The 144,179-nt window shown below is 43.3% G+C and overlaps 2 protein-coding genes and 1 long non-coding RNA gene across 10 annotated transcripts; 1 reads left to right on the top strand and 2 right to left on the bottom strand.

The window, feature by feature from the left end:
- Nucleotides 1-13,020: 13,020 nt before the first annotated feature.
- LOC144683215 (potassium voltage-gated channel subfamily E regulatory beta subunit 5-like) lies at nt 13,021-13,287 on the bottom strand. The gene has a single exon (XM_078546172.1). The coding sequence runs from the start codon at nt 13,285-13,287 to the stop codon at nt 13,021-13,023; it is 267 nt and encodes an 88-aa protein (XP_078402298.1).
- A 13,601-nt stretch (nt 13,288-26,888) lies between these two features.
- On the bottom strand, nt 26,889-117,673 carry acsl4a (acyl-CoA synthetase long chain family member 4a). Of its 8 annotated transcripts, none has more exons than XM_078547525.1 (16): nt 117,563-117,673; nt 66,995-67,061; nt 65,277-65,516; nt 64,044-64,221; nt 58,199-58,308; nt 54,398-54,536; nt 52,240-52,390; nt 50,113-50,236; nt 46,173-46,244; nt 45,695-45,834; nt 40,178-40,350; nt 38,775-38,849; nt 37,624-37,812; nt 34,413-34,527; nt 32,319-32,476; nt 26,889-31,051 (listed from the first exon to the last, which is right to left on the bottom strand). In XM_078547525.1, exons 3-16 carry the CDS (start codon nt 65,502-65,504, stop codon nt 30,894-30,896), a joined length of 2,010 nt encoding a protein of 669 aa, XP_078403651.1. In that variant the 5' UTR covers nt 65,505-65,516; nt 66,995-67,061; nt 117,563-117,673; the 3' UTR covers nt 26,889-30,893. The 8 variants fall into 8 exon arrangements, with proteins under 8 accessions (XP_078403651.1, XP_078403648.1, XP_078403654.1 ...); XM_078547522.1 differs by having other exon boundaries at nt 65,277-65,768; nt 117,563-117,671; XM_078547528.1 differs by having other exon boundaries at nt 65,277-65,513; nt 117,563-117,671.
- A 635-nt stretch (nt 117,674-118,308) lies between these two features.
- On the top strand, nt 118,309-136,272 carry LOC144683934 (uncharacterized). The gene is made up of 3 exons (XR_013577367.1): nt 118,309-118,396; nt 118,855-119,269; nt 136,060-136,272. It is a non-coding gene; the product is annotated as an uncharacterized LOC144683934 (long non-coding RNA).
- The last annotated feature ends 7,907 nt before the right edge of the window (nt 136,273-144,179 follow it).

Raw genomic sequence — 144,179 nt, 5'->3', positions numbered from 1 at the left:
AATAATGGAAAAATTCAAAGCCTACTGCAGCCCTAAGAAAAACATCATGTATGAAAGTTACTGTTTTTTTATGTTCACGCAAGGCAGTGACAACATTAGTCAGTACGTAACTGAGATGAGAAAACGAGCTAAATCATGTGAATTTGGAGAGCTTGAAGAATCACACATCTGAGATAGAATAATTTATGGGATCGTAAATGACACTCTGAGAGAATGGCTTTTGAGCAAAGTTGATCTCATGCTGGAGAAAGTAATAAATACCTGCAGAGTGGCAGAGACAACGAAATGCCGGAGTAAACAGATGACAGAATATGATAAGCCACACATGGTCAAGCAGTTAGATGCAGTCAAACAGAGACAGCCCCAGGAAAGAACAAATAGACAGTCTGAATGTAAAAAGAACAAAACTGCTATTAAAACATTTAAACACAGCTAGTGCAGAACAGAGCATTTACCAAGTAGTTGTCCAGCCTACAGAAAGCATGTAAGAACTGTGATAAACTAAATCACTTCGCTAAGATGTGTAAATCGAAGAAAGTGCACACAATTACAGGTGATGACACACACTGAAACTGAACTTTTTGTTGGTGCAGTAACAACAAATTCCAAAGGAGACAAATGGAAGGTTGATTTAAAAATTGGCAACATGATGGTGAATTTCAAGCTTGACACGGGTGCACAAGCAAATGTCATTCCCATAAGCCTGTATCATAAGATAAGCAAAGAGAAACAGCTAACTAAAACAAACATGAAGCTGTCTACTTATACAAGTGGAAAATTACTGTAGAAGGCGAGTGCACACTTAAAGTGAATTACGAAAAACAGCCTCAAGCACTTCCATTCATAGTGGTGAAAACTAATGCAAAACCCATTCTTGAAATCAAAGTGTATGAAAATCTGAAGCTAATCAATAGAATAACGACTGTCACCACTGATGACATCCTGAGCGAGTATAAAGATGTGTTCCAGGGGATTGGCTACCTAAAAGGAGAACACACCATCAAGATTGATGAAACTGTGACACCCAAAGCACACCCGCCCAGGAAAATACCAGTAATGCTGAGACTGACTGGAAGCAGAGTTGGACAGAATGGAGAAATTTTACATCATCAAGAAAATTGAAGAACCGACAAAGTGGGTTAATCCAATTGCAATTGTGGAAATATCCTAAGAGAATCTGCGAGTCTGTCTGGATCCCAGAGACGTAAACCAGACAGTATAAAGAGAGCATTACCAGCTGGCAACAGTAGAAGTGATCATGTGTAAGCTAGCTGATGCTAATTACTATTCAGTCTTGGATGCGAGTTCAGTCTTCGTGCAGGTCAAGCTGAACGAATGCAGCTCCTACCTCTGTACCTTCAACACACCGTACGGGCGATGCAGGATTCAGGCTTATCTTTTGGTATTAATTCAGCTCCGGAGGTGTTCCGCAGAACAGTGGAGCAGCTGTTTGAAGGGTTTGAGGGCACAGAAACCTCTATTGACGATGTGCTTGTCTGGGGAGCCTCAGAGAAGAACACAACCACAGGCTGTGGCAGGTGCTGGCCAGAGCTAGAGAAAGAAACCTCAAGTTGAAGGAGAAAAAGTGCAAAATAGGTGTTCTTGAAATCAAGTACTTGCCACATGTGCTAAAAATTGAGGGACTGAAGCCAGGCCCGAGTAAAATCAAAGCAGTCGTGAACATGCCACCCCCAAGATGTGAGAAAGGCTTGGAGAGGTTTTTGGAAATGGTGACCTATCTTGGGAAATTCATTCCGAACATGTCAGACCTGACAGCATCTCTCAGAAAACTTCTACAAAATGATGTGGAATGGCACTGGGAACGAAGTCAACAGGAAGCTTTGACCAGTCTGAAGAGAACACTGACCCAGGCGCCAGTGTTAAAGTATTACGATGCCAGTCAGCAATTAAGGTCTCAGTGGATGCTCCAAAGACTGGCCTGGGAGCTGTCCTCTTGCAAAATGACCAGTGGCATATGCTTCAAAGAGAATGACTGAAACACAGCAGCAGTATGCCCAAATAGAGAAAGAAATGCTAGCAATTGTGTCTGGCCTAGAACGCTTCCACCAGTTTGTCTGTGGCAAAGACATGGAGGTAGAGTCTGATCATAAGCCATTGGAAGCTATGCTTAAAAAGCCCTTGGACTGTGCACCACCAAGAATCCAAAGATTACTAATGCATTTGCAGAAGTATCAGGACAGAGTCAAATACAAACCGGGCAAGGAAATGTACATCACAGGCAAACCTACCCATCACGGAGGAAGAGGATAAAGAAACAGAAGCACAGGTTCACATGCTGAGAAAGAACTTACCTGTGGCTGTAACCAAACTGGATGAGATCAGGGAAGTGATCAAGAACGACAGCACCCTGAGAAAACTGCAGCAGATTGTGTGGGCCAGCCAGTTTGCACATCGGAGTGGAGCCCCTTCTGCTGTACTGGAACTTTCGAGAGGAACTTCATGTAGCAGAAGGAATACTTTTCAAGGGAGAAAAGATCATAATTTCTGCAACACTGAGGAAAGAAATGCTGCAGCGCATACATGAAAGTCACTTTGGCATAGAAACATGCAGGAGAAGAGGTCGAGATGTAATGTATTGTCTTAGAATGGGAGCACAAATCAGGGAAGTGGTGAGTGCGTGTGCAGTGTGCCAAAAGTACAGTAAGTCGCAACAAAAAGAACCACTTCAACCACACAGTGTTTCAGAGAGGCCCTGGCAGAAAATTGGAATGGACTTGTTCACATTTGACCACAGTGAGTACCTAATAGCAGTAGATTATTACTCAAGGCTTTTGATGCTGTGCTGCTGAGAAATGATAGTAAGAGCATCACTGTAATAAATCATTTAAAATCAGTCTTTGCTCACCATGGCATACCTGAAGTGCTCATCTCAGATAATGGTCCACAATTCTCAGGCACTGAGTTTCGCAAATTTGCACAGGACTGGGAGTTTTGCCACACTACATCATGTCCCAAATATCCACAATCCAACGGAATTGTGGAACGTGCTGTGCAGACCTTAAAACACCTGTTGAAGAAGACAAAGGTGGATGGAAGAAACCCCTACCTGGGTCTGCTGGATTTCAGGAATACCCCATTAGAGGGCATTGGATCATCTCTAGCACAGCTCCTGGCGGGGAGAAGACTAAGAACTAAGCTTCTAACTGTGCCCCAACTGTTATTTCCACAGCCAGTGAGCTACAGCGTGCAGGACCTGCTCAAACTGAGACAGCAGAAGCAGAAACAGTAAAAAACAAAACGAAAATAAAAATACCTGGAAAAACTCAGCAAGTCTGACAGCATCTACGGAGAGGAACACAGTTAACGTTTCGAGTCCGTATGACTCTTCAACAGAACTAAGGAAAAATAGAAAAGAGGTGAAATATAAGCTGGTTTAAGGGGTGGGGGGGTAGAACTGGATAGAGGGCCAGTGATAGGTCGAGATGGCCAAAAGATGTCATAGACAAAAGGACAAAGAGGTGTTGAAGGTGGTGATATTATCTAAGGAATGTGCTAATCGGTGACATTAAGGGTAGAAAGCAGGATGAGCAAGGTACAGAGAGCCCTAGTGGGGGTGGGATGGTGGGAAGGGATCAAAATAGGCTAAAAGGTAGAGATAAAACAATGGATGGAAATACATTTAAAAATAATGGAAATAGGTGGGAAAAGAAAAATCTATATAAATTATTGGAAAAAAGGGGGAACTCAATATTCAGTCCGGAAGGCTGTAAAATGCCTAGTCGGAAGATGAGGTGCTGTTCCTCCAGTTTGTGTTGAGCTTCACTGGAACAATGCAGCAGGCCAAGGACGGACATGTGGGCATGAGACCAGGGTGGAGTGTTGAAATGGCAAGCGACAGGGAGGTCTGAGTCATGCTTGCGGACAGACCGAAGGTGTTCCGCAAAGCGGTCACCTAGTCTGCGTTTGGTCTCTCCAATGTAGAGGAAACCACATTGGGAGCAGCGAATGCAGTAGACTAAATTGAGGGAAGTGCAAGTGAAGCGCTGCTTCACTTGAAAGGAGTGTTTGGGCCCTTGAACGGTGAGGAGAGGGGAAGTAAAGGGGCAGGTGTTGCACCTTCTGCGGTTGCATGGGAAGGTGCCGTGGGAGGGGGTTGAGGTATAAGGGATGATGGAGGAGTGGACCAGGGTGTCCCGGAGGGAACGATCCCTGCGGAACGCCGCCGGAGGGGTGAAGGGAAGATGTGTTTGGTGGTGGCATCATGCTGGAGTTGGCGGAAATGGCGGAGGATGATCCTTTGAATGTGGAGGCTGGTGGGGTGATAAATGAGGACAAGGGGGACCCTATCATGTTTCTGGGAGGGAGGAGAAGGCGTGAGGGCGGATGCGCGGGAGATGGGCCGGACACGGTTGAGGGCCCTGTCAACCACCGTGGGTGGAAAACCTCGGTTAAGGAAGAAGGAAGACATGTCAGAGGAACTGTTTTTGAAAGTGGCATCATCAGAACAGATGCGACGGAGGCGAAGGAACTGAGAGAATGGGATGGAGTCCTTACAGGAAGCGGGGTGTGAGGAGCTGTAGTCGAGGTAACTGTGGGAGTCGGTAGGCTTGTAATGAATATTGGTGGACAGTCTATCACCAGAAATTGAGACAGAGAAGTCAAGGAAGGGAAGGGAAGTGTCAGAGATGGACCATGTGAAAATGATGGAGGGGTGGAAATTGGAAGTAAAATTAATAAATTTTTCCAGGTCCAGATGAGAGCATGAAGCAGGCAAGAAGGAAAAGGAGGTGGTGTAGCTTTGTTAGTAAAGGAAGAGATCAGTGCTATAGTGAGGAATGATATAGGCACTGGAGAGCAAGACGTAGAGTCAGTCTGTGTAAAAATAAGAAATAGCAAGGGAAAGAAGTCCCTGGTGGGAGTAATGTATAGGTCCCCAAACAGTAGTTCAGCAGTAGGGCATAGTATAAACCAGGAAATACTGGGAGCATGTAAGAAAGGCAAGGCAATAATCATGGGTGATTTTAATATGCATATAGACTGGACTAATCAAATTGGCAAGGGTAGCCTCAAGGGAGAGTTCATAGAGTGTGTTAGAGATTGTTTCTTGGAGCAATATGTTGTGGAACCAGCCAGGGAGCAGGCTATTCTGGATTTGGTTTTGTGTAATGAGATGGGATTAATTATTGATCTCAGAGTAAAGGATCCTCTAGGGAAGCATGCTAGAATTTCAGGTTCAGTTTGAGAGCGAGAAACTTGAGTCCCACACTAGTGTTCTGGAGTTAAACAAAGGTAACTACATAGGCATGAGGGCAGATTTGGCCCTAATAGACTGGGCAGGAAGACTACAAGGTAGGACAGTTGATGAGGGCAGATGTTTAAGGAGATATTCAATTCCTCCCAAGTAAAATATATTCCAAAGAGGAAGAAAGATAGTAAGAGGGGGAAAAAGCATCCATGGCTAAGTAAGGAAGTTAAAGATAACATAAAGGCAAAAACTAAGGCATACCAAATTGCAAAGGTCAGTGTCAGGCTGGAAGTTTGGAAAACTTTTAAAGATCAACAAAGGGTTACTAAAAAATAATAAAAAGTGCAAAGGTAAATTATGAAAGAAAACTAGCGCAAAATGTAAAAACTGATAGCAAAAGCTTCTACAAATATATAAAAGGAAAGAGTAGCTAAAGTGAATGTTGGCCCCTTGGAGGATGAGACTGGGGAGTTAATAGTGGGGAACGCAGAAATGGCAGAGACGCTTAATCAATCTTTTGCCTCAGTTTTCACGGTGGAGGACACTAGTACCACCCCAATAGTAACAGGTAGTGCAGAGGTTATAGAGAAGGAGGAACTTAGAACAATCACCATCACTAGAGAAAAAGTACTGAGCAAACTATTGGGATTAAAGGGTGACAAGTCCCAAGGACCTGATGGTCTACATACCAAGGTCTTAAAGGAGGTGACAGCGGAGATAGTGGATGCATTGGCTATAATATTCCAAAATTCCCTGGATTCTGGAAAGGTTCCAGTGGATTGGAAAAATGCTAATATAACGCCCTTATTCACAAAGGGGGGGAGGCAGAAAGTAGGAAACTATAGACCAGTTAGTTTAATGTCTGTCATTGGGAAATTGTTGGAATCCATTATTAAGGAAGTAGTAATGGGGCATTTGGAAAGTCAAAATGCAATCCATCAGAGTCAGCATGGTTTTATGAAGAGTAAATCGTGTTTGACTAATTTGCTAGAGTTCTTTGAAGATGTGACAAGCAAAATGGATAATGGGGATCCTGTAGATGTAGAAGGCCAGAAGGCCTTTGATAAGGTGCTGCACAAAAGATTAATACACAAGGTAAGATCACACAAAGTTAGGGGTAACATACTAGCTTGGATAGAGGATTTGCTAACCAACAGGAAGCAGAGAGTGGGGATAAATGGGTCTTTTTGTGGATGGCAAGCTGCAACTAGTGGGGTGCCACAGGGTTCTGTCCTTGGGCCCCAACTATTTACAATCTATATTAATGACTTGGATTTAGGATAGAAGGCACTATAGCTAAATTTGCAGATGACACCAAAATAGGTGGGAAAGTAAGTTGCAATGAAGAAATAAGAAATTTTCAAATGGATATGGACAGGTTAGGTGAATGGGCCAAAATTTGGCAGATGGAGTTTAACGTGGATAAATGTGAGGTTATCCATTTTGGTGGGAAGAATAAAAAGGCGACTTATTATTTAAATGGAGAGAAACTTCAGAATGCTTCATTGCAGAGGGATCAGGGTGTCCTCGTGCATGAATTGCTGAAAGCTAGTATGCAGGTACAGCAGGTAATAAGGAAAGCAAATGGAATTTTGGAATTTATTGCTAAAGGAATAGAGTATAAAAATAGGGAAGTGTTGTTGCAACTGTACAAGGCATTGGTGAGACCGCACCTGGAGTACTGTGCACAGTTTTGGTCCCCTTACTTGAGGAAGGATGTAGTTGCATTGGAGACAGTTCAGAGAAGGTTCATTAGATTGATTCCAGAGATGCGGGTCTTGTCTTATGAGGAGAGATTGAGCAGTTTAGGCCTATACTCGCTAGAGTTTAGAAGGATGAGAGGAGATCTAATTGAGGTATATAGGATGCTAAAGCGGATAGACAAAGTAGACGTGGAGCGGATGTTTCCCCTTGTGGGGCATTCTAGAATGAGAGACTAAGGCTTTAAGGCTAAAGGGTGGTAGATTTAAATCAGAGATGAGGAGGAATAACTTTTCTCAAAGGGTCGTGAATCTGTGGAATTCACTACCTCAGAGTGCAGTGGATGCTGGGACACAGAATAAATTTAAGGAGGAGATAGATTTTTAATTAGTAACGGGTTGAAAGATTACGGGGAGAGGGTGGGAAATTGGAGTTGAGGCCGAAATGAGATCAGCCATGATCGTATTGAATGGCAGGGCAGGCTCGAGGGGCTGAATTGCCTACTCCTGCTCCTAGTTCTTAATTGTGGTAGTGCCCTCCAGTATTAAATTCTATACGGTACTCTGTACAAGAGAGTGGAGTCACCTGACCTGTGGGTTGATGGTCAGATAGCACATGTTGGAACCTGTCTTGATAGAATTCAGTTACTGCAGATATGTGTTTATGTTAGGCAAATGTGTTATCAATAAAGTAAAAGCAAAAAACTGCGGATGCTGGAAATCCAAAACAAAAACAAAAATACCTGGAAGAACTCAGCAGGTCTGGCAGCATCTGCGGAGAGGAACACAGTTAACGTTTCGAATCCGAATGACCCTTCAACAAAACTAAGTAAAAATAGAAGAGAGGTGAAATATAAGCTGGTTTAAGGTGGGGGGGGGGGGGGGCGGGGTACAAGTAGAGCTGGATAGAGGGCCAGTGATAGGTGGAGATAACCAAAAGATGTCATAGACAAAAGGACAAAGAGGTGTTGAAGGAGGTGATATTATCTAAAGAATGTGCTAATTAAGGGTAGAAAGCAGGTCAAGCAAGGTACAGATAGCCCTAGTGGGGGTGGGGTGGGGTGAAGGAATCAAAAAAGGCTAAAAGGTAGAGATAAATCAATGGATGGAAATACATTTAAAAATAATGGAAATAGGTGGGAAAAGAAAAATCTATAATATATAAATTATTGGGAAAAAAAGGGGGGATCTGAAAGGGGGTGGGGATGGAGGAGAGAGTTCATGATCTAAAATTGTTGAACTCAATATTCAGTCCGGAAGGCTGTAAAGTGCCTAGTTGGAAGATGAGGTGCTGTTCCTCCAGTTTGCGTTGAGCTTCACTGGAACAATGCAGCAAGCCAAGGATGGACATGTGGGCATGAGAGCAGAGTGGAGTGTTGAAATGGCAAGCGACAGGGAGGTCTGGGTAATGCTTGCAGACAGACCAAAGGTGTTCTGCAAAGTGGTCACCCAGTCTGAGTTTGGTCTCTCCAATGTAGAGGAAACCGCATTGGGAGCAATGAATGCAGTAGATTAAATTGAGGGAAGTGCAAGTAAATTCTGCTTCACTTGAAAGGAGTGTTTGGGCCTTTGGACAGTGAGGAGAGGGGAAGTAAAGGGGCAGGTGTTGCACCTTCTACGGTTGCATGGGAAGGTGCTGTGGGAGGGAGTTGAGGTGTAGGGGGTGATGGAGGAGTGGACCAGGGTGTCCCGGACGGAACGATCCCTGTGGAATGCCACCATGGGGGGTGAAGGGAAGATGTTTTTGGCAAATCCAGCATGATGCCACCACCAAACACATCTTCCCTTCACCTCCCCTGATGGCATTCCGCAGGGATCGTTCCCTCCGGGACACCCTGGTCCACTCCTCCATCACTCCTTCCGGACTGAATATTGAGTTCAACAATTTTAGATCATGAACTCTCTCCTCCATCCCCACCCCCTTTCCGATCCCCCCTTTTTTTTCCAATAATTTATATAGATTTTTCTTTTCCCCCCAATTCCATTATTTTTAAATGTATTTCCATCCATTGTTTTATCTGTACCTTTTTTGATTCCTTCACCCCACCCCACACCCACTAGAGCTATCTGTACCTTGCTTGTCCTGCTTTCTACCCTTAATTAGCACATTCCTTTAGATAATATCACCTCCTTCAACACCTCTTTGTCCTTTTGTCTATGACATCTTTTGGTTATCTCCACCTATCACTGGCCTTCTATCCAGCTCTACTTGTTCCCCCCTCCCCTTAAACCAGCTTATATTTCACCTCTCTTCTATTTTTACTTAGTTTTGTTGAAGGGTCATTCGGACTTGAAACGTTAACTGTTAACTGTGTTCCTCCCCGCAGATGCTGCCAGACCTGCTGAGTTTTTCCAGGTACTTTTGTTGTTGTTGTTGTTGTTTGTGTTATCAATAAAGTTAGCTGAACTACAATGTTGACAGCCTGTGTGCATCATTGAAACAAAAAACAAGACACCTGTATACTAACTTTTTGTGACACCTAGATCCCTCGGCAACTCGGAATTCTGCAGCCATTCTCTATTTAAGTAATACTCTGCTTTTTTATCCTTCCTGCCAAAGTGAACAACTTCATATTTTCCTACATTATACCCCATCTGCCAGACTTTTGCCCACTCACTCAAACTATCTATATCCTTATGTCCTCTTAACAACATTCCTACCTATCTTTGTGTCATCTGCAAATTTAGCTACCATGTCTTCACTCCCCTCATCTAAGTCATTGATATAAATTGTAAGTTGTAAGACTCCAGCATAGATCACTGCGGGACTTCACATCTCATGTCAATCAGAAAAAGACCCATTTATGCATACTCTGTTTTCTACCAGCCAGCCAGCCAATCTTCTATCCATGCTAATATGTTACCCCCTACACCATGAGATTTTATATTCTGCAATAACCTTTGATGTGGCACCTTATCAAATGCCACCTGGAACTCCAAATACAGAACGTCTACAGGCTCCCATTTATCCACAGTGCATGTTACTCCTTCAAAGAACTCCCATAAATTGGTTAAACATGATTTTCCTTTCACAAAACCATGCTGACTTTTCCTGACTCCCTTGAGTTTCTCTAAGTGCCCAGCTATAACCTCCTTAATGATTGATTCTAACACCTTCCCCATGACAGTCGGCATTTGGTTTCCTGTTTTCTGCCTCCCTCCCTTCTTGAGTAGAGGGGTTATTGTTTGTTATTGTTTGAAGGGCAGCTAAGAGAGTGGTACACTGGAAAGAAAGTTGGAACAGCTGGGCTGGTGTTAAATGTTTTTGTTATTGCCTCAGATTCTTCTATGGAACATATCAGTAATTTGGTGACATGAACTCTAATTTTATAATATTAGAAATAAGTAAAATCCATCTAGCCTGACATTTTTAAACTCCTTATAATTATAGAAACAAAACATTATCAATCAACACTATCAATTATCAAAGAAGGAAGAATAGTCTTTTTCCCAACAAAGGAATTTAATTGGTATCACTATGATGATAGTGAAAGCTGAAAGCTCTTAAACCAATATTATTTTATGTCATGGTTACATGCTGGTAATTTATACCAGCTTTATATGTGGTCCTCTTCCAGACACACAGCTGCTGTGTTATTATTATTAACTCTTCGATTCCTTAAGGGAGAATAGTGGAGTTTTATTTCAAATCACAGTTAATTTAGGAGCTTTTAAAAATTCATTCTCAGCATCATTGGAAAGGCTTCCATTTATCGCCCATTCCTAAGTGCCCTGAGAAGGTGGTGGTATGTAGCTGACTAGACCATATCAGAATGAACCACCTTTGATTGGAGTTACACATTGGCTAGACATTCCATAAAAAAATGAACTATTTGGATTTTTAACAACGATCTGATAGTCACTTTCTTTCCCCAAGAGTTTTAAAACTGAATTCAAATTCGCAGACTGCTCATTGGGATTTAAATCCATATTTTCTTGATTACTAGTCCAGTAACATAACCATTACACCATCATACTGCAGCTAGTGTTTGCTAAGCTTCCCAGGAGTTTCACAATTCCCATTTTAGTGTGTTTAGGCAACTTCTAAGTCATACTGCGCTGCTTCTTTTGGTCTGCATGCAAAACCACTTTGCACTAATGAAAAATATAAATGCAGCCCTTAATATTATCTTTATTTTACACAATGTAGCATACAATTATTAGAGGAACAGGACATAATTTTGCATAGCAATCCTATGCATCCTATGAATCCTAACATTCTGGCTGCATGTTGGTAGCTTTCTCCTCCTAGTTATTTCTGTGCAGAGACTTCCCAAATAACGAGTGAAGTTTCACGACAGGTACCAACACCCACACCATAATGGAACATTACCATTAAAAGCACAGTAAAAGCATACTTAGCAGCTTAAGGAATTAACATTTTTCAATACGAGTAATTTTTACAGTTTTAAGTAAAAGAACCGAAGAGGGGATGAGAATTGATTTCCAGCTGCACGTTGTGAAAGATGTTGGGAAATTTGACAACTTTGAAAAGGGAATTGAAAAGGAAAAAAAAAATTGTTAGGCTATGGGGAAAGAGTAGGGAAATTGGACTAATTGTCTCGCTCATTGAAAGGTACCAAGAGCCTCCTTTTGCGCTGCAAGTGTCTATGAATAGATTCTGGACAATGGGCTTTAGCTGAAACTGTGATCTCCATGCACTGCTATTCTTATTTATTCATTCATGGGATATGGACGTTGCTGGCTAGGCCAGCATTTATTGCCCATCCCTAGTTGCCCATGAGAAGGTGGTGGTGAGCTGCCTTCCTGAACGGCTGTGGTCCATGTGGTGTAGGTACACCCACAGTGCTGTTGAGGAGGGAGTTCCTGGATTCTCCGTTTGCTGCTCCTGATCCTAGTCAGGACATGCTGGAGGTCAGAGATTTTCAAATCCCAGAGCTAGAAGCGAGAGTATATGGCAAACTTATCCAGCACACCCACCCCGCCCCCAACCACGGCGTGGCAGGTTCCCCTGCGGTGGGGCCGGTGAACAATTGAAATCTCCGTTTATATCGGCGGGAAATGGAAGATCCCGCTGGCGTGAGGGACCGGAAAACTCTGGCCTATGTCTCTACAGATTTAATTTAAAGCTGAGGGTCAACTCAGATCTCAAAAACCACCAGGTGCCTAAAAGCAGGTCATCTACACTAGGGTGCTGTAAGTGTCACAATTACGGTCCCTAATTGCCCTTGAGAAGGCGGTGGTGAGCTGCCTTCCTGAACCGCTGTCGTCCATGTGGTGTACTGTTTGGCATTATTTAAATGAAAAAGTGCCTGCAAGTGAAAAATAGCCTTCACGATGTGGTTGGAACTCTTCCTCAGAACCGTGAATGCAGAAGCTGATAGGTTTGACTAGCTTTTCCGCTTTCACCATATTTCAGTTTTCCAGCAGTTTTTTTTCATTTACACTTTAGTATTTTTATGGGGGAGGGGGAATTTACAGTACAGGAGAGCTTGATACTAAAAAGGAGCTCTTTGTTTTAAACGCGATTTCTTTTGATAAATGCAATTGTATAACCCACGTTGACAGGCCTGCCATATCACACTTGGACTGAGATCATTCTAAATATGAACCTCTTAGTATGGATCATCTTCAAAATTAAGCGCATTTCAGAAAGGAAGATACCCTTTGTGCATGTACAGTGCAGCAAAGCTGTAAATGTGTTTATAAAGAACTTCCCTTTGCCTGAGGGTGCATATAGGAATTACATATATGTTTAAATTAGGTTGTTGTCTGGCTGATTCTTTTAATTCCTAAATCTCTCTCTCAGCACATTCCTGCTGCCCTGGCTTCACCTGTTGGGGTTACTATGCTGGAAGTCGGGCTATGTGTGGTGGCATTAGACTATTCGATGTAGACAAATCAACTTCAAAGATCTCTGAAACCTGATTTGCTTCTTGCATCTTGTTCTGCGTTTCAAAGGCTTATTGAGCTTTAGACAACCGCTCCCAGGCGCTAAGCTTGACTGGAATTCAGAGCCAACAAACAGTTCCTAATATCTCATGTAGAAGTGCTGCTTTCAATGATCCGCAGAGAAAAGCGGGAGACACAATGTTTTAAAACAATAATCTTCAGAACGATTTTAGTGTCGAGCCTGTCGCTTTCTTGCTCTGGTTAGTTGTGACTCCAGACCACTCCTCGCTGGCCTTGGTCTTCCTCCTGTGCCTTATGAGAGCGGGTGGAAACTAGAATCAATCCTGCCGTTAGAAAGGCGTAAAAAGCCATGACGAGAAGTATGTAGAGATAGGCGTCCTTGCTGGCGTGCCCATTGGGAAGTTTCCTTGGACAGGTGAGGTTTGCCAGATCTATTGATGTTCTGTTCAACTGGATTAAAATCCCTTGTAAGAGAGCCACCAGCTGATTATAATGCGAGCAGTTCATGGCCCTGACACTTTGACACAGCTGAAGATTGGGACGGGGAGAGTTCCAGAGAAGAGGCAGAAAGACTTTATTCTTGTCGGTTCTTTGTTGTTTTTGACACCGTGGCGTTAACAGCGGAGGACTCGCCTCAAACTTACAGGACTGAGACTCCTTAAAACATCCAAAAGCGTTACATCGGGTTTTAAAAAAAAACAATTTAGGTGGAGGCTGCTTCTGATAGACTGTCCTTTTCAGGCTCTGATCAATGTCTGATCCGAGTAACAGCATCACTGCTTTACAGCCGGTAACTAAGAGACTCAAACCACCCCCCTGAGCAACACATCTGTTAGAAAAGCTCAGCAAACGCTGCCAGTCATTTTTTAATTCATTCATGGGATGTGGGCTTCGCAGGCTAGGCCAGCATTTATTGCCCATCCCTAATTGCCCTCAAGAAGGTGGTGGTGAGCTGCCTTCTTGAATCGCTGCAGTCACCTGTGGTGTAGGTACACCCACAGTGCTGTTAGGGAGGGAGTTCCAGGATTTTGACCCAGCGACAGTGAAGGAACGGCGATATATTTCCAAGTCGGATTGGTGAGTGACTTGGAGGGACACTTCCAGGTGGTGGTGTTCCCATCTATCTGCTGCCCTTGTCCTTCTAGATGATAGTGGTCTTGGATTTGGAAGATGCTGTCAAACTAGCCTTGGTGAACTCCTGCAGCGCATCTTGTAGATGGTACACACTGCTGCTAATCTGCATCGGTGGTGGAGGGAGTGAATTTTTGTGGATGTGGTGCCAGTCAAGTGGGCTGCTTTGTTCTGGATGATATCAAGCTTCTTGAGTGTTCTGGGAGCTGTATTCATCCAGGCAAGTGGGGACTATTCCATCACACTCCTGACTTGTGCCTTGTGGATGGTGGACAAGCTTTGGGGAGTCAGGAAGTGAGTTACTCATCGCAAGGTTCCTAGCCTTTGAACTGTTCTTGTAGCCAGAGTATTTATATGGCTAGTCCAGTTCAGTTTCTGGTCAATGGTAATCCCCAGGATATTGATAGTTGGGGATTCAGAGATGGTAATGCCATTGAACATCAAGGGGTGATGGTTGGATTCTCTCTCATTGGAGATGGCCGTTGCCTGACAATTGTGTGGCATGAATGTTACTTGCCACTTGTCACCCCAAGCCTAGATATTGTCCAGGTCTTGCTGCATTTGGACATGGACTGCTTCAGAGTCTGAGGAGTCACAAAAGGTGCTGAACATCGTATGATCATCAGCGAACACCCCCACTTCTGACCTTATGTTGGAAGGAAGGTTATTGATGAAACAGCTGAAGATAGTTGGGCCGAGGACACTACCTTGAGGAATTCCTGTGGTGATGTCCTGGAGCTGAGATGACTGATGTCCAACAACCACAACCATCTTCCTTTGTGCTAGGTATGACTCCAACAAGGACAGTTTTCCCCCTGATTCCCATTGACTCCAGTTTTGCTAGGGCTCCTTGATGCCACACTCTTTCAAATGTGGCCTTGATGTCAAGGGCAGTCACTCTCACCTCACCTCAGCTCTTTTGTCTATGTTTGAATCAAGGCTGTAATGAGGTCAGGAGCTGAATGGCCCTGGCGGAACCCAAACTGGGCATCATTGAACATGTTATTGTTGAGCAAGTGCTGCTTGATAGTACTGTTAATGACCCCTTCCATTACTTTACTGATGATGGAGAGTAAACTGATAGGGCGGTAATTGGCCAGGTTGGATTTGTCCTGCTTTTTGTGTACAGGACATACCTGGGCAATTTTCCACATCATTGGATAAATGCCAGTGTTGTAGCTTTACTGGAACAGCTTGGCTAGGGGCGCGGCAAGTTCTGGAGCACAAGTCTTCAACACTTGCCGGAATACTGTCAGTACCCATAGCCTTGATACCCATTTCTTGATATCATGTGGAGTGAATCAAATTGGCTGAAGACTGGCATCTGTGATGCTGGAGACCTCTGGAGGAGGCTCAGATGGATCATCCACTCGGCATTTCTGGCTGAAGATTGTAGCAAATGCTTCAGCCTTATCTTTTGCACTGATGTGCTGGGCTTCCCCAACATTGAGGATGGGGATATTTGTGGAGCCTCCTCCTCCAGTGAGTTGTTTAATAACCCACCACCGTTCACAACTGAACGTGGCAGGACTGCAGAGTACAGATCTGATCCATTGGTTGTGGGATCACTTAGCCCTATCTATCATTTGCTGCTTATGCTGTTTGGCATGCAAGTAGTTCTGTGCTTTAGCTTCACCAGGTTTACACCTCATTTTTAAGTATACCTGGTGCTGCTCCTGGCATACCCCCCTGTACTCTTCATTGAACCAGGGTTGATCCCCAGGTTTGATGGTAATTGTTGAGTGGGGGATATGCCGGGCCATGAGGTTAGATTGTTTGAGTACAATTCTGCTGCTGCCCACAGTGCCTCATGGATGCCCAGTCTTGAGTTGCTAGATTTGTTTGAAATCTATCCCATTTAGCACTGGGGTAGTGCCACACAATATGATGGAGGGTATCCTTAATGTGAAGGCGAGACTTCGTCTCCACAATGACTGTGCGGTGGTCATTCCTACCCATGGACAGATGAATCTGTGACAGGCAGGTTGGTGAGGATGAGGTCAAGTATGTTTTTCCCTCTTGTTGGTTCCCTCATCACCTGCCGCAGACCCAGTCTAGTAGCAGTTAGGACTTGGCCAGCTCGGTCAGTAGTGGTGCTACCGAGCCTCTCTTGGTAATGTACGTTGAAGTCCCCCACCCAGAGTACATTCTGCACCTTGCCACTCTCAGTGCTTCATCCAAGTGGTGCCCAACATGGAGGAGCACTGATTCATCAGCTGAGGGAGGGCAGTAGGTGGTAATCAGCAGTTGCCCATGTTTGACCTGATGCCATGAGACTTCGAGGATCAATATTGAGGACACCTAGGGCAATTCCCTCCCGACTGTTATCCAGTGGGACAGGACACACCCAGGAATGGTGATGGTGGTGTCTGGGACATTATCTGTAAGGTATGATGCCATGCTTGACTCTCCCAATTTTAGCACTAGCCCCCAGATGTTATTAAGGAGGACTTTGCAGGATCGACAGGGCTGCCGGGTGATCCGTCCAGTTTTATTCTTTTTTGTGACTTTGTAGCAGTTTGTTATAACTGCTAGGCCATTTCAGAGGGGGCATGGGGCACATAAGAGTCAACCACATGGATCTGGAGTCACATGTAGGACCGCGTAAGGACAACAGATTTCCGTCCTTAAAGGGCATTAGTGAACCAGATGGGTTTTTACAAAAATCAACAATGGTTCCACAGTCATCGTTAGACTTTTTAGTCCAGATTTTTATCGAATTCAAATTCTGCGGGAGCAATACCCTGGGTCTCTGGATTACTAGACCAGTGACAATACCAGTACACCATCACCTCTCATGGTAAATTCAAATGCTGTATCACTTGTTTTACTCTTTCCTGGAATGTGGCCATCGCTGGCAAGGCCAGCATTTGTTTCCCATCCCTAATTGCCCTTTTGTACTGGGAGGCTTGCTAGGCTATTACAGAGGGCAGTTAAAAGTCAGCCACATTGCAGTGGGTCTGGAATCACATGTAGGCCACACCAGGTAAGGATGGCAGATTTCCTTCCCTAAGGGACATAGTGAACCAGATGGGTTTTTACAACAATGGATGATAATTGTCATGGTCACCATTTCTGAGACTAGCTTTCAATTCCAGATTTTCGTTTGTTAACTGAACACCAGGCTAGAAAATTAGCCTGGGCCTGCTGGATTACTAGCCCAGTGACACTGACACAGACACAGACACTACCACTACCCCACTACCCCACCACCCCCCACCTAATCTGCAACCTTTTGGAACTAGCCACCAGTCCAAAGTCTGTAGAAAGCTCCACAGTAAAAGTCGAAGATTAGTGAGACCAAGTTCAATAGCATCAGACAACCAGAGTACAGGACAGTGCTGTACGCTAAAGAAAGCGACAACACATGCGCTTTAATCTCCACCGTATACATTGCATTAAATCCATCCTAACATTCATTTCCCTTCCCTACCATTTCAAATGATCCATCAACCAATCTTTAGGGTGAATGAGTGCCAGGTTTCCACAGCCTTTTGTGTGAAAAAGTCTTTCCTGACTTCATTCCAGAATGCCCTAGTGCTAATTTGAAGATGGTGTCCTCTTGATTTGGGTCCCCCCCACATCAGAACATATAAAACATCCCCATTTGATCATCCTTCAACCTTTTAAAATCAAGGCAGTACAAGCCAAGTTTATGAAATGTTTCTCATAATTTAACCCTTTAAGCCCTGGTAGCATTGTGATGAATTTGTGTGACACTCCCTCCAAAGCTAATATAGCTCTCCTAAGGTTCAGTGTTCAGTGTGAACACAATGCTGTATATGGGTTTTGCCCAAAGTTCTGTGCAACTGCAGTATAACTTTGCATTCCAGCCTCCTTGAGATAACAAACATTCAATTGGCCTCTTGTTATATCTTGTGCATTAACTTTTATTAATTTGTGTACATGGACAACCAAACCCCTTTGCTCCTCCACAGTTTTTGACCTCTTACCATTAAGAAAATATTCTGATCTTTCATTCTTGCACCCAAAATGGATGGTCTCACACATTCCCACATTGAACTCCACCTGTCACAGTTTGGCCCACTCAATTTAATGCGCATCATTATAGTTTTCTATTTCTAACTGTACAATTTACTGTGCCTCCTAGCTTTACGTCTTCTGCAAACTTAAATAAACAACTCGCTATTCCTTCATCCAGGTGATATATTTGATAGCTGATAACAGCTAATACTGAAGTATTGTGAGGGATTAGGCAATGCAAGAGTTAAATTACCCTATTTTCTTTTTTGGAGATCCTGTTATGCAAAAATACACTGTTTTTTGGGCTGTCTGCTGACTTCTGAGAGGTGCAGTACCACAATTGGCCTCATTAGTGCAAAGACTAATTGTTTTTGCTGGAAGAGTGGAAAAAATAAGGTGAGACTTAAAGTCATCCTCCAGTTTGTTATCCCCTAATTCGTTCTATGCTACTGGAATGTGAGAACTTTTGAAATTATAATCAAATATAATGCATTTACTATTGTTCTGTATTAATTTAAACTGCAGTCTAGCAAAGAGTAAGTTTTCCAACATGCAGTTTTATTTCTCTTTTTATCAGAATTAGTAAAGAGAATGAATGCTATTTAAGTTAGGATTTCTTTACAGTTAAATCGCTTGTTGCCTTCAAGGTCCTGGGTTGTGTCATCGACCCTGAAACCAGAAAGAAAGCTTGCGCTAAGGCTAAAAGCAGATGAGGGAGGCCCAACGCCTGAGCCTCAACACAACCTGCTGTGCTTACTTGATTGGATGGATTTTTCCACAGCTCCCAGTTTCTGGCTATATCCTGAGGGGTTAGGTCATTTTCAGTGTAGAAGGGGCAAGGCAGGTGCACAAGTGTACGTGAGTAGGTGGTATGAGGGATGGGCCCCATCTTTTAACCAAGGATCAATGCAGTAATGTAATTCTTAATTGTTACTTGTAAACTGCTGCCTAATTACTGTAATATTGGACAGTCTAAAGGGACTTCAAATGTATTACTGCAAGCATCCATACTTGGTGCATATTACATAAGAACATAAGAAATAGGAACAGGAGTAGACCATTCACCCCCTGAAGCCTGCTCCGCTATTCAATAAGATCATGGCTGATCTTCTTGTGTTTCGATTTCCACATTCCCATCTAACCCCGATAACCTTTGATTCCCTTGCCTAACAAGAATCTGTCTCCTCTGCCTTAAAAATATTCAATGGCCCCGCCTCCACCACCTTCTAAAGCATAGATTTCCAAACTTACACAACCCTCTGAGAGAAAAAATTTCTGAAAAAAATTCATCAGTAGAAACCAAGGTATCAATCACTGCTTTGTAAAATAGAACATATTGTGCTAGATTCAAATTCAGTCACATCAATTCTTCATTCAATGAAAATGCCACAATTACATTGTGTTAGCTCGTTGGTACGTGCATTCTGTTTCCCTTTGTTATTTGACCTGGAGATATTTGACCTGCAGATATTCTATGCACTGACTTCTTTCCTTAGATATTTCAAGGCAGTTCCTTAAATTGCCAACTTTGTTCAAAAAAGCTTACCATCCCATCTGTTCACAGTTTCCATTTTCTACTTGGAAATTGGCATCGTACTTGTGTTGGAGATTCTTCTGTAGCCTAACTGGGAAAGGTTTGTTTATTTTCAGCAAAATGTGCCTTTTCATCAGTACTTGTAAACTGTTGCCTTCCATCCCTCCGTCTCTGTAACATCCTTTACCCCTACAACCCTTTGAGGTATCTGTGGTCACCCAATTCTGGCTTTTTGCACATCCCAGATTTTAATCGCTCCACCATTGGCAGCTGTGCCTTCAGCTGCTCAGGCATTAATTTAAGACATTCCCTCTCTAAACTTTGTTCAGTCCTGTGAAGTGCCTTGGGATGATTTATATTAAAATATATATATATAAATGTAAGTTGTTGTTCAATTATTATGGCATTTTCCCAGGAAGTTTATAGTTTCTGTATTTCATTAAATACAGACTCCAACTCTCTAAAGTTTTTAGTAGATTCAGTGTTTTAGCATACAATAGTGAAATACAGGCTGGGGGCTGAAGACATTTACAAGCAAATTTAGTATTGCATTGATAGTGATGTATTTACCGGTAGTATGATCTAAATATTCTAATAGCTTAGATGTATTAAGCATTAGGACACAAAACCACTGTTGATAAATCAATAAAAGAGGCAGCATATTGAGAGGTGGATAATGAACAGGCACCTTATAGGGGTGGCAGAGTGTCACTTCCTTCAAGCTGTTTAACAACCAAACACAATATGCATTCTTTATTCTTTCAGGGGATGTGAGCATCGCTGGCAAGGCCAACATTTGCTGCCCATCCCAAACTGCCCTTGAACTGAGTGGCTTGCTCAGCCATTTCAGAGGACAGTTAAGAGTCAACCACATTGCTGTGGGTCTGGAGTCACATGTAGGCCAGACCGGATAAGGATGGCAGATTTCCTTCCCTAAAGGACATTAGTGAGCCAGATGGGTTTTTATGACAATCGATGATAGTTTCATGATGACCATCACTGAGATTAGTGTTTACTTCCAGATTTTATTTATTTAATTTAAATTCCAGGAGCTGCCATGGCGGGAATTTGAACCTAGCTCCTCAGAGAATTCACCTGGGCCTCTGGATTACTAGTCCAGTGACATTACTGCCACGCCACTGTCTCCTGTACATCAATGTTTTAGTACATGTTGTTCAATGCAACGTCATTTTTTCAATAAATCAACACAAAAGTCGCAGTACAAGTGGGTAGGAACATTCTTGAATTGGTGACGCAATTAATGCAAGATCTTAGATATCTCTGAGTGCTTTGGCTTCATATGAGCTGCAGTATAATGCAACTGGAACTGTTAATAACCTTTCAAAAATTCTGTGGTAGTTTTAAGACTTTATTTTGAACTTTAAAAGTGCTAGCAAAAAGTACCCCCCACCCACCCCACACCCGGCACTAGCAGTCCAGCTACACACAGTCAGCCCACGAGTGATTCTGGAAGGAGGTGTGTGTGTGTGTGGCAGGGCCTTTCGGAGCCTTGTGCAAGCACTCTCCCACACACAAGGATCCTTCCTCCGTCACACTCATCTCAATGTCCCGAGCATTTTCAATGCTGCCTTCTGGGGCTATCTTTCAGTTGTCCATCTGAGCTGCATCTCCGCCCACCCACTGATCGCACTCCCATGCGGCACCTATTCCCGTCCAACATGAGACTCCGCTCGCTTTTATTTTGCAAAATTTTACTGGTGAAGTGTGTCATTAGCTCCCCCATCCGTTCCCCTCCTCCAGTCACCCATGTCCTTTCCCCCATCACTGTTGACCCCCCCCTGGCTTCACCTTCCACCTCCCCAGTGTCACCTGCCAACCCGAACCCTTTTCTTTCCAGGATGTCCAGGTGAATGTGTATGTTCCCTACCTTCCTGAGAATCCCACCACATTGACATCACCGACCTCCTTCCCAACCCCAGGGTCCATGTCTGCCTCTGAGTCCCCAGCAACCACCCTCACTGTCTGTTCTACAGCTAACATCACACCCTCGCCCTCCCACCTTACCGGCTCAATCTGCCCTCATTCTCCCCATTCCATCCTACCACACCCACCCTCATTTTGCTCCCCAGGAGGCCGTTATTGATTCCACAGGCTCCTCCCTTGTACATTCACCTGGACAAACGCGACCCCCCCCACCGTTGCTCCTTCCTCCACTCTTATTCCTTCCTCCCTTGACACCTTCCTCTCCCCATGGACTCCTTTCCCCCCCTCCAAATGCCTCCCGCCCACCCCCCCCCCCCCCACCCCCCCCTTACACCTACCTCCTCAGTTGCCGCATTCTTCCCCATTACATCCTCCTCTGCTGCGCTCCCTCACCCCAACCTCAACCCCCCCCGACACCATCGTTCCCCATCTCCCAACCTCACCTCTGGACACAATCATCCCCCCGCAACCTCACCTCCCCCCACCACCTCACCCTACCCCCGACATGATCGTTCCCCCACCCCGCCCCAGCATACCTACATCTCCCCCGCCCAACCCCCCATCCCGGTACATCTTCCTCTCCCACTCACAACTGGACCTTCATCTCCACCCCCTCAGCGATCATCTGTAGCAGACCATGACCAAGATATTAATGTCCTGAAGCAGATCATCAATGGTGACCTTCCATGAGCTGCTTCATGGTGGAACCATGTCCATCAGAATCCACCCAGCATATGATGCACGTGTTCCTCCAGCATCTTCTGCTCCTTGGGTGTCTGCGATGTGAGCAGGACCCCGACGGTAAGTCCTGACTTGTGCATATCATACTTGTCAAGACGTGTTCTGTGCTGGCTTGTTTACCCGCCGCTGTGGGTGGTAAATGTGACATGGTGGGATGATTCTGGTGAGCAGGGCTTATAATGATATGCAGATATATTAATATGAAGTTCCTGACGGTCAGCGGCGGGAAAGGCAGCCCGCCATTGACAGGCAGAGTGGATGACCCCAAATTAGTTTCACGATGTTGTGAAACCAATTTTTACCCTTCCGCCATATTGTCCACTCATGCCCACCATGACACCCAACAACAATGGGCAGGGAAAATTCCACCCTTAGCGTTTTAAGAAGGCAGGGACAAATAATACAACTCCCCCTCCCAAACAAGAAATGTTCTGATGTGGGTTCTGATGTAACTAATGTAGTGATGCAAGTTTTACAATCATCCTCAGTACTTTAGGGCTAGAGAGGGAAAAATTACAATATCAGCCAGCACATAATATTCCCCAAATGGCTTCCTTCTGCATCATAATGACTGTATGACAATACACATCTGGTTACAAGATCTTTCTTGATTGCAGATGTAGTAAAACTCAATTGCTAAATGAATCCATGTGCTTTTAGGAGGAACAACAGCTGAGAGGTTATGCAGCCAAATCTTCTGTTTGTAAAGTAGGTTCCAAGGCAGCTAAATATGTTCTAGATTAAATACATGAGAGAAGCAGAGATAGAGATCTGTCAATTGGCATCTCAGACATTATAGCAGCTATTCCAATAAAAACTTAATTTGTTTTTCTCCCCACCCTTTTTAATGATTGGACAATATAATTATGAATAAGCCATGTTGGATTGAGAGCAGCACTGGTGAGTCAGGGTCAGCAGAGCTGGGAGTTAGCTGATGACTGAATGGTTCATAATGCAAATACATATCAGGGCTGAACTCATAGGTCAATAGAGTTGGCTGGTATTAAACTTAGCCTACAATTATGTGGAGTATTGGGACAATTGGAGATGCTAATAGTAGGGACATTTAAGGAATTAATCAACTATTTACTCAATTGTCAGTAGCTCAATCAAAATGTATTATAACAACTAAATGCATCTTGAGTTAAAATATCAAGATGACAAAGCAAAATGCCATAGTCTTTTTATTTTAAACTAGAGTAACAGTTTCATATGATTTTATAGAATGATAGGAAAAAAACACCGGGGAGGACTATATTCAACATCTTACTTCTAGGTATAGGAAAGTGCAACCAAATTTTAGACACTTCCACTTCATTAAATCCTAATCATCTGCTATTATTAATGTACAACCTAGCTGACTTATAAAATCATATTCTGATGAATCATTAAAGGCACTACAGTGGTTGAAGTTGGTTGTGTCTGCAAGGTATATATAGGGAGATATATGCAAAAGCACAAACTCTACATTATTAACTTAATAGCAGTCAACATGCATGCAGAAGGGGAAGATCCTGACTGCCTAACTACATGACGAGTAGAAAGCAGATATCCCTTAGAGAAGTTATGCTGGGGCAGTGGGAATGTACCTATTTGAGTCCACCAAAAATTGATGTTGGGATCGCTATGGTTTCTAATTTGTATCAGTGATTTTAATACAAACTGGATGATACCAAACTAAGAGGGGCAGTGGAATCAAAGAAGGCAGTTCATAAATTACAGAAATGACTACACAAAATATCTAAGTGCGCAGAACAATGTTGTATGAAATTTAATGCAGGTTAAGTATAAAAGTACTGCATACAGGCAGAGTAAATGGACAAATTGCATTGAAAGAGCCAATTAGGGACCATAGAGCTATTGTGTGTGGGGGCTGGGAAGATGTGGATACAGTCCTCAATGAATACTTTGCGTTGGTCTTCACAATGGAAAAGTACGATGCAGATATAGACATCAGGGTGGAGGACTGTGAAATATTAGAAGAAATTAACATAGAGAAGAGATTCTAACGGGTTTAGCAGTCTTAAAAGTGGATAAATCTGCAGGTCTGGACAAGATGTATCCCAGACTGTTGAGGGAGGCAAGGGAAGAGATATCAGGGGCCCTGGCAGTAATGTTGAAATCCTCTCTGACCACAGGGGAGGTGCCAGAGTACTGGAGGACTGCTGACGTTGTCCCATTGTTAAAAAAAGGGAGGAAGGGATGGACCAGGAAATTACAGGCCAGCCAGTTTAACCTTGGTGATGGGGAAGTTACTAGAAAGAGTTCTGAGAGACAGATGTATCTGCACTTGGAGAGATACGGATTAATTAGGGATAGTCAGCATGGATTTGTTAAGGGAATGTCGTGTTTGACAAATTTGATTGAATTTTTTGAGGAGGTAACCAGGAGTGTTGATGAGGGTATTGCATTTGATGTGGTCCACATGGACTTTAGCAAGGCTTTCTCATGGCAGACTAGTCAAGAAAGTAAGAGCCCATGGGATCCAAGGCAAAGTGGCACATTGGATCCAAAATTGGCTGAGGCAGGAAGCAGAGGGTGATGGTAGAGGGATGTTTGTGTGACTGGAAGTCTGTTTCCAGTGGGGTTTCACAGGGCTTGGTGCTGGGGCCTTTGCTGTTTGTGATGTACATAAATGATTTGGACTTTAATGTAGTGGGTATGATCAAGAAGTTCACGGATGACACAAAAATGAGTAGGGTGGTAAATAGTGAGGAGGATAGCCATAAATTGCAGTAGGATATCAATGGACTGGTTAGGTGGGCAGAGCTGTGGCAAATGGAATTCAACCCGGCAAAGTGTGAGGTAATGCACTTGGGGAGGGCTAACAAGGCAAGGGATTACACTATGAATGGTAGAACCCTGGAAAGTACTGAAGTTCAGAGGGACATTGGTGTGCATATCCATAAATCCCTGAAGGTAGCAGGGCAGGTAGAGAAGTTGGTTAAGAAGACATATGGGATACTTGTTTTCTATGCCTCACCTAATAAAGGCAAGAGCAGAGAGCTTATGCTGGAACTGTATAAAACGCTGGTTAGGCCACAACTGGAGAGCTGCGTGCAGTTCTGGTCACCACATTATAGGAATGATGTGATTGCACTGGAGAGTGCGCAGAGGAGATTTACCAGGATGCTGCCTGAGCTGAAGGATCTGAACAATGAGGAAAGATTGTATAGACTGGGGTTGTTTTCCTTGGAGCAGTGAAGGTTGAGAGGGAGCCTGATAGAGGTGTATAAGGTTATGAGGGATATAGATAGGGTACATAGGAAGGCACTTTTTCCATTAGTAAAGGGGTCAATAACCAGGGGGCATAGATTTAAGGTAAGAGGAAGAAGGCTAAGAGGGGAGTTGAGGATACATTTTTTCACCTAGAGCGTGGTTGGAGTTTGGAGCTCACTGCCTGAAAGAGTGGTTGAGTCAGGAACTCCCATAACATTTAAGAAGTATTTAGATATTCACTTGTGTTGCCATAGCCTCCAGGGCTATGGGCCAAGCGCTGGAAAATGGGATTAGTGTAGACAGATCTTTGTTGGCCAGCACGGACACGATGGGCTGAAATAGCCTCCTTCTGCACTGTAAACGTCTTTGAGAGTCAATGAGAGTCTATGAGGATTAAGTTCAAAGACACTTGGAAATTCAAAGTAGGCCTGACATTAAAAAGTTCCATCAATGTAGAGCAGAACAATGTAGAATGTTGAAGTACAGAGCGATTAAAACTTTGTTTAATTTCTTTAAATTTATTTTCTCCTTTCCTGAAGATGCTGCTGACTTCTGCTGCTACAGTTCCACAGGTACTAGACATCATTCAGCATCTTGCAGTCTTCATGTATAGGCTTAGACAATGGGTGTTGGCAACCTAGTTCACCACAGCATGGGTAATGGTAGGATGCTGGATTAGAAATCATGAACTTAAATCCCACCATTGCAAATTATGAAAAGGAAGTAAGTCAATCCAAAATTTATAGGCTAGCATTAGAAAAACTGACCACGATGCCTGCTAGAACATAAAAACAGGAACAGATAATTCAGCTATGAGTCTGTTTCATCAATTAAATCATGGCAGATCTGTACCACAACTCCATTGACCTGTCTTTATTCCATATCTCCGAATATCCTTGCCTAAAAACAAAATCCATCAATTGATTTAGCGTCCAAGGGTAAAACTCTAGATTTCCACCAATCTATGATTTCACTCTTAAACAGCCCAGCTCTAATTTTAAGATTATGTCCCTTATTCTGGAGTCACACCTCAGGAAATAGTTTCTCTGTATCTATCCCATATAAGCAACTGGTTTACTCATGTCCTTTAGGCAAGGGGCCAGAGACATACAAATGACTCCAGTCCCCATTGTGTGGTAATACCACCTGAAGTTGTCTAGCAAGTCATTTTACTGTTAAAAGAAAAAGGCACCTTCAAGTGCAACTAGAAATGGACAACAAAGGCTGCCACTCCAGGATTGCTCACAGGAACACTAAGTTCATTCCTACTCTAACCTGCTGTTCTAGCAGCAACCAGAAGCAGGGTCAGTGGGTAATTTACCCCTCCTTCCAAACTTGGTGGCGCTCAAGCCAATTGACTCCAGTTTAGCTAACCCTACAGATTAGACACTGAACCTAGTATCTTCTGGTCGGTAATACTTGTCTTCCCCAATATGGCCAATGTGACAGAACCTCCAATATAAAAGAGCACCCCACGGCGAGTATAGCCACTGAATTCACAAAGAGTACATTCATCAAGAGCCTCGGAATAAAACAAAATACCATCTACCAGTGATTGTGCTGAGAAACTGATTTTATTTATACATATCCATGAGACGGATAAGGTTCACACCCTTAAATTCCACAGGAACATTTTTTTTTACATATTTGGCTGTCATAATGCAGGTTTAAAATAAGGAAAACGGTCACCAGCAGTTGAAATGTTTGAATGATAACTAACCTAGTTTCATTTATACCTGTAACATGTTGCCCTGCAAAGATTCAATAGAAAGACATAAAAAATAAGATATCAGTGTTGAGCAATGTCTTTTAAATCCTGTCTAAAGACAACTGCACTTTACTGGCTGAAATGGTAATGGGAAGCCATTTTAATGGATAGAAAGATTCTGTCATGGTATTGACCTTGATTGAGTTACAGATGGAACAAAGGCTATTTCTGAACCCTTAAGTCTTTGGCAACAGAGCTTAGATATTCTGCCTCTTCCCTTCTATTCCGGCAGACACCAGGGCACCCACAATGAAAAGGGAATAGGTCCCATCTGCAACAATGTGTTTCTGTAACATTTTCATTCCCCAGGTAGATACTTGTGTACCACCCATGACTAAAAATATTCAACCAGTTGCCTTATGCACAGAATTCCTTTGGGAAGGCCTTCCCTGTCTCACAACCACACAGGTAACGTTTGAGAAGTTTATGGGGAGGAAATTGCTTGGGATATTGGAGTGAGTTCAGTGACATAGAAAAGAGAAAAGCTATTTAAATAAATGGTCACTGTAAAAACCCATTTTGCCATAGGAAAGTAAAGGATTGAAATTCTCTCCACATCCCTTTCTCCTCCCCCTCACCCCATCAAAAGCCTCATTTGAGGTGGCAGCGCCCCATAGTTTAAATCACTGTTGCTACATCGGGTATGCACATTCATTGAAAAAATAGATGCCGGTAACACAACAGAAGGTGGCTTTTCACCTCCATCAGATGCTTTAAAAAATGTTTACTGTAAAACACTAGGGTTAAAACCAACCTGGGAGGAAATGAGTCTTCTGGAAACCCAAAGACATTACAGTGACTCCCCAGTAGATGGAGTGCTTGATACCATCAGATGGCTTAATGGATGTGAATCTCCTGTACAAAATGTTTTTTCTGCACATTGTTGGGGTATTTGTGTTCCTTCTTACCCTCCCCTTACTTCCTCAGCTGAAGGCACTGATGCAAGCTGGAGTATGGTGCCATGAGTGCTAGCAATACTCTTAAGCTGACCCAAATGACTATTCTTCATGTGAGCCTTGATGATGGGAGCCAGTAGTTAGTTGAACTGTTGGGAAGGGTATTGCAGCTGAATTAAAATTTGCTCCTGCCCCCGTCCAGAATTCACACCCAGACACTTCCAAGAGGATCACTGGGTAACAGTCAAGAGCAAGAACCCTGGCTGATGATTTTTTGGTCTTTCTTTATCGCTCCATAACCCAAATGTGGTTAATTGTAGAGATTGACCACCACTCTAGTCAACATCAGCACAGTTTAAGGAAAGAAACTTGGGGAGCCCCCGATGAGTGCAGATCAGCACTGCACCAGGCAGCTTGTGTATCCATGAAACCATCAGGATTGCCTGATGTGCCTTATCTACTTAGAATATTGTGAAACCCTGCATCAAGGTACTTAGGTAACATAATGGTCCATTTGGAAGTGTATTGCAGATTATTGTATCCTGCTGCTCCACTGGAAAATTGACCAGTTTAAAACTGGAAACCTCAAAACATTTACTATAACATCACATTAAATTGTATGTTTGCTCCTCCCATTTACACATTAAATATATATAAGACTATTCACAGTTAAGTACAGGAGTTTACAGTCTCACATAAAAGTGATTCTCCACATAAACACTTATGATATAAACTGAATCGATGCTTAGAATGTTGCTCTGAAGAGACAGCTTCTAGAAAGTGGATATAGATATATAAAAACACAGCACTTTGAAATCATACAATTGTTTCTACTAGGCCCTGACCCGTTTCATTCCAAATCTGAAATTAAAAAATTACAGAATTCAAATTTCACTCAACATTTTACATCAGCTAGCTGTTCTCGCTTTCTCAAGGGACACATTCACTAATGCACCAAACTGTAGTAAACTGAGTTAACTAAAAGGCCTTCTCTGGGCACAAAGCCTGGGCAGAGTTTACAAAAGAATCAATTAGGATTCCCGTGGTTAAAATTTGATGAGTCTCTTCACACAAGTGGCTCAATAACCAATTATTAACTGGATGTTAAAAACAGTGCTGTTTTTTAGCACGAGTTCTTCCTGTCACACTCAATGAAATCTCCAATTGGTGAATTAGCTTTCACCTAGGAGGGAAGTAGAAAGGTATATACATGAATGGCGGCCACAAACCAACCCAGTCCAAAACTGAATAGTGCCAGGGTCGTTTCAGGAAAGCTGTGCGAAACAAAAGGCAGCAGATCACACAGATGTAAAACAGACAGCTTTTACATACACTAATGTCAAGACAACTCAGTTAACAGACCATTTTTCCCGTGTGTTTTCTCCCCTCTCATATGCACATCCTTTTTTACAACCAAACATTGGAAAACTAGATGTTTTTCTGTCAGATTTTCATTTTGTAGAATCATTGGGTAGTCACCTGAACCACAACGCTTCTAGTTAATGATATGGTAATAGTGTAAGTTTGTTTGAAGGGACGGAGTAGCAAGATTTTCCATTATAGGCTTCCATGTGGGTAGGAACAGAAAAAGGCTAAATTTACAATAGGGTAGCTGCCAAAACATTTTAGACCCAAGGAAGCCAGCCTGATGGAAGAGTGAAAATTTACTTTGACAACTATACCTCATGGATACTTTTACATATTGTTTACTACATCAAGGTTACTGAAATGGACAATTAAATAGTTTAACTATCTTACAAAGTGGTACTTCCCCTCCTTTCTCCTTAAGGTGCTGCCTTACATCTGGATAAAGCTGCACAGAGCCTCAGTTCTCTCCAGTACGTTTGTCCAAGTGGTCTTTTTAAGTGAGAGCTTACACAAGCTGTTTACATCTGTGTGCGCGCTGTGTTCACATCAATCATTATGGCCAAGTCAGATTCTGTCCTCAATGAATATCCACACAAGTGCATTGTCTACAGGAGTCTCTGCAATGTGGTCAAAAGCAGAAACCACAATTATTGTCCTCCAAAACCCAGAGGTGTTCTCAGGAGATTTGTTGTGCCACAAGTTAAGCTGATACCACAGCTGCTAAGACAATTTGTCAGATGCATCCCTGCAGGAGAAAGGCCAGTGAGCAATTTACTACTGTGGTACTGGCAAACTACCTAGCCACTATTTATTATCGCAGAGACAATTAAAGTTGTCCACTCAAACGTAGTAATTTTCAGCAGGTTCAGGTTTTAAAAAAAAAACCAATATCCATCTGTGGCTGTGACAGTTAAACAACGCTGACTGTGGTGCAAATATAAAAAAATGTTCTCTGCATTTTTAAGAACCAAAATATTTTCAGCAATTTTCTATACAAACATGAAACAATTCTAGTGCAAACATCACATCAAAAACTGGTGCCACCATCTGGGGATTTGAGAGGATCAAGGTGCACTGGCAAGCCTTATTTTCCTTCATTAAATAAAGGATGTAGGAAAGAAAATGGTTGAGTTGAGTTCTTTTTAAAAGCTCATTTACATTAACAAAGTCAGTTCTTGCTCCCCAGAACTTCCTGTATAACCAGCTGGTGGTCCTCACACAAAGAAAAATACAAAAACACCATGGTGAAAAAAAACAGTCCAAAAACCAACATGCAAAAGGACAATGGTCATTAGAAGGCGGCTTGGTGCAACCTTACAAACCTTCAAGAAAATTTCCAATTGCTTGTTTTTTTTTTATGTTCAAGAAATAGTGAATACATTGGAGAATAACCATTAGGTAGAACACTGGCCTTTTGGTTCATTAATTTCTGTTTAAAATGAATCAATCATTCACTGTCCTTTTAATTTAGAGATGCACTACCTCTCTGCAGGCACCAGAAATATATCCATCCAGGGATTTGAAGGGTCTACTTCCCTCCATACATCCTCTCAATATCATTGAGGTAGTGGTTCTTTAGTTCTTTCCTCTTGAGCTTGAAGGCGTCAGTTACCAAACCAGTCTCCGGAGTCCATGGCTCTGGGCTCAAACGAACCTTCACAGGGACTTCAAACTTCTCTAATTTACCTATTGTTAGAGAAAAAAAATCAATGCATATGCAACTTATACTGTTAAACGCCTACATATTTTTAATTACCGCTCCCCATTTGGTTCTCCTGTAAAAGTATCATATCTCGAACTTGCTTTCAGGTACTTTTTATCCTAGAGGATAGGGGCTGTTGGATTGGTCTCTTCTCTTCACTAAACTTCTTTTTTTGAAATGACTCATGAAAATCAGACACTTGGAAATCATGGGCAGAACTTAGCCCTCGTTGGGCGGGAGCGGGCGGGCGGGCCTGGGAGCAGTTGCAAAGCTGACTGCCGCCCACGATTGGGCCCCAACATGGATCTCATGCTGGCTGGCCAATTAACGGCCAGCCAGCGTGAGACGCGCGCTGCAGCGCTCAGCGTTTCCGGGGTGGGGGCAGCAGCAGCGTGCGCGCTGATGTTTGCGCATGCGCGGGGGTGCACGCAGTAAAAGCTCCCCGAGGCACAGAGCTGCCTCAGGGAGCTGAAGATTTTGTCAATGTAAATAAAGAATTTTAGAATAATGAAAACATGCCCCCTCATGTCAATGAGCAGGGACACGTAAAACATGAGTGCAAAAAGTTCTTATAATCACTGGACGAAACCTCATCTGGCCAGTGGATGAAGTTTTGCCAAAACTGCTAAGGGCACTTGGCCTTTTCGCCTGCCCGCCAATCGAACGGTTGGACGGGCAGCAAAAAATTCAAGTCAATTAGTTCCTGAAGGGTCTTAATAAGCCGCTTAATTGCCGGCAGGTGCGCTGGCCGACCGAAATATCACGAGTGCGCGATGATCATCGTGTGTCATTTTTACGCTCGGTCGGGTCAGGCGCGCGCCTGCCTGACGAGCGCAATATTCTGCTCCATGTCTACAAGCTCCTGCCTTTTCTGCTTTACTAGCTTCATGGCAGGACACAAGAACCACAACCTGTTACACCGAGAAGCCACCAAACATTATGTTCTGCACCTTAATTTTGAAACCTTGCACCCCGACAGTTTGAAGAAAATGGCATTCAATTGAAGTCAGAACAGGTTGTTGTTTCCACTGTGCCATATGTATTTTAAAAGAGCAGGAACTGAGGATCAAAAATGTTGGACAAATTTTACTCCTAGTTTTTTTCAATCATCTATATTTCCGCACTAATCATATGTTCCAATTAAAAGCAAATTGAAATACACATGGTATGCTAAACAGTCAAATCTGCTCCATTTCTAAGCCTGAACAGTCAGCTATATTAAGTGGAGGCTGATCGATCAACTCTACTCACTGGAAGCTGATGCTTCTTTGATCTCCCGCAGCACCTCGGCTTCCATCTTGCTATCGTTACAAATTTCCTCCCATGTTCCCTGAACTTGCTTCTGCTCCGCAAGGGCAGTCAGCTTCTTCTGATTGGGTACCACAAAACTAATCACGTAAGATTGTTCACTGTGAAGAAAACAGGTATGTGGGTTTAGGTTCAACCACAAGGCACTAGAGATCAGGACTCGATTCTTAATTTAGTTTCCTTTTACACACACTAAAGACTTTTGTTCCATTAAAGCTTTCTCCTCATCCAGAGACTGGCAAGCTTGAAAAATTTCTACCAATCTTTCGTATAATTGTTTCGTATCTCGTGATCAAATTTGCATGATTATAAAATATTTTTCCCCTTCCCTAACTGATCACTAGGGCTTAAATAAAAACAGAACATTTTGGAAAACCTCAGCCAGTCTAGCAGCATCGGTGGAGAGGGAAACAGAGTTAACATTTCAAGTCAAATATGACACTTCTTCGGATTGGACTCAAAACATTAACTCAGTTTCTCTCTCCACAGACGCCTCTCTAGAATTAATCCACTAGAGAGCAAAACTTCTCTATTTCCTGTGTTCAGCTATAGGTCAATATTTATGTAATGCAAGTGATGAACGGCATCTCTACTGGTACTTACAGCTTCGTGCACCATTACAGGAGTAAGGATGAAACAAATGGATATGTGGGAAACTTTTAACTTCGACACAGAATGCCTTTATATAGCTACAGTTGTACAAAGCGTTCTAAAAAGAACTGTAAGGTGTTATATGGGTTTAATAACCACAACCTTTAAGAAACATCCTAAAATATACAAAAGTCCCAGTTCACATGAGTACTTAGAAGTTCACATAGACTCAGTGGACACAATATTAGCAGAGTTAATGACTTCTTAAAAATTCCTGTTAATGAAAACAAATTCTAAGGACAGACTAGCTGTACCAATATAAAGCTTGCACTTGAGTCACAATGTATAATATACAGGGAATTAATAAGAAAGTGCTATTTGCACAAGCTTGCCATCTTTGCTGGCTCTGGACTGCACCTTCTCACCACATCTCCCTATCCTCTCTTCCTCCAGGAATATTTGTGCCTCTCCTTGTTGTGAGACATGTTTTCATATCCCTCCATGGCCTTGACCAGCTTATTTCTGTAACCTCCTTCAGCCCTTCAACCCTCTTGTGACCTCAGTGTCCTCCAATTCTTATCTCTTGCCCACGTCCTATATCAATCAATCCACCAATGGCAGCTGTGCTTTCAGCTGCGTAGGCCCTAAGCTCTGGAATTCCCTCCATAAACTTCTCTACCTCTGTTAAAGACACTTGTTAAAACCAACCTCTTTGATCAAGGTTTTGATCATCTGTCCTAATAATTTCTTACGAGGCTCTGCATCAGATTTTATTTGACAAAAACACCACAAAGTGCTTCATGATGTTAGAGGTGCTATATAAATGCAAATTGTTGTTCATTAACCTACCCTGCTAACTTACTTGAAATGTTCATTCCTTCATGTTAATGGTATGAGTCAAGTTTCCTATTTACTCCTTCTAAAAAAAAACTTATTTTGATTGTTGCATACTTCAATCAAACTTCTTCACAATTTTGAAAACTTCTTGACCACAAGTCTTACTTCTCTCCCAATCACTTCCGATCAGAAACATCCCAATTTTCTACAATTTAAGATTCTTGAGGCCAGGTGTCACGTGTTCCTGCCCAAATATGCACCCCGTCAAGGACAATATTATTCTTCCTATATTATAATGACCAATACTGCACACAATACTCAAAATCAGATCTAACCACTGCTATACAATTTCATTTGCCTTTTCACTTAACTCCTTCCCTGGTCAATATGGGGTATAACTGTTCCATTTAACACATCCCTCGCTCTCATTAAAATTGTTTTATTATTTATGGCCATGGGTTATATTCACCTTCAGCTGGCCTGCTTTTAAAAAAGAAAAACTAAAATTTACAAAACCCCTTTGGACATCTGCCAAATGGAAAAACATCTACAACTTCATAAATAATTGCAGAATACAATTACCAGATTGGGATAGAAGTTTGGTCCTACCTGTTTGCATACGCACAAATATTATCAATGAGGGAGCAGCTCTTTAAGGCAGACTCAACTTTGCCCAAAGACACGTATTCTCCAGCTTGTAGCTTTACTAAATCTTTCTTGCGATCTATAGAATAGACAATTATATTGTCACACAACAAGTTCAAACTCATGAAAAATTAGACAGAGAATGATGGATAAGTGATTAGTACCGTAGCTCCAAATGCTAAATTTAAAAAGAATACAGTGATAAAGGAGATTTCAAGGCAGAAAGCTTGCCCAGATGTTCAAATGATATCGAACCACAGGAGCCCAACTCAGGTAGTGTATAACTAAACTTCAGGACATTAGAGATTTCAAAAAAAAACGTAGCTCTTGGTAAAGATCCCACTGGCAGTTAAATTCTACTTTTCAAAAGAATGACATAAGAACTATCCTGTTCAAGTGTAAAGCAATTTATAAAATGCACTCTTAATAAAATATGCCAAAATCTAGCAAATATTCCCACTGAAATCGCGATATTCATCCACATTTTTTTATTCTTTCATGGAATGTGGGCGTCACTGGCTAGGCCAGCATTTGCCCTTTGAGAAGGTGGTGGTGAACTGCCAACTTGAACCGCTGCAGTGCAGGATGTTGGTGGAGGATTCAGCAATGGTAATGCCACTGAATGTCACGGGGAGACGGTTGGGTTCTCTCTTGTTGGAGATGGTCATTGCCTGGCACTTGTATGGCACGAAATGTTACTTGCCACTTATCAGACCAAGCCCAAATATTGTCCAGGTCTTGCTGCATATGGGTATGTACTGCTTCGGTATCTGAGGAGTCACAAATGGTGCAATCATCAGTGAATATCCCCACTTCTGACCTTTACGATGGAGGGAAGGTCATTGATGAAACAGTTGAAGATGGTCGGGCCGAGGACACTACCCTGAGGAACTCCTGCAGTGATGCTCTGAGATGAGGCTGAGATGACTGACCTCCAACAACCACAACCATCTTCTTTTGTGCTAGGTATGACTCCAACCAGTGGAGAATTCCCCCCTGACCCTAGTTTTGTTAGGCTTGATGCCACACACTGTCAAATGCTCAGTCATGATCATAATGAATGGCGGAGCAGGCTCTAAGGGCCGAATGGCCTACTCCTGCTCCTATTTTCTATGTTTCTATGTTAACGTCAAGGGCAGTCACCTTCACCTCACCTCTCGTGTTCAGCTCTTCTGTCCATGTTTGAACCAAGGCTGTAATGAGGTCAGGAACTGAGTGGCTCTGGTAGAATTCAAACTGTGTGGCAGTGAGCAGGTTATTGCTGAGTAAGTACCTCTTGATAGCACTTTCGATGATAGCTTCCATTACTGATGATCGAGAGTAGACTGATATGGTGGTAATTGGACAGGTTGAATTTGTCCTGCTTTTTGTGTACAGGATATATCTGGGCAAATTTTCCACACAGCCAGGTAGATACCAGTGTTTTAGCTGTACGAGAACAACTCAGCTAGGGACGTGGCAAGTTCTGGAGCACAAGTCTTGTGCTATTGCCAGAATGTTGTCAGGTCCCATAGCCTTTGCGGTATCCAGTGCCTTCAGCTGCTTCTTGATATCTCGTGGAGTGAATCGAGTTGGCTGAAGACGGGCATCTGTGATGCTGGGGACCTCCAGAGAAGGCTGAGATGGATCATCTACCTGGCACTTCTGGTTGAAGGTAGTTGCAAATGCTTCAGCCTTATCTTTTGCACTGATGTTCTGGGCTTCCCCCATCACTGAGGATAGGGATATTTGTGCAGCCTCCTCCTTCAGTGAGTTATTTAATGGTCCACCACCATTCACGACTGGATGTGACAGGACTGCAGAGATTAGATCTCGGTCCGTTGGTTGTGGGTCACTTAGCTCTGCCTATCGCGTGCTGCTTCCACTATTTAACATGCAAGTAGTCCTGTGTTGTAGCTTCACCAGGTTGACACCTCATTTTTAGGTGTGTCTGGTGCTGCTCCTGGTATGCCCTCCTGCACTCTTCATTGGACCTGGGGTTCAGCCCCTGGCTTGATGGTAATGGTAGAGTGGGGGATATGCCAGGCCATGAGGTTACAGATTGTGTTCGAGTACAGTTCTGGTGCTGCGGATGGCCCACAGCGCTTCATGGGTGCCCAGTTGAGTTACTAGATCTGAGCGAAATCTATCCCATTTAGCATGGTGGTAGTGCCACACAACACAATAGAGGGTATCCTCAATATGAAAATAGAATTTAGTCTCCACAAGGACTGGGCAGTGCTTACTTTTACCAATCCTGTCATGAACAGGTCCATCTGCGACAGGTAAGTTGGTGAGGACAAGGCCCAAATGTTTTTCCCTCTTGTTGGTTCCCTCACCACTTGCACAGTCCCAGTCCAGCAGCTATGTCCTATAGGACTCAGCCAGGTCGGTCAATAGTGGTGCTCTCAGCCACTCTTGGTGATGATGAAGTCCTACCCAGAGTACATTCTATGCCCTTGCCACACTCAGGACTTCTTCTAAATGGTGTTCAACATGGAAGAGCACTGATTCATCAGCTGAGGGCAGGGCAGTAGATGTTAATCAAGGGTTTCCTTGCCCATGTTTGACCTGATGCCATTAGGCTTCATGTGGTCCAGAGTCGATGTTGAGGACTCCCAGGGCAGCTTCCTCCTGACTGTATACCACTGTGCCGCTGCCACCTCTGTTGAGGATGGTGGCACTAGAGATGGTGATGGTGGTGTCTGGGACATTGTCTGTAAGGTATGATTCTGTGAGCATGACTGTCAGGCTGTTGCTTGGCTAGTCTGTGGACAGCTCTCTCAATTTTGGCACAAGCCTCCAGATGTTAGTAAGGAGGACTTTGTAGGGTCAACAGAGCTGGATGTACTGTTGTCGTTTCAGGTACCTAGGTCGATGCCGGGTGGTCTGTCCGGTTTCATTCCTTTTAGACTTTGTGGCAGTTTTGTACAACTGAGTGGCTTGCTAAGCCAAGGCAGAGGGCAGTTAAGAGTCAACCGGTTCCGAAGAAGTGTCATATTGGACTCAAAACGTTAACTTCGTTTCTCTCACCACAGATGCTTCCAGACCTGCCGAGTTCTTCCAGCATTTTCTGTTTTTATTTCAGATTTCCAGCATCCGCAGGATTTTGCTTTCATATCTGTCTTGGATTTCCCTTTTACCAAGCTCAAATCCCGTTCTCCAATTCAGGTTATACCTCCCCATTGTCACTTACCAATTATCTGTAAGCAGCCATCTGGGTGGAATTCACCAACATCTCCCGTGCAAAACCAACGCTGGCCGTTGCCATCCTCAAAAAAATCATTACTGGATTTATTTGTTTTGAAGTACCCCATTGCCACATTTGGTCCACCAATCAGAATTTCTCCTCTTGGGTTGGGCTGGTCACGAGTGGTGTATCCACCTAGAGTTTAACAATAAGGATCAGCAGGTACGAAGACCACAACTCAATTCCTGTTGAACCTTTCAGAAGTTCAATGTTCAATCAACAAAGCGCCCAGATTATTTACGAACTCACGCCCCCGCGCACATGCATACCCCATGCACACATGCACCCTGGGTGCACATGCGCATATACATAATCGACTTGCTCAAGGTTTCTATAAACTGCCAATTAGCATTGCAATGCATTTTGTTATCTGCATGGAAAATGCTCAGCAAACTCGAGTACTAATGAGTGCACTGATCCAGTTTAACCCTGGTCTGTGCCACTTTAGCCTAGTAGTGGTAGGGGACTTTGGATTCAAAGTCCTTGACCATGGCAATGGAAAGCCAGGCAAGGTTCCTACATCTGATCAGTAGCCAGCCACCCTGTCAGAAATACAAGGGATCTTAAATAGGTTGATCATATTCCACTGCAATCCCTTCTCTTTCTTTTCATGCCCCGCTCCTACATGGCTGAATAATTTTAGAACCATACAGTAACAGATGGAGACCATTCAGCCCATCATGCCCACAACAGCTCTTTGAAAGATTAGTGCCACTCCCCGGCTCCTTCCCCATTGTCCTGCTGATACAATCACTTGGGCAAATTCAGAGATTACCACTTCTCGTGGGAACCACACTCTGGACCAGAAGGAACAACATTCAATTTTTTTTAAAAAAAGAACATGATTGACCATGGAGATTAGGCCCAATCTCGTCACAAAGCTCCTGTACTACAGGCCTGTGTCACAAAATCTTTACGTCCTTCCCTCAACAAGTTCTGCATCTAGTGCGGGAAAGTACACAGGCTTGTGGTGTGATGTTGATCAAGGGGTTTCAATTCTTGCCTCTAATGATACAGTGCCAAGACATTTACGCCTATACCAAATGAATTACACAGTCAGCCCAAGGTAAGTCTGTATGTAGATTATGTATAAGCACCTTCTTCCCAGTCTCTCAGTTTGATTTCACAACAGATCAGCGGGGCTCCAACTCTGCCTGTGCTGTAGTCCAATACTAAAATTAGAAAAATACTGTGGTTAGAATTTGGAATCCTTTCAGAAATCTGAGCAATAAATTAAATAAATAGTGCCTTAACTACAGACATTTGCACCCTATTATGGAGCCAGCGGTGCAGATAAAACGTGTGATTTTTATCCATGCTTGTACATCACCAGGCTCCCATGTTAAGACACGTATTACATCCGTCAATGTCAGTATCCTCTTTCCAGTTGAAATATTGGTATTTAACAACAATGTGTTCCTTTCGTTCAAGTAGGTAAGCATTTCTTAACGATATCTCCAGCAGAGCACATAATGCAGCATTAAACAATCATTGCTGATACACGGGATAGGATGATGCTTGTATGTGGTTAACAAGAGCAGCCCTCTCTAATGTAGCAGAGGGATAATGCACTACTGCAATCTAGTTAATTATGACAATTGAGTTTAAACAATACTTCGGTGTAAAAAGACTAAACATTTAAAACAAAACTTCAAAACAGTGTTGCTATAAAGATGCAGAAGATCAGTTTAAAAGCTTCATTTTCATAGGTTCTCCTTGTCCAAACCATTTCCTAGGAGGCAGGCTTGGCAAAGGGAAAAGTTGTTAAACATACTGACACTTCTTGGAAAAGTCATTGGAAAATCCAAAATACTTGGAACAATAAGTGCTAACTGCACAACCATTATTGCTTCCAAGTGTTGGTCATGGTAGAAACTCTGAACACAAACAAAGCTATTCAAAAACCCTGAAATACTATACTTATAGTGGGAGTTGTCGTCAGCAATGGTCAACTTGATTTGAATTGATCAACATCTTAGGCTGCCTTTCTTTCAGATGTTGACTGACCTACTGTGTTTTTCCAGTGTTTTCATATCTTCCCTATTTAAACATTGAAAGCCAGGGGATAGAAACTTATTTTCCATAACATTACGGCATTTTGCTCAGCACATATGCCACCTTATTTATTAAGCAAGAAACATGAGAAACAAAGACCCTTTTCACCGGTGGCTCTCCTACAGAGCTTCGTTAACAGCAATTAGAAGACGATCTCTTCCTTTAAAAAAAATATGCACATACACACAGCTATAAAGTGAAAATGGACTAGAATTTAACACAACTTCAAAAATGTTGGTAATTATTTAAAAAGAAAGAGTTAGGGAAAAAAATCACTCCAATTAATCAGGCTAATCGCTTCGGCCATTTTCCCACAACTCCACTTTATTCCCTGAAGTATATTAAATGTGCCCAATTAGTTTCCCAGATCACTTCTCTTGGCCCCCCCAGAATCAGCTACCACTCCCCAAGGAGCACGATTTTCTTTGATGGTTCAAGCACTCACCTTCGGTGATAGTTCCAGCACCACACGTTTCAGTCAGGCCATAACCTTGACCTACTGGACAGCAGAAACACACATTCATAAACCTTTGTGTTTGAGGAGAAAGAGGAGCCCCGCCAGACAGCATCATTCGAACATTTCCTCCCAACAGAGCTTTCACTTTCTTAAATAATATCCTATTGTGAACACAAAAAACTCCAATAAAATTGGGCACAGAAATGGCATTTAATATGGTGATTCCAGATACCCAATACTATAATATACAACGCACATATCCGCAAGCACGTTTAATTTTCTTCCATAAGGTATATAAAACAACTTATATTTTTTTTTTTAAACAGCACATTTAACATAAAACATCCCAAGATGCATAACAGCAGCATTATAAGACAAAGTGTGACACCGAGCCACTTAAGGAGATATTGGGTCAAATGACCAAAAGGTTGATCTAAGTGGTAGGTTTTAAGGTGTCTCTTAAAGCAGCAAAGAGAGGTAGAGGTGATAGAGGATGGAATTACAGACCTTTGAGCCTAGGCAACTGAAGGTGCAGCTATAAATGGTAGAGCGATTAAAACAGGTGTGCACAAATATCTTGGAGGATTGTGGGGCTGGAGAAGACTGCGGAGCTAGAGAGGGGTGAGGCCATGGAAGGAATCAAAAACAAGGATGAGAATCTTAAAATCAAGATATTGCTTTATCAAGAGTCACTGTGGGTCAGCGAGCACAGGGGTGATAAGGGAACAAAACTTGCTGCAAGTTAAAACACAGGCAAAGTTTTGGATGATCTTAAGTTTAAGGAGCATAGAATGTGGGAGACCAGTCAGGAATGTGTTGGAGTAGCTGAGTCTGCCAAGACAATAGTGAATTCAGGGACATAGAAATAGGCAGTCTTCGTGATGGCACGAATGTGTGATCAGAAGTTCATCTCGCGGTCAGATATAACAACAAAGTTGTTAAAAGACTGGTTCAGTCTCAGTCTGCAGCCAAAGTGGAATTAGCTTGCAGTTAAGGAATAGGGTTTGGAATGGGGACTGAAAACAATGGATTCAATCTTACCAATATTTAATTGGAGGAAATTTCTGCTCATTCAATATTGGACATCAGATAAGCAGTCTGATAATTTAACAACAGTGGAAGAGTCAAGAGAAACGTTGGTGTGGTAGAGCTGGGTGCTCTCTGCATACACGTGAAAATTAATGCTGTGCCTTCAAATGATTTTGCCGGGAGACAGTATGCAGATGAGAAACAGAGGGGACCGAAGATAGAGTCCTTTGGAGACACCAGAGGTAACAGTGCGGGTGCAAGAAAGGAAGCCGTAAAATTATAAAGTTCTATTAAGTACAGTTACCTGAAATACTTCTAGAAAAACAAATTGGTATTTCAGACAAAATAGTGCCTTTGTATTTGGAATAGATAGCTGACAGGTTAAAATGCTCTCCTGGATAGAAACCCATTTGGCACCCTCTGTAAACTTGAGCTCATCCAAAACTGTGCTGCTCATTGTACTAACTTGCGACGAATTGTCATCCTGGTTTTCAAAACCCTCCGTGGCCTTGCTCCTCCCTATCTCTGCAATCTTGCCCAGCCCCATGCACCTCAGGGATATCTGCATTCCTCCAATTCTGGCCTCTGGCACATCCCTGATTTTAAGTGTTCCACCATCGATGGCCATGGCTTCAGATGTCTAGGTCCTAAGCCTTGAAACTGGATATAGAGGGGAGGCAGGAAAATACAGTTGAGGCTACAATCTCGATCAACAAGATCCTATCAAATGGCGAAGCAGGCTCGAGCGGCTGAATGGCCTACTCCTGCTCCTAATTTGTATGTTTGTATGTAACTTGCCTCTCTATCTCTCTTTCCTCCTTCAAGATGCTCCTTAAAATCTTTGGCCAAGCTTTTGGTCATCTGCCCCAATATCTCCTTATTGGGTGTCATCACTCTTCTTACTTGTGCCTTGTAGATGGTGGACAGGTTTTTGGGGAGTCAGGAGGTGAGCTACTTGCTGCAGAATTCCCTGCCTATGACCTGCTCTTGTAGCTACACTAGCTATATTGCTGGTCCAGATCAGTTTCTGGTCACCATTTTTGTAAGTGTAAGTCAACAATAACAGAAATAAATATACAAGATGTGAATGAATGGAGAAGTGAATAACATTTGTAGAACTTGACTAAGAAAATAATTGCTAGATGCTACCATACACAAAAACAACCATGAAATGATATGGCATTCAAATTTATTTCTGATAAAGCAGATTTTTGTCTTTCCTCAGTGGAGGAAAGACAAAAAAAGACAAAAAAATACACTATGGTAGGTTAGCACTCCCAACTTGAAAGGTCCAGGTATGACCTTAACCATGTTGGCCTGGGTGTCTACAACATCGACTCCGGACCCCATGAAGTCTCATGGCATCAGGTCAAACATGGGCAAGGAAGCCTCCTGCTGATTACCATGTACCACCTGCCCTCAGCTGATGAATCAGTGCTCCTCCGTGTTGAACCCCACTTGGAGGAAGCACTGAGGGCGGCAAGGGTGCAGAATGTTCTCTGGGTGGGGACTTCAATGTCCACCATCAAGGGTGGCTCAGTAGTACCACTCCTGACCGAGCTGGCCGAGTCCTAAAGGACATAACTGCTAGACTGGGTCTGCGGCAGTTGGAGGGGGAACTAATAAGAGGGAAAAACATACTTGACCTCATCCTCACCAACCCACCTGCTGCAGATGTATCTGTCCATGACAGTATCAGTAAGAGAGACCACCGCACAATCGTTGTGGAGACGAAGTCCCGTCTTCACATTGAAGATGCCCTCCATCATGTTATGTGGCACTACCATCGTGCTAAATGGGATAGATATCGAACAGATCTAGCAACTCAAGACTGGGCATCCACGAGGCGTTGTGGACCATCAGCAGCAGCAGCAGAACTGTACTCAAACACAACCTGTAGCCTCATGGCCCGGCATAACCCCCCACTCTACCATTACCATCAAGCCAGAGGATCAACCCTGGTTCAATGAAGAGTGCAGGAGGGCATGCCAGGAGCAGGACCAGGCATACCTAAAAATGAGGTGTCAACCTGGTGAAACTCTAACATAAGACTACTTGTGTGCCAAGCAGCGTAAGCAGCAAGTGATGGACAGGGCTAAGTGATCCCTCAACCAATGGATCAGACCTAAGCTCTGCAGTCGTGAATGGTGGTGGACAATTAAACAACTCACTGGAGGAGAAGGCTCCACAAATATCCCCATCCTCAATGATGGGGGAATCGGTACCCAAGTGCAAAATATAAGGCTGAAGCATTTGCTACAATCTTCAGCCAGAAGTGCTGAGTAGATGCTCCATCTTGGACTCCTCTGGAGGCCCCCAGCATCACAAATGCCAGTCTTCAGCCAATTCTATTCACTCCATGTTATATCAAGAAATGGCTAAAGGCATTGAATACTGCAAAGGCTATGGGCCCTGACAATATTCTGGCAATAGTACTGAAGACTTGTGCTCCAGAACATGTCGCACCCCTGGCCAAGCTGTTCCACTACTGCTACAACACTGGCATTTACCCGGCTATGTGGAAAATTGCCCAGGTACGTCCTGTACACAAAAAGCAGGACAAATCCAACCCAGCCAATTACCACCCCATCAGTCTACTCTCCATCGTCAGTAAAGTAATGGAAGCGGTCATCAACAGTGCTGACAAGCAACACTTGCTTAGCAATAACCTGCTTGCTGACGCCCAGTTTGGGTTCCACCAGGGCCACTAAGCCCCTGACCTCATTACAACCTTGGTTCAAACATGGAAAAAAGAGCTGAACTCCCAAGGTTAGGTGAGACTGACTGCCCTTGACATCAAGGCAACATTTGAGAGTGTGGCATCGTGGAGCCCGAGTAAAACTGGAGTCAATGGGAATCAGGGGGAAAACTCTCCGCTGTTTGGAGTCATACCTAGCACAAAGGAGGATGGTTGTGGCTGTTGGAGGTGAATCATCTCAGCTCCAGGACATCACCACAGGAGTTCCTCAAGGTAGTGTCCTAGGCCCAACCATCTTCAGCTGCTTCATCAATGAACTTCCTTCCATCATAAGGTCAGAAGTGGGGATGTTCACTGATGATTGCACAATGTTCAGCACCAATCACGACTCCTCAGATATGGAAACAGTCTATGTCCAAATGCAGTAAGACCTGGACAATATCGAGGCTTGGGCTGACAAGTGGCAAGTAACATTTGCACCACATAAGTTCAGGCAATGACCACCTCCAACAAGAGAGAATCCAACCACACCCCTTGATGTTCAATGGCATTACCACCACTGAATCCCCCAATATGAACATCCTGGGGGGGTTACCATTGACCAGAAACTGAACTGGACTAGCCATATAAATACTCTGGCTACAAGAGCAGGTCAGAGGCTAGGAATCCTACGACGAGTAACTTGCCTCCTGACTCCCCAAAGTCTCTCCACCATCTACAAGGCACAAGTCAGGAATGTGATGGAATACTCCCCCCACTTGCCTGGATGAGTGCAGCTCCCACAACACTCAGGAAGCTTGATACCATCCAGGACAAAGCAGCATGCTTGATTGGCACCATATCCACAAACATTCACTCCCTCCACCACCGACGCACAGTAGCAGCAGTGTGTACCATCTACAAGATGCACTGCAGGAATTCACCAAAGCTCATTAGACAGCACCTTCCAAACACACGACCACTACCATTTGGAAGGACAAGGGCAGCAGATAGATGGGAACACCACCACCTAGAAGTTCCCCTCCAAGTCACTCACCATCCTGACTTGGAAATATATCGTCGCTCCTTCACTGTCGCTGGGTCAAAATTCTGGAACTCCCTTCCTAACAGCACTGTGGGTGTACCCACTCCACATGGACTGCAGCAGTTCAAGAAGGCAGCTCACCACCACCTTCTCAAGGGCAACTAGGGATGGGCAACAAATGCTGGCCTAGCCAGCGATGCCCACATCCCATGAATGAATTAAAAAAAAAGAAAAAAAAATGTTTGAGTAGCATTGGAAGAGGTTTAAAGCAGAACACCTTGTGGTACATGGCATGGGAAACAAGAGGGATATGTAGTTGAACACAAAAATTTGAATTAAATTGAAAGAAAATGCCTCACTCATGGAGAAAATGACAGAGGTAGATTCCATTAGAAATAACCACACTGTAAACCAAAAAGCAGAGTCAGGTGAAAATCAAAACAGAACAATTTACATTTGCAGCTGTCACCATAATAAACTACGTGAAGATACCAAATAAAAATTAGGTGTGAAATAAGTTGGCCCTGTTCAAGGCTAGCACTGCATTACGCAAGCTAAGTCCTGGTCAGCTGTCCAAAGTAACTGCGTTCCTTTTCTAAGAGGATGAAATCAATTTGCATCTCACTACAATGGCATCCAGCTCCACTTTGTTTTAACATCTTTCAAAAGAAGATGCTCTTGTTTTGATGATATTTAACCTACTCAAAGCAATTAGTGGAGATTAAGTTTTAGTGAAATCTCACGGTTTCCTTACATGTTGCAGAGGGGCGCATCGTAACCTCTCTTGATCTGTTCCAATTTGTAATCATAACCTAGTTTGAACAAAGTTCTCTGTATATAGTTCATCTCCTGCACTTTGCTCATGACGTTTTTATAAATTCGGTCCATGATTTCCTATAAGACAAAAGTAGAGAGTTATCAAAGTGGTGAAACATCAAATAGCATAATGGCTTTCTGCTCTCAGACTCAGTCTCTAACTATAAATATTGGATTAATTATTTTCATATTCTGTCAGCAAACTTTGATATTGTTAATACCATCTATTGCATTACAATTTTTGCCAAACTGGTATATTAGAGTCTACTTAAAGCAAATTAAAGGCTTTGAATCCAAGCAATCCGATCCCCTCAAGCCCCGATTATTCTTTGCACAAAAATGCAATGAGTTAATTTTACTAAAAATTACACTCCAAGTTGAAAGGCTTAATATAAAAGCTCAGATTATTCACTCACTGGAACAGCCGCCATCAGTGTTGGCTTCAGGATGGAACAATCACCTTTACTGCCCTTTTTGATCTTAGTTGACTGTGAAACAATAGAAGAAAACAAAAATAAACAATGGTGCACTGATGACACACACACACTTGTTCAATCCTACATCCAGACAATGCACAAACTGAAGCAGTCAGTAAATTAAATCAATGCAGTAACATACAAGTTCAGAAAGAGTGCAGAGCCAAGTGTACAGTAGGCATTGTGTTCAGTGAAAAATAACCTCCCACTTTAAGTCATTTACATTTCGGATAACTGTTTAGGGTATCATGCAATTCCATTTATTATGTGCAAGGAAAGTTGGTCATTGTCTTGACGCTATTAATATTTATAATACTATTGGAAAATATTTTTTCTTTTAAAACAGAGATTTAGTCTGTGGGTGTGTCTTAATTGGATTAAATCCAGCTAGTCTGGGTGCTTTGATGTGTACCAGCTTTGATATGCAAGAGAGATAGCATGCATTTGCATTTTTGAATAGAGCATTCAAGAAGTGGGGTGAAAACTACTACCTAGCCAGCAGATACCAAGCAATATGTTTATATTACTAATAAAATTGGTAATATGAAAGGAGTTTTATTGTGAAAGGTGGAGTTCAAAGAAGCTGGTGATACAATGAGAATTTATATTCAATGAGCGAATGCTATGTATAACTTCAACGGTTTTGTGTGTGCAGGGCAGAGGCAATGTAAGATCAAAAGGCAGCTGTAAGCCTCCAACCGTCTCCACAAAGTGAAAAGAACCTCATTTTGAATTTGTAAGGTGAAAATGCTTTGCCTGGTGTCTGGTTAAGTCTATGGGTTGCTGTTGCCTTAATGGAGATTAGTTTGGGAATTTGCTAAAAGTTATGATAGTAGTAATTTGAAGCCATGTGTATATATTTAACTTGTATAAATTAATAAAATGTGTCATTTAGTTTAAAGTAAAACCTTGAGAACTGGTGGTCCGATTCCTGAATTTAGGGTTGCATCTCAAACACAACACTTAAAATTATAGGTTATGACAGTTGTTCAAAGTTTCCCTCTGGGATTTTTAAATAACTCTGCTGTACCAACTGCATCAGTCATAACAGTCATTCCTTTTATTTTGTTAAGATAGAAATGAATGAAGTGATCTACAGCTTTATAAAACTAACTTCAGCCAGGAACTTAAATGTGATCTTACCAAAAACCCTTCTCCAGACAGGTCATAGAGAAGTCCTTTAGACTAAAAGTTTAATCAGGAGAAAGAAATTAGGGTATGAGAGGAAGCTAGCTAGAAATGTAAAAACAGATAGCAAGAGTTTCCACAAGTATTTAAACAGGAAGAGAGTAGGTACAAATGAGTGTTGGTCCTTTAGAGAATGAGAATGGGGAGTTATAGTAGATATAAGGAAACAGCGCATGAAATGAACAAATATTTTGCTTCTGTCTTCACTGTAGAGGATATAAAAAACATTCCAGTAACGGCTATAGATCAGGGGCAGAATTTTGCCCTTGATGGGCGGGCGGGCCAGACCAACTCGGCGGTGGGCGGGCGGGCAGCCGATCGCCGCCGCCGAAACGGGCCCCGCCACCATTTTACGTGGGCGGGCCAATTAAGGGGAATTCCCCGCCCAGCGTGCCACCCGACAGGAAGCGCTATGCGCTCCCTCTGCAGGCAGGGGGGGAATTCCCCAACTGCGAGAGTGCGCTCTTTCGCGCGCACGCACATCTCCCTGAGGCTAAGTGGCACCTCAGGGAGTTGGCTGAAAGATGGTGAAAGTTCAAAACTAGAAAAATGAAAAAAATCATTAACATGCCCCCCTCATGTGAAAATGTCACACGAGATGGGACATGTTAATGAAGTACACAAACTGTATTAAACTTCTTTTTAATCCGAAATCAAACCTCATCCCGCCACTGGATGAGTTTTGTTAAAAAATCACTTACCCGCCTGCCCGTTGGGCCCGTGCGCCGAGCCAAAGTTTGCACGGGCTCCTCAAAATTGTCGACAATTGGTGACTTAATGGCCTTAACAAGGCCTTTAATTAATGGCGGGCGCACGTCGCACTGCGTAGCGCGCCTGCCGACCTAAACATCGCGATGCCACGTGCTGACGTCGGGACGTTTGCATGACATTTTAAGCGCTGACGTGTGGGCTCCGCCACCCGCACGTCAGCCAGAAAATTCAGGCCCAGGTTGTTGGAGGGGAACTTGGTGAAATTCCAATCACTAGGGAAGTAGTACTGAGCAAACTGATGGAGCTGTGGGCTGACAAGTCTACTGGTCCTGATGGACTTCTTCCTATGGTTTTAAAAGAGGTGCCTAATGAGATAATAGATGCATTGGTGTTAATTTCTATTTCAAAATTCCTATATTCTGGAAAGGCTCCATCAGACTAGAAAGTAGCAAATATAACCCCTCCATTCAAAAAGGAGGGAGGCAGAAAACAAGAAACCGTAGGCCAGTTAGCCTGACGTCTGTCATGGGGAAGATGTTAGAGTTGATCATTAAAGAGGTTATAGCTGGGCACTTAGGAAAATACTAGGTAATCAGAATGAGTCAGCATGGTTTTGTGAAAAGGAAATCATGTTTAACCAATTTATTAGAGGTCTTTGAAGAAGTAACATGTGCTGTGGATAAAGGGGAGCCAGTAGACTGGATTTCCAGAAAGCATTTGACAAGGTGCCACATCAAAGGTTATTGTGGAAAATAAAAGCTCATGATGTAGGGGGTAACATATTAGCCTGGATAGAGGGTTGGCTGGCTGGCAGAAAACAGAACATGCATAAATGGGTCTTTGTCTAATTGGCAAGACGTGACTAGTGGAGTCCCACAGGGATCTGTGCTGGGGCCTCAACTTTTTACAATTTACATCAATGACTTCTGTGAGGGGAGCAAAGGCACAGTAGCTAAATTTGCAGGCAACACAAAATTAGGTAGGAAAGAATGTTGTGAAGACGACATAAGGAGTTTGCAGATGGATATAGGTAAGTTGAGAGAGTGGGCAAAAATCTGGCAGATGGAGTATAATGTGGGAAAATGTGAAGTTGTTCACTTTGGCAGGAAGAATAAAAAAAGCAGAGGGATCTAGATGTTCTCATGCTTGAGTCACAAAAAGTTAGTATGCAGGCACAGCATGTAATAAAGACGACTAATGGAATGCTATCCTTTATTATGAGGAGACTTAAACATAAAAGTAAGGATGTTATGCTTCAGTTATACAGGGCATTTGTGAGACTGCATCTCGAATACTGTGTGCAGTTTTGGTCGCCTTATTTAAGGCAGGGTGTAAATGCATTTGAGGTAGTTCAGAGGAGGTTTACCACACTGATACCTGGAATGAGTGGGTTGTCTTACGAGGAAAGGTTGGACAGACTGGGCTTATTTCTGCTGGAGTTTAGAAGAGTGAGGGGTGACTTGATTGAAGTACATAAGATCCTGAACGGTATTGACAAGGTGGACGTGGAAAGGATGTTTCTGCTTGTGGGCGAGTGCAGAACTAGGGGGCCCTGTCTTAAAATTAGGGATTGCCTTTTTAGGATAGAGATGAAGAGAAATTTTTTTTCTCTCAGAGGATTGTGCAAGTTTGGGACTCTCTGCCTCACCACCACCTTCTCAAGTGCAACTGGGGACAGGCAATAAATGCTGGACCAGCCAGCGAAGCCCACATCCCGTGAACGAATATATTTTTAAAAAAGGCGTGGAATCGGGGGTCACTGAATATTTTTAAGTCAGAGGTAGATAGATTCTTGTTAGGAAAGGGAATCAAAGGTTTTTTTTTTGGGGGTGGTGGGGGTCGCGGTGGTATATGGGAATGTAAAACTTGAAACACAAACAGATCAATCATGATCTTATTGAATGGCAGAGCAGGCTCGAGGGGCTGAATGGCCTACTCCTGTTCCTATTTCATATGTTTGGAAAGTCAAAACATTGCTCACCTGATCAGACAGGGTTTGAGGAGACGAATAACCGATTCGACAGCCATAAGCAACACAGGAAATTTCTGCAGTGAGCTCCAACACATGAGCCAATGGCAGATATCCAATATATGTATCTTTGGGTCTAAAAAAGGATAACATTTGGCATATTTAATAAACTCGACAAAGGATTGTTGCTGAAACATCAATTTGTTCAGCACAAGATATTAGTTTTAATCCTAAACAATTTTGTATTTATACAATGCGAGATTTAAGTAATGACTCATTTTTAAAGTTTGGGATTAAGGTCTCAAAGCTTCGAACTTCCCCATTTTTTTTAAAAAATAGGATGCACCTGAAGAACTCAAGTTTAGAAAGAAAATAATTTATTAAAAGTAACCACAGGTTAGATGTTTCCTACGTATTCTGACAGGAAGTATGAATCCAAGATACAAACATCTCATCCTCGAAACACAAGGTAGAGCTTTAGAACAGAAAAATCTCATGACCAAGTGGACTTCTAACTTTTGAATATGGGGCACATCATGTTCCAGAATTACACAAACAATTTATTGGCGCACAGAGAGCCTTTTATGACCTCAGAGCTTCTAAAAATACTAGCAGCCAATTGAGTACTTCAAGGCCAGAATTTTACATTCGGCTTGCAGGCAGGTGAAAAGGCCAAGCGGGGAAATCTCATCCACGAGCGGGATGAGGTTTCCTAAAGCTAATAAACATTAAATAATAACTTTATTTTGAAATTAAAAACAGGTCCCATCTCATGTGACAGAGTCTCATGAGGGGGACGTGTTTTATTAAATTTTTATTGCCTTTATTAACTTTTTTTTAAAAAGCGGTTCAATCTCCCTGAGGCAGCTCCGTGCCTCAAGGAAATTGAAGTGCTCTTTCGCGCGCATGCGCGAACTGCGTGCCAGACCTGCTCTCCCTCCTCCCCCTGCCCACACAGGTAGTGCTGCCGCCCACAACCCATGCAGGGTGGGCCTTAATTGGCCCACCCGCGTGAAATCGCGGTGCAGAGCCAATCGCAGGTAGTGGTTGCCTTCCCGACCACCCCCGCCTGCTCCCGCCTGCTCCCGCCGAGCCCGCCTGAAGAGGGAAAAATTCTGGCCTAAGTGTTGTCATTATTGTAATGTATACAGCAAGCTCCCACAAACAGCAATGAGATAATGACCACTGGTTTAGGTTGAGGGAAAATATTGCCCAGGGCACCAGGAAGAACAGCCTTGCTCTTCTTCAAAAGTAGTGCCATGGGATCATTCCTGTCCCCCTTACATGGCAGATGAGGCCTCAGTTTAAATTTTCACCCAAAGGACAGCATCACCAACAGTGCAGTGTTCCCTCAATGCCACACTGGAGTGTCAGTCTTGATTTTGTGATCCAAAGTGGAACTTCAACCTTATGACTTAGAGGCAAGAGTGCTACTCGCTGAGCCATGGCTAACAGCATGCACACAGTTACACAATAAGTTCCAGAAATAATCATGGAGTGTGTTTTTATATCTGAATGTTATGGAGTCAAATGAACTAATAGGCGTTTACATTTACTTTAACGCATCATCTAAAGTCTGGGGCTGACCTTCCAGGCAGATTTTTTTTTTTTGAAAAGAGACAAACTCATATGGATTATCTGCAAAAATAATGATAACATTTCTCTAATTTTAAACTATCCAAATGAAAAACAAGAGAGTTTCAATTAGCAGTGGGGCGGTGAGTCAATATTCAACAGCATGCCATCCAGAGCGTGACAGTTGTCCACTCTTGTGATTTCAGCCAAACCAAAGGAAAGGCACAGAATTGAAGCCAAATGCTTCAGCTTTCCATCCACCACCCCACCTCCCTCGACAACCCCCACCCCCCCGACAACCCTACCCCCCCCCCCAAGCCATCCTGTCATTTGGTCACTTCCTCTGAAACAGGAAATTTCAAAACTGCCTGCCCCTTCCAATTGCCTGCCACTGCAGAATAACTCTGAGTTTGTAAGTTTTTTTTTTAAATAAAAAGGGAAAACTTAAACATTGCCCATTTTGACAGTGCCAGTTTACCAGATGAGACTGAATTTTCTTAATTCAACTCTAGGATGTCCGAAAATTCGGTAAAGAAAGTGAAATAGAGAAAGATTACCACTTACCCTAGCCCAGGTATCCTCTGACATTGGCCAGTCATACCCGCTATCAGGTTACTGTGTATCATCATCACTCCCTTTGGATGACCTGTAGAGCCACTTGTATACATCACCACAGCCAAGTCCGATGGAACAGGCCGAGATGGAGTTACATTTGCTGTGCAGGAGAGACCATAGTCAGTGCTATGCAATGGAATTATCATCTCAATATGAAATATCCTCCACATGGTTACATTTCTCAGTTCAAAATGTGCCCGAGTCAGGGGATAGGTGGTTTAATGCCTTGTAACACACAACTATGATCAGGGCCACTAATTGAAATTACATGAAGTATAATGGGGACACTAGAAAAATATTTAGGATAAACTAGAATTTTAACAAGATTTGCCACAGAAACTGTAAAACTGCAACCCTGATTATTCTAGGCTTGCTTAGCCTTATACTGAATTTTGGTTTGAAGTCCAGGATCCAGAGGAAGACGCTGCCGCTCGCAGGTAGGTGCGTATAAGTACTTATGAAGCGGTGGGAGGAAATATGGTTTAAATAATGTTGGGACGGGTGTTTACATTGTGAAAGCAATCAGAGGGGAATGGTGCAGGGAGAGGAATATGGAAGCATTAGAGAGAGGGTATTGGGTTTTTGAAGGATTGTTGAGGTCTGGGGATGGCCATGTTGAGAGTATGAAATGGTGGACAGGTGATGTTCTGATGTGCCAGCACCAAGATAGTGACGGTGAGGTTGTGAGCATGGGGGTGAATTAGCATGGAGCACGGAGCAGAGTTACAGGGTTTTGCCAAGGGAAGCTAGGTTCCCATAGACCCAAGATCTGCAAACTTCACATTCATTTCCGTCCCTCCCCAAAAAGTTAAAAAAAGACTTCCCTAGCACTGAGCTGAAGATGCTCAATTATTTAGATATTACATAGAATTAGAGGGAATTTTACAGCACAGAAACAGGACATTTGGCCCAACTGGTCCATTCGATTCGTCTCCTATTCCTCTTCATCTCACCCTATCAGCAGACCCTCCCACTCCTTCGTCCCTCAAGTGCTTATCTAACTTGCCCTTAATTACACCCATGCTATATGCACCAACCAATCCTCACAGCAGCGAGTTCCACATTCCAAACTCTCTGGTTTCTCCAGAATTCCCCAATTAACTTCTCGGTGACAATCCGATTTAACACTCATTCATATTGAAATATTAAAGAAGTGGCATTTGTCAGAAATAATCTCACTATGACATATCCTCCACATGGTTGCACGACCTTAAAAACTGCTCTTTCCTGACCGCAATGTGACCTTCACCGTGGAGAGACAAACATCAGGGCAGCAGGAAGCTGGCCCCCACAAGCAGCGCACTGCCGGGAGAACCAGTGCAAAGAGCCAGCCTGGAAACTGAGAAATGTAGAAATGACTTTGGTCGGAGGAAAAGGCGAAGAAGAGGAGAGGGGTGAGAAACTATTAGGCAACAAGTCTAACTTCAGTGACTTATTTGAAGTTGGAGCTGGGAAGACTAAGTATAATACATATGCAAGATGATGGAAATAGATTACAGGGTGTAATTGCAATGTTTATGTGAAGTGTATGCTTCATGCAAGATTTAAAAAATAGTGTAAACATATATTTAACGCAAAAATCCTTAGGTAGTTGCTCAACTTGTTGCGCTAAAGATAGGTTTGTTCAGCAAGGCAAGAGCTAAATTACAATCTCAACCCCAATTTGCTCAGATGTAAACATTTTCAGAAGAATCAAAACACTTTCTGAAGTTGCTGGAATAGGGAAACAAATAGATTCTTTCACTCACAATGCCACCACCAACTTGTATTTTACGGAATGTTTGAAAGGGGAAAAGCAAGGTCGGAGACAGGCGAGGCTTTGGGAGGGAATGACAGAGCTCGGGGCCTAGCCTGCTGAAGGCAAAGCTGCCAATGGCAGAGCAATTAAAACTGGAGATGCTCAAGAGGCCAGTATTAGTGGAGACATATCTCAGAGGGCTGTCAGGCTGGAGGATATTTCAGGTAAAGGGAGAAGAGGGGCCACAGGAGGTATCTGAAAACAAAGATGAGGATTTTAAAACCTATAATAGTAGAAAAGAGCAGCAGTAAGTTAGTTGTAAAAATTACTATATGCAGTGATGGCAAGAGAAATTCCTTTTATACATACAGTTCTCAGGTTTGGCTCCAAGTTCTTCCACAGAAGCCATACTGTGGATCTGAAGAACTTCTGAATATCCTGAAGTATTGAAGGCCTTCTTGTCTACATAGATGATATGTTTCAGCTTCTGAACTTTTGGCAGCACTTTCTGTCAAAAAAAAGTGTTCGAAACAGTGAATGCAAGGATTACCAATGCAATGGAAGTGGCCATTTGATCCGTTGTGCTTTGCTGGTTCATTGTTTGAGCAATTCAAAACTAATCTCAATGCCCTTTGCTGTTCTAACATATCCTTGAAGCATCCTCTGCTTCAAATACATACCCAATTTACCCATAAAAAGATGCCTCATCCACTCAATGGCCAGGATTTTCCATGTGTCGGGCAGGCTCGGCGGGAGCAGTCGCGGAGCCGATCGCAATTGGCTCCGCACCGCGATTTCACGAGGGCGGGCAAATTAAGGCCTGCCCTGCATGGATCACAAGCGGTAGCACTGAGCACTATGTGTGTGGGTGGGGCGTGCGAAAGAGCACTTCAATCTCCCGGAGGAGACTGCAGCACTTTTTAAAAAAATTAAATAAATACAATAAAAATTTAACGAAACATGATATGGACATGTTTTTATTTTTATTTTAAAAAGTTTCCATTTAATTTGTAAAAACTTTAGGAAACCCCCATCCTGCTCGTGGATAAGGTTACCTAAAAACCGTAAAGACCCCGCTTGACCTTTTTGCTTGCGCACCAACCATAAGGTAAGGTTGGATGGGCAGCATGAACTCTGGTTAATTACCTGGCCTTAGTAGGCCTATCAATTATTGGCAGGGGCGCAGCTGACTCTGGCACACGCACACCAAACGAAATATCGTGCGACTTTGCGATGACGTCGGGACGCACGCCCGACATCATCACGTGTCATTTAACGTTGCGGCGTGTTGGGCGTGCGCCCGCACACCAAATGGAAAATTCTGCCCAATGTTACAAAGCACTCCATTCTCATAAAGCTCCTTAAGAAATTTCTCTTAACCTCTCTCCTCACTCAGTGTAACGAGTGGTGACCTCACCACCAACTTGCCCACCAGAAAAAACGATCTTACCTTATCTAACCAAATCAAAACCCTTTGTAATTAAAACCAAAACCTGAATTAAAATCTCTTCTCTGCATTAGTATATCTCATCTATACTCATAACTATAGTTTCCCACCCTGGCATTATCCTAATGAATCAATGCTTTAAATTTTGCACACAGTACTCTGTGGCCTAACCAATGCTGCTACTTTATTCTTGTACTTTATGCCAATATATATATAAAATCACATTCATTATGTTTAACTCTACCTGCTCTTACACTTTGAAAAATTATAACTTTGAACACCTAGATCCCTGCTCATCCACACCCTTCTGTCTATTACATGTATGCTTCCATATTCCCAGTTTCTACCCACTACTTCCCAAGATATATCATCTTAAACTTGTCCTCATAATATCTGTTTGCTTACTCTACCAACCTGTCTGCCTTCAAATCTTTTACTGTCTTCCTCACACTTTGGCAAACCACTAATTTCTCTGTAGTAAGCCAACTGCAAGATTCTGCTCCCTATACCAAAGTCCAGGCCCTATTTCCTAGCCTGAGCAAAACCCATTTATCCCAGATCTGTTTATCATCCTTCAACCAATGTTCTATTATGCTGCTGCTGCACTCTGATATCACAAACTTGAGACATCTTAATAACCGCCTCCTGAAAATCTACATACACACCAACTGCATTCTGTAACTAGCCAAGCTTCCACTTCTTTAAAAAAAAAACTAAATTTTTCAAAAACAAAGTGTTTTTAACAAATCTGCATTGGTTGTCCAAGATTAAACTGCAAGTTTCTAAATGTTCACTAATCCCAAACTATAGATTCCAAGGGGAGAATTGCCCCCTCCCCACCATCAGGGGAGTTGTGTGGGGGCAGGCGCAGACCCAATCGGTGCCCCCGATCAGATTCGCACCGCCATTTTTCGTGGGCGGGCTAATTAAGGCCCGCCCAGCGTGACGTGCGTCCGGAAGCACTGAGCGCTGCTTGAGGGCGGGTGGGGTTCCCTGAGTCGGGGCCTGGCACTTTCACGCATGCGCGCGAAAGAGCGCAGAAGTCTCCCTGCGGCACAGAGGCACTTTAAGGTTGGACAGGCAGCTCAGTTTATTAGTTTAATTAGTTTTTAAAATGGTCTTAATAGGCCTTTGACAGTTCGGCGGGCACACAGCCAACTCGGCTGCACGCCCACCAAACTGAAAATCTAAATGACATGCGGTGATGTCGGGACACACGCCTGACATCACCCCGTGTCATTTTACGCCTCGGCGAGCGGGCCCCGCCCCCACTTGATGAGCCAAAAATTCTGGCCTAAGAGTTAATCAACATGTGCTCCTAGGCTCGAAAACAGAAAATGCTGGAAAAAAACTCAGCAGGTCTGGCGGCATCTGTGGAGAGAGAAGCAGAGTTAACGCTTTGAGTCCGTATGACGCTTCTTCAGAGCGCATCCACATTTTTCCAACATCCGCAGTATTTTGTTATCATCTTGTGCTACTAGGCTAACTGGTCTACTGGTTATCCAGGTTATCATCATCTCCTTTCTTAACTAAGGTATTTCACTGATTACTCTCCAGTTCCATGGCTCAATTTGTGTTATTTCAGAAGTATTGAAAAATTCAAGTCCCTGTAATTCCCTTGGATTTCTTTCAACAGACCAGAATGATCAGCATCGGGGCCAGGCCAGTTCCATCTATAGCCCAGCTTACTTCTTTAGAACCAAATTCTTTTCTATAGTTAACAACTAACTGTACCATCTCCACATCTATTACTCCAACGTTACTCACATCCAGCATTATTTGTTAAAAAAAAGTAAAATATTTCTTTTAACGTCTACAATGAGACTCCCTCCTTCATCCCAGACTGATCTTACCCAATCTAACTGTTCTTTTGCTTCTTATATGCTTATGGAAGCTTCTGTCCCCTTTTAAATTGTGATAGTTTTCTTTCAAATTCACTTACAGCCCTTTTAATGGTTTCTCACCTCACTAATACACTTTACATATTCAAGCAAACTTTGTTTGCTCAAATTTTATCAGATGCAAAGTATAGAAGAAAAATGTTGTCAATCTTGGTGTTCTTTTAAATAATTTTTTGATACTTGTACAACAAACCTTGCTTATAAGATTCGTTTTAACACAGAATGTCTTGGTAGAGTCAGTTTGCAAATCGAATTGCACATTACTGACCGGACCATCACATGGCTTCTAACCAAAATATAACTTGTAAGTTATTCTCAGGATGCTCATATGATTACGCCAATGTTGACTCAACTGACAATGGAAATTATTTTGTTTAAATGTATTGATTTCATTAGTCAAATTCTGAATTCAAAGTTAGGATGCTTTAATACCATACTTGTAAATGAACCTGAGAATTGAATGTAGAACAGAGAAACAAAAACATGGAGATTTATATTCACATTAAACACTTTTCTAATTGATGGTCTACTCTAATAACATCCTTCACTTTTGCAGGGTGGGTTTCAGCATGTTCTTCTCATTAACATTCAGGGATGATTACAGGATAAAAGGCTAACTTTTTTTTTAATTAAGAAAGGTTATACGAAGAAAAGCCGCGGGGGGAACATTGTGCAAGAATTTCCAACCCTCCCCACAACCACAAAAACAGATTAAGACTGAGGTGAATGCACGCTGAATCCAAAATCAAAGTCTTCCACGACGCCACAAGTGCAAAAGCCCTCATTAAGGACAATAGGCCGTGCTGAATCCTTAAAGCTCACCTTCAATTTTGTGTCGAGGAGTTCCACACTAGTGATAAGATATGTTATTTCAGATTCGTTCAGTCCGTAAGCTACAGCATCTTCTCCAAGGGTGGAGTAAATTGTTACAACTAAGGGGAAGAAAAAGAAAACAATCAAGCTCCACTTGCATTGAAATGGATACAACATCCTCAGCATGTACAGGGATCAAATTAACATTCAAAAGTTTCACATTACATATAAAAAAAGGCAAAATAGGTCATTTCTCAAAAGTTAGAAACAAAAATCCTGCAGACTTTTTTTTTCAGCTCTTTTTGTCCATTTTGGTGAATTATTTTGAAGGGTCATATGTTCAAGCTACAGCAGGATTTGAGTAGGTGACCTAGACTAATTCTTCAATGCCAAGTTTTGCATTGCATTGTTGGAGTTGCCGTCTTTCAAATGAGACATTGAGCCAAGGGCCTGTCTGCTACTCAGACATTAAAAGATCTAATCTCACTCTCTGAAGAGCAGGTGATGAGTTATCTTCTCAATGGTGTTATAGCCAACACTCATCTTTCAATCAAAATAGATCAGCTGATCATTTACCTAGTCTTCTGTTCATGGGACCGAAATATATGCAAGTTGATGCTACATAAACTTCAAAAGTAATTCATTGTCAAAGTGGTAATAGGATGTGAAAGGTGCTATATATATGCAAGTTCTTTCAGTCAATACTCCCAATTTAGGAGTGCTGGGAGAACGGGGGTGGAGAAGGAGAAATTGGAAGGTAAAATAACTTGCTCAGGAGAATTACCTCGTAAGGAAGAGTGAATGAGCTGAATTCAAAACACAGGCTCAAACTGAAGGGCAACCTGATTTAACTGAGGTCAACTGAGTTCTTTCACAATGATTAATTCCAGCCTGTTCCTTGAGGTAACGGCCAGGATTCATTGTTTATTTCTGGTGACTTAATTAAAATTAACCTAAACAGAAAGGAAAAGATCCTTAAACAGCAATTGCCATTTATTTCATTACAAGTGGCTATAGGACACTTGAAATTTATAATTTTCAAACATTTGCTTTAGCCATTGCTAAATTATTGCACATGACTCAATGCTATTTTTTCCACAGGGACACTATGTCCCCTTAAGCATAAGTAAACAAGAAAAGCATTTAAGAATGCAGAACAGGCAGGATTTTAGGATTAATGGGAACAGTGACAAGGGAACCAATCAGGAAAGGAATCTAGGAATCCTAGAAAATAGATCCCACAAGATATCTGGCAGTGTCTGGCTACTGTCAATGGATTTTTAAAAAAAATATATAAAAAGAGGAGCAGATGATGCATCAGTGAAGTACTTCTGTCCCAATGTAAAATATTAGTTTGGCCACATCTGCAGTAATATATGCAACTCTGGAAGGGCGTGGTCACATTGGAAAAAGAGACAGAAAAGCTACTAAAACGGGCTAGAGAATAAAATATGCCTAGAGCCAAGCTAGACCCTAGCCTCATGGATGTTGAGTATATTTCAGTAGCTCATCTGCCATTCCAGCAGAGAACAGGCATCCCAGCATAGACTACAAATCAAACTTGTGCTTGTCTGCACTTTAATAAATATGCCAGTGGGGGAGCTAAATTTTAACTCCCTTATTGGATTTATCGGAGCTATATTTTCATATGGTCACTGCGATGAACTTTGACCTGGAAGTAGTACAGTAAACAAAATTTGTAATATCTTTAAAAGGTCCGTGGAAACTAATAGTTTCTAAGAATATTTGAAAAGGACTTTTAAGAGTGTGCATTAATTGTAAAGGGGTCAATTGTAATTTCCTTGGATAATAAGGAATACTGGTCCATGTGACCTGGCGGCCCTTGACCTGGAACCAGTACCAACAGAAAGGAAGGTAAGAAAGAAGCCATTTGGCTAGTAAGACATAAATGAGAGCTACAAGCAGAGGAGCTGGAGGGTGAAAGCGATCAGCACACAGATGCAGACATAAAGAGAAAGCAAACAGACAGAAAGATGAACACAGTGAATTGTGAGAAGCAGCAGCAAACCACTCTCAGGAAGAGGTCAGTTTTTCTGTTTGGCAGTAAAATAGACAGGAGCTGTTGGAGGCACTGTGAGAGCTGGCTAAAAAGGTCTAAAACCTGGAAAGCTGTGTGAACTGCTTGGAGAAGATAAAACATTAGGTGTTTTCCCAGAAGTGGCAAAGCCATGAATTAGGGTGTTTTTAATTGTTCATTTGAAAAAGACCTCTGGAAAGCTACAGAATCAGGACTGCTGTGACTCAAGAGAGACCCTATGAAACTCGGGAGTGAAAGCTGTTATCAAATAGATCCCCTTACCTACTCTGCACAAATAAAGAACAGCATATTGTAGAACTGTGTAGCTTATGTAATGCCATACATACTGAAGGGGAATGCCTATGCTCGTGTAAGACACATTTTGTTGTATCGAATATCTGAAGTGGAATTTCTCTTTTTATTTGAAGTATATTTGCCTATTCATGTTTAATTTGTGTTGGTTCTGATTTGTGTTAAAGTAAAAGTTACAAAAAGTGAAATCTTGTTGGTAATTTCTTCATTTGGGAGTCATTTTGGTTTATATTCCCCCACATGGTTTTGTAACAGTCACTTTTGCTCATGGTTGCACTTTTTCCTGCCAAAAAGGGGCAATATTGCACTGCACTTTACATCTCATCTTCGCTGTTTGCAGAGCTTTCTAGACATCTCCTAGAAAGCCAAAATCATGAACATGGCAGTCCTCAAAGCCAAATCTCCCAAGTATGTTGGTATTCATCAAGCAGAGATGACTGCGCTGACTCAGGCATGTTGGCAGGATGGAAGGATATTCTGTATGCCGAGGTAGCTGGACCCATAAAATTAGTAGGACTCCAAAAGTTCCTCTTCAAGAATGCTTGTAAGCTTGACATGAAGGCCCTGGACATTGATTCTTTTGCACCTGGGAGACTCTAGCTGAAGACAGGGGGAAATGGTGACGTCACATATGGGCCAATGTGCACTATCGTGAATCAGTGGCTACAGCAGCTTGGCAACAGGCACCACCACTGAAAACAACACCCCACAATGAGACCTGACGACCACTTCATGTGGTAGACCCTGCCTCTCGCAGATTGGCTGAAGAGACCATTGGCAAAAATGCATTATATGAAGTTACCCCATCCCCAACGGATTTGATCTGCTGCATATTCATCATCTTACATAGATGGAAGGATGCTGATGACGACTTTGCATCTCGTCAGTATGGGCGGGAGGTGGGGTGGGGGTGTGGGGGAAAGAGAAAAAGATCTGAAAATCTAAGTTTTAACTCAACCCACGAAATGATTTTATATAACTTCATATTTTACATAACTTCATAAGTCCAGAGATACACTAAGTTAAATAAAGCAAACCCAGATTGAATCACAGAGCTCGTGTAATTTAAGTCAAGTCCTGCTTTTTCCTTTGATAACATGTTTTTACCAGCGTGTTTGAACAAAGAGCTATTCAAACAGAAAATCACAACACGAAGGACTGCAGAAGCTTGTTTAACATTCAGATCTTCAAATCGGTGACTGTCAAGCATGTTCATACAGAGGATGGAAATGAGCAGGCTGCATGAGTCATTGAGGGACGGGCAGGTCTAAAGTGTCGATCATATTTCTTGTAAAAAAGTGATAAACTTCAGCTGAAAAATATTTAACAAGCCCTAAAATATTATATTAATCTCCAAAATGTTTTCCTGCTTTGCCAATTTTTGTCCTTCCCAAAGGCTTTAACTACTTGTAGCGGTACAATTCTGTAGATGATCTTTCAATGACACTTGCCCTCTAATCTAATACCATGTGAAAATGCTCATCGTCCATGCACAAAATCAATGGGAAGTATTAGAAGGCTACTTGCGTGCAGCAAGGGAACACAATGAGCCCAGGTTTTTCCTAATCTATCTTCTGTAAACATGCAGCGGTTTTGAGAGATGAGAGGAAGCAATTGCTGGAAGGCAATCAGACGTTTGGGGAATCAGAGAGTACTAAAACCAACTCCAATATCCCCTACTGCCACCACAAATCCTTAACTGACACCATTGTGGAAATGTTACAAGCTGTGCAATTTTGCAATGGAGGAGTAATTGCTACATATTCCATTGACATCTGATCTACCTGGCAAATGAGTGCGCACTTCCCATGATTAGTACGATTCACCCAAATCAATTACTCAGTTCCCTAAGACGCACACAAACCACGTGCTTAGTTCCACGACTAAACATCATTTTGCCAGGAAAGACAAAAGTTTACTGACAGACTTCTTTTGGCAGTCTTGAAAACTATTCTTTGGCTTCGAACCAACTTAGAAGTTGCCAATGGAGGAAATGAAATGTTTTTATGGAAAAATTCTTCCAGTGTCATGTTAGTTTTTTTTTTATATAAATTATGTACTTTAATATATTAATGTTTGGGAACAAGACAAGAATTAACTGAACAAACAACACCTGTTAATGACTGGAATATGCTCTTGAGTCCAAGTGTGAGAAAGTTAACATGGGATTGCAGCACATTGCAAGCTCACGTCATGGAATTGAGCTCTTAATCTTAGCAGTTTAATCAGAAGTTACAGATTGCTCTGCTCTGTATACCCTCAATGTTTCTCTTCAAACATTTGTGGCATAATCAATATTTATTCCTCAACCAACATTTCCCTCTTGACAACAATGACTTCACTTCAAAAACAAACTCTTTGGGGCTGTAAAGCACTTTGGGACATTCCGAAGTCACGAAAAGCAAATCTAAGACTCATATTCTTTCTTTATAGTGTGTTACAAGAAGTTTAATAATCCACATTCAAGGTTTCTTTCAAATTATCATCCACTGTTAACTCTTTTTCCTCCATTTCTTTATGTATGCTTACTTAAGATTGCCCATTCTTGGAAGGTGAAGATTCAGCCCTCTCGCCCCTACCCAGCTGGCTTAGAGGTCATCTCCAATGCCAACCCAAACACAGGGCAGATCTGCAAATGCAGCTCAGGCTTTCCATTTATTCCTCCTTGTAAAAAAAAACTTCCTGTTTCTGTTTTGTGTCCTTCCACAGATAGAAAAGTGTGTGGACAGCATCTGTTGCCAATACCTAACTGCCCTTGCTCTCACACTGACATCCCTGTCCTCGGTCTCCTACAGTGTTCCAATGAAGTTCCAAGTAAGCTCAAGGAACAGCACCTCACCTTTCAATTCGGCACTTTACAACCTTCCAGACTCAACATCAAGTTCAACAATTTCAGACCGTAACCTCTGCCTCCATTTTTTCTCTTATTTTTGCTTTTGGACAGTAGTTCATTATTCTGCCATTCACACCACCTCTAGCCACAAATTTTGTTTCTTGACTTGTCCTATTACAATTCCTCTTGGCCTTGAACCATTTTCTTTTATCATTTAATCTCTCCTGTCTTCCACCCTAGCACAGGCCTGCCCTTTTGTTCTTTTTCTCGCCCAGCCCCCTTTAACTTGCTTAAAACCTATTACATTTTTAACTTTTCCCACTTCTGATGAATGGTCACAGCCTAAAATGTTGACACTGTTCCTCTCTCCACGGGTGGTGCCTGAGCCGTGGAGTATCTCCAGCATCTTCTGTTTTAACTCCCACGTGCTGCATCACCTTCGCTTTCAAGGCCGACACTGAACATTTTGCGTGCTTTATCTAATCCTTTAAAAGCCAATATCTGCCTTTTGCTTCATTTTTTGGAAATCTGACCTTGAACCAGATTTTTTTTTAATGGCAGGAATAAAATTCTCTCCGCAGCTCATCCTGGTTAGTACAGTTATCATGCTCAGTTTGATTCCATTAGCCTACTTCTCTCTCACTTTGTAGGATAATTGGTAATATACTTACGTGGGAAATTGTACTTGAAGCAGGCTTGTGCTGCAATCATCCACTCAGCCCTGGTTTCACAGAAGATGCCAATCATATTCTTTGCCTTCAGTCCCAAGGCAGATAGGCCACTGCCAAAATGGTTTACATGCTGATTGACGACCTCATAGTTTAGCCATTTATATTCCCCCAGGATTAGCTGCAGGTAAGGCATAGTACATACATCTGTCAATCAAGCAAGAGCATGGTAACAGGCAGACATTTGTTCTGGTCTTCTTATAGGGGTGCATAGAAAATGTGGTCTCACTTTTGGAATTTCTGTAATCCATATGACCAATACTTGGCATTTGATATTGTACCTCATTTTCAAGTAAACAGCCAAGCCGTGACATCTGGGTTTGAGCAACTGATGCATCAATGCAGTGAAAAATAGCTGCAATAATGGAAAAGCATTCTAGGCACTCCCTAAGAATGCATGGAAGTTCCTTATACTGAAACCTCTCCCTGACCACAAACACATTGGGTAAGCATCTTGATCAGCAGCACTACCACTTTCCTCACCTTTGAATTACATTGTCACAAGCGTCCCCTGAGGTAAAGTGGGGAGGACCAGGCAGAGGTTCCTCAGTTTCCTTGGAGGAGTGTTGTGGGGTGAAAAGGGAGGAGAAAAGAAATGGGCAAGGGATTCAACAGGAAATTTTAAAAAATGCTTCACAACAGTACATCCATGGCACTAATTAAAGTGTCTCTTGGCTATTTTCTCTTAGTGCTGAAAGGAAATCTCTAGCTCCGTTGTCTCGTGGAAGAGTCTGGGTGAACTACGCTTTACAGAAGCCTCGTTTTAAGGAAGGGGAGGGGAAAATGTTCAGAGTACAAAATGAACCACCACTTGACTTCAACCCCTGAAGGGGAAAGTGCAAGATCTTTTTGATGCCAATCAAGACCCTATGTTTAACATGACAAACACCATCCATAAGAAGCCTTAGATGGAAGCGTATGATGACAGCATCATATCTACTTTTTCTAGGAGTGTGGACAAGGTATAGCAGCTCAGACTACCATATAGGAAGGTGGGTGGCACCAATGGGGATGAATCAATGTCAAGTGTTTAGACAGAAGTTGTCCTTTGTGATCTCTTTACCTCCCACCCCCAATTCAATAAAGAAATTCATTCAAGTGACACATACAGAAATGGGGATATTGCTTACACCACTTGTAACTGGCAAGTAATTAGCGGTGCATTAAGTTGCTTACCTTTTTAAATACTTTTCCATTAGCCTGGACCTCATTTTCTTCACTCAACAGCTCTCTTGTGCCCAAACAATTCTGCTTCTGAAAATTCTTCACAGCTGCTTCAAAGAGCTTATCGAGTGTGTCCAGCCCAGGGAAGTCCATTTTGGCAAGGGAGTCAAAATGGTCGACGGAACGGAATGGGCTGCCTGCTTTGTCAGACGTGGCCTTGGCCTTTATTCGTTTCGCCATAGCCTTTTTCTTCTTTGCATCAGAGAGGAAATACCATGGGATAAAGGTGAGGGTTGTGTAAAGCCACATCAATAGGTAGATAGGAAGCAAGAAAATGCAATGCACTTCTTGTTTAAGATGCATTGTGGATTTTCTTTCCCCCCACTCAGGCAAGATTCTTTCTAGGATCGGCTTGACGTCTCTCTCACTCTCAACTGACTATGCTTTTGGGTCCTGGTGAGTTTGGCTCAGTTCCAGAAGTTGGCGACAGGAGCTGCAGTTTGACTAAAGCAGTGTCGGAGAGTGACAAGATTGATAAAGAGAGAAAAAGTACAGCAAAAGCCCACACCGACGCTTTAAAAGCCAACAGTAGGCACTGGTCAGGTCACAGTAATTGGAGTGTAGAAGATAGAAAAAAAGAAATTGGACATGTTAGTACCGTGGTTAGCACACTAACTACTCTTAACAGCAACACATTTAGCAGTGAAAAGATTATAGTAACATAATGCAGAGATTATACTAGATAAGAAATTAGTGCTGATGGTTATGTGTAAAATACCATCACCGTTCTAGTCAAGCAGAACACAGCTGAAACGAGACAGTTACTTAACATACATCAGCTTGCAGCATTATTTAAAAGTCACTTTAGATAGCAAATCAATTTACGATTGCCTTTGTTGGCCAGTGACTTTTCTTTAAGCACATTTATTTGCACAAAATCAACTACATACCACATATACTGCAGGTAAGGGAAATAAAGTATAGGGATAGAGTGATTGATCATCCATCCAGAACAACTTATTGTACTTGTTTGGTGTTTTCTTATGATAAAAGGGAGTTTAACACTCTCACCATAACCCCAATTATAGTAGCACAACTAGGGGGTCAATAAAACGTGCAACAAAAGGATTGCAATTCTGGTATCTTTGAGTTTAGTGGCTGAGAAAGGAAAAGCAGGCTACAGGGACAGAAGACAGGGAACATAATAAAACATCTATTTATGTTAGTGTGATTGTACTCATGTCTTACTCAACCTCATGGATACAGAGCAGAGGCAAAACATAACCTCCTTAAAACTGCATGGCATACTTTGAAATTCACCATGGAGATAAAACTGTTACCCAACATATTTGCAAAGTAAGCAACAATCAGGACCACAAACCCTTCCCATTTACACCACAGCTTAATCAAAAACATCAAGGCAGTAAAACTTTTAAAGTCTCAAAGGCAGTGAAATTATCGGCCTTGAGTGAATCTGAGAGACAACAAATCATTTTCCCTGCTAACATTTAAAAGAGTTTGCTTCTACTGTTTAATGGAACTATATCTTCATTTGAATCACTTGTTTCTTCAGCAATATTAATTACATCAAAAAATATTTACTGTAGGACGTCAACCATGTTGACCACGCCAAATGGTAACAATCCCCCTTTAAATGAAATATAAGGCACATGGAACATTGGACACATCTTTTATTTGCTAATTAAGTGCCCACTAATGACAGTACTTACAAAATGTCCAGCTTCAGTAAGATTTTAGGTCCTTTTGGAATTCCTTTCCTTTTGGATTGGTTTCAACCTGAAGCAAAACAAGTAGTTTAGGTCAACAGACATATAACCTGTATTTACTATGTACACTTTTGTTCAATACATTTCCTCTGATTGAAAGCTGACAGATTTGGTTCAGTGGTGGCAGTCCTGCCTCTGAGCTAGGTTGTGGGCTAAAGCCCCACTCCAGAGATCTCAGCAAACAATCTAAACTGACACTCAGACCAACACACCCTCTCAGTACTGCACTGACGGAAGTTGCCATATATCAGATCAGATGTTCAGCCGAGGCCTCGTTTACACTTCCATGAGAGGGCACAAGGCCAATGTCATGATTTAAAGAGCAGAGGAGCTCTCAGAGTCTGGGACAACACTGGCCCCTCTCAACCAAAACAACCAGAAATTGCGTCCTTTCTCTTGTTAGCAGGACCTTGCCCGTGCGCAAATGCGGCAACTACTCTTCAAAAGTACTTGGCTAGCCGTGAAGTGCTATCATGAGGACTCGAAAGGCATTACATAAATGCAAGTTCCTTCTGTCAGCTCAATTTGAACTGGCGCCCAGGTAATTTTAGGCACCAGTCAGTACGTCACTCATGCCGATCTAGGTCATGTGTCCTAAACCAGGCGGATGACAGAAAGAGAAAAGATAGAAAGCCTACCCAAAGGAAGTGGGATATTCAGATTTCTCCAAGATAAGTTACCAACTGTTCTGGCAGAAAATAAAATGTTGGATTTTTTTTGGGAGAGCAAGCAGACAGAAATGCAGCCAAAATATGCAAGTGACTTGAAATATGCAAACAAAGGAAGAAAAACAAAACCACTGCTTAGCAACAGCAACTGGGTCTGACAGTATTGATATATCTGGTAAATCCGGTCAATGGTACAGTAGTCTTGTAAAGATGTTGCTATCAAAGTCAGTATCTTGTGTACATCATTTGAGTATCATAAGCAGGAGAGCTTTTGCTGCCCAATCTCTGGGCAAGAGTTTTGAGCCCCATGGCTCTTGGACAGACATTCAGGATGAATTCATCCCAGGTTTGCACTAAGCGTGGTAGTGGGTGGGTAAAATGACATTTTACCCATCAGTCGCGAAGGCAGGTTTTCACACTGCATCGCCCCAAACCCGCCACGTTATTTATGCATTCCCGGGATACATGCCGTTTCGATGGCTGCCGTGCTCCGATTCGCCTGCCATGCCATCACCTCACCGCTTCATCACGCCAGGCACCACATTTAAAGTGCAGCCGCGCTCAGTGCTTCCAGCCCATGGCTGCAGCAAACAAGACATGGCCCCAAAAGGCAAGAAGACTGAAGCCCTCGGGCACATTTTGGATGCTGTGGAGGCCCGCTGTGATGTCCTCTACCCCCACTCTGGCTACAGGAGGGGCAGCTACATTATCACTCTGGCCTGGTAAGTGATGGCAATGGTGATCCATGCCAATGCTGCACAGAAGAGGTTGGCCATCCAATGCAGATAGAGGATGAATGATCTCATCCGTGCAGCCAGGGTATGGCAACTATCTCATCACTCTAAACTCTCACACTCAATCCCATCACACATTCATTGGCATCTCACTCACTGCCAGCTCAAGGGGCATCACCACCCATTCTCTCAGACATACCCTCACATGTCCATCTTGCCTCATCTCCTCTGGAGACTGCCTCCTCAGCCCTCACCATCTTGAGGTCACTTGCACAGATCAGCATGTGCCCCCACAAACAACCTGGGTTACCCTCCTTCCCCAGTACAGCCCTCGTCCTTCCCTTGCCTGAGGCCACTTCTCCCCTTTCCCCAGGCAAGCCCTAGAAAAACCACCCACATATGGCTGATCTGGTAGACACCTGCCGCGAGCCCTCCTAAAAGTGATGTGGTGCTGTCTGTGAAGCCTGGCGCTAATGACTGCGAGTGCTGACCGAAGCAAGGTAGGCAAACAAACCTTGAAGTCCTGAGCAAATGCAGCCAGCCAAGTGCACATCACTTATGTGCTGTTGTGAAACACATTGGCGTGTTTTCTCACCGACATGGGCGGATAGGGGGGGGGGGGCGATTCCGGCAGGCTGGCCTAATAATGATACGCTGATGTATCACAATGAGTTTCCCGACGTCCAATGACGGAGAATGCGGCCCGCCATTGGTGGGCTGAGTGGGCGATCACCAGCTGGCTCCACGGCTATCGCGAAAGCGATCGTGCCATATTGTCCGCTCATGCCACCGAACACACCCAACACCAGCGGGCACGGAAAATCCAGGCCTCAGGCTTGTCCACCGGGCCCACTTTTAGGTGAGCTAACATCAGCCTCAGAAGGCCAATGTGATGTGCTTGATCAATGCCGCAATGACACTGTTAGGAGATGTAAAAAAAACTATACTGTCTTATGGAGCCAACAGGAAAGAGAATAGTCGTTTGGCAGTACTGAACTTGAGTTGTGCTGAAAAAATAGAGACCTTTTTTTGTCAAATTGTCATCTTACACTCATGAAGACAATTCAAAAGAAAACCAAATATAAAGGCAACAACAATTTATACTATACGAAAAGAGAGTGCTGATTGGTAGGCAAGCGGATTCTGATTGGTAGAGACACTGCCATGGAGAAATGCACCAGTTGATGGTCACTGACAGTTAACTACCAAGCATTGTTTGAAATTTAAACCAGGAAGCTTGACTCTGATTGATCAAATCTTTTTTCAATAAGACAGAGAATCTGCATGGTGATATGTGGCTTTGGAAAGGGGAAAACAAACCTCGTTATCCAATTGTGTTGTCATTATGTTTATTGAGCAAATTGATATTTACATGCTGTCACGCTCGGTTAAAGTATTTTAATTTCCTCAGTGAATCAACTTTTAGATTATCTAGTGATCTCCCAAGCAGTTTAACAGGTCATTCAATCCATTAATTCTCTGTCTGTTAGAGGAGTAAATCTTTCCCACTTGGTTTTAAACCTTATTCAAGCACTTGATTTTTTTTCTAGCTTTCAATTCTGATGACTGGTTGCACCCAAAACATTATTTCTTCTCTTACAGATTTTATCAGATGTCCTCTATATTTCCAGCATTTTGATATTATATTTGCATATAATTACGCAAAGACGGGTGGCAGGTCAGAAGATGGGAAAGAGTATAAAGAGCAGCAAAGAATTACAAAAAGACTAATAAGGAGGGAAAAATTAGAGTATGAGAGAAAGCTAGCTAGTAATATAAAGACAGATAGTAAGAGTTTCTATAGATATTTTAATTAGAAAAGTGTTAACAAAATGAGCGTTGGTCCTATAGACAATGCATCTGGGGAATTGATAATGGAAAGTAGGAGATGGCGGATGAATTTAACAAGCATTTTGCTTCAGTCTTCACTATAGAGGGCACAAGTAACATCCCAGAAATAGCTGTAAATCAGGAAATGGAAGGGAGGGAGGAACTTGGGGAAAATTACAATCACAAGGGAAGTTATATTTAGCAAATCGTTGGGGCCGTGGGCTGACAAATCTCCAGGTCCGGATGAACTTCACCCTCAGGTCTTGAAAGAAGTGGCTAGTGAGATAGTGATGCACTGGTTTTAATTTTCCAAAATTCCCTAGATTCAGGGAAGGTTCCATTGGATTGGAAAATAGCAAATATAGCTCCTCTATTCAAAAAGGGAGGGAGGCAGAAAGCAGGAAACTATAGGCCTGTTACTCTAACATCTATCATAGGAAAAATATTAGAAGCTATTATTAAAGATGTTATAGCAGGGCGCTTAGATAAATTCAAGGCAATTAGTGAGAAATTACATGGTTTTGTGAAAGGGAAATCATGTTTAACCAATATATTGGAGTTCTGAGATTCACATGTGTTGTGGATAAAGAGGAACCAGTGGATGTACTGTATTTCGATTTCCAGAAGGCAATTGATAAAGTGCCACATCAAAGGTTATTGCAGAAAATAAAAGCTCATGGTGTAGGGGGTAACATATTGGCATGGGTAGAAGATTGGCTAGCTAACTGGAAGCAGAGAGTTGGCATAAATGGGTCTTTTTCTGGTTGGCAGGATGTGCCACAGGGATCAGCGCTGGGGCCTCAACTTTTTACAATTTATATAAATGACTTGGATGAAGGGTCCGAAGGAATGGTGGCTAAATTTGTTGGCGGCACAAAGATAGGTAGGAAAGTAAAGTAGGGGAGGGAAGGGTAAAACTCCAAGAAGTATGACTAATGGGAAACAAAGCAGCAGGTTAGCGTGTGGGAGGGTGGATTCAACTTCATGGAAAATTATGAAAAAACTGAAAAGAAAGGAGAGCCCAGGAAAGGCTATTAAAGTCCCCAAAACACAAAATAGGACAGAGTGTTTGGAAAGGGCTAGGAATCTAACTTCAAGCACATCAGATAAAGGGACGACAATGAGAAAGGGGACAGGAAATACAGGACTGAAGAGGTTGTATCTGAATGCACGCAGTATACGAAATAAGGTAAATGAGCTTGTGGCGCAGATTGAAATTGGCAGGTATGATGTGGTGGGCATTACGGAGACATGGCTGCAAGGGGATCAGGACTGGGAGCTAAATATCCAAGGATATACATCCTATCGAAAAGATAGGCAGGTTGGCAGAGGGGGTGGGGTTGCTTTGTTGGTAAGAAATGAAATTAAATCGATAGCAAGAAATTACGTAGGGTCAGATGATGTAGAATCTGTGTGGGTAGAGTTGAGGAACCGCAAAGGTAAAAAAACCATAATGGGAGTTATGTACAGGCCTCTGAACAGTAGTCAGGATGTGGGGCACAAGATACACCAGGAGATAGAAAAGGCGTGTAAGAAAGGCAAGGTTACAGTGATCATGGGGGATTTCAATATGCAGGTAGACTGGAAAAATAAGGTTGGTAGTGGATCCCAAGAAAAGGAATTTGTGGAATGTCTACGAGATGGCTTTTTGAAGCAGCTTGTGGTGGAGCCCACTAGAGAACAGGCAATTCTAGATTTAGTGATGTGTAATGAGGCAGGTTTGATAAGGGAGCTGAAGGTGAAGGAACCCTTAGGAGGAAGTGACCATAATATGATAGAATTTACCCTGCAATTTGAGAGGAAAAAGCTGGAATCAGATGTAACGGTATTACAGTTGAATAAAGGCAACTACAGAGGCATGAGGGAGGAGCTGGCCAGAATTGACTGGGAGATGAGCCTAGCAGGAAAGACAGTGGAACAGCAATGGCAGGAGTTTCTGGGAGTAATTTGGGAGATACAGCAAAAATTCATCCCTAGGAAGAAGAAGCATACTAAAGGGAGGACGAGGAAACCATGGCTGACAAGGGAAGTCAGGGACAGCATAAAAGCTAAAGAGAAAGCATACAATGTGGCGAAGAGCAGTGGGAAACCAGGGGTTTGGGAAGCCTACAAAGACCAACAGAGGACAACTAAAAAAGAAATAAGGAGGGAGAAGATTAAATATGAGGGTAAACTAGCCAGTAATGTAAAAGAAGATTGCAAGAGTTTTTTTAAATATATAAAGGGTAAGAGAGAGGCAAAAGTGGACATTGGGCCACTGGAAAATGACGCTGGAGAAGTAGAAGTGGGGAACAAAGAAATGGCGGAGGAACTGAATAGGTACTTTGTGTCAGCCTTCACGGTGGAAGACACAAGTAACATCCCCAAAGCTCAAGAGAGTCGGGGGGCAGAGGTGAATATGGTGGCCATTACCAAGGAGAAAGTGCTAGGAAAACTGAAAGGTCTGAAAGTGGATAAATCACCTGGGCCAGATGGAAAGCAAATTGTGAAGAGGACGTAAGGAGGCTACAAAGTGACATTGATAGGTTAAGAGAGTGGGCAAAGATCTGGAAAATGGAGTATAATGTGGGCAAATGTAAAATCGTTCATTTTGGCAAGAAGAATAAAATAGCTTAGTATCTAAATGGTGAGAGATTGCAGAGGTCTGAGATTCAGAGGGATCTGGGTGTCCTCCTGCATGAATCACAAAAGGTTCAGCAGGTAATTAGGAAGGCTAACATAATGTTATCATTTATTGTGAGGGGAGTTGATTACAAAAGTAGGGAGGTCATGTTTGAGTGTACATGGCATTGGTGAGACCACATCTGGAGTATTGTGTACAATACTGGTCTCCTATTGAAAGAAAGATGTAAATGCATTAGAAGCAGTTCAGAGAAGGTTTACTAGAATAATACAAGGAATGGACAGGTTGTCTTATGAGGGAAGGCTGGACAGGTTAGGCTTGTATCCAATGTAATTTAGAAGAGTAAGAGACAACTTAAATGAAACCTTTAAGATCCTGAGGGGTCTTGACAGGGTGGATGTGGAGAGGATCCTCTTGTGATGGAACATAGAACTAGGGGGTTACTGTTTAAAAAGGAGTCGCTCATTTAAGACAGAGATGAGGAGAAATTGTTTCTCTTAGAGAGTTGAGAGTCTTTGGAACTCTCTTCCTCAAAAAGCGGTGGAAGCAGAGTCTTTCAATATTTTTAAGGCAAACCTAGATAAGGGGGGGGGGGGGGGGGGTGAAAGGTTATCGGGGGTAGGCAGGAATGTGGTGTGGACATTCCTTTCAGATCAGCCATGATCTTATTGAATGGCAAAGAAGCGAGGGGCCGAGTGGCCTACTCCTGCTCCTAATTCGTATGTAGCCATTACTTTGGAAAACAACTGTAGAATATATGCATGTAAAGAGCCTGCATGGATGTGATGGACTGAATTTCCTTTTTCTGTGCTGCAAACTATAACTCTTAATCATCTGAAACTGTCTCCATCAAATTGTCCCCACCAATACTTCATCTTAGTGTTGTATAGTTCAAAGTGGACTCTCCCAACTACACACATTTAGAAGGACATAGTCTATAATTACACTATTTATTTTAACAAGCGAACAGTATAAAGATTTCACATACACACTATTACACTTACTGCTGACAACACCTCATGTTTCTTTAGAAATGTTGAGCTTCAGCTCACAGCTTAGTGTGCGGAGAATGTTGGATAAGCGGTCAGCGCCAATATGTTGCGCAACTTTGGTGCAAATTTTGCTTACCCATAAACTACGCACAAACAGGCTCTGCCAGAGAGTAAAAAAATAAAATACAGAAAGAATTAAACTTACATTTGTGGGTGAATATCTATCCTGACCAATGGGAAATCATTTTCAGCTTCAGCACCCAGTGGAAGCACAAAATGTGCACAATAAAGCTTCCACTGCCACAATATCAAGCATTCCTGGTGTAGGTCTGCTCACCAATCGTCCTTATTACTGACTTGAGGCCAACAACGTATACGAGACTTTAGCCATTTCATGTTGCAGATCCATAGCCACTAGACTCTCACTGAACCGCACAGACAGGGAGACAAAAGAAGCTTTCCTCAATCCAGACGGGATTTCAATCCCATACGAGGTGGAGATATAAAATAACTTATCCTATAACTGGAATTGTAAATTAGTGGAAAGAGGGGAGCTCTACTTTTTAATCAAAATTCTCATTTTCTTTGCTCTTTCACAGTGTGAAACATAACATTTCATGAAGACGGCTCTCACCACGAAGGTGGGGCGTGAGCAGCCTTAAGCAAAGAAACCAAGTTACAGACTGCCCTTGCAACAAGCAAGATACAGACAGATTGTCTCAACATAATATGCAAAAAATTAAAAAGGTTTTTTATCAGCGCATTTCCTACCACACAGAAGAATCCAAAAGTAGTCATAGCTCAGGGACAGAACATACCCAACCCACAATATTGACAGGCTTCTAACTGTGCCACAGTGCCTCGAGGGGAGGCAATGGCGTAGTGGCATTGTCACTGGACTAGTAATCCAGGGACCCAGGGTAATGCTCTGGGAACCCGGGTTCAAAACTGAATTCAATAAAAATCTGGAATTAAAAATCTAATGGTGACCATGAAACCATTGTTGATTGTTGTAAAAACCCATCTGGTTCACTAATGTCCTTTAGGGAAGGAAATCTGCCGTCCTTACCTGGTCTGACCTACATGTGACTCCAAACCCACAGCAATGTGGTTGACTCTTACATGCCCTCTGAAATGGCCTAGCAAGCCACTCAGTTGTTTCAAAACGCTACAAAGCTCAAAAAGGAATGAAACTGGATGGACCAACCGGCATTGACCTAGGCACCGGAAAAGACGATGGCAATCGCAGCCCTGTCGACTCTGCAAAGTCCTCCTTACTAACATCTGAGGGCTAGTGCCAAAATTGGGGGAGCTGTCTCACAGACTACCCAAGCAACGGCCTGATAGTCATCCTCATGGAATCATTCCCTGACAGATAATGTCCCAGATTCCACTATCACCCACCCTGGGTATTTCCTCAGACCCAGCAGAGGTGGCAGCACAGTGGTATACATTCGGGAGGGAGTTGCCCTGGGAGTCCATGAAGTCTCATGGCATTAGGTCAAACATGGGCAAGGAAACCTCCTGCTGATTACCACGTACCACCCTCCCTCAGCTGAAGACTCAGTGCTCCTCCACGTTGAACATCACTTGGAGGAAGCACTGAAGGTGGCAAGAGTGCAGAATGTACTCTGGGTGGGGTCCAAGAGAGGCTAGGTAGCACCACTACTGACCAAGCTAAATTTCTGATCACAGAATCACAGAGTGCAGAAAGGCCCTTCGGCCCATCGAGTCTGCACCGACACTTGAGAAACACCTGACCTATCTATCTAATCCCATTTACCAGCACTTGGCCCATAGCCTTGAATGTTATGACGTGCCAAAGATAGGTATGATTCACTCCATGTGATATCAAGAAACAGCTGAAGGCACTGGATACTGCAAAGGCTATGGGCCGTGACAATATTCCGGCAATAATACCGAAAACTTGTGCTCCAGAACCTGCCACGCCCCTAGCCAAGCTGTTCCAGTATTGCTACAACACTGGCATCTACCCAGCTATGTGGAAAATTGCCCAGGTATGTCCTGCACACAAAAGCAGGACAAATCCAACCCGGCCAATTACCACCCCATCAGTCTACTCTCGATCATCAATAAAGTAATGGAAGGGGTCATCAACAATGCTATCATGTGTCCCTTGCTTAGCAATAACCTGCTCACTGACGCCCAGTTTGGGTTCCTCCAGGGCCACTTAGCTCATTGTAGCCTTGGCTCAAACATGGACAAAAGAGCTGAACTCCTGAGGGGAGGTGAGAGTGACTGCCCTTGACATCAAGGCAGCATTTGACAGTGTGGCATCAAGGAGCCCTAGCAAAATTGAAGTCAATGGGAATCAGGAGGAAAATTCTCTGCTGGTTAGAGTCATACCTAGCATAAGGGATAGTGGTTGTGGTTTCTGGAAGTCAGTCATCTCAGCTCCAGGACATCACTGCAGGATTTCCTCTGGGTAGTGTCCTAGGGCCAACCATCTTCAGCTGCTTCATCAATGACCTTCCTTCCATCATAACGTCATATGTGGGGATGTACGCTGATGATTGCACCATGTTCAGCACCATTCAGATACTGAAGCAGTCCATGTCCAAATGCAGCAAGACCTGGACAATATCCAAGCTTGGGCTGACAAGTGGCAACTAACATTCGCGCCATACAAGTGTCAGGCAATAACCATCTTCAACAAGAGAGAATCCAAATATCACCCCTCGATGTTCAATGCATTGCCATCACTGAATCCCCCACTAGCAACATCCTGGGGGTTACCATTGACCAGAAGCTGAATTTGACTAGCCATATAAATACTGTGGCTACAAAAGCAGGTTAGAGGCTAGGAATCGTGCAATGAGTAACTCACTTCCTGACTCCCCAAAGCCTGTCCACCATCTACAAGCCACAAGTCAGGAGTATGATGGAATACTCCCCGCTTGCCTGGATGAGTGCAGCTCCCACAACACTGAAGAAGCTGGACATTGTCCAGGACAAAGCAGCATGCTTGATTGGCACCACATCCACAAACATTCACTCCCTCCACTGACGCACAGTAGCAGCAGTATGTACCATCTACAAGATGCACTGCAGAAACTCACCAAGGTTCCTTCAACAACACCTTCCAAACCCATGACCAATACCACCCAGAAGGACAAGGGCAGCAGATAGGTGGGAACACCACCACCTGGAGGTTCCCCTCCAAGTAACTCACCATCCTGACTTGGAAATATATCGCTGTGCCTTCTCTATCGCTGGGTCAAAATCCTGGAACTCCCTAACAGCACTGTGGGTGTACCTACACCACATGGACTGCAGCGGTTCAAGAAGGCAGCTCACCACCGCCTTCTCCAGGGCAACTAGGGATGGGCAATAAATGCTGGCCCAGCCAGCGAGGCCCACATCCCGTGAATGAATAAAAAACACGAAGCCATGTTTCCAATCTCCTGGTTGGATAGCAATTAGTCTCCTAAAGAACAGGCAGAGTTTACATTCAGCAAATGGACTTTATAGCCAGAGGGAAACATTTGGTGGCTGATGCAACATGTTCTACATAATATAATCCAGTTGCTCTTATTAGTGTACAAGTTCAGACTTATGAGCCGTATCATAATACAGATGTTTTTTGACATTCATCCACAACCCAATGTTGCAAGTATAGTCATTGCAAAAAGCTGCTGGAGCACCAGTGGATTATGCAAATTTGAAAATGCATGGTGGTGAATCATGGAGTGTGCCACAGAGCATCAGGAAGCCTGTCTGCTGTCACGCCTAGCACTCCCTCCAAACAGCTCCCCATTATAATAAAAGCAAAATATTGCAGATGCTGGAGATCTGAAAGTAAAATACTAAAGTGTTGGAAAAACTCAGCAGGCTGGCAGCAGCTGTGGAGATGGAGAAACAGAGTTAATGCTTCGAGTCCAAGAGGGCTCTTCTTTAGAACTCCGAAGAGAAGTCATCTTGGATTTGAAAAGTTAGCTCCATTACGGTTCAGGCTTTGTCCCAACACCACCCTGTTTACAGCAAAAAAAAAACCGACTTTCCACAAGCAAAGATTCTACTACAAACTGAAATCTGCATCTCTATGCATGCTGCAAGTGGGTTAGTATGTTACAGGGCCAGTTACATCTTAATGATAGTAAACTGTACCAGAGGTCGCATAGGATACCTGACACATTCTCGTTTTCACCCCTAAAAGGTGGGGAGGGCCACACAGTTGAACCATTGCATCTAGACTGAAGCTACTAGATTTTTTTTTATTACCAGTAGACACTAGCAGGAAGGAGTACCAAGTTAGTAATGACATAAATGCTTAAGTAAACAAATGGAATCAGCCCACAATGGAGTATGATTGCATAAATTTTATGTTAAGTCTCCGCCTCTTCAATGTACACAAGATGTGCTGTCCTCAAATTAATTTCAATCTTGTTGATAAGATCACATCCTGTTTGGTTTTCTTAGAAGTAGAATTTAAAAAAAAATAATCAGTAATAATCCCCTGTGGCGTTGTAAATAGCCTCACTTGTCTTGAGGTAATCATTAAGTTTCAAAGCTTTGCAACATAACGCAATCATTTAAAAGCTGAAGACCTAGCTTGTGCACTGATCTACCCACATCTTAGTTTGCAGGATGCATATGCTTAGCTTTTTACATAAAATCAAGGCAAATACAAGCACTTACTTCAATATGCAATGTTAGGTATCAGTTTATAATAGCTCGGCTCCCTATTGCCAGGCGCATTCATGGAGAGTGAGGATTTATGCAGATCACCATCATGATCCAGTAACTATGTGCTTCAATTTAACTGGTTGCCTTTTTGGCACTTTGATCTCTGTTTTGTTTTTTAAATTGCTAATTTTCTAAATTATAAATAGAAACATTAAATTGACAGCAAGTCACAGGCTGCGATTTGTCCTGCATGTATGCAGAAGCAGAATTTTTACCCCAGCATCTATTAATGGAGACAAGCTTACAAGACAAGATATCCTCAATTACCAATCCAACTGTCCAACCTTAAGTATGTCCAATTTATAACTTTCAAATGCAGGACTGCTTTAAAAGATGTTCAAATGAGGACAAATTCATCTCTTTGTCCTTCTGTCTAGGACATCTTTTGGTTATCTCCACCTATCACTGGCCCTCTATCCAGCTCTACCTGTCCCACCCCCCCTTAAACCAGCTTATATTTCACCTCTTTTCTATTTTTCCTTAGTTCTGTTGAAGTGTCGTATGGACTCGAAACGTTGACTGTGCTCCTCTCCGCAGATGCTGTCAGACCTGCTGAGTTTTTCCAGGTATTTTTGTTTTTGTTTCAAATTTTATTTAGGTTTGGTTTGTCCTTCAGAAAAAAATTCAAGAGCCAGATAAGTATCTGAGTGGAACATCATAGGAACAGACAGCTCAGGATTACAAGGTAATTACAGAAGAAAGACTTTTGGTCCATTTTAATCCATCCATCCAGCACCCCACATTAAACCCCTCCAATCTGACACCATGAAGAACCATCTCCATTTATTAATACTAGAATTACCTTTTATTGTCATTTGACCCTTTTTCTCCTTCTTCAGCAGTTTAATTTACTGTCTTTCAAATCAACATTTTCCCTATCATCTTACAAAGTGACCCATCAGGTGCCTCTTCTGCATGTTACAAAGCCCAAATCTCTCCAGTCTTTTCTCATAATCCAGACTCTTGGGACTCAGGATCAGCCTAAAAGACTTGCATTTATATATCGCCTTTCATGACCTCAGGATGTCCCAAACTGGTAAACAGCCAATGAAGTATCTTTGAAGTGTAGTCACTGTTGTAATGTAGGAAAGAGCCTGTCGTCTCTCGTGCTTCAATTTCTTCCTGGTAACCAGAACTGGTTACTCACGCCGGTCAGAGTTAGACACAGTGTTCTGTTGAAGAGTCATACGGACTCGAAACGTTGACTGTGTTCCTCTCCGCAGGTGCTGCCAGACCTGCTGAGTTTTTCCAGGTATTTTTATTTTTGTTTTGGATTGCCAGCATCCGCAGTTTTTTGCTTTTATCTGTTGTGTTAGACACAGTTTGATCTTTTAGTTCAAGATTCTATTAGTTTCATTGATTTCCGCTCCCTGCTGGTTAGACTTGTTGGGTATTCGAGTCTACTGAGACTCTCAAGTCTCACCCTTAGCAATCTCAACACCATCCATGATGTAAGCATTCATCCATTTTCCTTCCTATTCTTTGACTCGATCTGCAATTTCCAGACTGCCTGCTTCATTCCATCATTCCTCCTGGTTTGGTTATCATCTACAAACTTGGACAATTTGAATGGTGTTTCTGAATCCAGGTTATTGATATCAATTGCAAATAAGATACCTTCAGACAGCATAAGAAACAGAATGCATTCTTAATCTGATGTTGATGGTGCTGGATGAGGGAGGGGTGGGGTTGGTTTGTTGGCAAGAACACAGCTCTTTTCCAAATAGTCCCATGGGCACCTTTTATATCCACTTGAACTGACTGACTCAGCCTCAGTTTAGCATCTCATCCTAAAGGCGACACCAACAATGCAACACTCCTTCAGTGGTACAATGAAGGGTCAGCCAAGGATTACAAACTCAAAATCTGCTGTGGAGTTTGGCCCCCAACTACGTTCTGACACAGGTGAGGGGGCTGCCAACTGAACCAAGCTCACGTTAAGTTATCAAGTAGTTTAGATTGAACAATAAAATCAACAGGATGCTACTTTCTTTTGTTGTTGAAGAAAATTGAATTATTTTGCCGAGAATTATTTTGGAGAGAAACACTTTATGTTGGACACACTGAGTGTTCAAGGTTCTATACGACACTAATCTAAAGGCAAGGATTCATTTCTGTGTGGACCCGCAAATAGATTCAAAGCATGAACACAAGAGGATTAACATGGATCACTAAGCGTATCATTGACCATAATTTTAAAAAAAAGTTTCTAATGAAATAAATATGTTGGATAAACTCTCACACCCGTCTTCACTTTATTTTCATGTTCTTCGGTTTCTGAATCAGAAGTTGTAGCACCTACCACTCAAACCCAAGCAGAGTTTACATTTAATTGGTGTAAGCTGCGAGCTTGCAGAGAAAGCAGTTTTGAATCTGAAGAATTTGCTGACCTCAGAAGGATTCAAAAAGGATTACAGGGAGCAGCAATAACCAAGCAGCTGACCATCCAATTTATCTGTATTTCCAGGTTCCATTCATCTTTTGACATCACCAATTTTTTAAAAAATGACTGAAAGGCTTCAGTTTAATTCCTGGGCAACAGTTGAATATCTACAAAGAGCGCTCAGCTTCCCATATATTGTTTTGAAATATTGTTTTAAAGAAATAATATCAAGCAGATGCTTGGCTAACTTAGTCAGTGCTTTGCTATATACTGAGGACACCAACCATAAAGATTCATTTGTGCTGGCCCATCCTACATTGACTATTTTTTCTTTCTCCAAAAAGTACAGGAGAAAACCAGTCAATATGACAATCATTTATTCCAAACTTTAAAACAAATTATTCTCAGGATGTAGGTATTACTAGCAAGGCCAGCATTTAGTGCCCATCCAGAGTTCCTTGTGAAGGTGATGGTCAGTCGCCCTCTTGAACTGCTGCAGTCCTTGTGGTGAAGGTACTCCCAAAGTGCTGTTAAAGTAGAAATTCCAGGATTTTAACCCAGCAATATTAATCCAAGTCAGTACACTTTGCAACTTGGCGAAGAATCAACAAATCTTACAGCCCAGAAGTGGGGTAATTCAGCCGGTTGTGCCTGTGATGGCTCTTAGAAAAAGCTGTCCAATTTAGTCTCACATCCCATAATCCTTCAAATTAAGTCCAATTATCTTTTGAAAGTTTCCATAAAATCTAATTCCACTACTCTTTCAGGTAGTGTGTTCCAGATCTTAACAACACACTGAAGAAATTTCTTCTCCTTTCCTCTCTAGTTCTTTTGCTAACTATCTTAAATTCCCTGATTCCAGACCCACTTACCAGAGGGAGCAGCTTCTCCCTACATGGCCCATCAAAACCCCTTATCATTTTATCCCCTTAACATTCTCTCTATGAAAGAGAACAATCCCAGCTTCTCCAATCTCTCCACATACCGAAAAATCTCCAGACCTTAGCATATTCCCTAAAGAGAAGGATATTCAGTGAGGCCTAACCGGTAATTTGAAAAGTTTAGCATGACTTCCTTGTTTTTCTATTCAATGTCCCAATTTACAAAACCAAGTATTTCATGTACTTTCTCAAGTTGCCCAGCCACCTTTGAGGATCTGTGAATATGCCCCCAACTCCTACAACCCCCTCCCCTCAAAACAGTACTATTTGCATTCTTCTTCAGGTCCTACTGGAAGCCAGGTCTGACCCACGGTGCCGCATTCTCCACCATGGGTAGGGCAAAGAAGCAGGTCCCAAATCCATCCCAGCTGGGAATAAGCATCGAACCACATGCTGTTGGCACCAATCTGATCCACACCAGCCGTCCAGCCAACTCCCCCCCGCCCCCACCACACCCCAACACCAAGGAGTGCGAGTTGCTGTGGCAACATACACTTCTACATGCATTTTGGGGTCCTGAGCTATAGATAGTGATGGCAGAGGCACCAATTTTCTTCCCATCACATGGCTGACCAGGAATTTTTCCCACTTTTACCCATTGCCATTGGAATATATGGAAGGATTTACAAATTGATACTCAACATGTTGGCTGCATTATGAACACACCTTCCATGACCATTCATTTTTTTATTCTAATTATTTTAAAAAAAATTTAATCCTTTTTCACCAACCCTGCTTCCACCACCACCCCACCCCCCCTGCCCAAACCCACAGGGCCATCTGACACTTGTTTCTGTGTTGTGCTTTCACAGGCCACTGACCCTTGTTCTGCTATTAACACATTCTGCTATCTTACCTTTATGTCACTATCAGCACCTTCTTTAATCTTTAACAGTACCATTAACACTGCCTTTGTCTTGTGTCCATGGTACCTTTGTCAATCTCTCCGGAGCTCCCACCTGCTCTAACCTTCCATTTTGCTCCACTTGCTCCAACCCCTCTTAAACAGTATAAAATCCATCATATTTCTACTTCTCTTTAGCTCTGAAGAAGAGTCATACAGGCTTGAGTCGTTAACTCTATGTTTCTCTCTCCACAGATGCTGCCAGACTTGCTGAGTTTTTCCAGCATTTTCTGTTTTTATCTCAGGACAGATATGTTGACCTTGGGATGGGTATGGTATAGATTCACCAGAATGTTCTGAAAGCTTAAAGGGTGAAATTATAAAGACAGTTTTCATATAATTGACTTATGTTCTCTTAAGCTTAGAGGGTTGAGGGGTAATCATGAAATGATACAGCACAGGAGGCCATTCAACCTGCCGTGCCTGTGCTGGTTCTTTGGTAGAGCTGCCCAATTAATCCTCCTCACTTCTCATAGCGCTAGTTTTTTTTTTCAGGAAACACTTTCTCCGCACAAAGAGTAGCAGAAATCTGGAACTTTCTTTTGTAAGAAGTTATGGAACTCAATTGAAATTTCAATGACGGAGGTAGAGATTTTTGGAGGGTAAGGGTGTTAGGTGATAAAGATCAAAGGTGGGCAAATGAGGTTAAGGTAAAGGCCAATCAATATTTAACTGAATGGCAGACGAGGCACGAGGGCTGAATATCCTCTTCCTGTTCCTAAATGTCAATGTATTCACATAATAGGAACCAGACAAGGAATTTCTTGACAGCTAACTTCAGATTTACAATTTTTGAAAAGGTATCAGACAGTTAATCCACTAGCATGATAGTCATGATTAAAACAGGCAGCACATAACATACTTCCACATGAAAGCATTCACAAGGAAGATTAGTGCATGCCCTCATCACTGTAACCAAATCCCTGGACTCAGACTGTATCATAAATCATTTTCACTTGACTGCCGCAGTTTAGGACACCACCTGACATGTAATAGCTCTCGTGTATCTATTACTCTCAATACTTTCCATGACCACTTTCCAGAGACCCCACCGGAAGGCGGCTGGTCCCACCTTCATCAGGGAACATCACATATGGGTTGATACTTGAAGAAAGCTGTCAATCGCTGACCTATTCCATTCCCCTGCTCTGTCTGCCATTTAGAATGAGGGCAATGAATGCAGAGTTGGAACGTTAGCATAAACATAACTTCTTACTACACTCAGGCGGAACAAGACACAGACAAGCACAGTGTAGAATGTTTATAGGTTCAGCAGCATTTCGGTACAGACACAGATTGCTTCACTTTAGCACCCTTCCAAAGACACATGGATCGAGCTGTTCTTACACTGCTAACAATAGCATATTTATACAATTACATAACCTGGATTTTCAAAGCACAATAACTAAGTCAAAAATCTATCATGCGCACTGAGCTACAATTCTTCAGGTGGACTGTATTATTTTAGCTGAAAGATAAAAAGAACAAAAGAACATTAAAAAGACTTAATTTATTTGGCACAGCACTACACTTCTCCCTGTAGCACATCACACTCAAAACCTATATAGCCTTCTTCTAAATAGTCACACTTTGAAGTAAAATGATTAACCTTACCAGCAGGATACCAGTGTTACGCTGCACTCCAGCTAACTCCTTACCAGCTAATGCTTTCGACCAGCTGCGAAGGTCTAGAATGTAGTGTTGAGACAGACAGAGTTTTTTTATATACGTATAGATGCAATACACTAAACACACCCTCGGAACAAACTCACTGCCTTCACTTAGTACTGGGTGAAAGGGGAGAAAGTTTGAACAGGAAGTGATTCAGGACTTTATTGGAACATGTTGTCACTGTAAATATTTTCCTTAAAATGTGCGCCATTAGTAGACCTATTACATCAGACTTTGTGACTGGCAACATACCAGCAATTAGGTTGTACGAATTATACTAGGCTTTATACACAATGCCAGCAAAGATATCAGCATGACTTAACTAGCTGGCTAAGGGTTTAAACTGCATTTCAACATGTTAGCTTTGGCCCTGTTTGTAGCAATCTCATCTCTGAGTCAGAAGGTTGTGGGTTCAAAGTCCCACGCAAGTCTTCAGCACGTAACCTTCACTGACACTCCAGTGCAGTGCCCAGGGACTGCTGTACTGTTGGTGATGCCATCTTTTGGATAAGGCATTAAACCAAGGCTGTGCCTGGCCTCTCAGGTGGATGTAAAAATATCCTAGGGCGCCAATCAATGAAAAGCAGGGGAGCTTTATTCTGGTGTTCTGGCCAATAAGTACCCGTCAAGCAACATCATAAACAGATTACCTGCACATTATCTCATTGCTGTTTGTGGGAGCTTGCTGTGCCCAAATTGCCTATCATGTTTCCGACGTTACAACAATCACTACACATCAAAAGTGCTTTCATTGGCTGTGAAGCATTTTTGGGATGTCCTGTGGTCATGGAATAAAACTTCTTAGCTTTCTATCAATAAGAAAAGTTACAAATACATGACAGCACTACGCCACGGAGACAAAATGCAAATCAATTTGTCCTGCTGAGAATTGGTCATTTAAGTTAATTCAAATAAAAGATCATTCGAGGCACTGGGCTCAACACAGTAAGTTGGTTTGTATTTCAAATGTATCAGAGAACGGATATGGATTTGGCCGTAATTCCCAGCAGGTTCATGATCTTGGCTGGGCTGTAGGCGCCATTTTATTTAGACCTTGCTGCACCTGCGTACAGTAACCAACTCAAAACAAGAGTTAACTTCGGGAGATGGATTTTAACCCTGCCCTCATCAGCAGAAATCAGGCCGGGAAGGAGTTAAAATCCACCAGGTGACTTACCAGCCTAAGCCCTGTCCAAATTCTGCCATTTCCAATTTGGGCATCCACTTCTGCAGCAGCCTATTCAAAAGGCAGCAGGGTCCTTTTTCAAACAGGCAGATAGGGCCCCAATTATGTCATCGAGCCTTGACTGCAACATTACCCCCCGGGGCCCAAGCCTTCGGAGTAAAGGATCTGAAGGGAAGATCTGAAGAATGTTCCCAACAGGATCTGAAGTAGGAAAGGTCAGCCAAGGCCATGTTTTAAAAATTTACCCTTTGTGGGATCAGGTGGAAAGTTAACTGGCAACCTATTAAATGAGGTGTGGCAATTCAAATCAAGGTGACTGCATCCTGACACAGGTTAGCAAGATATTACCCCACTAGCATGGCTTCTCGCCAAGGGTTCAAATCCACCCGGGTCTTTGGTTGGCTGAGCTAACAAGTAAGGCCGCTACATGCAATGGTGAGGAGAACAGGCAGAAAAGTAACCAGGAAAGCATAAAATAGGTTTTAAAAAATGTATAGTTTGCAGTGAAATAAATCATATATCCTCAACTCAGAAGGCAGCACATTCTGCAAACCGCTAAGACAGGAATGGATCACAAAGGCAATAAAACAGCCAAATAAAGTAAAAATACTGCAGATGCTGGACATCTGAAATAAACACTGTTCTGATGAACAGTGGACTCAAAGCGTTAACTTGGTTTCTCTCTCTCCACAGATGCTGCCAGACCCGAGGTTTCTCCACGTTTCTGTTTCTATAATAAGACATCCAAACTTGTTATTACCCACAGCAACAATTAACATGGTGGTAGACAAGTGTCTACAATTCATTTTGATGTGCTTATTTCCTCCACACTATTTGCTCAAAGCATATAATGTTAACTGGATCAAAACAGAACATTTTTCTCTACCTACCATCACTTGGTAATAAAGCAGCATTCCTAAACAAGACAACGTAAAAGGACATAAGCAGACTGGACCGAGGTACATTGACCGACTCAGGTGAATAATAAATAATAATATTTTATTCAAGAAACACGTTGGTACCCTAAAGGCAGAACCGCAGTGTGACTTGCTTTGGAGAATTCATGTACAGGCTAAAATGTGCAACAAAAAAAGTCACAATTGTGTAGCATAAAAATAACAAATTCAGGTATGGAGATGCTGAGGCGGCTGTGGGAGCCAAACTGCTGACAATGCTATGTGCAAATAATAAAACCACTGTACAATGTGTAGGTGAACAGGGCAGTGAACAAAATTTAACATTGGCAAGTTTAAAGTACTGTGATGAGGCCGGAAAAAATGGGCAACACAAAGAATGGTGTAAATACAGCCAGGACTTAAGGATTTAGGAAACTTAAACGTTCAATTTGTTCACTGTGCAGCAGGGCTCAGCAAAGCAAATGGAGTGCAGCATGACAATCGTCATAAAGCAGGGAGGAGGAAGTAATATTCAAACTGCCAATGCTCTGGTTAGATCCTCTCTCAAGTACAGTGTTTAGTCATGGTCACAGGCTTCGAGGAGCCCTGATCGCTAGCAGAGAGCTCAGTTATGAGGAAAGGGGACATGTAAATTTGGACTTTTCTGACTTGAATAGGTGACAGCGGATCTTCAAAAATAGTAGATTTTCTATCAAAGGTAAAACTGAACTGTGTGGGAGGACGAAGGGAACAGGCTGAAACTAGTAAAATCGCAAATCTAGGAATTTCTTCATAGAGTGATTAACATGAGGAATGAACATTTAGGTAGAACCATGGAGAAGAAAACAGTGAAGTTATCAGATAGCTGTTTTGACAGGGAGTAGAGGAGGAAGGGGACCATAGGAGGTCGGATGCATTGCCACTGCCGTCAGTTATCTATTTTGCGACCGTGTTGAGGCCCCTTTGATGTTGTGTAACTGGTTAGATTTACTAAATTGGTCGATACCACAGCAACAAAGAAACAACTCTTATTTTATTTTAAAAATTACAGTTATGATCGAGGAAGATCCATGCCCAGAAATTCAATGTTGTGAAGGTTTATAAAGGTTCATAATGGCCCTGCTGACCAGCAGAGTAGGCCCAGCATTCAATCTACATCCGCTGCCTATCGAGGAACCTGAAACAAACATTTTCCAAAGCGGTTCTAGCTTCTTCCATCTAGATATAAACACGTGATAATATTCGCAGAGAAACGTGGCATTTTCCTGATATCCTTGCCAAAATTCTTCCCTCGACTACAGCCACAAAAATTAGTAAGTCATTTATGACATTTGTGGTTTAGGGAACTCTGGCCATCATACAATATGGCTTTAATTCAAAAACAATTCAATAGCTGTCAACGTGAGGGGGCTGGGTAGTTGAAAGCACCGTTGGCAATGGTGGGATGAAGCAATGGGGTGGAAGCATAAGGCCAGTGAAAGAGGAATGGAAAATTCAGGTTGGAGGAGGGTGGCGGTTGGTTGTAGGGCTGGAGGAGATTAGAGATAGGGAAGAGAAAAGCCATGAAGGACAGGGCGTGGCAAACAGGTGAAAGGTAGACACGAGGCAAGTAGGGAGATCAGGCCTAGAGGTAACAAAGGCTGAGGATCTTAGCAGCAAATGGGTTGAGGTAGGAGGCGATGTTAGAGGTGGAAATAGATAGCACTTGTGCTGAGCCCCAAACCTTGGTTCTGGATTGATTAGAACACTGACATTGCAAAAGTCTGCTTCAGCCCGAGACAATGCCCAGAGTGAGGTGTGGGAACGGGGGCAAGAGCATGCAGTTTGCGGCGGAGAACCCCTAACCCAATAGCTTCAGTCTTCCAAGTGTTTAACTGGATAAAATTGTAGCTCATGCAAACAGCCTGACATCACAACATTTAAGAAGTATTTAGACGAACACTTGAAACGCCATCGCATACAAGGCTACGGGCCAAGTGCTGGAAAATGGGATTACAGTAGATAGGGGCTTGATGACTGGCACGGACACGATGGGCCAAAGGGCCTCTCTCTATGGGCAGAATAAAATTCTATGGGCAGAATATTACGCTCAGCATGCGGGTGCGCGCCTGACGCGCCCGAGCGTAAAATGACGTGTGATGACATCAGGCATGCGTCCGATCATCGTGCAATCTAGTGATGTTTCGTTCAGCGGCTGCGCTCCTGCCAATAATTAAATGGCATATTAAAGGCATTAACCATCTAATTAAATTTAAATTTACACTGCCTGTCCAACCTAATGGTTGGCGGGTAGGTGAAAAGGCCAAGGGGCCTTTACATTTTTTTAGGAAACATCATCCACGAGCGGGGTGAGGTTTCCTAAAGCAAATAAGCATTAACTAAAAACTTTATTTTTGAATTAAAAACATGTCCCAGCTCAGGTGACAGCGTCACATGAGGGGACAAGTTTTTATTCTCTTCATTAATGTTTTTTTACACAGCGCTTCAATCTCCCTGAGGCAGCTCCGAGCTCTTTCTCGCGCATCGGCGAACTGTGCGCCAGGCCCGGCTCTCCCTCCTCCACCCACCCGCACGGGGCTCAGCGCTGCCGCTCACTATCCGCGCAGGGTGGGCCTTAATTGGCCCGCCCACGTGAAATCACGGCGCGGAGCCAAATCCCAGGCAGCGGTCAGCTTCCCAGCCACCCCCGCCGAGGGCAACATCCTGCCCTAGGGCTCTATAACACAGAGGCAGTGAAGGAGGATGGTTTGAACTCTGAAGGTGCCCAATATAGAAAAATAAGCCAAGGAGAAAACACTCCATTTTGCCACAATCACGGACTCAGTTTAAAATGAGAACCCAAATTCATACTTGGAAACTCCTCCGGTTTAAATATCCCTTTTCTTGAAGATATCGAGACCAAATTCACAAAATGTAAAATCTTCAGGAAGTGCAGGCGAACGTATTGTGGGATCGAATGAAAACCAAGGTATTGACAACACAAGAATCACTTGAAGCTTCCTATCAGACGTGGCTGCCAGCAGCCTTACTGTGCCTCCATTTACAGTCAACTAACTTTGAAATATGCTGACTCTCAGCTCTCTCTCTGCAGTAAGGAAATACCATGCAGTAGCATTGATCGAGTGGCAGATTAACAATAAATCTATTAGATCATCTCAACCAGCATGATAGAGTATTGGCACCACGACAGCTCCCAGTATCCTGGGTGAAGAGTGGAAAGAAGGCAGGAATAATTTTTTTAAAAAGCAAGATTTTTTTTTAATAGACCCATGTTCCATCATTTTCCTATCCAGTATCTTGCTGCAAGATGGAGTGTGGCTCTAGAACAGGTTACAACTGAAGCTTGTCATCGTAAACAAAGGTAATTATCTCTGGGGTTATGCAGTTGAAACACAAACTGATAACAGTAAGTTTTATCTTTTATCTGTTCGAATTACTAGGTAGCAACTAGTACAAAATATAACCATATCCTACTTGGGTTTTCTCTTAGCAAAGCTGTTTTGTGTTTTCTCAGTAAGTGGATCGCTTCTGTACCTTTCCTCCTTCTTAAGCTAGGAGTGAAAAGTGACGCTTAAACAGGAACAGGAGTAGGTAATTTGGGCCCTCACGCCTACTCCACCATTCAATAAGGTCATGGCTGATCTATACCTTCAGCTACACCTTCCTGAACTACACAAGTTCCCTGGATTCCCTTCTTCGATCTGACAGCCCATTAAAATGAGCCGTTGAATTCCTCTATAAATTTCTCAGCTTGTACCATGCAAGATTTTTGAACTTTTAGCTCGGCTTGATTTGGACAGGCTAGTTCAGAGCTAAGAATAGGGCAGCGAAACCACTCGGTCAGCTGACGGGTCGGGAATTACGTTGCAGTGACTAAATTTAGCAAATTAGATATCTAATGTAGCTTTGGGCGTGGACCATACAACTAACATGAGCCACTTCAAAACAAGTTTACTGTGAATGTCTAATCAGGCATCTCTGACACACGTATAGAAGAGTAATATTAGGCATTAGAATAACATTAAAGCTATCCTGCATGAGTGGAATGTTTACAGTACAATATAATTGCAAAGGAGGAGCAAAGGAAAAGGGAGGAGCAAAAACACTGGCCAAAATCTCCAAAGAAAAAACAGATTCACTACGCACTTGCTGCGAATCATTAATTCATCTCCCCCCACATCTCTTGGTGTAAATATACTCTATTCAAATTAAAGACAAAACTGGGTAGCTCCTCTTCCCTAAAAATATAATCCAATCCCTTGCGTTTTGAACAATGTTGTCACCTGGAAGAGCATGGTGCGAACCAAGTTAATGAACTGTGAGCTCTCATGTGAGATTTACTTCACAATCTCCACCCTCAGATTCAAAGGACCACTTTTATTTAAATAGCCCACAAATGTCCCAGGGTGCTTCACAGAAGCATTAGGAAACCAAGTGTAACACAAAGCCACATAAGGCGATACTAGGGCAGATGACCAAAAACCTTTTAAAAATTATTCGTTCATGGGATATGGGTGTCGCTGGCTAGGCCTGCATTTATTGCCCATCCCTAATTGAGATCTGAGTGGCTTGCTAGGCCATTTCAGACGGCATTTAAGAATCAACCACATTGCTGTAGGTCTGGAATCACATTGTAGCATGGTCAGTTTTGTTGAATTCAAGTTTCACCATCTGCTGCAGTGGGATTCGAACCCAAGCATGACCCTGGGCACCTGGAGTACTAGTCCAGGGACAATACCACTACTGCCTCCCCCTCAGCTTGGTTTTAAGGAGCATCTTAAAGGAGGAAAATGAGGTAGAGAAGTGGAGAAGTTTCGGGAGGGTATTCTAGAGCTTAGGGCCGAGGCAACTGAAAGTGCAGCCACCAATAATGGAGCAATTAAAATAATTAAGTTAGATATCTACCAGTAAGAAACTCTGGTATTCCTCAGTAACATTATTATACAAGCTGAGTCAACTAATAAACTGATCATTCAATGCGTGAACTTGAAATGCTTTAAGAGCTCAACAACTTCACAAAATAGTGCCAAATGAATTGTTTTCAAAACCATTCAGCCTGATGACTCATTTCAAATTATGGTTAATCTTGTGCATCTCAGTGGCAATTTAGCCTGGCTAAATACAGGACACTGTTGATTACTGATTGCAATGCCTTATGAAACGCTGGATAGACACAATGGGTGTGGAGCATATAGTTGTACTTGAAGCCAGTGTTGGGAGTTAAAGTTACTTACACACACACACACACACACACACACACACACACACACACACACACACACACACACACACACACACACACACACACACACACACACACACACACACACACACACACACACACACACACACGGGGATTACAATTTGAGAATATAAAATCATTGTATAATTTATGAATGCTCGAGTTCTAAACTTGCATGAAATGCATTTTTCTGCAGTGCTACATTTTATTAATGGATATAGATATCTTGATTCTTTGCTCTAAATCCTAGGTGAAATAAATTAATACCAAAACCAGGAACTTGCCACAGCTCTATAATTACAGCTTTTTTCTGAGTAGAAGATACACTCATCATTAAACTCCCCACAGCTCAAGTGGCCAAGTGGCCCACTCCTGCTCCTAATCCATTCGTAGTTGTGGTTGAGCTAACCAAAACTATGAAAAGACAGAATTTACTTAGTTCTCAGAAAGTAAAAAGATCTTCTCAAAATGGAATGATGACACATTCTTCAGTACTTACTAAAGGTCACTTCTGAATTTTTCTAGTTGAATTTATGACTTGTGTTTATTTTGTTCCCACCAGGCGAGAAGGAGTGAACTGACTCCTGTCTATTCAACCTCCTTGGTTGGTCACAAAGATTTACGTTTTGTTTTCATGAGGATATGCCTTTTCCAAATCAGAATGCATTTAACTACTTAAGGTTTGAGCAATGAAGAGTCAATCAAACAAGGTGTCCCTGAGTCAAAGAAAGAGAAAATTGATTAACCACTCAACCTGAGCAAAATAATAAAAATGCAACATCAGGCATTCGACCCTCATGCAATTATTTGGGCTCACACACATCAGAAATAAGGGCAGTTAGTGTCCAGTGGAAAAGGGGAAAAGAATATACGGTCGAGTGTCCTTTGCTTGTCTTCGAGGCGTAAGTTTTAAATGCTGCGGCGAATTTAGGGTAGATTTCTTTGTTTCTCACCTTCACCTTGGAATGTGGTCTTGCATTTTTAAGCAGTTTGCTCTGTCTCAGTTGAATCGTAAAAATTTCCTGTCAGTTGAAAGTTGAAAAATCATTTTTTTTTAAAAACAAAGGGGCATAGCCTTGTGACAATATAGCACCATTAACACAGAAAAACACCCCAGTTTGCTTCACAGAGGCACAATCAGGCAAAAAATGAGCTCCAACTCAAAGAAAGTTGTTAAAAGGAATGACAAAAGTTTACTCATGTTTACTTATATTCCTTATAATTATTTACAAATGGATTAAAGAGGGTCTTAAATGGAAATATTACACAACTTTAAAAAATCAGAGTGCAATGTGCCTTAAGGTCAGTTCTGGGGTGAAACTTGGTTAAATCAAGAGCTATTATGAAAGATCAGCTTTCACAATATTTTATCAACTTCCCTTAATTCAGCTATCAAGCCCATTTTGTGAATATGACAGCACTGCACTTGTGTCTTCAGTTAGCACCTTTATTGGCACAGTGTAGTGCTTAGGACAGATTTTTGTCAATAGAGCTGTACTTCAGAGTATTGCACACACACTAATTGTCATCAGGACCCTAGGTCTGGCCTATATATCACACAATTTAGAAAGCAGTTTGAATAAAAAAGATGTCCATGGCTATAATGGAACATAGTTCTGCAATTCACATAGAACTCTATTTCAACAGTGTTCAGAAGGATTTTAAAACCTGTGCACTCCCAAAGTATAATTATTCCTAAAAGTATAATTATCTTTATCACTGTCACACAACACTTTTTTTTAAATGCCACGCTCTCCTTATAGAACAGACTTCTTGGACTTGGCAAATTCCAACAAGCCTGCCTGCTTTACAACATGGTGACAACATTGAAAAGTCAAGACATAGATTTAATTTCTCTTTGTCTTATTATTAAATCCACATATTTTTAAATAACTCCTATACAACAAAGACACACTAATCACTGTTCACCAAGCACAAAGCTGTTCTTTAATTCGTTCATGGCTGTAGGCGTTGCTGGCTGGGCCAGCATTTATTGCCCATTCCTAACTGCCCTTGAGATGGTGTTGGTGAGCTGCCTCCTTGAACCACTGTTGTCCATGCTGTATAGGTACACCCACAGTGCTGTAAGGAAGGGAGTTCCAGGATTTTGACCCAGCAACCGTGAACTCAGGATGGTGGGGAGCTTCCAGGTGGCGGTGTTCCCATGTGTCTGCTGCCCTTGTCCTTCTAGGTTGTAGTAGTCGTGGGTTTGGAAGGTGCTGTCTGAGGAGCCTTGGTGAGTTGCTGCAGTGCATCTTGCTGATGGTAGACACTGTTGCCACTGTGTGTTGGTGGTGGAGGGAGTGAATGTTTGTGGAGGGGGTGCCAATCAGGCAGGCTGCTTTGTCCTGGATGGTGTCAAGCTGCTTGAGTGTTGTTGGAGTTGCACTCATCCAGGCAACTCCATGAATTGTGCCTTGTAGATGGTGGACAGGATTTTGGGGAGTCAGGAGGTGAGTTACTCAATGCAGGACTCCCAGCATCTGACCTGCTATTGTAGCTACAGTATTTATGTGGCTAGTCCAGTTGCGTTTCTGGTCAATGGTAACCCCCCCCAGGATGTTATTAGCCAGAGATTCAGTGATCGGGCCAATGGTTAGATTGTCTCCTGGTGGAGATGGTCATTGCCTGGCACTTGTGTGGTACAAATGTTACTTGCCATTTGTCAGCCCAAGCCTGGATATTATCCATTTCTTGCCGCATTTGGACATGGACTGCCTCAGTATCTGAAGAGTCATGAATGGTGCTATTAGCAAACGTCCCCACCTCTGACCTTATAGTGGAAGGGAGGTCATTGATGAAGCAGCTGAAGATGGTTGGGCCTAGGACGCTCTGAGGAACACCAGACATGATGTCCTGGAGCTGAGATAGCTGACCTCCAACAACCACAACCATCTTCCTTCATGCTAGGTATGACTCCAACAAGCGGAGAGTTTTCCCCAATTCCCATTGATTCCAGTTTTGCTAGGGCTCTTTGATGCCACGCTCTGTCAAATGTTGCCTTGATGTCAAGGGCAGTCACTTTCATTTCACTTCTGGAGTTCAGCTCTTTTGTCCATTTTTGAACCAAGGCTGTAATGTGGTCAGGTGCTGAGTGGCACTGGCAGAACTCAAACTGAGCAGGTTATTGCTAAGCAAGTGCCACTTGATAGCACTTGATGACTCCTTCCATCACTTTACTGATGATCGAGAGTGGACTGATGGGGTGGTAATTGGCCAGGTTGAATTTGTCCTGCTTTTTGTGTACAGGACATACCTGGGCAATTTTCCACATTGCCGGGTAGATGCCAGTATTGAGGCTGTACTGGAACAGCTTGGCTAGTGGTGCAGCAAGTTCTGGAGCACAAGTCTTCAATACTATTGCTGGAATATTGTCAGGACCCATAGCCTTTGCAGTATCCAGTTTCTTCAGCCGTTCCTTGATATCACATGGAGTGAATCGAATTGGCAAGACTGGCATCCGTGATGCTGGAGAGCTCCAGAGGGGGGGCCGAGGTGGATCATCCACTCGGCACTTCTGACTGAGGATTGTTGCAAATGCCCCAGCCTTATGTTTTGCACTGATACGCTGGGCTCCCCTATCATTGAAGATGGGGATATTTGTGGAGCTTCCTCCCCCAGTGAGTTGTTTAATGGTCCACCGCCATTCACGACTGGATGTGACAGGACTGGAGAGCTTAGGTCTGATCCATTCATTGTGGAATCACTTAGCTCTGTCTATTGCTTGCTGTTTATGCTGTTTGGCACACAAGTAGTCCTGTGTTATAGCTTCACCAGATTGACAGCTCATGTTTAGGTATGCCATGTGCTGCTCCTGGTATGCCCTCCTGCACTCTTCATTGAACCAGGGTTGATCCCCTGGCTTGGTGGTAATGGTAAAATGGGGGATATGCCCAGCCATGAGGTTACAGATTGTGTTCGAGTATAATTCTGCTGCTGCTGCTGATGGCCCAAGAGCCTCATGATTGCCCAGTCTTGAGTTGCTAGATCTGTTCAAAATCTATCCCATTTAGCATGGTGGTAGTGCCACACAGCACGATGGAGGATATCCTCAATGTGAAGCCGAGGCTTCGTCTCCACAGGATTGTGCGGTGGTCACTCCTACCCATACTGTCATGGACCGATGCATTTGCAGCAGGCAGGTTGGTGAGGATGAGGTCAAGTATGTTTTTCCCTCTTGTTGGTTCCCTCACCACCTTCCTTGGGCTATTCTGGTCAGTAGTCAATTATTTTATGACATTATGAGACTAATCCCCACTTAAAAGCAACATGGAATATATTGATAATACGTTTAAAGGGGTAAAGGCATCAAGGGGTATGGGGAGAGAGCAGGAGCATGGCGTTGAGGTAGAGGATCAGCAATGATCATATTGAATGACGAAGCAGGCTCCAAGGGCTGAGTGTCTTACTCCTGCTCCTATTTTCTATGTTTCTATGTAAGTAAGACACTTCAACTATACCTTTAGGACAGAATTCCTAGTAGGATCCAATTGATTGCTGTTCAGCACCAGAAAATTCTGCTTATAGGTACATCTACAGACCCAATCTTTCTAATGCCAAATCTTCGCTCAAGTGAAAATTTAATCGAAGCCCAAACCACCTACTTTAAACTAGCACAAAATGACAAAAACAAAAAATTGGGGATGCTGGAAATCCAAAACAAAATAAAAAATACCTGGAAAAACTCAGCAGGTCTGGCAGCATCGGCGGAGAGGAGCACAGTTAACGTTTCGAGTCCTCATGACCCTTCAACAGAACTAAGTAAAAATAGGAGAGGGGTGAAATATAAGCTGGTTCGAACCAAGGGAGTTGAATGGATTTCAATTAACAATCCCTTTCGTGATTTAAATTTTACGAAGTGCATGGGGAGAGGGGAAATGGTGGGGGTGGGGGTGGGGGTGGGGGGTGGCAGGGGCGATTTTCTCGATGTTGCCCTGGAACAATAAAAAGAAATGTGATCAATGAGAGTCATTACGCATTCTCTCCCGAGTCTGTGCACAGTGACATATGCCCAGAGGACCACATTTCCATTTATTTCTCTATAAGTGACACAATCAACAATCACTGCACTTCCTGGATACTAGTCTCATTGTTCCATAGAGTCGATTGCAACAGTTTTGCCTTCTGTGCTGTAGACCAACCGTGCTGTGACTCATCCTGGGAAAACAGCAGACTTGATGATCTGCACTCCTACTTCATGCTCAGCTCTATTCTTTTGCTATTGTTAGCAAATAATGGAAAATATAGCTCCTCATTATGTAGTCACAGCTTCAAGAAAGAAGCATAAGCCACACCAGAGTTGGTGACGGTGAACGATTGATGAATTAAACTTTAATTGGTTAAACGATGGCTTTATAGAAAAGCAAAATACTGCAGATGCTGGAGGTCTGAAATAAAAACAAAAGTGCTAGAAAAAAACTCAGCAGGTCTGTGGAGGAGTTAACGTTTCCAGTCCAATATGACTCTTCTTTAGAATTGAAGAGGTAGAAATGTGGTGGGTTTTATGCTGTTGGAAAAGTGGAGAGGGTCAGATGGAACATCAGGGAAAGGTTAGAGGGCAGGGGAGATCAAATACCAAAGATGTCATGGAACAAAAGGCAAAGAGTGGTAAAGAAACAAAGCACTGGTACAGAGTAGGTGCTAATAGCAGAACAAAAGGTCAGCTCTCAAAGCAAAAACATAAAAACAAGATACAAACTGGCACCTGAGGGGGAAAAAATTCAAAATGGAGGACAGAGTTCATCGTCTGAAGTTGTTGAATTCAACGTTGTGTCCAGAAGGCTATAAGTTCTTTAATGGAAGATGAGGTGCTGTTCCTCCAGTTCTGTTGGGCTTCACTGGAACTATGCAGCAGGCCAAGGACAGGGATGTGAGATGAGAGCAAGATGGCGCGTTAAAATGGCAAACGACCAGAAGGTCAGGACCATGCTTGCAGACTGTGCATAGTAGTTCCGCAAAGCAGGCACTCAGTCTGCATTTGGTTTCCCCAATGTAGAGGGCACCACATTGTAACCAGCAAATACAAAAAGACTAAATTGAAAGAAGTACAAGTAAATCACTGCTTCAGCTGGAAAAAAAGTGTTCGGGGCCTTGGACGGCGAGGAGAGAGGAGATAAAGGGGCAAGTGTTGCGCCTCCTACGATTGCACGGGAAGGGCTATGGGAAGGGGATGAGGTGTTGGGGGTGATAAGAGAAGTGGACGGAATGCTGACAGGGAGGGGAGGGAATGATGTATTCGGTGGTGGCATCATGCCCCACAAAATGACAGGCATAACTCGGACCAATGCGGGTACCCATAGCAACACCTTTTATTTGGAGCAAGTGAGACAAGTTAAAGGAGAAATTGTTCAATGAGAGAACAAATTCAGCCAGGAGGAGGGTGGTGGTGGGTGGGGACTGTCGGGGCCTCTGTTTAAGGGAGAAGTGGAGAGCCCTCAGACCATCCTGGTGGGGAAGAGAGATGTAGAGGGATTGGGTGTCCATAGTGAAGAGGAGACGGTTAGGGCCAGAGAACTGGAAATTGTTGATATGACGTATCAGAGGAATCACTACTTTAGATGGAAAAGACTGGGCAAGGATAGAGTCAAAATAGGAAGAAATAAGTTCAGTAGGGCTCGAAAAGGCTGAAAGGATGGGTCTACCAGGGCAGTTCTGTTTGTGGATTTTGGGAAGGAGGTAGAAGTGGGCTGTGCAGGGTTGGGAGACTATGAGATTGGAAGCTGTGGAGCGAAGATCTCCAGAGGAGATGAGGTCAGTGGCAGTCCTGTGGTGGGGTCATAGTTCAGGGGGAGGTAGGAAGAAATGTTTGAGAGTTGGCACCCAGCCTCTGCAAGGTAGAGTGTCCTGCCATCCATTCTTAATTAGCACATTTTCTTAGATAATATCACCACCTTCAACACCTCTTTGATCCTTTTGTCTGTGACATCTTTTGATTATCTGCTCCTATCACTGCTTGCTTGTCCCTACAACCACCCCACCCCCCTCAACTTCTCTCTCCCTCCGCCCACCTTAAACCAGCTTATATTTCACCCCTCTCCTAACTATACTCAGTTCTGTTGAAGGGTCGTGAGGACTCGAAACGTCGACTCTTTTCTTCTCCACCGATGCTGCCAGACCTGCTGAGTTTTTCCAGGTAATTCTGTTTTTGTTCTGCAAGGTAGAGGTTGGCATTCCAGACAACAACAGCACCACCCCTGTCAGTAGGTTTGATAACAAAGTCAGGGTTAGACCTGAGAGAAGGAAGGCAGGAAGTTCAGACCGGTTAGAGTGGATGAGGGGAGAGTGAAATTAAGATGGCCGACGTCTCGCCAACAGTTCTCAATGAAAAGATGAAGAGCAGAGGATAGAGGGCGGGGACCAGATGAAGAGAGAGTATTGGAGACAAGTGAAAGGGTCCATTGAGCAGGGGAAAGACTCCTGCCCAAAGCAGCAAGCACAGGGGCGACTGCAAAGGTGAAAAAAAGGAGTTCAACATCATGCCGAGTCCAAAGTCCATTGAAGAGAGGGCATAAAGGAATAAAACTTTGCTGAGCACAGGTCGTTCAGCATCAGTGGTGGGGGGAGGTCAGATGGTGTAGTGAATACATGGCAAGGACTGGGATTAGAAGGAGGGATGGGGTCAGAGGGAAGGGAAGCATCCAGAGGAGTGTCAGTACCCATAAGTTGTTGGAGCTTGACTTCCTTAACACCTGAAAGGACAGCCTTACTCTGACATCAGATCAGGCTAATTGTGATATATTAATTTATGACAACTCTGGTAGAGAACAGGCTAAAACATTCCACAATCCTTACGTTATATTGTCCACCGATCCAAATTATTTGGTCATTTAACATGCTTGCTCCAGTTTATTAAGTTAGTGTACTACATTGCTGGTAATCACCAGGAATTAAAGCATGTTGAATTTTGGATTGCCAGACTTGACTAAGCTTCAGACCAATACCACTTAACAAACGTACATCTGGAGGACAGTTAAGTTGTTGATTTCCATGACTGCTAATCAAAACCTCTCCAATAAATCATGAACATTTCCAAGCTTTATAAATTACTAGTGGGTCTTCCATGGCAATGCCCACATAGTACAGGACATGACCACAGTTTGTTGCATACTGCAGCCTGGCCACAAGATTATACCAGTCTAAAATGTATACTGAAGCAAAGCATTTCAAGAGTCAGTAAAAAGATCATCAAATTTATTGATACTGAAAGATACATTCATATTAGTTTCTACATTGCAAATCTGATAGAAGTTTGCTTTTACCTAGTTATTTTTTTAAAAATTCATTCATGGGATGTGGCCGTTGCTGGCTAGGCCAGCATTTATTGCCCATCCCTAATTGCCCTTGTTAAGAGGCCATTTAAGAATCAATCACATTGCTGTGGGTCTGGAGTCACATGTAGGCCAGGCCAGGTAAGGACAGCAGATTTCCTTCCCTAAAGGGCATTAGTGAACCAGATGGGTTTTTACAGCAATCGGCAATGGTTTTGTGGTCATCATTAGACTTTTAATTCCAGATTTTTATTGACCAGGGTCCCCAGAGCATTACCCTGGGTCTCTGGATTACTAGTCCAGTGACAATACCACTATGCCTTCGCCCACCCCCCCCCTCTGAAAACAGTGTGTTGAAAACGGTGGTGAATTTACTGTATTTTCTTCTCTATTCTTCCCCCTTCAATGCCCTCACCCACTCCACCTCAGCTCTTCAGCTAATTTATAAAAGATTTATAGTTCCTGTATTTCCCATTATGGATTTGCAGTTCTTTTTGAAACCCTTAACATAACATTGCCCAGAAAGAATTTCCCCATCATTGGGATTCCAATAATCAGCAATGGTACCAGTGGTTATTCTCCAAGTCCAGTCTGGCAGACTGGCCAACCAAAGCCACGATGTCAATGATCAGCATTGAACAGTCCTGTTAACATCCTCTTCTGGGCCCAGCCCAGAACCAGCCGCCCTCAATAATGATAAAAGCCTCATCCCAAACATTAGCTTGAAGTACTTCTTTTATAAACTTCAAATGGCACTGAAATAAACAAAACCATGCTCTTCTCTCCAACTCCTTTACCCCCTCCCCAGGCACTGTGTGTGCAAAATTTTCTTTCCTGGCTATCACAGTGCATCACACTGCTGCTTCGTAGGAGCAAGATGAAAACTACCATTGCATCTTAGAACTTCCTGCTCCTTTTCTTGCCAGCTGTGCCTGATGTGGTTCAGGTACACTGTGGGCTTTGTGGTTTAACAGGAGTAGAGAGAAAAACCCAGCTGTCAGACTGCCAACTCTCAGGCAAAAATCATCAGCACCCAATGCAATGGTGACGTTTTGTAAGTGTTAAATGACCAATTTCCCTTTCCACAATTGTGATAATTTTGAACTCTTCTTCTTTACTCAAGCAGGGTACACTGAAGATACAATAACAGCCATCCAACTGAGAAGTAGCAGACTCCCACTATTCTGCTTCAGAGCTGCAAACCTCCCTAAAAGTCTGCCTATGAATCGTATAATTTCACACTCCAAAGTCAGATCAGCTATTTTTTGTCATTGGCAAGTTTCTTTGCTTCAGCACAGTGAATATCCAAAAAAAAAAGTGCAATCTTTGAGGGAGTGAGGTTGGTGGGGTGGGGTGGGGTGGATTGGGGAGGGGAAAAGAGGATGAGAAACTCTGAAGGCGTGTGAAAACCACTTCTCCAAGTTTCTTCCTGTGATTTACGTAGTAATGAGATCTGAACCCTTAGACCATAAAATAGGGCGTAACATCACCCAGTCTGTATGATAGAACTGGTTGATTAAACACATATCCTTACTGCTTAATGTTATGCTAGTGTAAAGAAAGGGGGGAGCAGAAAACATACTTCACTTCTGTCTGCACTTATGGGAGAGAATTTTCTCCCCGTCGGGCGGGCCGATCACCACCCGTGATCGGCTGCGTGCCACCATTTTACATGGGCGGGCGAATTAAGACGCGCCCGGTAGCACTCAGTACTACCTGTGCAGGAAGGGGGGAGTAGGGAGAATCAGGGCCTGAACTCTTTCGCGCACACGCATGAAAGAGCACAGGAATCTCCGTGAGGCATGGAGCTGCCCCAGGGAGATTAATTTCAGAATGAGAATTTTTAATAAAAGGTAAAAAATAATTTACACATGTCCCCTGATGTGACAGCGTCACATGAGCTGGGACATGTTTATGAAATGCATTAAAATATTTATTAATTTATTAAGCACTTCATGAAACCTCATCCCACCCGTGGATGAGGTTTCATGAAAAGTGAGAGGGCCGTCTGGGCTCTTCGCCTGCCCCCCCCGCCAACCTTAAGGTTGGACGGGCAGCCCTGTCAAATTGGTTGATTGTTTTATTGATGGCCTTAACAGGCCTTTGACAGTCCGGCGGGCGCGCAACCGACTCCGGTGTGCGCCTGCCGAACGAAAGATCGTAATGACGCACGGTGACATCAGGACGCTCCGCCCAACATCACCACGTGTTATTTTATGCGTCGGTGTGCAGGGCCTGCCCCCACGGGCCAAACAGAAGATTCTGCCCATGGTGAAATGATAAGCTTTAAGCTGTCCTGCAGGGGAAAGCATCAAACTGAAGGCTAGGTGGAATGGTTTTATTTGGAGGGCAAGGTGTGGATGGGAAGGGAAAATGGATAAAGCACAAAGAAGAAATAAACTTTTGCAGCATTTAAGAAGCTTCAGAAAAGCTTTCAGAAATTGACAATTTAAAGGCTCAAGATAAGATTAAAAATTCCACTCAGGCACTATCCTAATGTCCTCGCACAGAACAGATTACAGAGCTAAATTGCAACCAGTGTTTTTTCTCAAGGGGTTTGCATTTATCTGATTTCAGGTCTTTATACACATTTCAACGCATTCAGCGAATGCTGCAGTCCTGGTACATCACCCTTCCCTCATAACTCAAGAGGATTGGGGGTGACATTTCTGCTGTAATAAAAAAAAGCTTCAGGGTTCAGAATATTTGTACGCATATTTTAAGCAACACATTGTCCCTGACATATGCCTAGCATACAGCACAAGGGATGTTCCGACATGGGATATTGAGGACAGCAGAGGAGGTGGAAGAGGAGAAGATTTAAAATGTATGACGTTGTTCCTGGCGGAGCAAACTAAAAGGAGCTGAATGGCTTCCCTTATCCACAATTATCTTGCGATATCACCGCAGAACATTTAGATCGCTTATTAAAAGGTTGGGCCACAACAGGAGCTCGGCTAAACACCAGTGAATGGAGTTTTATTTTTCTTCATTAATCTACCTAATGCTGGTTGACAGCCTGTTCCTGGTTTCGGAGCTCCTGCTCAATATTTCATTTCCCTGCTTTGCGTTAAGGTTAGTCCCTCTCCCAGCAACTGAGTGCTGCCTGCCCAGCCAATCAGCAGGCAGTTTATCACTCACCCCACTCTGTACGACACATATCTTCCCACCCAATGCCCGCAGGTGCAGATCACATACACCAGCCTTCCACTTACTAATGATATCAAGCAGCCAGCAAACAAGTCAAATTCAATTCACTGCAGTGGTAACGAGAAAACTCGACTCCCGGAGTATTTTAGGAAGTGGTCATTATATTAAAAGAGCACATTTAAACCCTTTCCTCTCTGTGTCTTTCTCTGCAAATAAAAAAAAGTTCTTGTGCTACAAATCTACAAAAGCCAGTAACATTTAAAAAAAAAAGGTTCAACACCAATATTTAAAAAATAATCCAATAAAACAGTATGAGATTTTAAACAAGTAGAAACTCTGTTTTAAGTTTTATTTATAAAATCTCTCTGTGGGCTGAACATAGTTCAAGAACATGGACTTGAGCTGATGATGATTTACTGCCTTTTCAAGCCTCTCTCACAAAAAGAAGAGGTCAAGGTTTTTGCCACAAGCAAGTTCTATTCCAATAACAACTGACTTCATATGACCCCTTCTAAAAGCAGACATGCTTCTTCCGTCTTGAAAATACAGTCATTCTATTCCTTAAACCAAGTTAAAAAGGAGACCTGCAGACCGATTAAGGAAAATTAGGATGTACACAACCAGTTGGCTGGAACACAGACAGCTCACAATACTCCCATCAGTTTGCTCTCAAACTGCAATATGGGAATTATTCTAATTATATCCTATGTTGCAGCAGTATTCCTCTGTAGGGATTGACTGTTTAACAGAATTTGCGGTGTCAATCAACGTCAGCCTTATGCTTTTGTCTGACCAGTCACAATCTCAAAACCTATGCCAATGTCCCATATGCACATAGAAGCAGATAGTGTGGAGAACCATATGTATTTTCAGGGTAAATTTGGCATTCACAAAACACGCCCACACACCAATCAATCTTCATTAACACACGCTCCCATCCGAGCTATTCCAACTGAATTTTGTTTTGCGTTAATACCTCAACACAGTACTTGAGTTTGTCAAAAAAAACCTACAAAGCAGTAAAGCAGAAAATGCTAATGCTACAAAGATATTATCATATATGAGATACGTCACTGTACAAAGTGGCGATGGAGGGTCAGGTAACCACACAAGACATTAAAACAATTTAAACTTGAGTTGTCAACTTCTCTTCTAAATATCTCTGTAGAGTTTGCATATCACAGCTCTTATGACCTGAATACCATAATTCATACCTACAGGTTCAGTTTCATTAGTTGATATAAAACCTGTGTAAATGCAGTTATGACCAAAGAAAGATATTTAACCTTGATAGAAAATTAAAAGTGCATCTTCATCATAATATTAGTCACACACCTGGTGCTGCAAACAGGCCTTCCACGTCAAGTCTGATGACAACTATTTCGTCAAAATTTAAAAGGAGTGCTTAATCATTCTACCACGTCATATTCCACTCAGATTCAGCAAGTGTACGCTATTCAAGATCTCAGACAAACACTGCATATGATTCTCAATATTTCTCTGAGGAGTAGTGTACAGTTGCTCACTTTATGACATGTCTCATAACAGGCATGAGACAGCAGCTCTCCCTGTTCAAATTGCCGGTGCAGTCAATGACCGATGATAACCCCTGCTACTCCTGGAGAGACTGGCTGTTAAAATGCAAGGCAGACGCCTCCTTCACACAATCAACGAATAGGCAAGGGTTAAACGAAAAGCACTATACACATTGGGCATCTTTCTTCATATATCACAAAAACGATTGCCAAGCATTGCAAAGATCTCAATTAACGCTATTATGTTTGTGACACCCAGCAGGGAGCTAGCTACAGGACAGCAATGCTATCGGATAGTTTAACAGCTTACCTCAAGCCAACTGCAGAAATATCAGCATCCCCTACTTTCCCTGCCCCTTATTTACTGTTTGCCACTTAATATTCCAGAAATGATCAGTTTTAAGGAAGGCTTCTTCCACCTTCCCACTCCCCAGCTTTCAGCAGAGTGCACTCAATGTGAGAAGTGTATAGGGAAGTAGGAACAACTGGTTATATTGCAGCATTATCAGGAAGTAAGCTATTCATTATATGTACTGACAAAAACTATTAAAGCAGTCTGATCTATTATAAGCTTCATGTTAAACAGTTAAATTCAAGGCTCGAGGGGAAAAAGCAAAGAAACAGTATTGAAGAAGGGTCTTCCAATGCACGAGCATAGGAACAACGGGCCAAATGGCCTCCCCTTGTGCTGAAATTTCTGATTGTGATACAACTTCAGCAATATTAGTATCCAACTACCCATACCAGGAACACTTTACAATCTTACACCTCAAAATCAATTTACAGAGGCAGCTCTTCCCCATTCCCCCACCAGTTTCCTTCTTTTGGTGGCTAGCAACTCATGAGGCCGGCAGCACTCCATCAACTCATCAGGAGTGATCATGTTTCAGGCAAAATGCCATTAGTCTATTCAATCATGAAAAGCAACATAATTCATTTTGCTCTCACCTTCACCTACACTGTTAGGACCACAATTTCCCACCTACGCTGTGTCTAACTCTTGCGCCTCTGCTACCTACCTGACTAACGCAGCACAGATCAAGGATAAAAACTGCACACCACCTTTCAGCAATACGCATGCTCAACAACCTGGTGCTGGTTTTACACACAATAGTTACACAGAAGTAAATGTAAGCTGATAACTGCAGGGAAACAACATTACTGGACTAAGCAGCACAATGTGTTATCAAGTGCCAGGTCCAGAATAATTACGTATGCCAGAACAGTATTCAATGCCTGTATATTTTGAAAACTATAATTATTTCAAATTAAACAGCAGCCAAAATTACTTTTCCTCGGAGATGGGGCTGAATGAGTTGAAGATATATTCCTGCCTCAGAGATTTCTGTCAATTCAAGCAATTGAAGCTGCTACCAAAAGTATCGCAAGTAGATGGGGTAAAGAAGGAGCCTGAATTGCCATGCATATACTAACAATAACACGGGATTTTTCTTTTGCTATTTACTAAGTCGTCAGACTAGAAATATATTGGAGATTTAATATTCCATTTATCTGGTAAATCAGAAAAATTACCAACATTTCCTAAAATTTTAAAATCCCTAACATCCACGGACTCACCAGCTGACTATGGATTTCAAAATGTTATATAACCTACTGTTTGGGTGGGCGATGAACGGCTCCTAGCAAAATGCAAACAAGGCCAACTATCCTCATTTGAAAGCAATTAACAGGATTCAAACAGCAATTTTAACAGGCTTCATTTTCTTCCTGAAAAGGAACATCGAGTCCATGAACAATATGCATTGGATCATAAAAAGTTTTCTTATACCAAAATATATTCCAAATAAGGGATTTATATGAATGTGTTTCCATGTTTTAAGGAGGCGGGAGGGGGCGGAGTTCAAAACAGGAAAGAAAACTGCAGTTCTTCCTCCTGTACACCACCAGCTCCACAACAAAGAGTTTTTTCTTTTATCAAATTCCAAACTAGCCTGCAAGTTACAACGGTCAAATTATATCACAGGCTAATGAAATAATGGGAACACTCGATATCCATAAATTGAGCACAGTAAAGCAAAATGTTCTTTTCACACTTGTGCCACTGATGAAAAGTCCCAAGTAGCCACTGGCAGGTGGGGAGGGGGGGTGGGGCGGAAACCAGATCATGGTTTTGAAACGCTGAATGATAATAATCCTAATTCAGCAGGTTAACAACTTCCATTGTCCAAGTAAAGGTGCAATCAGTGACGTTAAAATAAAATCAGGGCACATCAGCTGAAAATGACAGGATTAGTCAAAGGCAGTGGGAAGTCTACGGCCCAGAGAAAAACGTGAGGCAGTGCAAAACCTGTAAAGGACATCTGTTCCAAACAAGTGCCTTAGCCAGCTTGGGCGGCCCTGTTGTCACAGTAACAGCAACATCTAACCCATTCGCTACATTCAAATCTGACTGTGACCACTCTTTCATGAAATCCTCCCTCCATTAATAAAGTCAACTGTTACCGAAACAAAGGGATTGTTAATCTAGATTCCAAAGGGAGACAGAAGACATTGAAGAAGATGTTCTCAATGGCAGGCTCTGACATTAGGGTGGACATTGTGAAAGAGTAGTGGGAATAGGGCATTCTAAACTTTTGAGTGCCCAATCGAAACTGTTCAAGCTATGTGAATGTTCAATTAAGTTCTGTTTGACAAGTGTATGCACACCAAGATGGGCAACAAAGCCGCACTCAGGAACAACTTCTGTGTTGCAAGACAGAGATTTTTCAGGAACTAATTGTCTCAGCCCCGCTCCAGAGACATCCTTCTAACTAGATCAAGCTGAAGAAAACTAGTTGCTAATTATTACAAGAGCTGCTTTTCCACGAGAGATTTTTTAGAAGTTTGATTCACAATAACACATCATACAAAATGACTGATGTGGCAAGACAGGGCTGTCTTCAAGGAGGCAGCTGTTTTGTGGGGCTTCCTTCTACAGGTCATGCATTTCACTTTGTGCCAAAGGAATTTGTGCCATGTCGTCCAACCCGGACCTCCCTTTCCAATTTTCTTCCCTCTCAACAAAGCCAACTCATGCTTCCAATGAAGTCATCAGCTCATTGGTACCTCTTCTTCACGTGAGCTTACAAGGAGAGTTTGAACAAGCTTTTTACTATGGAGGGCATCAGCTGTGAATCCAATGACACCCACACTCTCAGATGTCACTAGATAGCCATCAAGAATGGAGGAACTCTAATAATGTTGTTGTCCCTTGCCCAAGGGAGGCCAAACCAACTGTATGGCTCCAAGCGAGGTCAACTATTGCAGCAGAGACAGGGAAAGGAACCTGGCACTCTCGGCTCTGTCAGCCTCAGTGGCACACCAGGTAATGTGTGGGCCACCGGGAGAACCATCTCATTATTTGTTGAACTGCAGGTCAATCCAGTCTTTACTAAATGTTCCTAATGGCTTTTTGAGAATGCTTTTGAAATTTTGTTCAGTTCTTGGAACAGATAAGCTGGTTGGATAGTCTGGACATAACGCCAGCTTGCTAGCCACAATCAGGCAGATTTTTTAAACAAGGAAAGAGTTGTTTACATTCTTGAGGGGAGAAAAACAGATCGAATTGATCATTTTTGTGAGATGCATGTTCTGTAGAAGGAAACGCCACAAAAGAAAGCTGTTTCCTTGAAGCCTACCCTCTCTTGCCACATAAGAACATAAGAAATAGGATCAGAAGTAGACTATTTGGCCCCTCGAGCCTGCTCCACCATTCAATAAGATCATGGTTGATCTTCTTGTGTTTCGATTTCCACATTCCCATCTAACCCCAATAACCTTTGATTCCTTTGCCTAACAAGAATCTATCTACCTCTGCCTTAAAAATATTCAATGACCCCGCCTCCACCACCTCCTGAGGCAGAGAGTTCCAAAGTCGCACAACCCTCAGCAAAAATTTCTCCTCATCTCTGTCCTAAAAGGGCAACCCCTAATTTTAAAACAGTGTCCCCTAGTTCTGGACTCACCCACAAGAGGAAACATCCTTTCGATGTCCATCTTGTCAAGGCCGTTCAGGATCTTGTATACTTCAATCAAATCACCCCTCACTCTCTAAATTCCAGTGGAAACAAGCCCAGTCTATCCAACCTTTCCACATAAGACAACCTACTCATTCCAGGTATCAATCTAGTAAACCTCCTTTGAACCACCTCCAGTGCATTTACATTCTTCCTTAAATAAGGAGACCAAAACTGCACACAGTATGTGCACACAGTGGTGCAGTCTCACCAATGCCCTGTATAACTGAAGTATAACATCCTTACTTTTATGTTCAATCCCTCTTGTAATAAAGGATAGCATTCCATTAGCCTTTTTAATTACTTGCTGTACCTGCATACTAACTTTTTGTGACTCATGTACTAGAACACCTAGATCCCTCTGCACCTCAGAATTATGCAGACGTCCTCCATTTAAGTAGTACTCTGCTTTTTTGTTCTTCCTGCCAGAGTGAACAACTTCCCACGTTAAACTCCATTTGCCAGATCTTTGCCCAACTCATTCAACCCATCTATATCCATCTGCAACCTCATGTCCTCTTCACAACATACTTTCCTACCTATCAGCCATCTTGTATGATGAGTTATCAGACTTTTAATAAATCTCTCATGTGGAAAAGCAGCTGTTTGTAATAATTAGCAAGTAATTTTTCTTCAGCTTGACCTAGTTAGAAGGATATCTCCGGGGCAGGACTGATCCAATTAGTTCCTGAAAAATCTCTGTTTTGCAGCATTAACTCTTGAGTACATGTCCATGATTCTCGAATTCTAGTCATGAGAGCAGATAATTTGCCAATGCTGCTCTGAAATGGGATCTCCATCAGGTGGAAGAGGCGGGGGAGTGGGGGCATAGTGGTTTAGTCACTGGACTAGTAATCCAGCAACCCAGGATAACGCTCTGGGGGGATACGGGTTCGAACCCCACCACTGCAGATGGTGAATTTTGAATTCAATAAAAGAAAAATTTGGAATTAAAAGTCTAATGGTGACCATGAAACCATTGTCAATTGTCATAAAAACCCATCTGGTTCACTAGTGTCCTTTAGGGAAGGAAATCTGCCATCCCTTACCTGGTCTGGCCTACATGGGACTCCAGACCCATAGCAATGCGGTTGACTCTGAAATAGCCTAGCAAGCCACTCAGTTCTCAAGGGCAATTAGGGATGGGCAATAAATGCTGGCCTAGCCAGCAACACCCCCATCCCATGGACGCATAAAAAAAGAACAACATCCTCGCTGAAATTGTCCCTCACCAGGTAGAAGGAGAGTACAAGACTGGGATTTCTCAAACCCACATGTTGCCACTCCTTGACAGAGATTGCTAAAGTTCCAACGCCACTTTTTTTCTTGTGCGCATTCAACTAAAATCCATAGTAACCTCAGCTGATTCATAAGATCAGTAACTTAAAAGCAAAACAAAGTACAGATATCATGCACAGAACATATCTCAGCTCATTGCAGGAAGCGCACAGGAGCAACCAGAACATCTTTGCTGTCCCACCAAGCCAAATTAATCCCTTTTTTCAGTTTATAAAAAATGGCCTTAACCAAATCCTATATAATTAGTTTCATATCTCACCAAACTGGTGAGTCACAACCTTTTAGTTTCCGTCTGAGTCAGAAGGTTGTAGGTTCACGTCCCACTCAGAGACTTGAGCATAAAATCTGTACGTGTGTAAAACCTGCCACATCTCTAACTGTTTCTAGTTTTTACCAGGGGTTACAGGCCTCACAGATGCTGCCTGACCTGATTTTTTTCCAGCTTCTTGTTTTTACGTCATTACCTTTGTTGTTCGGAGGATGGGTTCATATTCACTAAATAAGTTTGTTTATGTTTAAACATATAAATGTTTTTCACAGTCGTCACTGGCTATAATGTTATGAAATAATTTCTCAATTGTGTGCACACAGACACACGCTTATTAGGTCTTTCCCATGAAAAGAGCTTGAATTGTGCTGGACTGGAGCATACATTTGCAAATAGTGGATTTTGCCTTGAATGCCAACCCTAAACTCTATGGCCGACAGATTGGAGGTTAAACTAGCCTTGAACAGTTGAACTTTTGTTTCAGTATCAGCTGTCCTTGATACTCTAGCATGCCAGAAATTTAGAAAGCGCCAATAACCGAATCATTTTAACATCCTCAAACGTATTGCTTTGCAATGGGAATGACAAAAGCCCATGAAATATCATTTAGATATACTGCAAGGACTCAGTTGTTCAGTTAACAGGAGATGCCATGCAGCCAGTCCTGTTCTTCCCAGCTATGCAAAACTATGATGCACTGGTGGAGAATATGTATAACGCTCTGAAACCAGATAATGCTCATTTGACAAGCATAGATTTCTGCTCCTTTGCAAGAACTTGCACGTATATGAATATTTCAAGTAAAATCCCTCTATTAAAAGCAGCATAGCAGCCTCAAGGAGGGTATGTTGCGTCGTAGATCTCTCTTTAATTATTCTTTCATGGGGCATGGACATTGCTGGCTAGGCCAGCATTTGCTGCCCATCCCCAACTGCCCTCAAGGTAGTGGTGGTGAGTGCCTTCTTGAACCGCTGCAGTCCTAGTGTAGGTACACCCACAGTGCTATTAGAAAGGGAGTTCCATGACTTTGACCCAGCAACAGTTCAGAAGGCATTGTTTCACAACCCCTGCCCTGCCCCTCACATTACAGATTGTCTACAGCCTTCTTGGGGAGGAGTGTCAATTCAGATGGAGGAGGAGGAGGAGGGTTGCTCAAAGTTAAAAAGCCTTCAAGTAGAACATTAATAGCCAGGGATACTAGACAATTTGTGTTGGTACAAAAGCTTCCAAAATGGTGCACGGCATGCTTGGGAAAAAGGGGGGTGAGGGCAAGAATAAACATTTCCACATGCACGGAACCTCACACAAGCTTTGGATACATTAATGATTTGTAAATAAATTCAAGCTGTAGCACGTAATGTCAAAGTAATGAAATACCGATGTTTGTAGGTTGTTAGTATACTCACTAATGAGAAAGTCTCATTTACTCAAATGGCATTAATCTTTGATTCGTTTGCCTAGCACGCGACTATAATCAGTAGTGATGAGTGACTCACCTCAAGTCACAGTTCAGGTTTACTCAACCATTCCTATTCTCTGACTAATGGATGTTTTTAAGCATGTCAGGGACAAATCAGGTTCAAACAATGCACAACAATAACTGGCACGTGGACCAAAGCTCAACCCATTCAAAACAAACCAAGAGTGAACAAATCAAATAAAAAAAAGGTACAAGGTTCAAAAAGAAGATGCAAGAATGACAACTACCTATCATCGTACTAACTTTAAACTGGTTCAGGGTAGCCAAAAAGCTAACCGAGGGGCAGAAAGTCCACTTACACTCATTAAATGACTGATTAGACATTGGTATCATAAATGGGAGTTTGAATATTCCACAGGACCATCATCACAAAATGAGAAAAGTCCAACTGCAAGTACAAAACTCAATAACGCATTATTCCAACCAGCCAGCGTATCAGGATGACTTTGGTTAAAATGACAAAAAAAAGTCTTTACAAGCCTGAATAAATCAGTCACAAAATTTTTGGTATCCTATTTACTGCAAAGCTTGTGATAATTATCAAATGATGAATACTGTAATTCTACAAGGGCAATTCTAAGGTACCGATGGTTTGGGATCTAATTGCAACTTTAACTCTTTCACAGTGAAAATGAAAAGCTTGAGCAGCAAGAGCCGCACTGCTGAAAACCAAAATGGCGATGAGAGACTCATCAGGGGCAACTCAAAGCTGTGCTGAACGGAAGCAGGACAAATAGGACAAGACCTAGATCACCACACATGTAATAAAAGAGTGTGCAATTTGGGGGATTGGATTTTACTAAGCATTCTACATAATCCTCCTTTGGTTAAGCACCCCAAATGACGTGATTCATATGAATCAAGAAGAAACTTGGGTGAAGTCAGCTCCATTAAGGTTCTACTAATTGCCTCCTAACTCCTGGGATTGAGAACTCACGTTCGTGCAACGCCTTTAATGCAGAAAAAACATTCCCAGCTGCTAAACAGGGGATATTAAAGAAATGGGCAACAAGCTGAAGGTGGATATCAGATAAGGCTACCAAAATCTTGTTCAAAAGATTGTAAAGAGAGGCTGAAAGGATGAATGGGAGGCAGGCACATTAAGGCAGGAAATTCATATGTATAGGTCTATATAGTTGATGACACAATCAGAAACAGAGGGGTGAAAGCAAAGAGGGAAATTGCACAAGAAACCAGAAGCAGAGGAATGGAGAGTTTGGGCTGGGGAGGGGGAAATTAGGCCTGAAGGAAGTTAGAGATGGGAGCAGCATTAAATACTAGGATGAGATTATGAAATTTGAGGTGGTGATGAAACAAAAGGCAGCTAGGCCAGGGTAATGAATAAGCAGCTCTTGGTATAGGACGTGATTTGGGCAGCAGGGTTTTGGAAGAGCTGAAGATTACATGGGGTGGAGAATGGGAGGCCAGCCAAAAACTAGAGGATACAAAGGCATAAGTGAGGCTTTCATCAATACTTGCACTGAAGTATTACATAGAACATACAGAACAGAGCAGACCATTCAGCCTAACTGGTCTCACCCATGTTTATGCTCCAGGTGAGGTTCCTCCCACCCGACTTCATCTAACTCTATCAGCATATCCTTCTAATTCTTTCTCTCTCATGTGTTTAATATCAGTTAGCATGAACAACAGGAAGGGAAGTTGACTGACTGACACTAGGAATGCAGACTGGGGAGCAAGAAGCAAGCCACTTGGGCAAAATAAGCTCCAAGAGGACAAGAAGAGAAACCACAGAATGGTGTGAGCCAAGAGCCAGGGTTAGAGCAGGTTTGACTTGCTGGCCAGTGGGGAGGTTGGGGTAACAAAGGCAACTGAACAGTTAGCCTCAATAAAGAAGCTCATGAGCTCCTCATGCTGGTGAGAGTGGAGTCGCCAGGGGAAAAGGTTTGAAGGGTATGATTAGTACAAGGTGGGAGGTCCTGTGGCGCAGTGACAGGGACCCTACCTCCGAGTCAGAAGCTCCGGGTTCAAGTCCCACTTCAGGGCTCAATGGCTATGGAAGATATGGTCATAGCGTGGCCAAACAGGCTGATTATCAGCCTGTAAATCCTTCCAATAGGCCTGATGACAGACAGTAAGAGCGGGAGCATTTCCTGGTCAGCAATACTGCAAACCACTGCAGTACTTTGCCAAGCAGAATCATGGACCAATCCAATGGAAGTCCATGGTCGCCAACACATGGTAGGGTATGGTACAAGGTGGTGGTAGCTGGTGCAAGAACTGAAACTGGGTTTCTTTCCTCTCCAGGTTGAACCCTGGAGTGGAGGGAAGCCTTGACAGAAAACAACAAAATTGCACTTGTACATTAACATTTTGTTTGTGTCTCTTGGAACTTGAGGGACCAAGGCTGGAGACCATACTCGGGGGAGCTGCAAAGGTCAGATGGGTTTTATTGGGACCAAGATATCAAAGACAGAGGTGAGCAAATGGTTGAGGAGACTGACAGCTACACCTGTCATGTGGAATGCCAAAGGCTAGGCAGCTTGGAGTTGGAAAATGCTCCTGATGCACATTGGAAAAGGTGTGTGTAAATGTCGGGCAAGGACAACACTGCACTCCGCAACGATGCTTCCCCAGAATTAAATTTCCTACCAATACAGTGTTGACTTACACCCAAAAATGGGATTTGCATGAAGTAGCAGAGTATGGGCAGCACCTGTGGACCCATGTCCTGCGACTGAGTCATCACTTTCAGTAAGATTGCAAAGGGTAAAAAGTTATAGTTGAATCTTGAAGCCGAGGCAAAGATCCACAAGCTCGAGCTCCACACTTGCTGATTAGTTAGCTTGGATTCATTTGGGTTACTGTTCAGATTGCAACTTAAATATCATGGAGAACACATCTGCATCTTGGCCACAGATGTCCAAAAAAAATTAAACTTGAGTAAATACAAACAATCAACTTTACAAAGGCTGATTTCAAGGTGTTGTCTCAACTGTTCAACTATTATTCTCAGTCTATATCATTAGAGAAATAATCACAGAAATAATATCTAAAAATTGTAACACAGGCCATTCAACCCAACCATTAGTGCTTACCCTCCAAATGAGTAAATAGTAACGTTTACCCAGCCTATTCCTCCCATATCCTTATAACCTCTTTTCTTTCATCCAATCTTGAATGTCAACAACCAATAAACATGGAAGCAAATTTCACACCCTTGCAATTCCAGGCAAAGATGGTTCTCCTGCCTTTGATTCTAAATTTCACTTGACCTCATATTAATGGCCCTTGTTCTTTCTTCCTCAACTACTGGAAATAGACATCTGTCTACTTTGTTTCACGCTTTGATAATTTTTTCAACATATCTATCACACTATACCACACTTCTTTTTTCATTGGAGGAATGATCTAATTTTTCAAGTTTTCCTTTGTGCCTCACAATAGCTTAACTTCTGCATTAAGATGCTCCTTCAATGCTCTAACCACCTGTTGTATTGTCATCTTCTTTGGCTCTGTCAATGTTTGTCTGATTATGCTCTTGTGATACACCTCGAGGCGATTTACTATGCAAAAGGCACTGCACAAATGCCGAGTTGTTACTGTTGTTACTTCTGCCCTCTCTAAATTGTTTCCTCCAGCGAGTGAGTCAGGAACGTGAGTCAGGAATGAGAAATCATGGGTTTAAAACAATTGACAAAAAACCTAGAGGAAACAGCAAGGAATTCTTTTTTTCTCACACAGGATTGTTAAGACCTGGATTTCACAACCTAAAGGAGTGAAGGAAGCAGATTCCACCAGGAACTTTCCAGCCATTGGATCAGTGAGAATGGTAATTAGAAATTCTACCTGTCTATAGTGCATATTAAACTTATGTAAAGAACATCTTAGAACTATGTACAGCAGCTCGAATGTTGTTACTTCAGTCAACAGCTTATACATATACATATACATTATATAGCGTCTTTAATGTAGTAAAATGTCTCAAGGCACTTCACAGGAATGCTGTGTAATAAAGTCTGACATCAAGCAACATAAGGAGATATTGGGGCAGATATACAAAAGCTTGGTTGAAAAGGTAGGTTTTAAGAAGCACCTTAGAGGAGGGTGGAGAGGCACAGAGATTTAGAGAGGGAATTCCAGAGTTTAAGGTCTCAGGGATGCTCAAGAGGCCAGAATTAGAGGGACATATATCTCAGAGGGCTGTAGGGCTGGAAGAGATTACAGAGATAGGGAGGAGTGAGACCATGGAGGGATTTGAAACCAAGAAAGAGAATTTAAAAATAAAACAAATGAAGCATTGTTTAACTGGATGCCAATGTAGATTAGGGCACAAGGGTGATGTATGAATGGGACTTGGTGCAAGTTACAACATGGGCAGCAGAGATTTTGGATGACTTCAAGTTTAGGGAGGGTGGAATGTGTAAGGCCAGCCAGGAGCACATTGCAATAATCAAGGCTGGAATAAAAAAGGTATGGATGAGAGTTTCAGTGGCAGATGAGCTGAGGCAGGGACAGAGTTGGGCAATGGTTCAGAGGTGAAAATTGGCAGTCTCAGTGAGGCTGTCTGAAGCCGCACCTTGGGGTCAAACACGACAGCAGCGCTGGTAAGGGTCTGACAGCCTCAGACAGTTGTCAGGGAGTGGGGTGGAGTCGGTGGCGAGGAAGCTGATTTTGTGGCGGGCACTGAAGCCAGTGGCTCCAGTCTTCCCAATATTTAATTAGAGGAAATTTCTGCTCATCCAGTTCTGGATGTCAGATAAGCAGTCTGTTAACTTAGACAGTGGAGGGGTTGAGAGAGGTACTGGTGAGGTAGAGCTGGGTTGTATGTGTTCTTAGACAAAAATAAAAATAAAAATACCTGGAAAAACTCAGCAGGTCTGGCAGCATCTGCGGAGAGGAACACAGTTAACGTTTTGAGTGCGTATGACTCTTCAGCAGAATTCTTAGATGCTGTTGCTGAGGGGCAGCATGTAGATGAGGAGGTAGTGGTCAAGGGTAGATTTTTGGGGAACACCAGAAGTAACAGTGCAGGATTGGGCAGGCTCCAATTAATATAGTCACACTAATTTGTGCTGAGGACTAATTTGCACCATTATTAGGAAGGAAAAGCCAGGTTGTATGACTAAAATGGACAGACAGCTCTATCAAAGAGCCAGCACAGCCACGCCTGGCCAAATGCTTTCTTCTGTGCTCCATAATGTTATGATACAAAAGGCTAATATTGGTTTTACTAAAATCTTATACAGCATCATCATTACCTCCTGATAAACCTAGGTTTCATTAGATGTTTTCTTAAACAGCCTTATCACTCTGATTCGAAGGAACAATCAGAAAAATCCAGTATTCCCACTGCTCTCTGAATAACCATCCTGGATAGCGAAAAAAAAATTACAGTACAGGAACAGGCAGAAGTAAAGGGTAAATTGAAAACAGTGGAGCCTTTTTTTGGGGGGGGGGGGGAGGGGGGCAGGTGTGAAGAGGCGGATAAGGAAAAGAAGCGTTCATTTACCCTCTTCAATTTAAAGTGGATTTTAATTTAAACCACCACCCAACTCGAAAAACTAAGGGGAAGAGGGAAACAATGAACACTTCTCAAAAAGGCAAAATAACCTGCTCGATGACTTCAATGCGAGAATAAAATCTGCAGCAGCAGCAGCAGCCAAAGCTGGCCACGTAAATGGATTTAAAGCCCTCAGTAAATGCGGCCAGGAATCTGCCAGGAGTTCAGAAGGAAATTACACAGGTTGTACATTACCTGGCTGTATCCAGCTGCGGGCGGAGTGTATCAGGGTTCTAATTTGGAATGTGGCGCTGGATTTCACCTCAGCAACGTCCCTTCCGCATTGAGCTGCTGCTCACTCACTACCTGCAAAATGTACAACCAGAGGTTTACTGTCTGACCAGAAACGCAGGGATCGGACTCTCATCTCATGCTGATCTGGCGAGAGATGACGAGCACTTAATACGCAATGATATCCCATCACCTCTCTTTTCAAACTTGACCAGCTTTTTAATACCCATTATATGTAATATACTATAATATATATATATTTTTAATAATGGAGGCTTAAAAGGTTATTTTCACATTTTCTGTTCCAAACAGAAAGTCCCTGAGCCTCCATAGGAGAAGCTCATTACCCCAAGTAGCTCCTCACAACCTGTGCTGTTCTAGGCTATTTAAATATTCTCACCAACATTTCCAGCGTTTTTTTAAAATGAAATAAAAGATAAAAATTTGATGAATTAAAGTTTTCCAAGATGGAAAGATGCTGATGAGCCGGCTTACCTCAATTCTCTCCCCTCCTCTCCTCGCCACAGGCTGTTTCAGAATTGAAACACTAACGACAGCGTGTCAATGACCGGCAGTAACCTTCACTCCTCCTGAGGGGGGAAACCCCGGAAACACGCGATTTACGTAATCTGATTCGATTCTCAACAGCCAATGGTGGCGTAGCTCGTGTGAGCCCCGCCCTCCTCCATTCCCCGCCCTGGCTATGCCACAACCGCAGTGTCCGTCTCTCTGAGCAATGCAGCTGCGCCAAGTTGTGGTCGTGCAGTCACAGGGAGAAAGAGCACGTTGCTGAGTTTGGTCTGCAAATGTATTATTTTGTGGATGAAACTCACTGATCAGAAAGAAGTGTATCCCACTGTATTTAAATGGAGTTTGTAATAATCAGTGTCAATCTTCCCTTCTACAATTTCCAAACGTATAATCATTGAATGGCACAAAGGAGGCCATTTGGCCCTTCGTCTCCATGCCAGCTCACTGCAAGAGTAACTTGCCTAGTCCCACTCCCCTACCCTTTCCCTGTAGCCCTGCAATTTTTTTTCTCTTCAAATAATTATCCCATTCCTTTCGGAAGGCCGCCATTGAATCTACCTCTACCACACACTCAGATGGTGCGTTCCAGGTATGAACCACTCGCTGCATAAAAACGTTTTTCACCACGTCACAGTTGCTTCTTTTGCCTTGTCCTTGTCCATGGCTTCATTTTATTCTATGTCTTATGCCATGGCTTAAAGAGAAATTTTTTCTCTTCCTTTCAGGTGTCAAAGAACGCTAGCTGTAGCTCTGAAGAAGGGTATACGGACTCGAAACGTTAACTCTGTTTCTCCCTCCGCAGATGCTGTCAGACCTGTTGAGTTTCCCCAACATTTTCTGCTTTTATTTCAGATTTCCAGCGTCCACAGCATTTTGCTTTACACTCAGTTTCTGACCTTATTACAGCCTTGGTTCAATCATGGGCAAAAGAGCTGAACTCCCAAGGTGGGGTGAGAGTGACTGCCTTTGACATCAAGGCAACATTTGACTGAGTGTAGCATCAAGGAACCCTAGCAACACTGGAGTCAATGGGAATCAGGGTAAAACTCTCCGCTGGATGGAGCCATACCTAGCACAAAGGAAGATGATTGTGGTTGTTGGAGGTCAATCATCTCAGTTCCAGGAGTTCCTCAAGGTAGTGTCCTAAGCCTAACCATCTTCATTCAGCTGCTTCATCAATTACCTTCCTTCCATCAAAAGGTCAGAAGTGGGGATGTTCACTGAAGACTGCCAATGTTCAGCACCATTCGCGATTCCTCAGATACGGAAGCAGTCTATGTCCAAATGCAACAAGACCTGGACAATATGCAGGCTTGGGGTAACAAGTGGCAAGAAACATTCTCGCCACACAAGTGCCAGGCAATGACCATCTCCAACAAGAGAGAATCTAACCATTGTCCCTTGACATTCAATGGCATTACCATCACTGAATCCCCATTAACAACATCCTGGGGTTTACCATTGACCAGAAACTGAACTGGACTAGCCATATAAATACTGTGGCTATAACAGCAGGTCAGAGACTAGGAATCCTGTGGCGAGTAACTCACCCCCTGACTTCCCAAAGCCTGTCCACCATCTACAAGGCGCAAGTCAGGAATGTGATGGAATTCTCATCACTTGCCTGGATGAGTGTAGTTCCAACAACACTCAAAAAGCTTGACGCCACCCAGAACAAAGCAGCCTGCTTGATTGGTACCCCTTCCACAAACATTCATGCACTCCACCACTGACGAACAGTGGCAGCAGTGTGCACCATCTACAAGATGCACTACAGGAACACACGAAAGCCCCTTTAGGCAGCACCTTCCAAACCCACGTCCGCTACCATCTAGAAGGACAAAGGGCAGCAGATACAAGGGAACGCCACCATCTGGAAGTTGCCCTCCAAATCACTCACCATCCTGAATCAACACACATACATACAGATCAGAAATGGGAAGTTAAGAGTCCAAATAAAAGTTTAAAAAGATTATTGAATCAACCTTTGGCATCTCTGTTGAGCAGAGATGGCAAAACATTGCAGTCGTTAAGTTGGGTGATTCCGGTAGACCTGACTTTGGCAGTTTTGCAGTAGGTTTGGAGGCACTTGGTCCTGTGGGATAGCTGAAGAAGCTGTCCTATTTCCTTTTTGATTGTGCCTTCTGGTGCCTTGCCTCCAGCAACAGAGAGAGAGAGACCTCGCCTGCAACTGCAGGGGTGATGAGCTGGTCTTCTTGTTGCGGTCACACACAGAACACACTAACACACACTGCACTGCTCTGAAGCTAGTTTTTTAACCTATTTTCCCCTCTGTATTCCTGTAAAGGAAAAAAGCCCATGTCTTGCACCCAGATTCTGTTTTCTTTGATCTTCAACCAGTTTACACATTCTGAGATATGAATCAACAGGATATGATGACTGCTGAGACGTGGTAATCAGTCCGCAAACTCAGGATCTTTTCTATCTCTCCTTTAATTGTCTATGCTTGAAGAAGGCCATGACACCATTCAGGTGCGACATTCCATGTTCTCTCAGGACAGGTCTGTCAGTATAATCCACATAGAAATTTTCCAGAAAGTGGTCACTATACATTATCAGCCTTCTTTCGCTCAGTGTCCTTGTTTGTATTTCTTTAAAAGCACGTGTCTTCCTTAATATGCCTATAAGCAATTCATAGATGTAATTGGCTTTTCACAACACCAAGAGTCTCTCCCACTTCTATTGCCTGCTACTGGCATATTTTGGAAGGATTAGCAAATTGGTACTCACCCAGTATGACCACATTATGAACACACTTTCCTTAGCTATCAAGTCTTGGAGTGGGACTTGAACCCCAAGCTCCTGGCTCAGAGACAGGGAGGCTACTACTGCACCACAAGACTGCAGGATAGGGACTTGGGTATTGTAATTGAGCATATGCCTGGATCGAATGTGGTGCTGCCCCATTTAATAACTGGGAAATTCTGATGCGGGGGTGGGGAAAGTTAGTGGGTGAGTCATCTCCCTGTACCTAATGCAGTGGGTGGGAAGCACTCGGAGCCTGTGACAGCTCAAACCAGACCAGCCTCCTCGACAGACACAGGCTCCTGGCATCACCTGAGCCTGAAGGAAACCACATGTGATTTAATTTTCCAACTTGTTGAACTATGTGCCTGGAACATTCTAGGTTATCTCGAGGATTGCAACTACTTAGTTACTTGTAGCCCTAGCAGAGGTCATGCCTGCTGAAAGCACACCATGCATCAACCTTCCAAAGACCCCAAAATATTTGTTGGCATTAAAAGAGGAGATACGTTCCCTTAACATTTATGGCCCGAGTTTGGCTTGAGAGAAAATCATTGAAAAAAAGGAACAAAAGGGAAAATATCCCAAATGCTAAGGGTCTGAAACAAGAAAGGGCAGCTGTGACAAGCCGTCTGATGAAAGGTCACGACCTGAAACTGTAACTCTGTAAGTCTCTCCACCAAAGCTGCCAGAGCTGCTAAGTATTTCTAACCTTTGTGTTTATGTCAGCTCTGGTTCAGTTGTCAGTGCTCCCACGTCTGAGTTATAAGGTTTTGGGCTCAAGTCCCACTCCAGGACTTCAGCACAAAGGTCAAGACTGAGATTCCAGTGCAGCGGTACGTGAGTGCGGCATTGTCAGTTGTTCTGCCTTTTGGATGACATGTGAGACTGAGGCCTGCTTCTCAGGTGGAACTATTTTAAGGAAGAGCCAGGTAGTTATACCTGGTGCCCTGGGCGATATTCAGCATTTTAAAAATTATGAAAGCATTAGTTTCAGATTATATGAGGTGGATGGAGTTGGTTAAGCCAGAAAACATGCATATAAAATTCTACAGAACTGCTGCCTTCCAGAACATATGATAGGAATGTAACAACAACAACAACTTGTCTTAATATAGCACCTTTAATATAGTAAAACCTCCCAAGACACTTCACAGGAGAGTTATCAAACAAAATATGACACCAAGCCATTTAATGCGATATCAGACAGAAAGAAGTAGTCTTTAATGAGTATCTTAAAGAAGGAAAGAAATCTCGAGAGGCAGAGTTTAATGGAGGGAATTCCAGAGTTTACGACCATGGCAGCTCAAGGCACAGTCATCAAGAAGGAGTGATTGACACACATACTGTCCCTTGCTGTTGAAAATCAGCTATCATTGTTCTGGTTGCCAAGAAGTTACGGCGTGCTGAACTAATGATTATCAACCAGTTGTTCTTACATCAATAGTGTTTCAAGCGCATTGTGTCAAAATGTCTTTTAGATCCTCTTGTTCCACATATTGATCAGTTGCAGTTTGCCTATCCACCTCATAAATCAATGGATGATGCTGTTCTGAGGTTGGTCCATTTGATCCTACAGCATACGGATAGACTGGGCAACCATGCTCATTCTAACTTTGTTGATTTTTCTTCAGCTTTTTCCTATTTTGGAGAGTACTTGAGAGTATTTTGATACTTGTAGGGTACTTGTAGATCTCATAAGGAATAACAAAGGAAACTATAGGAACTCTTTGGAGGAGCTCATAAAATGGTGCAATGATAACAATTCTCTTAAATTGAATGAAAACAAGATAAAATAACTAGTTATAGACTTTAGGAAAAGGCCAGTTAATGATATGGTACCAGTGAAAATTTATGATGTAAACACTGAAATAATTATTAAATACAAGTATCTAGGTATCAAAGTAAATGATAAATTGAATTGGAGGGAATAGTGTACAGAGTGGGTGGCCAGGGGAAATACATAATTATACTACTTCAGAAAATTAAAATCCCTTTGAGTAAATCCCACAATCATGAATATCTTCTCTATGGCCATGGTTGATCAAGCTATCCTTTCTGGATGTCTCTCCAGGCACTGTTGTCTTAAATAAATTGTAGTCTCTTTAAGGGTACAGACATTATTGAACCAGGCAGGAAGGTTACTTGGAGGCAAATCTTTCTAGAGGAAATCTGCTTTCTACGAATTTTGACGAAAGTTGAGTTTCATGAACAACGAGAATCACTCCTTGTTTCAGTATTACTGCTGGTTGTGTTCGGGGAAAAGGTTACAGTTCCTCAGATGCAGGGCAAACCGGTTCCTGAACTCATTTGTGCCCTTCTTTGAAAGAACTTTTAACAGAAGTTTGATGCATGGATGAGAATATGCATTCAAGATGGGACTCACTGACTGATTGTTTTAATGCATTGGAATAGTTTTAATTCATATTTTAATCAAAGTTAGACCTCTGTGATAGGGTAATTTTCTTTCTTTTTATTGTTATTATTCATTTATATGTATTTTCTGATGAATGAGCAATGTACCCAAAAGGAATTTCTGTATGGGCAATAAAGTGAAATTGGATGAATGAAGGAATGATTAAAATCAGGGTTGCTGAAGAGGCCAGAATTACAGGAGCACAAACATCTCAAAAGGTTTTTTTTATTTGTTCTTGGGATGTGGGCGGCACAGGCAACGCCAGCATTTGTCACCAATCCCCAATTGCCCTTGAGAAGGTGGCAGTGAGCCTCTTTCTTGAACAGCTGCAGTCCATGTGGTGTTAGGGAGGGAGTTCCAGGATTTTGACTCAGCTACAGTGAAGGAACATCGATATAGTTCCAAGTCAGGATGGTGTGTGGCTTGGAGGCGAACTTGTAGGTGGTAGTGTTTCCAAGCATCTGCTGTCCTTGTTCTTCTAGGTGATAGAGGTCGTGAGTTTGGAAGATGCTGTTGAAGGAGCCTTAACGAATTGCTGCAATGCATCTTGTAGATGGTACACACACCAGAAGAGAATAAATGTTTTAAGCTTGTGGATGGGATGCTGATCAAGCGGGTTGCTTTGTCTTGGATGGTGTCAAGCCTCTTGAGTGTGTTGAAGCTGCACTCATCCAGTCAGATTGGGTTGGAGGCGATTACTGGAATAGTGATGGTTGAGGCCATGGAGGGATTTGAAAGCAAGGGTGAGAATTTTTAAATTGAGGTGTTGCATAACCAGAGCCAATGCCAGTCAGCAAGAATGGGACTTTGTGAGAGCTAGGTGTTTTTTAAGAGGGAACTCTACAAGTTCCTGAGTGAAAAGGACACTTCCAATTAGCAAAGATGTGTTATTAGTTAGCTGGGGCAATGATAAATAATGGACTATCATTGACTCCTGGAGCTTTTCTTGATTGCTTAAGTAGGAGAATTTTCACTCTTTCCCAAATTGTCGCTGTTATTTTTGCCTATCCCAACAGATTGCTTGGTTAATGCTTGGGTATATAGGTTATGTGGTTGCAATGTATCTGGATGGGATGGGTAGAGTGATCTCATGTACAGATACATATCAACAAATTGTTATGGCAATAAAAAGCAAACAGGATCCTTGTTTTTGCATACAATACAAGAACAAAGAAATAATCCAGCATCCGCAGTAGCTTTTAGCTTTTTGTTTTTAACAAAGAAATAATGTTGGGCTTATTAAAAAAAACCTTATTTACGACACAATTGGAATATATTGTACAGTTTCTTTACCCTATTATAGGAAGCAAATAAAAGCATTAGAAAAGGGTGCAGCATTGATTCAGGCTTGTGAGGTTTCAGTTATGCAAAGAGACTTGAGAAGTTAGCTTTTGTTGACTGGAGCTGGGGAGGATCAGTTTACAAATGGTTTAGATAGTGGTTTACAAGATTATAAAGAGTTATGTTTGGGTAAACTGTGATGGATTGTTTGACTGTTCTATAAAAACAGTAAGGAGAGACCAAAAACTTAAGATCAGCATAAAAAGAAATAGAGGTTAGAATTTTCTTTTACGTATACTAAGTATTGTTAGATATGAAATTATCTGTTAAAAGTTGCCCAAAGTTTACAGCACAGAAAGTGGCCAAACTATCCTTTGTATCTGTGCAAGCCCTTTACTAGACCAAACGAAATTAATTCCACTGCATTAGTCTCGCTTTTGGTCCTGTATCTTTCTCGGCTTCAAATATTTAGCCAATTTTCCCTTAAAAGATGCAATGGTCTCTACCTCAACCACTCCTTGTGGCAAAACAGTCCATCCTATAACAACTCTGTGTGTAAAAATATTTGATCTAACCTCTCTCCTTGTTCTCAACATTACATTTATGATCCCTTGTCACTGATTCCCTGAACAAAGGATAAAGGGGGTGAAACTGGCCTAGGCCAGATGCGTGAGGCAAGTTTGTACTGAATAATTAGCTTATTTTTCACTGCACAAATTTTTTGTTCCCATTGACTTGGAAAATATTGTCAAAAGTTTTCATTTCATATCAAGTAAAAGTGACGGAGAGATGAAGGAAAGAGTCCCCAAAATTCTCACAGAACTATTTATCTGTGAACTTCAGTGGAAAGAAGTTCAGTCGCAATGAAAAATCAGCTGCTGATTTGCTAAACCTGTTTGGTGCTGCTGGCGTAGACCAATTTCACACCTGTAGCCTTTTCCTTTCCATTCAATCACAATCCTAAGAAAATCTAATGATTCTCCTTGTCCTACTCTCCTTCAGTACAAGTAGCCTGAGCATCCCTAGTTTCTGCTCATAACTGAGCCTTTCCTTTACTGGCATCATTCTGGTGAATCTACACTGTTTACTGTCTATAACTTTAATATCATTTCTATATTGAGGAATCAGGAACTGTATACATCACTGTAACTGTGACCTACTCAATATTTTGAAAGAATTTATCATTGTTTCTTTACCCTTGTACTCTGCCGTGACTCAGTTGGTAGCACTCTCACTCTGAGTTACCAGGTTCTAGCTCAAGTCCCATCCCAGGACTTCACCACAAGAATCAAGGCTGATGCTCCAGCGAAGTATTGAGGGAGTGCTGCACCTTCAGAGGTGCTGTCTTTCAGATGGGATGTTAAACTGAGGCCTTGTCTGCCTTCTCAGGTGGAAGTGAAAGATCCCATGGTGCTATTTAAAGTACAGCAGGGGAGTTATCCCTGGTGTCATAGCCAATATTTATCCCTCAATCAACACCACAAAAACAGATTATATGGTTATTATTGCATTGCTGTTTGTGGGAGTTTGCTGTGTGCAAATTGTCTGCCACATTTCCAACACCACAATAGTAACTAGTAACTACACTTCAAAAGTATTTTATTGACTGTAAAGTGCTTTGAGATGTCAGTGATCGTGAAAAATCCAAATAAATGCAAGTCTTTCTTTATGTTCCTATTTATAAAAGCCAAAATTGTGGGGTAGTTTAATGCCGTTATCTACTTACAACCATATTTTCAGGGAATTGTGTGTTTGAATCTCTAGGCCTCTCTGTTAATCCACATCCTTCAGCACCTTTCCTTTCAGAGTATACTCCAAATTCTAGTTTAACACATGCAGTTCCATATACTCACTAATGCCACAGGTAGAATGTATGTGCTTTCTTACTTATCGTCATCAGTATATTTTTTATGGGAAGAAGTGTGCCATTTCTTACCTGTTTGAGTGTCTACCCCAATTAAATAAATCAGCAGCAAGCTTTTGGGGGGTTAAACACAAAGAAGGTTAATTATTCCCACACACATACCCCAAATTAAACACAACATCGGACATACTTGTTCTCACACGCACACTTGCACATACAAAGATTAGTTACAGGTCATGCATTTTTAAAGATTATAGTTATCTCAGTCTCTGATATATGATCTCTGGTCTCCCGTGGCAGGCCTATAGTTTGAAGGATGATTTTGATGCTTTACAGTTGTAGTGAGAGGGCGGAAATTTCCATGCCCACTGGTGTTGGCCATCATGGCGGACGTGAGTGAACAATTGGTTCACGCCGTCGTGAAACCAGTTTGCAATCATCCGCTCTGGCCGTCAATGGTGGGTCATGTTTCCTACCGTCATACGTCGGGAACTTCATTTTAATACATTTGTATATCATTATAAGCCCAACTCACTGGAATCATCCCCCACGCTGGATCAGCTAGGCATGTTAGTGTGATTGCACACCAATGTTTTTCACAACTGAACATAAGCAACATGCATCTGGAGAGCTGCACTTCACTCGAGACTTTGAGGCTTGTTGCCTACCTTGCTTTGGGTAGCACTCGCAGTCATCAGCGCCAAGCTTTGGAGGCAGCACCACATCACTTTTAGGGAGGCTCACAGGTAGGTCTCTTCTTATGAGACCAGCCGTAAGGCAGGGATGACTTTTTAATGGCTGCAGAGCATGCTTGGGGAAGGGGGAGAATGCAGGGCTAGGGCAGTACTAGAGAATGGGGGTATCTCAGGGCGTATGTGGGAACACATGTTGATCTGTGCAAGTGGCCTCAAGAGGGTAAGGGCTCAGAAGGCAGTCTCCAGAGAAGATGAGGCCAGATGGAGATGTGAGGGTGTGTGTGAGATGGCAGTGAGTGAGATGCCAGTGAATGTGTGATGGGCTTATGAGTGTGTGAGTATAGAGTGATGAGATGGTTGACTTACCCTGGTGGCACGGATGAGATCATTCATCCTCTTTCTGCACTGGATGATGATCTGTGCAGGGTTGGCAGGCGTGACAGGTGAATCGGAGGCTGCCCGCCAGCAAAACAGCATGTTTCCTGGGAATGCATCATTAACGAGGTAGGATTAGGACAATATGGCGCAAACACCTGCCATTGCAGCCAGTGGGTAAAATGTCCTTTTTCCCTCCCACTACTGCACTTAGTGCAAATCTGGGATGATTCCAGCCAGAGTCTTGTAAAGCAAATGGTTTACAGCAGGTTGTGTGGTTTCTTGTAGCCGAATTTCTAGGAGGCTGGTTCCCAGGTGAAGTTTAACTAGAATAGGCCACATACTCTGGCAACCTGATGTCTCACAGCTTGTTTTCAAATCTGGTTCACAGACTGGCTGGACTGGTGGTTCAATGGCTTTGGTGGAACTAATTGCAAACAACTCCTAACTGATCTTTTAAACAGATAAACAACGTGGCTGCCTCCATGTGACTTTACCCAAGTTCAAAGTCTTTTTCCAAATAAGGTGGGGTATCCATGTTGATTACACATGCTATGTTGTGGATTAACACCTCTGAGTGCTTGAGGCAGTCATGATGATACAATAGGGCGGTGACAGGAGCCCTTCACTTCCATCTGCCACCAATTGAGTTTCAATCTTCCCTTTTGTTCAGTATGAAACATGGACAGGCAGCCTGGAAATTCCATTTCTTTTTGGGTTAGCCCATCCTTAAACAAGGGGCGAAATCATCCCACATTTGCACTAAGTGCGGTAGCGGGCAGGGAAAAGAACGTTCTATCAGCTCGTCACAATGGTGGCTTTTCACGCTGTATCATCCCAATCCCGCCTCATTAATCACGCATTCCCAGGAAATTTTGATTGCAGACGACCTCCGATTCGCCCACCCCCCCATGCCATCACCTCGCCACTTCATCACGCCGGGCGCCATATTTAAAGTGCAACCATGCATTACTCCTCTCAGAGCTTCCAGCCCAGAACTGCCGCACAGAAGACATGGTCCCAAAAGTCAAGATAATTGCCCTGGTTTAGTGATGCATCCTTCAAGTGCCTTTTGGACACTTTGGATGCCCGCCATGATGTTCCCTACCCCCGCCCTGGCTGCAAGAGAGGCAGCAACATCACCAATCCGGCTTGGGAGGCGGTGGCAGTGGTGGTCAGTGGACAACTGCCCAGTGTTGCAAGAGGATGAATGATCCCCTCCGCTCCGCTAGGTTAAGTCACCCTTCTCATCACTCTCAACTCACACATTCACAAACCCATCACACGATCACAGGGATTTCACTCACTGCAATTCAAGGGACATCACCATTCACTCTCTCACACACACTTTCATTATCCTCATCCTGTCCATGGGACCACTCACCACTCACACATGCCAGGCATATTTATCATCCAGCCTGGCAGGCGCCCCGCTTGTCCATCTGTATTCATGCAGGACAAGCTGGCACAAAACAAGAGGGAGAGGTCACAGACTCAAGGAGGAATGCCCGAAAACAAGGTCCTCCCGGACTTTGAAAATGGAGTCACACAGCTGGCTGGCGAAGATCACAGGCCACTGACATGCACTTATTATTTCTCCTTGCTTTCACAGGCATATTTGGGAAACAGCCAAGGAAGGCCATGATCCAAAGGCTCCAATCAAACCTCGAAGACACCTCAGAAGAAGAATCTGAAGGAACCTTCATTGAAGACCCATCACACGACTCATTCAGACCTTCCACCAGCGCAGAGACACATACCTCAGTGCAACCCAGTTCTAGAGTAGCCTCGGGGTCACAATCTGGAGAGCACATCACGCTGTCTGATCCACAGCAGGCAAAGGCAAGGATTTCCCAGGTTTCCAGCACTTGGAGGACTACTGGAGGGCAGAAATCTGCTCAGATGATGAGCCTGTGACAATACTTCAGTTGCTGGAGCTGCAAAGGCAAACTTGGGAACACCAGGAAGGGATGTCCGCTGCACTCCTCAGGTTGCAAGGCACGATGGAGGAGTCGATCCATTTTCAGTCTTCAGCTCCGGCATGCCAACACACCAAGGTCAACACTGATAGGATGGCAGCCGTCATAGAGACCTTGGTCCAGGACATTAAGTCCTGCAGTGCTGCGTGGGCTGAACTCCATCACTGACACCATATTTGGTCTCCAGCACTGTTAATGCAAGAGGGGTGTAGGGCAGCTTGATCTCACTCCAGCTTCCCCTTCTCCTGAAGGAGTCAGCCAGCTGCCCTCAGACACCCATTGGGAGGAGGATCAGCAGGTGCACACCCCGGGGCCATCTACCCAAGAGTGGGAGTGTCCGTTCCGTCCAAATCCCCTCTTCCTGTGACCCCAGCAAGTCCAGCTTCACGGACTGAGGAGTGTGCCACTGCCACAGGACCCAAAAGCAGGCCGTTGCCCTCTGGGCCTTAGGCCCTCTGGAGGACGCTGGCAAGATCATTACAGACAAGGCGTAGCAGTCAGCAGGCTGCCTCCATCTCTGGGTAGTACCAAGACGTAATGGCAGGATTAGGAAGGTTAAGAAGATGTAGTTGAACAGCCTGGGCACGGGTGTTAATCATTTGTACATAATGTTCACTATTGTAAATAAACTCCCAAGAATGTCTCCTTGTCTATGGTTCCTTGTTCTGATGAGCAGCGTTCGTGTCACTCAGATGTGAAACCTTGGTTCCTGCACAAGATAAAGGCAGGTGTCCCAGTCCAGGGCCTCTTTCCCAGCCTTCAGAGCAAAGTGAACTCCCTGGACACATTACTGATGCCTGCACCATTGTCATTGCTGCCAGAAGGTCATGGGCAGGCGTCACAGAGTTCCGTCATTCTCTCTGTGTGCTTTCAGCACCTTTGAGGTGGGGCTGACCCCCATCTTTTCAGCATCTTTGACTAGTGAAGCTGTGCTCCTGAAGGAGACAGGTGCTGAAGGCTGACAAAGGATCAGGTGCATTTAAAGTTTCACGGCTGCGTCTCCATGATATGAACCTGATCACAGAGTGCAAGCAAGTTGCCCTCAGCCAGACAGGAGTCAGACATTCACAGAGATAATGTGGAGATCTATGGCGTGCCCTCACTGCATATCGTCATCATCCTCCTGGAACTGAGCAGCGACTGGGGCCTCTGCTGTGTCTCCATGACAGGAGCATTATCATGGAGGGTATGTGTGCTGCCATCAGCCAGACTTGAGTCAAATGTTCACAGATGCAATATGATGATCTATGATGTCCCCTCGTTGCATGTTGCCATCATCCTCTATGAATCTAACAGCAATGAGGGCCTCCTGAGCGCGACTGCCTCATCTGATCAGTGCGACGTCCTCATCATCGTCATCCTCGCCTTCGAGGGCCTCCTCACCCTCATCCCCATCGATGTCCTCCTCATTGGAGGAGATGTGCAGATCCTCCATCTCCTCCTCAGCCAGCTTCCCTCCCCAATGCAGTGCCAGGTGGTAAAGGGTGCAGCAGACGATGACGATGCGTGATACCCGCTGTGTACTGTATTGCAGGGCTCCACCAGACCGGTCCAGGCACCGGAACCTCATTTTCAGCATACCATTGGTTTGCTCCGTCAAAGTGCGAGTTGCAGCATGAGGCTCATTGTACCTTCGCTCTGCAGCAGTTTGAGGCCGCCTCACAGGTGTCATCAGCCACAACCTCTGCGGGTAGCCCTTGTACCCGAGGAGCCATCCCTGCAGCCTCTGTGGACCCTGGAAGACGTCAGGGATCTGAGACCGACTGAGAATGTAGGAGACGTAGACACTCCTTGGGAACCGTGCACAGACCTGCAGGATGTGTTTGTGGTGGTCGCACACCAGCTGCACATTCGGGAAATGAAATCCCTTGCGAGTTGACAAAGTTGACTGCTTGTTGCCAGGGAGATCTGAGCGCCACATGAGTGCAGTCGATGGCACCCTGCATCAGTGGGAAACCTGAGATCTGGGCAAATCCCAGCACTTTTGCATCCTGGCTTTCCTGGTCCCGGGCAAAATGCCTTTGCAAAGATGGCATCTGTGACCTCCTGGATGCACCTGTGGGTGTGGAGGCCTGCGATACCCCATAGATGTCACCTGTGGAGCCCTGAAAGGTGCCAATAATGTACAAATTGAGCACCACGGTCACTTTCACAGCCACTGACAGTGGGTGCCATCCATGCCCCCATGGTGCCAAATCCTGCAGCAGTTCCCTGGACATGCGCAGTCTTTGGTGACACTGGCTCTTGGTCATCTGCAGGAATGAAAGGCAGTAACTATAAACCCTTGGTCTAGATAGGTGCCTACAAGCGATGGCTGGCTGTGGCTCCTCAGCGGCGTGTGCGGGAGCCCCAGCCACCCCTTCTTCCTAAAGGTGCTGCTCCTCCCTCTGCACAGCTAGGCGCCTCCGTGACCTTCTTCTCCTTTATCTCCACTCTCTGTACGTCATGAGGCATACAGCCAGGTAACCAGGCTTCATGCTCCTGATGCACTCCTCCTGCAGGACGAAAGAGAGAGACGTGTAGATTAGTTTGGGTGCACTAAAAACCTCTCTTGGTGAAGTCTGAAAGCCCCTTAACGCATTCCAGAGAGTGCTGGCCACCACTTAGATTGTCAAAGTTTAGTGCGCTGCATGGCAGCCCAAGACCCCGCCTAACTCCGCACCACTCCTCCTGAACAATTGGTGGCAGCTTCACCCATTGGACTGCATGCTGTGCTGTCAGCTAAGGCGCAGGCATTCTCCTAACCCACGCTGCAAGGCTGCACTGTTAGCTTGAGCCATGGGGGAGACTGGTCCAAACCGGGATGATGACATTGCAAGGGGCTGGGAGCGCCTCCACCAATGACTGCTCCATGGCCAGCTTTAGCAAGGAGATTGTACAATGTGCCCAGTCATCCAACTGTTCTTCAGTCCACTAAAATGCTCATTCGTTTGCAGTCTGTGCCGAAGGGGTGGAAAGCTCTGGAGAACTTGGTGGCACTTTCATGCCTCTGCGTTGCATGAGTGGGCAGATAAGCTAGAGACCCAACTCCAAGCATGTCAATGTGGCTGCACCTGAACTATCTCAGCCGGAAAAGGGGACTTGCCTGTGCCCTTGCCTGAATGCGCAGCGCCTCAACCTTGAGGCCCAACAGACGACCCTCAGGAAGTGCACAACATTACTGTGCACTCACCTCCGAGTTCCCCTCAAAGTGCAGATCATCAGCTGCATGCCTTACACATGCTGTTGTGAAACACGTTGACGTGCAAACATGCCAACGTGCTCAGGTGATCCAGCATGGGCGGGTGATTCTGGTGAGCTAGGCTTATAATGATATGCAGATGTATTACAATGAAGTTCCTGTCTTGATGGTAGGAAATGTGACCCCCCATTGACGGGTGGAGTGCATGATTGCAAACTGGTCTCATGATGTCGTGAAACCGATTTTTGGCCTTCCTGCCATTTTGACCCCCATGCTGCCAAAATCGCCTGATGCCAGCAGGCACAGAAGGGGAGGTGATGGTGGAGTGGTATTGTTGCTGGACTAGTAATCCAGACACCTGGGATAGTGCTCTGGGGACCTGGATTCAAATCCTGCTATGGCAGATGGTGGAATTTAAGTTCAATTAGAACCTGGAATTAAAAGTCTAATTATGACCATGAAACCATTGCTGATTGTTGTAAAAACCCATCTGGTTCACTAATGTCCTTTAGGGGAGGAAATCTGCCGTCCTTACCTAGCCTGGCCTACATGTGACTCCAGACCCACGGCAATGTGGTTGACTCTTAAATGCCCTCTGAACAAGGGCAGCTAGGGATGGGCAATAAATGGTGGCCTAAACTGCGATGCCCACATCCAATGAATAAAAAAAAATCCGCCCAAAGAGTTGTATGAATACCCCTGTGTGATAGCTGTGAATGTCCATATTTAATTAAGCATTCACATGAGGCTTGACACTGACTGTAGTTGAAATACCAAAGGTCACATGATTTGCAGCACCCATTTTAATAGCTTGTTTGTGTCCAATTTTTAACAGTATTGACTGAACGTTTATAACATACTGACACGTCTATGGCCGGGGGAATGATGGAACTTTGATGACTTTTCTTTACGTGGCTTCCTTGCAAAGCAACAGAAAACGTATGCATACATTCTTCACACATTCTGTCATCTGCACTGCAATCTAGTACTGCTGCTGTTTCCCTGCCTGTTGCATCCCCTTTTAAAACCCCCAGTTACATGTTATCCAATGAGGGGGGTTCATTAATATCTGTACGCAAGGTTTTGAGAATAGTAGACATGTGATTTTTAATTAACAGTTCAGGGAGCTCAAACTCCAGGTTGGCCCCTGGGGAAGAGTCAGATTTCACAGACCTGGGTTCTGTTTCAAAACTTGCAGTATGTATGGTTATTTGCTTGTGTTGCTGGAAAGACTTTTAAGCCTTTCATGGTTGCTTCCATGAACCATGGGTCTGATAACTTAGGATCTGATGCATTGATGATTCTTATTTCTAGGGTGACGTTATGTGGTATATTGCTTTTAATCCCTTGTGAGTTGCCTGAGCTCTCCCCCTGCACCTTGTCCCCATTGGGCTCAGATGTTGAACTGCTGGTTTTGGGTGGATTTAAGTTTTGAACCTGATCCTGTGTTGGTTGCACTTATACTTCCTTTGTGGCTTTTACAAGTGTTGTTCATCTTAGGGTGTATTAAATTCCCCTCCTCTTTTACTTCGGGCATGGGATTGTCCTCAGTTTGCTTCATGTCCTCTTGGACTCTACTGCCTGCAGGTGGTTGGCCAACTTCGGCTGCACTCCTTGTAGCGCTTTGCACTTTGACAAGGTGAGGCATTGGCTTCACTGTCTGCTGGTTTAGGAACTTTCTGTGTCTCTTTCCTGGAGGAAAGTGTCTGCTAACCAGACCGCTGGTTCAGCCCCTTCATTCTTTTTAAATTCTTTGGGCCTTGCCTTGGCCCCTCTAAACTACACCTACTGGTATTGGCCTCTTTTGCTTGTACGGGTTCCATCCTCACCCCCTTTACTTCAGAAGGCTTTCTCTTGGCCTTCGTGAAGTCCTCTGGCTTTCCTATTGTTTCCCTAATCCCTTAGTGGCCCTATTGCCCTCATAGGATTTTAGGGGCTTCCTCAGTTTTCTGCAACTGAGCAGAATTTTGCCGCTTCCTTTCTGTTTTCTCAGTCTCCATGGGCTGCTTTGGACGCTCTGGACATAGTAACTGGCACCATGCCAAATCATTTCCCAGCAAAAGATCTACCTCCTGTGTGGTAACCTCAGAACAACCCTGACCATCACCACACCAGTCATCAACTTATTCTGCAGGTAAATATTTACTAAGGGAACTTTTAAATATGCACTGTGGTGTTTGTCCTGCTTTCGGGTGACATCTTAGCAATCTTTGCTCCAAGAAGTGTTTGAAGACACTCTCAGTCTCTAAAAATGATTATTTCTTTCCTCTGAGCCTGTGATACGAAAGGGCTCATTTTCTCTTTGTGCAAGTAACCTTGGCAGCTATTCTTCCTATCCCTTGCTAAATTTGAGTCTGGCCTCTGTACATTTAAGGCTATCGACACAGTTCTGACTGCAGCTCCCCCTGTTGGTCTTTTGGAAAGCCAACGTTTTCCTTCAAGCTTTCCTCACATGCAGGGTGGGTCTTGGCTGGTTTATCTCCCAGGTTCTTTCTTTTTAAAGTTGGGGTTTGATCTTTCCTGTCTTCTCTACTTTCCTTCCCTCTGGAGTGAATCTCTGTTCCATCTATTTCCTCCTTATCCCTCCATAGGTTGTAGAAATTACTAGACCCTTTTGTTTTTTGGTTTAGGAGTTCATGGGTTAATTCATAGTCATCAGCCATGGTGGCTGTGTCTCTGATTTTTGAAACCCTTTGTTCCTCTCTGAGAGTTTTAAGGCTGTATGGGAGGCAGTTTTTGAACTCCTCCACCAGTACTATCCTAACCCATCCTAGGTGTGGTCAATTTTTTGGGTTCACAACCACTGATCAAATGTTAGCTGTTTAATTCTCTTGAGTTCAAGGAAGGTTTGAGTGGGCTTTTTATGAGAGTTCTGGAACTGTTGGTGGCATGCCTCTGGTGTGGGTTCATAAGCCTTTGCCAGTTCATAACTCTCAGAACCATCAGAGGGCAACAGGCAATAAACCTCGTGGGCTTTCCCCTTTAAGTGACCTTGCATCAGAAGAGTCCAGGCTTCTCCCAGCCACTTTAGTTGATCTGCCAGGAGGTGAGGGTGGAAGTGGCAGGAGGGAGATACTTCAGGAGATGGTTTGTAGTAGAATGGAAAAGGGGTAATCTTTGCATTCCAGGGTGCTCCTGCAAAAAAGTTTTAAAATGTACAAAGTGTTCATCAACTGAGGTAGATATTGTGGCATAAAGTATTGAAGAAAACTTCTGCGAACAAAAGCCAAAACCTTAATGGAAGATTAACCTTTTCATTTATTCCATTCAATATTATTGATCTCCTGGAAATGAATATTGGCTCCTTCACATTGATTCCACAATAAAATAATTATTGTTTTCTCACAGATTGTCTGGTGGTCTTGTGATGCAGTGGGTAGTGTCCCTGCCTCTGAGCCAGAAGCTCCGGGTTCAAGTCCCACCCAAGGACTCAATGGCCAAGGAAGATGGATTCATAATGCAACCAAACAGATTGATTATCAATCTGCAAATCCTCCCAACACATGCCAGTGGTAGGAGTGGGAGAGATTCCTAATCAACCATGTGATGGAAAGGAAGTTGGAGCCTCCACCATCACTACCCATAGCTCCAGACTACAACATACATGTGAAAGTGCATGATGCCATGGCAACTCAGACTCCCTGAGTAAACTGTAACGCACAACTGATTGTCTTTTAAGTGTCCAAACAAACGTATGGTACTTTATACTAACATGGTAGCCAATTAAAATAATTTGAACTCACTCATGCCTCATACTTATAAATAAACCACCTCATGATTTATGACTTATGTTTTGACCACAAATATATAGATATCTGGAAATAGGTCACTCTGACTTTGAGCATGATGGGTGACATTAAGATAGAGAAACAGTAAACATTAATTACTACAATGATGATTTTCCCTTTGGTGTGGAGATTCATATTTCTTAGGAACAGGAGTAGGAGCCTGTGTGCCATTCAATTAGATGTTGACTGATTTGTGACCTAACTCCATATACCTTCCTCTGCCCCTTATCCCTTAATATCTTTGGATAACAAAAATCTAATATTTGAATTTAACAATTAATCTGGCATCCACTGACACTTGCAGAATAGCTTCCACCACCCTTATTTTTTCGTCTTTTTCTCTGCACATGTTTTCTCATTATTGTTGCTATTCTTAACTCTTTCATTTTTCTCTCTTCCTTTTTCTGTGAAGAAAACTAACAGACATAACTCTATACAACTTTTTGCATTTGGTCAGCATTATTACAGAAATGGCTTTAACGGTTATTGCAAAAAATGTTTTTCAGCAAATGGGATCATAAACCTTCCAAAGGCAGGAAGAGACCATCGAGTAGATTTTTTGCTTCCCAGTGCCCCACTGTCACTCAGATTATAGGCACAGCATAGAGAAAAAATGGTTTCAGACATATTGCACTGGTTCTGCACTACATTTTCATCGTAACTCTTTCAAGTTATCAACAGATCGCATGTAACTCTTTCGAGTACATTCACAGTTCTTGGTTTCCGGGAGTGGGACATGAACCCGCAACCTTCTGATTCAAAGGTGAGGGTGCTATGAACTGAGCCACAGCTGACACCTTATATGTGAACTTCCTCTATGAGTTTTGATGTTACACTTGATTGCATCTGAAGAGGGTGTAATTATCTAAAGGAGATGTTCATAGAGGCCAATTATGTGTCATCACTCAGGCTTGCAAACAGATTCCCTCTACCTCTGCAGGTCGAAAGTCTGGCAGGCTTCCCACTGACCCCCAACCCTACCCTACATGAAAACCCTGCTATATCTTGTGCTTGCACTTATGCTGCTAGATCTAGAGGAATTGGCAGGAGGATAATGTTGTTCCTCCCTCTAAACTATTACAGCACAGCAACCTGAGAAAATTTGGAGCTTATCAATAGAAATCACAAACAAAAAAAATTCATTTTATTGATCGTATTATTCACTCACAGGATGTGATTGTTGCTGGTAAGGTCAGCATTTATTGCCCAAACTTAATTGCTCTTGAGGAGATGGTGGTGGGCCTTCTTCAGCAAGGGATTCAGACAGTGCTGTCAGGGAGGGAGTTCCAAGATTTTGACTCAACAACAATGAAGAAATAGTGACTTATTTCCAAGTCAGCATGGTGTGTGATTTGCAGAAGAACTTGGAGGTGGCAGTGTACGCTCGTGCTGCTGTCTTTCTCCTTCTAGGTGGTGGAAACAATCCTCAAATATATTCTGCATTCCACCTGTGGTCCTCACCATCCTATAATGTTCAACAGAGGGGAGAAAACTGTAGACTTCCTTGTTGTTTACATGCTTTTACCTGAAGTTTCTTTATCATTTCTTTCTAACACAGTTACAAAGAGCTTTTGACTTTGAACCAACCAACATTCCCTTCCTCAAGTCTATTCCTTTTAGGGCTTTTTTCTCTTCTTGCAGAAGGCAATCACCTCAATGGGTTTACATTCCATTTTATGCATGAGGCTTGTTAATCTTGTGCTGATTTAAATCAAATATCAAGCCAAGTAACATAAACGCCGGTTTTAACTTGGGGTGGGAATTGAGACAAACGGCAAACTGTTCTGACCAAGACAGGGTGAAACAAAAGAGATTTTAACTCCCAGGTTTCACACAAGTGCCTCTGGACAGTTTCTCTCACAGACCTGGCAGTTGGTCAGCGGGAAAGTGCACAATGTTAAGTACCAGGAGATCACTGCTGCGGATGAAGGAATGGTCCCTTTCGGTAAATTGTGAAGAGGGAGTTTCAGGAGTTTCTGTAATGGGTTAAGCCAGTGTAAAAGTTCAGATGAAAGCGCACTGGGCTGATTCAGATTGATTTGGATTTGGAAGTGACTTCACAACACATCTCCAACTTGGGTAGTGGGAGCAATTAAAAGAATCTTGGAAAGCTAAGAACAAGTGCAGTAATCTAACTTAATTTGCAGCAAGTTACTTGGAATCATCCACAGATAGGCATTTTTACTAATTAAAGACCTTATATGTAAAATAATGGCACTCCCAACAAATGTTCCACTAAGCTGTGTGTTTTTTTATTTGTCCATGGGATGTGGGCATCACTGGCCAGGCCAGCATTTATTACCCACCCTTAGCTGCCCTAGTTCAGAGGGCATTTAAGAGTCAACCACATTGCTGTGGGTCTAGAGTCACATGTAGGTCAGACCAGGCAAGGACGACAGAGTTCCTTCCCTAAAGGATATTAGTGAACCAGATAGGTTTTTACAACAATGGTTTCATGGTCATCATTAGACTTTTAATTCCAGATTTTTTTTATTGAATTCAAATTCCACGATCTGTCATGGTGGGATTCGAACCCAGGTTCCTAGGGCATTACCCTGGGTCTCTGGATAACTAGTACAGCGACAGTACCACTACCAACAGCTACATTTTAGAGGTAGTATTGCTTGCAATAGCAAGTTGCACTGCATGAAATATGTGTGCAAATTTGTGGGATTTGTTGCAGGTTCTCATGCCATGTCAAGCCACTGAGTCTATTCATAATTCTAGATGTAACTAGGTTATCGTTCAGGGTCTGGGAAATTGGTATTATAGATTCTCTATCTAATGATGTTCTCTTTCAGGATGTTGCCATACCGCCATCTTTCAGTATTGACAATGTAACACTGGAGGTGGCCGATAGCTTCACATATTTAGGCTCCACAATTACCAGCGATCTGTCAGTTGATTCTGAAATAAACATATGCATCACAAAAGCTGCAGCTTTTATGTCCAAGTTAAGTAAAGGAGTGTGAAACAACAGCAAAGTAACTGAGAACATCAAACCGGGAGTCTACCAAGCCTGCGTCTTCGGTGCACTCCTCTACAGTGGTGAGACCTGGACAACATAGGCTAGGCAGGAAAAAAGCTGAACAGTTTCCACCTTTGCTGTGTCAGACATAACCTCGGCATCTCTTAGCAGGACAAAGTCACCAACTCAAAGGTCCTGGATTGTGCTAATTCCATCATCTTATTTGAAACTAAGCTAAGCCAACAACATCTGTGCCGGTTCGGCCACGTTCATCAGATATGCAGATATCAGATATGGCCGTATACCCAAAGACCTACTGTATGGTGAACTGGCCACTGGATCACGACATCCTGGGTGTTCATACCTCTGCTACAAGGGCACCTGCAAGTGAGATATAAAGATGGTGGATTCTGACACCTGGGAGATAGTCACAGACAGCCGTGACTCTGGAGGCTGACTGTTTAGAAGGGTATTGGAAGAGGGGAGCAGAAACGAAAACTCAACTGGCTGAGAAGAAGGCCCAGAGAAAACAGGCCTCCGAAACGTGCACCTCCTCAGCCCACTGTCTTCCTCTGCCATGCCAGATTTGGGCTTCTGAGCCTCACCAATGTTTAACACAGAGTTGACCACCATTGTCTTATGAGGCAGAAGGCTCACTCCACCATTTTGAATATATTTATTTAAATGAAAGGTAAACAGAAAAGAAGATTTACTCACAAGTGCCAACACTGGTTTATAAATGTCAATGTGAGTCATCAGGCAGAATCGTCCTGGATTTGCACTAAGTGCAGTAGCGGGCAGGAGAAAGGATGTTTTACCCACCGGCCGCAATGGCGGCTTTTCGCGCCATATCATCCCATTCCCGGCGCATCCCGCCTCATTAATAATGCATTCCTGGGAAACACACTGGGTTGCTGACGGTGAAGCGTCTGATCCACCCGTCCTGCTGTCACCTCAGGCCTTCAATAAACCAGGCACCATATCTAAAGGGTGCCCCTGCACAGAACTAACAATCTTGAAGGGACGGAAAGCTGCTGGGAACTGATGGTTGCCGAAGGGAGCAAACAAACTGCCCCCAAATTTAGCAATGCCTCCCTCGAGCACCTACTGGATGCAGTGGAGGCCCACCACGAAGTCCTCTAACCCCGCTTTGGGCGAAGACCAGCAAGCAAGGTCACCAATCCAGCATGGGAGATGGTGGCAGCGGTGGTCAGCGCCAATGCCCTGCAAAAGAGGACAGCCACGCAGTGCCACAATAGGATGAATGCTGTCATCCGTTCTGCTAGGGTATGTCACTCTTCTCATCACTCTCAACTAACACACTCACAAACCCATCACACATCCACAGGGATCTCACATCTCAAGGGACAACACCACTAACTCTCACACACACTCTCACATCTCCATCAGGCTCATATCCCCTGGAGCTCACATCCTCATCCCATCCATGGCTTCGCTCACCACACAAACATTCCACGCAGTGCCATGTGCCCTGTTCACACTTTCTCCATCTGTTTTTATGCAGGAGAAGATTGCTCACAACAGCAGGGAGATGTCCCAGACCAGGGGTGGAGTGGCCCAGATTAGACACTCACATTTTGAGGAGTGTGCCATCGTGCTGACTGGTGAGGACGTGGACCATGCCTGCAGCAACGGTGAGGTCGACGGCGAACACCCACGTGAAGATCCTGCACCACGTCAACTCTCTCTCAATGCTACTATGAGTGCTCTCTCCCCTGCTTTTGACTCTGTTGCCATGCACTAATTATCCCTACTTTAGTTCAAGGGAGCTAACTGACAAGCGACTGACACCCTCAGCCAGCCAGTCCCTCAGCTCCCTCCAGGCCCTCACCTCCAGCCAAGAGGACACCTCCTCCATTGAAGAGCTGGAAATAAGTAGCCTGGAAGACCCATCACAGCGCTTCCCCACACCCTGCACCAGCACAGAGACACACAGCTCAGTGAGACCTAGACCTAGAGCAGGCTTGGGTTCACAATCTGGTAGTCACCACATGGACACGTGTCCGCAGCAGGAGGAGGCAGGTTCAGTCAAGCTCCCTGGTACTTGGAGGACTGCTGGGGAAAAGGCATCCATGAGGTCCAGGTCAGATGACAAGTCTCTGGATTTGGCTTTCCAGCTCATCGTGGAGAGTCAGGAGGCAGAAGCCAAATCATGCAGAGTTTAGGAAGCTGTCAACAGAATGGCATGCGAGTCAGAGGAGTGCATCCAACTGCTCTCTGATGAAGTGGTGCCTACATGTGGGCGCATTGGTGTCTCCATGGAGAGGATGGCAGACGCCATGGAGACCTTGGTCCAGCAGAGCGCAGAGATGCACGCAGACCTGCACTGCATCGCGATAGCCATGGGTGAGTTCCTGCAATGACAATGCAAGAGGAAAATGGGGCACCTCAGCGTCCCTCCAGGCGCTCCTTCCCCTCAAGGTGTCAGCCGGGGCCCTTGGGCACCCGATGGGAGGAGGAGTGGCAACTGGACACCCCTGGGCCATCCACTCAGGAATCTCAGAGGCTGTCCCCTCTCTCCCAGTCCCCTTTACCTGTGACCCCCTCAGCCTCGTCCTCTGTCACCGCAGAAGGAGCAGCTGGCCCACAGGAGAACAGCCAAAGCAAGCCAGAGCCCTCATGCCTCGGCTCTCCAGAGGACACATGCCAAAGACATCAGAGGCAACAGAGCCAGCCATTGCACAGGCTGTCTCCACCCCTGCTGCAGATGTCAGGGCACCTAGAAGAAGCGGCAGGCCTAGAAAAGTTAAGAATTTCTGATGACAAATGGTTGCATGGATGAACACATTTCGCTACTTTATAATCTAAAAATATATTCTCCTTCACTGAGTAATGTGTAATGGTGTCTTTCAGCTTCATTTACAGGCTTTGCTAGTCCTCCCCCATCATTCACAGTTCAGCTGCACACAGCCAGACCATGAGTGATTCTGGAGAGAGAAGGCTGTATGCGGCAGGGCCTTTCAGAGCCTCATGCTAGCATTCTCCCACGCACACAGAGCCTTCCTCAATCACACTTAACTCAATGTCCTGAGCATTTTCAACGCCGTCTGCTGGGGCTCTCTTTCAGTTGTCCATCTGAGCTGACCTGCATCTCCACCCACCCACTGATCGCATGCAGCCCCTGTGCCCATCCAACACAAGGCTCCGCTCGTTCTCGATTTGAGAAAAATGGTAGTCGTCACGTTTCTGCTCAGCTTCCCCGTCCTTTCCCCACCCCCAGTCATCCATGTCCTTCCCCCCATCACTGTTGACCCCCTGGCATCACCTTCCACCTCCCCATCATCACCTACCAACCAGAACCCTTTTCTTTCCAGGATGTCCAGGTGAACGTGCACATTCCCTACCTTCCCGATAATCCCACCTCATCCACGTTGACCTCCCTGACCTCCTCCTTCCCACCCCCTAGGGTTCGTGTCTGCCTCTGAGACCCCACCAACCACCCTCGCCGTCCCTTCTACCGTGACTGTCACACCCTCACCCTCCCACCCTCCGGCCCCCTCTGCCCCCTCTCATACTCACCATTCTCTCCTACCACACCCACCCTCAGTTCGCCCTGGAGGAGGCAGTCATTGACTCCACAGGCCCCTCCCTTTCACATTCACCTGGACATCCCCCCCTCCACTTACTCCATCCTCCACCTTTACTCCCTTCTCCACCCTTATTCCTTCCTCCCCGTGGACTCCTTTCCCCCTCTGAAGTCCTTCCCACCTCCAAACTCCTTCCTACCCTTGGAATCCTTCTGCCCTCCAAAGTCCTTTCCCTTTGAACTCCTTCCCCCTCTGAACTCCTTCGCTTACAATTTCCTCCCCCCTTACACCTACCTTCTCCCCCATTACACCCTCCTACTCCCTGAACACACTCCACCACTCTCAACCTTACCCCCTTCCACACCTTTGTCCCCCCTCCCCACAACCTCCCCTGCCCACCCAGTAAATCTTCCTCTCCTACTCACAACTGGACCTTCCTCTCCACCCCATTTGCTGATCATCCGAAGCAGCCCATGGCCGGGACCGTGATATTCCGAAGCAGACCCAAAGCATCAACGGAGACCTCCCACCTTCCGTGAGCTGCTTCACAATGGAGCCATGTCCATGAGAATCCACCCAGCATGCAATGCACACGTTCCTCCAGGGTCAGGTTGCTCCAGGTGTCCAGCATCTTGAGCTCCTCGGAAGTCCGCGATGTGAGCAAGGCCCTAACGGTAAGTCCCGACTTCCGCAAGCCACACTTGTCAAGATGTGTTCTGGGCCGGTGTGTTTTCCCGCCACCATTGGCGGCAAATTTGACATGGGGGGATGATTCCGACGGGCAGGCAAGATGATAAGATGCAAATGCGTTGCACTAGGTTCTTGACATTGGGCGGCATGAAAGGCAGCCCACCATTGACAGACTGAGTGGACGATCGCAAACTGGTTTCATGACGGCGTAAAACCGATTCTTGGCCTTCTCACCATATTGTCCGCTCACGCCCGCCATAACATCCGAAGCCAATGGGGCGGAAAATTCCAGGCGTAACCTTGAGTATGTCCTGAAATTTTAAGTACGCTGTATAAACTTAGAACAATGTAAATATATATCTAGCTCGTAGCAAAATGTTTGGTGCAATTTAGAGTAAAAACACATGTTTGTATTTAGGGATAATGAGTTCAAAATACCACAGAATGTCTCCAGATGGTCTAACGAGAATTTTTTAAAAATCCTTTTACTTTGGAGGCC

The sequence above is a fragment of the Cetorhinus maximus genome, chromosome 8, assembly GCF_964194155.1.
Source record: "Cetorhinus maximus chromosome 8, sCetMax3.hap1.1, whole genome shotgun sequence".
Classification (NCBI taxonomy): Eukaryota; Metazoa; Chordata; class Chondrichthyes; order Lamniformes; family Cetorhinidae; genus Cetorhinus; species Cetorhinus maximus.
The sequence above is the reverse complement of the archived record's forward strand: the minus strand, read 5'-3'. Positions and strand labels throughout refer to the sequence as shown.

Bases quoted from the DNA above. Each gene is read 5' to 3' on its own strand.
- LOC144683215 (XM_078546172.1), bottom strand. From the start codon at position 13,287: ATGAACTGCTCGCATTATAATCAGCTGGTGGCTCTCTTACAAGGGATT.
- acsl4a (XM_078547522.1), bottom strand. From the start codon at position 65,627: ATGCATCTTAAACAAGAAGTGCATTGCATTTTCTTGCTTCCTATCTAC. The intron at 40,351-45,694 runs GTAAGGAAACCG...TGTTCACAATAG, and splicing joins GATGCGCCCCTCTGCAACAT to GATATTATTTAAGAAAGTGA. The intron at 37,813-38,774 runs GTGCTTATACAT...GTTAAACTCTAG, and splicing joins ACTGAGAGACTGGGAAGAAG to GTGGATACACCACTCGTGAC.